Below are 136913 nucleotides of genomic sequence, written 5' to 3'. Positions count from 1 at the left end.
TATGATGGGGACCTGTTCACAGTAATCAAGAGTGCGCAGAGGGACTACAAGCCCAAGACACAGGGAGAACAGAGCAGGATGTGCAAGGGCCAGTACTTGACACAAACCCACACAGGGAGGGCCAATGGGTTCTAGACAGCAGCAGACTAAGGTGAGTCCATAGAGGGAGGAGGATCCAACTGAGTGGACTCAACATGTCCCTGAAGAGTAAACATGCAGTATGACCGACTTCTGAGAACAAAAGCTGATCAAGAGAGGCCCTGGTCTGATTTTTTTAAGGATCCAGTGGGCACCGGCCAAGGGCAGGGCATTTGCTGCAGGCACCGCAAACCCAAGGACATATTACGTAATAGTTCCAATTTCTGGTGACAGAAAATATTAGTCAAGAAACAGTTCAGATACAATTGTATAAACAAAATTAAATTTTCACCTCACATTTATGTCAAAATAAATTCTAGATGGATGAAATCTTGAGTGTACACACTAAACTAGAATACCTATAGGAAAAGATGTGTATTTTTCTGGCTATTTGCTAGGCAGGACAATGCAAGAACAACGGAATAAGTAAAAGAGGAAAAAATTAAACAAGTTTCACCACAAAATGTGAAAAATTTGTGAACATTAAAACTATCACAAACAAAAATTAAAAGGCTGAAAATAACTTTCAGCAGGCAGATAGATAAGGGAAGAATTCAAACTTTAATGTGTAAAGACTCATACCGATGACTGAGAAACACATCAAATCCCCAAGAAACCCCAGCCTGGGGCCAGCAGTCACAGAAGCGCAGCCTTGCTCAGCTGCAAAGGCCACCCGATGCTGGGTGAGGGTAGTTTGAGAGGTGATATCAGTGCTGGCATGGCAACGATGAGGAAAACCCATGTCCCCCAGGCTTCTCTTGCCCAAGCCTGGCACCACCGTCACCCCAACGCCACCATTCAGCTCCCCCTTCTCGTTACCCTACTATTCATCACTATCTTGCAATTCTACGGTTGGCCACTCACTCCCTTCTCTATCTGTTGCCATGTCATCAGCCAGGCTGAGGGCTCCCCCAAGATGGGGTAGGACCTAATGTAGTCACAATGCCTAGTGTCCAGAATGAAGTTAATTGAGCAAGTACTAAATGGCCGAAGGTGAGCATGGGGACACATGGGTGCTTGCCCTCAGCCCAACCTAGTCCTGAGGCACATCCCTAGCACCCGCTGATATGGATAGGATCTAACTCCAGGGGCCAGCAGAGCAAGTAGCCCTTAACCAGGACCCAGGTTCTACTTCCCAGTCTCTAAAACAGCCCCAGCCCAGAGCAGAGATGATACAAATACCACCACCATCCCTCCAGTGCTCATGGCAGACACAAACAGTCAATTACCATGGCAGACAAAAATAGTTAATCACCACACTTAAGAAGGGCAAGACAGATGAGATAGGGAGAGGCAGAGATGCACAGAGAGGGCCAGAGAGAAACAGGGAGTAAACCAGGAGCTGGTGGCAGGGACGGCGGGACAGGAAAAGCACAAGCAAAGGCAGCAATAGTGGGCGAGAGTGGCGGGCAGCCTCCTGCAGGCCCTGTTATCAGAGCTGTTGTTGTGTCTGGTGGCCTGCCAATCTGAGGCATGGTGGCCTACCAGGAGTTAAGGGGGGATAAGGGCCAGCACTCTGCTACCCTTGCCCCCAGATACCACTTCACCTGTGCCACAAGCAATGTATCCTAAGACTTAGATGCAGCCTGAGCTTTTTCATCCTAATCCAGAAGCCCGTGTGTGGACCACCAGCCTGGCCACCGAGATGCCTGGCGGGACCTCCGTCCTCCCACACAACCAGTTGGCAGTGGATCCCCAGCTCCTATCAGCCCAGTTGGCAGCTTCCCACACCTGAGGTGCCGGGGACCAAACAAGAAGGAACACGGTCCCCTGTCCCTCTCCTCTGTTGTACGGCCCTCAGCACAGGACACTCTGGCATCTGGAGGCCTAAGGGATCCTGAATCTGTAGTCACTGCTTCCTTGCCGCCACCTGAGCATGTCACCAACTGGGCCAGGCCCTCTGCGCTAGACACTGGGGATCCACAGGGCTGGACAGGCTGAGTCTCCCATTGAGATGGCAGCCGGTGGAGTAAGGGTAGGGGCAGACCACTGGGCTGGGGACGAGGTGCCTGCACTGGAGGAAAAAGTGTGACTGGGGGCATTCTTACAAACTATCGCAACTCTGTGAGTGCCACCACCATAGTAAACTCTGACAGACCGGGGTTATACCTTCTCACCATTTGGAGGGTTCTGGGGGGACACAGGGACCAAATGGTCTCCTGCTACCCTTCCCAGTACCATACCTCAGTCCCACGGGAGCTGTGATTAATAGAGGAAACCACGATGCTGATAACCCCCAAGACCGTGGGCTAGCACAGGGTGCCCCAGCTGTGACCAAGGCAGTCAGGCTACTCAGTGACATGATGTCCACAGCTGCTTTCGCCCTACAATGACAGGGTAGTGTGGCTGTGAGTGGCAGACCTTATGACCCATAGAACTGAAACATTTACTGTCTGGCCCTGTCAGACAAAGCTTGCTGCTTGGCCTTGGTGCCCTCCTTCTAGAGCTTCTGGTGCCCGGCTGGTGGTTCCAGTCTCCCTGGGGCAGCAGGGATCACCCTGAGCTAAGAGTGGAGCTGGGAAGGCTGTGCCAATATCAGACACTGCTTTGGCAGGTGTCCAAGGCAAGGTGGGTATAGAGCAGTCCAGTTAACTTCCTGGTCAGTTGGCCCTACCACAGGCTCATCCCTCAAGCTAGATGTCAAATGGTAGCTGATGTCCAACAGTCAGGCCATCAATGAATGCAAGCAGGGGTGGTGAGAGGTCACCACATCTAGCCCTGTCCAGCCCAGGATGCTGTGCCCACCCAGCAAGAGGGTGATCGGAAGTACACACCACTCAAGGCCATCCCTCTGTTGACCATACCCACCCAGTCTACCAGGACACTCTGCTGACCTGTGTCAGGAGGGGATGTGCCCAGGCCAATCCCAGGTTACCTACCTGTATAGAGGAGAGATCAGTATGTCCTAACACCCATCCTGCTGACTCCAGCTCCTGCAGGAAAACCAGAGGGTACCTTGTAAAGCCTACCTGCCAAGCTATGTCTCTTCCGGGTGAGGCCAGACTCCCAGATGTTCACTGTCATCCCTGACCCTAAGGTTGTCCTATGGTGCTTCTGACAGGCACCCACACAGTCATGGGCACTCTTGTTCTCACTCAACTGGGACTATCACATCTGCAGTTTGCATGGGGCTGTTAACTATCTTTTAAAAGTGTGATTATTGAGTTGTGGGCTGATGTCCCTCTTCCAGAAAGCTGGGCATGCTTCGCTGTGATAAATGACACAACAGGGAGAGCTGTACCAGGGTCTAACCAGCCAACACAGGGAGTCACGACCCCCTAGGGGTCTGTCCTCCACCCACTGGGTCCTGCTACCCCTACCTGTCCTGTAGAACAGACCACCTGCCTCTCCTGAGGCTCCCTAAGGCCAGCCCAGCTCCCCAGTTCCTGGGCCCCAGGGGTTGAAGCTATGGTGAAGTCCTCTCACATGCCCGAAGCCTTGTGGACGAAGGCCCCACACAGCCTCCATTTTTGGGTAATGGCCTGGGAGACACATTTCTTCTCATATAGAAGACTTAGAACGTTGCAAGAGTGTCTGTGTCATGAAAAAGAAAAACAGGGTGGCATAGACAGGCAGGGAGAGTCTGGACCACATATGGGAGGCCATCTCCCAGGGGACATGGGTGATAGGAACTTTCATCCTCAGCTCTACAGTGTTTTCCAAATTGTTCCTGCCTCTGTCCAATTTTCTTTTGTGGATGTGACCCATTTGGGAGCTGGAAGGTGGGTCTCCCGCTGACTTGCTGCAGCCCCTTCATCAAGGGAAGGGGCTTCAAGTTGCGGGGAGCACAGAGTCGGAGTCAGGACACTGGGGACAGAGGCAAGGAAGAATGGGGACCCAAGCCAGGCATGCATACACATGCGTGTACGTGCACACAAGCATGTGTGACTGGGAGGGGAGGCATGGTAAGGAGTCCACACAACCACTGACAACCTCTTGGCCACAGCATAGGCGTCACTGCTTTTACCCCAAGGTCTGAGGCTCAGGGATCAGCTTTTGCTCACAAAGTGACATTTCCAGGATGCCTTGGCTATTGGCTTAAATGTTCACATAGATCTTGTCCCAGAGAACTATGTGCCTTTTTTTTTTTTTTTTTATAATCAATTCCGATAACTACCAGCTTCTCCCCAGCACTGGCCTCACGCAAAGCGTTGTGAAGTGCTGGCTGTGCACCATCATCTCATAGACTCTCACTCAGCACCTTGGGTTGGCCTAATTCCCCATTTTATAGACGGGGAAACTGGGTCCAGGCAAGACAGCACTGGGCCAGGATTTGAATTCAGGTCTTCCTGCCCCTAGGATGCCCCCTACTCACCCATCCAACCAGGGATGTGAGGTCATAAGAATGTGCTCCTTCTTTGTGGGGTTCCAGCCAGGCCAAGAACTTCACAAATGCAGAGGAGAGCCAGAAGTAGACACCAGTATAGGGGTGCGGGTGTCTGCAGGGCTGCGGGGGTAAGGAGGTCCCAGGGAGAGCTTCCCACAGTAGGGTGGGAGCATAGAGATAGGGAAGATCTGGGGGACGGCCTTGGTCTCCATCCCCAGGGCGTCCTTGTCACAACAGCACTGTATATATAGGGATGAGGAAGAGTTTAATAGGTGCCCTGGGGCAGTGGGCGAACAGACTTGAGATATGAAGGTAGAACCAGTGACAGGATTTGTGACAAGACGGTGAGGGGGTGGTACCTGTCTTGGGGAGCCCTTCTCACCACTCCCTCAGGGCTGATCTATAGGCTCTGGGGTCACCAACTAGGCCTAGGACCCTGTACCAAGAGCCTTGGGGTCAACAAGGCCACCACACCTCTTATCAGGCCCATCCCTACAGGGCCTTGGAAAGACCTGCTGTATCTCAGACTGGGGCAGAAGCCCAGCTAGGCTGCAAGGGCCAGCCATAAGGCCAGAACAGCAAGCTATGGATCCGTAGATATCAGACAGCAAGAGGTAACTCCCATGGGCACAAACCAAGTCCAGAGAAGGGATGGGGCCAGGGCTGGGTGGGCTGGGCAGGCTGGGTGATTGGCTTGGGCAGTGAGGAGCCTGGGTGCGGGTCCAGGAGGTCTGCCTAAGAGCTCGTTCTGCACCAGAACCTTGAGTCCTACTGTAGAATGGCATGTTCTTCCAGGCTACTGGTCACTCTGGTCATTCAATGTGAAAAGGCATGAAAAGGCACTCACTTTGGCTGTACCTTCTCATTTTACGGACAAGGACACTGAGGCAGAGGGAGGCACATACCCACCGCCTTGAGTGGCTCACTTGCAGTCCTTGCCTGGACCACCGGGTGATGGCACAGCTGGCCTATGGAAGCCAGCAAGGCACCTGAAGGAGGCCTTACTCTCAAGGCTATGCAGGTACAGGGCCCATCCTTCTCTGTCCTTCTCAGAGCCTGTGCTCAACCACCCTGCCATCTAGACCTCGGGTCTCCTCTGCCTGCACCAAAGGTGTGAGGAACTCCGGGGGTACCGAGGGGCCTTGCCCTAGGGATCCTTGGTCTTCTCCAGCCATGTACCCTGGACAGGCAACCTGGAGAAAACAGAGCTGTGGCTTCCCCACCAAGTGCCTTGGGAAGGGTCCCAGCCACAGGATGAGGCTGGGTGGAGCCGCTGGTCTCACCTGCTATGGTGGTCCCAGGCGCCCTCTGGTGGCCACCCTTGGCTTGTCACTTCTTTGCTAGAGGTTGCTGGCCCCTCAGGGTTCATTGGGACAGTGGGAAGGCCTGTGCCAGACCCAGGGTGGAGGGAGCAGAAAGCGGGGAGCTATGTGGGTGATGTGGGTGTCTACCAACTCTGGGCTCATCTTCTTGACTTGTGAAATAGGCTAAGACGTCTAGCCTTCCCAGTTAGGAAGGCCCACAAAAGGATTCCTTTCTTTCCATGGATGTCCCCGCTCCTGCAGAGTGGATCTCATAGAAGCTGGAGGCAAAAGAACAGACGCCTCTCTCAACCCCAACTTTATCTACTATTGGGGAAGTTCCCAGAATCCTTTGTGTTCCATACTGCATCCCATAGTGCTTGCCCCCAGGGCCCCCATTCTCCATCCCTGGTTCCCCATCCCAACTCTGCCCCCTCCTTCCCTCTGCTGAGACCGGGCCAGGTCACAGGGCAGATGCTAGGGGCTGGCTGAGGCTCTGGCATGCCTGTTGTTCTTGCCCCCCAGCTGAACTAATGTTCCCTGCTCCTCTTGGAGGCAAAGGATCAGGGTGGGTTCATTGCACCCCAGCCTGTCTCTTAGGGCAAAGGGGGTGCAATGAACCAACCCTGAATCATTATGCAATACAAACAGGGATGGAGATGCAGAGTGACCCCTGGGACTGGGAAGAGACCTGAGGGGCTACCCTGGAGGAGGCACCACAAAATCCAGATGTGGCGGGGGGTGGGGGCAGCTCTAACTTAGTAGGTCTGATGGCTTGGGGTTGGATCCAGTTCATCCAGGAGGTACTTGGCCATCAGGTACAGGTATCTTGTAGAAAACTGAGTAAGGAAGAGCAGGATGGGGCTGACTTGGCTGTATTCATGTGATCCTCCTTCTCAGGCCAGGGCCAGAGTCCTAAGCACAGCAAGTGCTGTGTGCCCAGCCCTGTGCTGGGTGCTGGCAAACCACAGGCTGTGGGGGCAGCAGCGGACAAACATGATAAAGTGGATGGAATAGGGCAAGGCTGGGAAAAAGCATGCCTTCCAGATTCATGGCCCCACACTCTGTGGCTGAGTACAAGGCCTCACTTTGTGGGGGCTCCTGGGCTTAGCATGCTGGGCAGAGGGCTCTGACTATCCGGTGTCCAGCACCATCCCAGGTCCAGAGATATACTGAGCACAGGACAGGCAAGACTTGTTCAGGACTGGCAGACCTCTGCTAGCAACCTGGATCTGGGAGTGGAGGTGGGTGTGGAGGGGTGTCCCACGGCGCCCCTGGTGGTGCTGGCCTTATGGGAAAGATTGTCCCTACGTACACTAAGCTGCTCATACTCTGAGTCCCTGGGTTTATAAATCCTGACCTGGTATGTACCCTGCGCAGTGCCATGGGTGACACTGGGAAGGAGCATGAATAAGGGGTAACTGCTTTAAGTTACATTAAGAGTCTATCCTAAAGGATCAAACCCCATTGGGCTGGTTCTTTGTTTCTAAACGTCAGGAAATGGGAACCTGAATGATACACTCTGCATAAGTTAGAAACGGTGATTTATTTTAAGTATCCAATGTTTAGTTATTTAAAAATTAAAACGGAAGGCTAGGGATCCCAGGCTATCCACCCAAGGCGACACGTCAGAGAACTCGGGCTGAGTACCAAGGCGGCACAGGGGAGAAGGGTGCGGGAGGTAGGGGCCCAGATCGGGGCACCAGACATGGTCCCCGGCCAGCGTCCCCTCCCTTGTCCTCTAGGCAGCGGAGCAGCGCAGCGCGGGGACATCCCCCTGGCCCTGTCGTGTCCCTGCACTACCCGTAGGCGCACCGCCCCAGGAAAGTTCCCCGGTTCCGCCGCCCCTCTGGCCGTTGTAAAGTTTCCGTGGCTGCCCAGCTGTGGCTGCGAGGCACTCGGCGTCGCGCAGAGCCAACGCGGCTAAGCGCTGTGCGGGACGCTCGGGCCAGTCGGGCAGGGCCCCGAGGCCGCGCACAAAGGGACCAGCCCCTGCCAGTCGAGGGTCTCACGCACCGCAGCACGGGCAACATGCGGGTGGGGCGGAGCCGGGCTTGTGTCCCCACCCGGACCTCGACTCCCAGCCCAAGACCCCACCCCGACTCGGCCCCTGCCCAGCCTGCAGCCCCGATCTCGGCCCGCACCAAAGGCTCCAACCCCCTTACCCTCTGCGGGCCCCGCCCCCCGGCCCCAGCCTACCTGGAGCGCAGCGTGGGCAGCTCCGCAGCGCGGCCCCCGCCCCCAGGCGGGCGTCCCAGGGTCCCTGAGAGCGCGGGACGCGGTGCGGGTGGCTGTACGCGGGGCCTCGGCTTGGACCCGTGCAGGGCCTGGCCCTTCCGGGCCCGGCACGCAGCCCCAGGCTAACCCTCCCGCCCTTTGCACGGCCGGTGCGCAAAAGCGGGCCCGGCTGGCGACGCGGTAGTCCGCCCCGCCCCATCGGACCGCAAATTTTCCCATTGGTCGAGAGACCCGGCTCGACCCGGCAACCGGCGTCGATTGGACAGGCTAGGGGAGACGCCGATTTGCCATTGGGCCACCGGGATGTCTGTCCCAGCTGACAACCGGCCCCCTTGTAGCGCGGCCAAGGCCAGGCACCTGCAGGTACCGCTGCCGCCGCGCCTCCGACCGCCTTGGAGGACGTCCACGAAACTTCCGGCCCCGAGTGAGAGCTGGCAGGCCCAGCGCCCCCTCCCCAGACTCCGGCTGGGTTTCCCTCATCACCATCCCCCAGTTTGCTGGTAATCTTCACCAGCACCTGCGGGACTCCTGGCGCTACGCACAGCATTCTCCTGTCCACATCAAATTGTATTTCTCACACAACCCGCGAGGAAGAGTTCTGCCGCCATCCTGGTTTACAGATGAGAGACTGAGGCTGAGAGATGTTCTCACTTGCTTTAGGTCACCGGGTCTCGAACCAGTTCATCACACACCTGAGCCTGGGGGCTCCCCCATCCTCATCGCTCCAGGGTTCCCACAGCAAAAGCATGGATGCAGCCTTGGCTCAGCAAGGCAGTGGTGGGTGAGGGCCTGCAGTGCTTACCAGGGCAGGAAGGGACCCCTCGGTGGACCAGGGATTTTCCTCCCCCACCAGGCCTGAATCTGCAGACACCTTGGGCTCAGCCCATCCTGCAAGGCCCCATAGGACCGCCTTCCCTCATCTCTCTCATTCCATCGCCACAGATCTGGGCCTGGGGAGGAGGAATTTGTGCCTTTACCACCCCCATCTTTGTGGTGTCCCATTTCTCCCCCCAACCCCCGGTCCCAGAGGAACACTGGGGTTCAGTCACCCAGATTGAGTTTAGCAAAGGCTGCATTTTCTTGCCAGGTGGAGAGCAGTCACCTGGTCCCTGCAATGACACAGGGCCCACACGTGACCATGAATGCGACAATAACCCTAAGCCAGCTTCACTTAACTTTGTGATATGAGGTACACTAGTGGGATGCTGCCCACTGGGGCTTGTTTCAGAGGGTTCCTGAAATGGTCCTTTGACCAGTGACCCTGGCTTATTCTTGATTCTAAGCCTTTTCTGCCTGGTTGCACCTGGAGATGACCAGATCCTTAGCTCACCATTTTCCCTACAGCCACCCAGGGAGCCACACTGCCCACAACGGTGCTGATAGGGGGACCAGACACTCATGTCTTATCCATCTTTGTCAGGGAGCAGGAATGTTCATCCAATAGTTTCTTGCTCAGAACAAAGAAAGGGAAATGACTTGGGGCCAGGACTCACCACTGGTACCATAATTGGGTCCCCATGTGCCCTGTCACGCATGGCAAATTGATCCCAGCAGCCTTTCAGAGCCACCATCAATCAACTGGAGTTGGCACTTGAGGTGATAGTCATTTGGCATCCTGGCACAGGGATGTTACTCAAAGCTCTGGGCTGGCAGAATGAAGTGTCCCTCTCTAGAGCACAAAGGCCCCCTTGGGTAAGATAGCTCTTGTCCCATGGAGTCACACCGTCAGTGACATTTTGTGCCAGCTGCCACTTGGGCTGAGAGTTCTCTTTCATACATTTAGGAGAGGATTTAATTAGCCCAATGATCGTTATGGATCTTTCCAAGGGACTTGGGCCCTGGTCCTCCTGGAGCCCTTCCTCTTACAGTGACCTTGTGGTCTAGCACCACCCCTTCCCCCACAAACTTACTGATAATGGCAAGAGGGGCTGGACAGACCTCTGCTGAGATTGTGCACCTAAATCAGCCCAAATAAGGACTGTTTCACCCCTCTTCTAATTCCTGGCAGGGTTCCAGAGACCTGTCTGCCCCTGAGCTGGATCACTGACTATATACAGAGGATCAGGGTGGGCAGCAACAGTTCCAAGATGACTTAGGGCTACTGCCTGGCAGTGGCCCCGCCATGACCCAGGCTGCAGGTGTGGGTCAGAAAGTCAGAGAGCAGGAGAAATGGTCTCTCCCACTCATCCACTGCCACGGGGACCAGTACCCAGTCTCCCCCTCTCTCCAACTCTCTCTACCTGGCCATTGGCCAGCTTTTGTAGGGACATCCTTGTAGGGCACATGAGAAAAGCTGCAGGGATAAAAAGGTTTCAGCTTGACATCAGGAAGAACTTTACAACAGTTCTAGATGTTCACCCAAAGTGTGGTCCCATAGGCTGTCTAGGGATGCGTGTGATTAGAAGTGGGATGGCAGCCTCTTACAGCCCTGAGATCCACCTTGCCCCATCTCATTTGTCTTGCCTGCTCCCTAGCACCAAATGTCATCCAGACTGGAACAAGCGGTGACAGAAAACATCAATGTCTGCTCTGGCTCCATCTAGATAGAAGAGTGTTGCTGGTGGTGGGACTGGACCAGGTCCATATGCTGCTCTCTGTGGTGGAGTAGGATTTGAACCTCTGTCTAACCCACGCATGACTGCATTCTCCTTTGCAGGCAATGGAAAAGCACTGTTAATGAGAGCCTAGCCATTCTGTGTCTCACTTCTTTGAGGCGTGTGGCCCAGTGGTTTGGTGCACACCACACTGCAGCTGCTGCTCCATACCACAGGGCATGGTCACTTGCCTCCGAGCCTCAGGTCCTGCTTATTCAACACCACCATCTCTTGGCTGGATTGTATGGTCCAACTGACCAGAGGGGAATCACTGGCACCAGCCCAGCACACTTCTGTTGCAGGAGGGAAGACTGTGTGTGTCTTGCTGGGTCTGCTGACTGCTGGCCATGAGTACTCAGGCATCTGGAGTCCTTGGTTTCCATACCTGCAAAGGCTTCTTTTGGGTTCCAGGAGGAACACAGATGAGATAGCAAAAGAGTGGAGTGCAATGGGCCTTGGGGGCATTATGCAAGTTTGGGTTTGACTACTGCCTTCGTTGATTACCAGCCAGTTTTCTGGGCTCCAGTTTTCCACAGGGCATAAGTGCTCTGAGTCAGGATCAGGGTACCTAGGTCTTTAATGCAGGGCCCTGGAGCTAATACAACTATTTGCCATCTTTTTGACTTCAAGCAAGCAACGTAATTCCTGAGTCCTGGTGACTGCATCTGTAAAATGGATGAATGAGAGCTGTGTACTGGAACACTGGGTTTGGATAAGTGCTTAGCACATTGTTATTAACCTTAATCTATTAACTGTCATTCTTGTCATAGTGTGCTGAGCGCCCACTTTGTAGCAAGCCCTGAGTCTTTGACTTTCCACTTTCCCGGCACTCAGGCCCCAAACAGTGGGGGCAGGGAGCCCAGAAAATGCCTCTGTCCTGGTGGGAGTGCCCCAGTCAGTGCCCTTTCCCCGCCTCTTGCTCACTTGCTCATCTAATACAGATCAGGTTGGGCCAGGCTTTTATCCTTGGGGCCTGGACTTGCAGAATAACAGCTTTGAGGTGGGCTCAAAGGCTACAGTGGCTGGATGAGGCTGGAGTGCCTGGTTTAAGGTTTGTCCTGAGAATGGCGGAGATGTTGTTAGGGGGTCAGGGTGGAAGAGGAGAGGATCTTCAGGTCCAGAGGCCTGGATTGGACGGACCAAGGTGCGGTGGGGTCAGAGTAGGGGACTAGGACCCAGCCTGAGGGGCGGATCCGGAAGTGAGCACTTCCTTAGCGCATCAGCGAAGGTTGCCGGTGGGCAGCTGACTGATAAGCGCCTGGAACTCAGGCCGCGGCCCTGACCGGTCCTCGAGGGAATGAAGTTGGAGGCGTATGCGAGCGGCTGCGACCTCCCGCAGGCGTCTCCCGGGAGGGGGTGCAGAGGAGGATATAAAGGCCACGGGGGTCACGAGGAGCTCAGACACCAGCGCAGCCTAGAGATTAGGCGCAGCCTCGGGGGCGGGGAGTTGGAAGGGCTGTAGCCGCCCCGCCTCTGAGCGACAGCGCACGTAGCCAACCGTGCCCTGGGTTGCCGCGTGTCGCGTGGTCCCTCGCCGCGCAGCCCAATCGCGAGCGCTCAGGCGGCAGCAGGGGCGGGGCCTAGGCAGAAGCGGAGGCGCGCCGGCGCGGCACCTGGAAGTCGGCGACGGCGACGGCGGCGGCCGCGAAGGTGAGTGTGTGGGTGGCGGTCGCGGCGGAGCCCGCGCGGGCTCCGAGGCGTGGGTCTCCTGAGGCGCACGTGGGGAGGGGCGGGGCCGCAGCTCTGCGTCCCGCCTCAATTTCCCCTTCTCGAGGCGAGAAATGGAAATCAAGCGTCCGGGTCCAGGGAGACCAAACCGATCCCGGGCGACGAAGGGCCCTTGGTGGTACTAGAAGGCGTTTCCAGTGATCTCCGCCCGGGCTAGATGTTGCGAGGTGGCTGCAAGGTGGGTGGGTCAAGGCGTTGGTCAGTTTTGGAGCCCTGAGTCACGCTGCTGCCTCTCAGCATCCTGCGGGGACAACGGGGTGACAGATGTTGTCTATCCGAGTAGGCAGCAAGTGATAGATCATCTCTGCGCTGGACACGGCCTTCCTAGGGTGGCTCAGGTAGTCGGACCCTTCCCCCAGGGTATCAGGGGTGGGGGCTGTGCAGGGCTGCACCCAGGGCAAGGCCTGGCTCCTTTGCTGGCCTTTTGAGACCCCTTCCCCCAACCCCGGCACCTTCCTGCTTCCTCCTGGCTTCTTTCTGGGACACAGTTAGAGGGAACCTTCTGCCCTTGGACCTGAGCCTCAAGTGCCCTTCCTCCAGCAGATATGTCATATGTTCGTCACAGTCCTGGCGTGTTGTCTGTTCTGGACCTGCTGACCACTGTTTTGCTGCTACTGTTTAGGCTCAGAGCCATCTTCCTTGAGGCAGACGGAAGTGGTAGCTATAAGGGACGCCTCCAGCTGGTAGTGCTTTTGAGTTGCTTTCTCACACTTGCTGGATGATCCTCTAGGGAGCCTTTTGGGCAAGTGTTCATTGGCCAAACACTGTTCACAGCAAAGACTCAGGCTGAGAGGCAAATGGTGTTCCCAGATCATTCAGAGCCAGGGCTGACTCCCAGTGCCTCTGCTCTTGGATCTCTTTCCCAGGAGACTTCCTGCATCAGATGACCTGTCAGGTGGGGTGGGGGCAGCTGGAGAGGATAGCTATGTTATGTTGGCTGGTGGACACAAGAGAGCCTCTGTGGCCTCTCAGACCAGGCTACTGCTTGCTCCAGCATGTGGTAATGACAGCCCTTCCCTGAACAAAGGCAAGAGGCCATCCACTCTGCCTGGCTGTGCAGCCCCTGAGCTGTTATTATTGCCTCATACTTCCTTTGTGTCTCCATTTGAGGGCTGTCATTTTCGTCATGTTTCCCCAAGGATGTAATAGTGTGCTGTGTTCTCAGACCTGGCCTCCACACTAGAGTGGAGAGCTCTCTGAAGGCACTGTGGCTGCTGCTGCTGCTGAGGACATCCATGGAGAGACAAGGGTCCCCAGAGCTTGTCTGGAGAGAAACAGTCCAGGGCAGGGAGGCGGGGAGCCTTCTTGAAGTGGGCCACACTGTTACTGACACTCCTGATGTGCGAGAACAGGATCTATCCTTTGCTAACATGTTAGTTGGTGTGTGAGGGCAGCACTGCAGAGCTTTCTGTTTGTTGGTCTGTACCAGAGGGTTTGATGATGGGCTCCGTGAAAACAATGTCTTCCCAGAACCACTGAGCAGCCCTTTCAGGTTATCAAGTTTCTATTTAGATTGCAAAAGTAGTGTATGCATGCTTAAAAGTAAAAACAGCCAGCCCCTGTCTCCTGGTGGCTGCTGCTACTTGGGGTGTCTGTTGAAGTCTTCAGGACTATGCTAACTTTAAGTGCTTGTTTTCATCCTCTTTTGAGGGATTAGTGGGGAAGGTGGCTCCTTCCTCCGTTATTAATCATATTGGCTACAGGGGCCACTATGAGGCTGGGCTGGCTTGTAGGGAAGACAAGTGTTCTTGCCAGGAGAGGCCGAGGTACTGGGGCCACTTTGTGACTGGAACTTTCCTTAATGCTCACCGTGTCCCTCCTTTGTATTGCTCCCTTGAACTGTGAAGGGAGCACTTAGTGTGAGGCTGAATTAGTGCTCCTAAAAAATCTCGAAGATCTTAGGAAGAGTATCACCGTAGAAAATTTGTAATGGTGAAATACCATTTAACAGCCAAAATGACAAAGCATAGATTCAGAAGTCCTCAGTCACTAATCAGGGAGGAAGGTGGAGCATTGCAGTGGGCTGGCTGCTTAGAATATTTGCAGACGTCAAGGCTTTCTCAGCCAAGGCCCAGGAACAGCGACACTGTGTTCCCATGTGTGTTTACCTCCTCTGCTGGCAGCTGCTGGGAGGATTTCAGGCGTCATGTGAAAAGAGCAGTTTATGCTTACCACCTCCACCCTTGGGAGCTGTCACAGGGTGGGGATGAGGAACCTGGCCTCACAGCCCTCCTGTGTGAAGCCTGAGAGACCCTATCCCCTGCATGGCCCCTCAATACCAGATGGACAGGTGGTTAGCCTTAATGTATTCCTAAATGTGTGAAGTGCTTGGTATAATGAAATGGAGCCTGACTCTAGGGCTCAATTAACCTCTGTCCAGAGTCTTAGCACTTGCAGCCAGGTAGGACACTGATTCGATGTGAACCGGGAGCCTCACTTTCCTGAGTTTCTCTGCTCCCTCTACTCTGCGTCATGGTAAAAATATTCCTCATTCACTGGCATGCATCCCTGCCATTCATTGCTGCATTCTGACGTGGCATCTTCTCACTGATCAGATGCCCTTTTTGCCTTTTCAGTTGACAAAGAGAAGTGCCCCTGCCAAGGACGCAGGTCCGCTTCAGCCCTCCACCCCAGGGGTTAGGCGTGGACTTGATCAGATGTGGCTTTGCTCTTGCCTCAGGTGGGTGATGTCATTGTGGAGAACTCACAACAGCCCAGCAGTTCCTGGTCCTGTTTTGAGGTGTTTTGAGCCAGTGCTGAGTCCATTGTTGTCTCGTCTCCCATGAATAGTCTCTTCTGGTTTTTTCTGCTTTACCTCTCCCTGCCCAGAGGAATGTCATGAAGCCAGTGGAGAAGGAAGGCTGAGTCTGTCCACTTGCTTCTTATGGGCAGCTTTTGGGGGTAGATAATCCATTTTTTTCCTTCATGTCGAACATGCCTACGTTGTGTCTAGTTCCATGGATGGTACAGTGAGCCCAGCCTCTCAATTACCATCTATATCAGGGCATGGAAACCATCGCCAGCACCCACATGTCTCCTTCGTATCCCTTTTTGTCCCCTAGACCAGGTGGCTCTGCCCTGACTTCTGGTCCTGTGAATGACTCTTGCTCGTTTCAGGCCTCTGTGCAAGCACTGAGCAAGGTGGTCTCTCCTGGGTGGGGCCTCTCATTCCACCTCTCACTACTCTGGTAGCGTGGATGCCACCGTGGACTGTCATGGGGTGGTTTTCAGTTCTGGACTTCCTTGGCTATGTTGCTTCATGGACAGCACCTGGTTTGGCCAGCAGGGGTGGGGCATGGCACACTTGGTCAGAGTTTTAGAAGATTCTGTGAATAGCCAAAAGGAGACGTGCCCTCCAGATACCAGAGTATGTGCTGAAGCTGACACCTGGTTACACATACAGGGCCCTGAGGGGCCATGTGACTGGATGTCTGGGTGTGGAGAGTTTGGGAAGACTGCACACCCTGGAGGTGGGGAAGCACCGGGGTCCATACCTCACACCACTCACCCAGGCAGACCCTGGGCAAATCTGAGTACTAATTAGTCCAAAATGCAACTGTACAGGGAAGTCAAGACAAAGAGGCTCTTACTTTGGGACAGGGAGGGCAACTGATGTATAGGAAAGATGGGAAAATTGGCTGTAAAATAACAGACTTTCTGTTAGGCGGCACCTCAGGCAAGGCTGTAATGCAGGGGAGGGACTGGGAAAAATATTTGAGGCTCCACATATGGAGCAGACAGGGCATGCCTGCCACACTGCAGTCAACCACACTACAGGTCATTGCGACGAAGGCCCAGGATTCAGTACCCAAATTGGTGATTTGTGGACATGGGCCTCCTGGTGGCAATAAGATATGCAACTACTGGGGGATGCCAAAGAAACTGTGGTGAGAGCATTTCTTGCCACCACAGAAGAGTGAACCATGGGAGGTTCCCCACCAATTGGAGTTGTGGGTAGAGGCCCTCTTGAATGGCAGGTGGTACCTGCACTGGATATTTGGAGGGAGTTGGGTCAGGTGTGCTCATCTGAGAGCCTCAGCCTCTGACTGAGCCATTATGCTTCCTGGGTCACTATCTTAGGAGGGTCCTTGGCTGTTTACAGAGCATGTGTATGGGAGGCCATCCCCCATGAACACTGGGCAGCAGTGAGCGGGCTGGAGTCACTGCCCCTTGGAGAGGTTGAACTTGCACAGTAAGTTAGTGGGAAGACAGGGGCAGTGAGATCCTGTGTGTGTGTGTGTGATAACCCTGCAGCACACACCCACCCGTACTTTGAAAGATCTGGAAGCCCGCAGGTGACGAGATGGGGCTTTGCCGGCTGTGTGCAGTTGGAACTTTCCAGATGACAGTGTGCTCTTGGGTGACCTGGGAGTGGGAACCACAACCACATACCCCGCTGGCCCCCAGGTGCTGCTGGTTGTGGCAGCAGGAGGTGTGGAGCCTTGAGCTTGGGCATGGAGAGGCTGAACTGGGTGGGTGGATGAGCTGGTAGTGGATGTGAGAGGATAGGGTGGGCTGGAAGGAAGGGGAGGGGAGAGGCTTTTGATGCAAATGCTGGAGGAGGTGGTATTGGTAGGCACAGGATGGGTGGCAGCAGTCGTGTGTGATGCCATTAGCCTCTGGTCAGGGCGAGGTGGGCCTCAGCTGGGTGGGATCTGGAGATGGGCTTAGACCACCCCTAGCAGTGCTGAGCTCTGCCAGTCTCCCTGGCGGGTCCTTTTCTTATCTGGGCTGGCAGTGAGAATGAGGCCATATCAGTGGCCTTCAGGGCCCTTTTGCCTCCTCTCCAAGTGGCCTCCAAGAGGTCACTGGCTTGACCTGACTCTCATCCACCTGTCTCTGCACTGGGTGTCAGGGGCCAGGGAAGCATATCCTTACTGTTGATCAGTAGGCTGTGGATTGGTCCATTGGAGTGCCAGGCCTTGTGGCCCTTTCTTGAGCCACTGCAGTCATTGCCGTATCACTTGGCATGAGGCCCTGACCTGTCTCTGGTCAAGCCTATCTATGTCATTTTCTTGTTGTGTTCTTGTTAGATGTTGCATGGAGTGAGGTTTAAAGCTTGACTTGCTGAAGAGCCTGATCTTCATGACAGAGGTGGTTTACCTGGCTCCCCTTGGCTGTTGGGAACAGCCCTGTTGGTCCTCTGGGAGGCAGGGAGGAGGGAGGAGTCCTTCGCTGGAGTGGGTGATTCAGAGGCAGTGGGTGAGCAGGTAGAGTGCAGCACACTTGGAGAACTCTTGAAAGCATTATCAGCAGATGGGCCGTGAGTGCCTGGAAAGCTTCTGTGCTTCGCAGCCAGTGCCATGTACTAAGAATAACTGGTGCCAAATTCGTGACCTGTTCTTCCTATTTTGCAGAATTACTAGGTGGTTAGACCAGAGGAAAGCCAGACTCTCCTACCTGTGATCTGGGAAGACTTCCACTGGCTTTCTTAGAGAGTACGGGAAGCCCTTGGATTTAGTGTGAAGAGGGCCCTTTCCTTTTGCTTCACACTTCGCAGGGCCTTCTGCTCAGGGCTCAGGTGTGACCAGGGACTCCAGGGGTGTGTGGGAAGCAATGGCCTTTGCTGCACACATGGATCTGCCTAGGCTGCAGGTGGGAGGACCTGGCAGAGGTGCTTATTCAGGCTGGTGGAGGCCACCCCAGAGGACACAGTGCTTTCTTGGCTATTTCTAGACAATGTCACAGCAGGAGCCATAGGCTGAGTGACTGATGAGCAGCAGCAAGTGGATAGGTGTGAATTTTGGGTGCACTGGTCTCATCTGTGCATGTGCAGCCTTGTGTACCTGCTCAGCCTGAATTACAGTCCCTGGGCTGGGGACCTTTGTTGTGGTCTCAGTCTGCACTGGACACTGTTGGAGAGAATGCGCTTCCAGAGCTGCCGCCTTCCTGTTCTCAGCAGGACTTTATGCAGCTCCCTATTCAGTTTGAGAAAAGTCCTGGGTAGTTTGTTAAAGCAGAGCTGTCACTTAGCCAAGGTACAGAGGTCAGTGTTTTATGTGAAGTCTTGATGGTTGTCATGTACAGCTAGGGAAGGCCATGTGAGCTGTGGAACACGGCGTCGAGAGGTAGCCACGGTGAGGACACGCCAAGGGCACAGGCACTGCTGATGCCAGCCTCTTCCACAACGGGGCCAGCCCCTGATTCTCTGTACAGAACAGCCCAGCCCAGGCCACAGTGAGCACCCCTTCAGGCCTCACAATGAGCATGGAAGGACATGCTCCCACGGCAGTGAGAAAGACAGCACCTTTCCATGTCCACCTCTGGGTCATGCTGCGCTGGTGTCTCAGGCACTTGTTAGGATATTTGGTTACTTAACAGTCTCCACTCTCTAACCCTGCATGTGGTCCCTCCCGATTGCTGCCCACAAGGTTTCCTCTCCTTGGCCCCAAGTTACTCTCTAGAATCCTCCATGCCTAAGGGCTGGTTTAAGGCCTGCTGCACCCATGTGTGTGAGGCAGTTGTAAGACAGTGCCCCCAGTGGGACCCCACATGGGCACAGTGACTTTCCACTGTGGCTGGGATTGAGCTGGCTACCCCATCACCACCTTTCCCAGGGGTTTCTCATGCCCTGAGGAGGCCACAGGGAGAACAGTGGGCCAGTGGGGCACCTGCAGGAGGCATGCTGGCCTCCCAGTGTTTCCATGATGAAGCTCGGTGGAGTGGCTTGTGGATGTGCCAAGGTGGTGCAGATGTACAGGTCCAGTGCTGGGGGCATCGTGGTCTCCTAGGAGGCTGCTTGGGAGCAAATGGGAGCTCAGGGAAGCCCACCTGACCCTAGTACCCCATACATGCCTGCTCCTTCACCCCAAGTGCAGCCAGTAAGCACTCCTCCAGTGAGCCTCCCACATGACCTCAGGCTGAGGATTGATGAGAGGGGATCACACCTGTAAAGTGCCTAGCATGGGAAGGTGCTCCCCAGGTGTCACCAGCTGTCCTCTCCCCTGCCCTGTGGCACCCAGGGCCCAGCCTCCTCTGGTTCAGTGTGTCACAGTCCAGAGAGCCAAGTTCTAGGGGCGAGGGGCCTCTTTTCTGTGCCCTAGGTTGCCTGGCTGTCATCTTGGATGCCAAAAGGCCAAGTGGGAGAAAGGAAGGAAAAGCAGAAGATGGGCCTGTGACAACTCACTGCGACTCACAGGCTTGGCTGAATGTGCACATTTCTATTGTGGCCTCTTTGGCCTGCTGGGGCAAGCAGTGCCCTGGACAAAGGTCATAGAAGTGGGGCGTGGCTTCTTGCAGTGTTCAGATGCCAACCTTAAGGCCTGGTGCAGTGAGTGGGACAACAAAGGCTGTATCCAGAGCTTGCTCTCAGAGCCCTGAAAGTCGGCAGGGGTGAGAAGGTAGCAGAATGAGCAGGGGTGTCAGGGAGGACTTTATCAGGCCCTGAAAAGAATGTCCGAACTTTGTGGTGGGCCTAGGTGGGGGCATGCTGGGAGAATGGCCCTTCACCCATGGGACCTGCCAGGAGTTTGCTGAAGGAGCACATTGGGCCTAGGCAGAGAAGGGTGCTGGGGCTGGGGTGGGTAGGAGGTAAAGCCAGGAGTGGGAGGGGCCAGTGGGCAGCGGGCCTGTCTTGAGTGGGGCGTGAGGGATTGGAGAGAAAGGCAGTTCCTGATGGTCCCCTGCCCAGGGGCTGGCTTTCCTCTGGTCCTTCCCTCCCAATGACTGCGTCTTCGTCGAGGCCGCAGCCCTGGACTCTGTGCCCACATCTCCGGCACCAGGTTGCCAGGAGACCATCGGTGGCCTTCCCTCACACCACAGAGCCCTCCTTACCACATCTTGAGGGCTGGTCTACCAGTCATCGGGGCCAACTAGGATGGCGGGATCCTGCAGCTAAATTAGGGGAGGATCTGTGTCTGGTCTGTGAGCATTAGTGGCCAGAGCTGCCCCTGGCCAGTGGTCTCACCAGCGGCCAGGCGTGTAGCTCAGGGAGGGATGTGGTAGGCCAAAGAAAACATGATTGCCTTCTCCTTTGACAGCCCAAAGTGGCACGTCCCTGGTGGGGCAGCACATTCCTGTGGAGCAGCCCTCAGAACAGTCCTTTGTCCTGGGGCGGGGGCGGGGGGGCTCTAGACTGATGGGATTTCAGCAGGGATGGGCTGGCAGGGCTCCTACCATTGACTGGCAGCCTGGTTTCCACAGTCACCACCAGTCAGGCTCTGCTAGAGTATTCTGGAGTCTTGAGAGAGACCAGCTCCTCTGGGGTAAGGGGGCCTGCGTCTTCTGTGCTAGACTATGGTCAAGTGGCAGGTGCTGGGAACCCCGTCAACTGTACCTGGCAGGTGGGACACAGCATGCTTCCTGTCTCTCTGCACTTTGTTCTGGATGGTTCTACTGACCCAGTTCATCAGCCGTGTCTAGTCTGCTGTTAAATCCACTGCTGAGATTTAATTTGTGGTTTCTATAGCTTTGTTTCTAACAGTTCTTTCTGCTGTTTTGTGGTCTTCCTCGTTTATTCTTGATCACTTCCTTTTCTCTGCAGATATTCTCAAGCTCCCTTTTCTGCAATTAGAACATAGTTGGTTTACAAGACGTGTGGGGATCTCTTTCTGCTGGTTTCTTGTTTATGGTGCTTTGTTTGGTTAGGTAATTCTTTCTGACTGTGTACTGCTCTTTGTCCTAGAAATTATTTGTGAGACTTCTTGGAGGTCTAGGATGAAGATGAGAAATTTGGTTTGCCAGGTGCCCAGGGGCACGACTGGTACGGCAGTCCCTCAAACCAAGTCTTGGCATGAGGGTTCCTGGATCCCTGGTGTAACCTTGGGTTTGCTCATGGGGTTTCTCAGGGACTCCCTCCATTTCTGGACTGTTCCTACAGCCCCTGGGTCTTCTGTCCCTCTCAACCCCCGAGGCCACCAGAGCCCAGTTTGCCCAGATGGTCAATACCCCAGGGCAGGAACGACCACTGATTCTGCTTTCTTTCCTCTCTGGATTCCTGTGTTCTCCAAGATGTTGGCTAAATCCTACATGACCTTGTAAGCTCTTGGCTGCTTTTAAGATGTTTTCATATTCTTTCAAGCATTTTAAGTTATTTTTACCAGGAGCGTCCGCTCTACCAGCCTGCCCACCAGTATTGGAATCGTCAGGCACCCTTGAAACGATGGCCCCCAGTGGGCACTTCCAGCTCAGGCTGGTGGCCAGCAACCCATCTCACATGGCTGCACATCTCCTAGCACCTTGCACTTTTGCTAGTTGCCATGGCAACACCTCACCTGTATAACCACAGGCTTTACTGAGGTCATAGGTTGGTTCCATGCAGCAATCATCAATGCCCATGCCTGCCGCAGCTGGGGGAAACAGGGAGCTGAGTCTGTGGGAGCCAGTGGGGACAGTAGTCGAGTGAATCCTCCCACCCCCGCCAAACCAGTCAGCAAAGTGAGTAGAGTGGCAAGGACGCCATGGCATTGTCCACGGGAAGGCCCTAGGAGCTTGGCAGCCTCTGCATGACTCTGAGCTTAGGTTGTGTCTGAGCTGCCAGCCTAGGGCTCTGACCCCTCTTTGGTTCTTCTGTGCTCTGTGGCTGCAACCCCTGCTGTCCACCTGGCTGCCCAAGGGGAACTGGCACAGCTTTGATAACAGGGTCGGCGTGGTGGGAATGTTCCCTTCTGTGAGTTCTGAGACAGGAAAGCTTTCATTTCAGAGACCCAAGAACTGGGCACGATTGCACTGATGTCAGAGAGGAGCTCACACCGTCACTGTTCACCTGCCTGTCCCCACGGCCGATGGTGGGCCTCTCCCAGATCTGTGGTGTGTGGATAGCAGGGACCTGGGCCTGAGGCAGTGAGCTGGAACACTCCCTGGACCATGCCTGCTGCCCACTTGCCTATAGGGGGTACCGTGCAGGCGTCCTGATTAGCAGGCAGGCCCCCTCCCCTGTGTGGTCACTCTGAGGCCTAGGGCAGAGCAGCCATGGCTTGTGTTGAGGTCTGGAGCAAGGATGGGCTGGGTCTGGGAATCTCGTCCCCCTCCCCCCGAGCTCCTGCCCCCAGTGAGGGTCCAACTCACAGACCTGCTTTACAGATGTGCTCCACTGGGCAAAGCCCATACCCTGCTCTAGCAGGCACTGTGCACTTAGCATCTTGGGACAGGCCCTGCATGAACCCTCTCCAAACCCTCAGTGGCCCAGGCAGGCTAGGGCCTTGGAGCTCAGTAGCCTCCTCTAGACACATATGCATACAGACATGTGCGTAAGTGTACACTTGCACACAAGTACACAAGCAGACATATTCATGCACTTACGTGTGTTCACAGACCTTACAGCCTCACATGTATGCACATGCACTGAACACACCTTCCCCCCTTGCTCATCAGCTTCTTTCTTCTAGGGTCATCTTCTCAGCTCCCTTTAGTACCTGCACAGCCTCTTTCCTGCCCGTTTTCTGGCTGCGGGCACTGGTTCTGCACCGGAGCCATGTCCTTAGCTTCTCATACACATGCAGGACTAGAAACCCTCACAGTTACCTTGTCCAGGGTTGGTGGCCTTGGAACCTCATCTCAGTTCTCAATTTGTTTGCGGGAAAAGACCTGCTGGTCCCAGAGGCCCTGGGTGAGGGACTCGTTTGGGCAGGGGGTGGGGGGAGGTGTGCATTGAGTCCTCACTCATCAGCACCTGGGTTTGTGTCCATGTCACCAGCACCTGTGCTTTGCCCTGTGCTCCTTGCTGACAAGGGTGTACAGGGCCCTCTGGGTCCCCTGGCTGTGCCTGGGCTATTGTGGGCAGAGGGCATGTGCCAAGGGCCTTCTGTAGACATTGCTACAGAGTGTCCCCAGGCCAATTGGACATGATGTGGCCCTGCCTTGAGTGCCTAGGGGCAAAAATTGGTGCTGTTGCCAGGGGAAGCAATGGGCAGTCTGGGTGGGGGCCATGGAGGAAGCCACAGGGCCTCCTGGGCGAGCACGGGCTGGTTTGCCTGCCTGCTGCCCCAGCTGTGCTCATGTTCTTGCTCTTGCTGTTGCTTCCACCTCCAGCACCCACTTGCCACCCCCATGCAGTGTGTCCAGGGCCAGTGAGCACCATAGGTGGCAGGGCAGTCTAGGCAGAGCTGATGAGTGTGTATGTTTAGGGAGATGGTTGTGCGGTGCTGGTGAGTGTCACAGTGTTGGGCACATGGCTCTGGCATGTCCAGCGACAATCAGGGACATCTCAGAGGTGGTTCTGTTTGGGTCAGGGAGGATGGCACGGAAGGTGGTTCTCTTGTGTGCTGTTTACTCAACTCATTTTTTTCCTTTTCCTGCAGACCGTCTGACCCCATGTGAGCAAAGCCACCCTCAGGAACCCATGTGCATCATCTTCTTTAAGTTTGATCCTCACCCCGTTTCCAGAAATGCGTACAGGTAACCCCTTGCTCTGCATCTGCCACTGTCTGCTCAGCTTTGGGTGCCCCACAGTCCCCAGTACCCATGTAGGTACCGTGAGCAGCGAGGGAGCATGCTGCTCCCTGTGGGCTGGGGAGAGGGTGGCCACGGGACGAGCTGCAAAGGCCTGGCCCTGCCCTCTCAGATAATAGTCACTCAGTGTGGGGCGCTGGAGGGAATACTTCTTGGTGGTGGACTCTGAGTCAATGTCCAAAGATATACAAACATATTAAGACTCTAAAGGTGGGCAGGACAGAGGAGCAACGTGGGTCCAGGCAGGAGCACAGCCCTACAGGCTCTGTAAGGAGACCAGCAGGTAGCAGAATTGGGGTGACAGTGAGCGAGAGCCCCATTTGAACTGGTGGTTCATGCTGCCGATGAGGAGTCTGGGTGGTGGTGTCAAGGTGCGAGGAGGTGGGAAATGGAAGACCTTCTCCTCCCCATGACTCTGAACGACACCCCTCCATTCCCCACGTCACCCCAGCGGGAACCCATTGGCATTTATCCACGCAGAGAATGAGGCTGAGATGTAACCCACAACCAAAAATGACATTCGAAACTGCTTACTAATGCAATTGCCTGGGACGTTTTCATCATTTTTAAATCTGTACCAGAAATGATGTGCACTATTTTAACTAGCTTTTTGGATTTAGGTCACCATGCAAAATCACAGACACAATGTTACCTAATGTCGTGGCTGAATTAACTCATTCCAGGCCAGGGAACAGAGGATGAAGAGTGTCCAGTGTTCTCTTCCTGCAGAGGAGTGGGTAGCAGGGCCAGACCAGGGTCTGGGAGCTGACCCGGAACATCCCCCAATAGGATGAGCTGTGTGAGTCAGGGTGCAGCCTCTGGACAGGATCCAGGCATAGTGATTTCAGCAGGGAAAGTGTAATATACTCACTATAATGGGATTGGCGTGCCCAGGGCAGAGCCCCATCCTTCACCTCCGGGCTGAGATCTAGACCTTGCTGGAGAGGCACAGCCATGGCACACTGGATAATAGAGAAATCTCTGGGGTGTTGCACTGGCAGAACTTGTTGGAAATCTTTCCTCAAGGGTGCTAGCAACTGTTGCAGGGAGGATGCTGGGGGGAAGGTGCTGGCCACTGGGTGCTGCTTACTACTGTGAGCTGTGGAAGCCACGTGTTTCACAGGAGACTGATGCCTGGGGAAGTCACGTGTGCCATAGGAACCTATAGAGAAAGCACTCAGGAGCCAGGAAAAGAAGGCTCTCCTCCTCCAGTGTCTCTTTGGCACCCTTTACTGACAAAACTTAGCATGGTACCAGCTGCAAAGTTCAGCTTCATTATCGCATAACAGGCAATGAAGGGTGAATTTGGGGCTGAGATGCAATAAATGGATAACTGGCATGGTCCACCTCTTTGGCTACTGAGCTTTTATATGCAACTATCTGTACTCATTTGAACACCCATACAACAAAACAACTCTCTTTCCACTAAACAAGTGAAGAATTTCTCAAATGAAGATAGGCAGCCTGACAGTCACTAACTTGATCACTGCCTATATTTGTTACTCCCAGATTCAGCCATAGCCCCACTGAATATGCTGTTTCCTAAGGTTACCTCCAACCGCCTGCAAGTAAAATAAAAAGGGAAAGAAGGAGGGAGGAGGGTGAGCATGGATCTCTCTTTCTGTTGCTCAGAACCTGTACATCATTGCCAGGACCTGTCCTCCTAACAACTAACTTCTTGTGGATTGTGATTCAAGACAGCCTGAGCGTTTCTCTCGTATTTTTCAAAGCTCTAAGCCAAAGACTAAATATGCCGTCTCTGAGTGACTGACTGAATATACTCAGTGTTTTCTCGACTACGTGGAGGGCCAGAGGGGCTTCTGGTAACTGCTCTGTTCTAGCTCTGGGGGTGTTCAGGCAGTGAGAACGGGCAAGCTGCGGGCTCTCTGTATGTGCACTTCTGTATGTGTGTGATGCGAGCACAGGACAGGGAGAGCCAGGAGGCAACTGCCATGGGAGGGAAACCGCAGCAAGGCCAGTGAGAGGTTACGTGAGTTGAGCCCGGGCATGTCAGAGATTGAGGAGGGACTCTCAGTGAAGCAATGAAGGGGGAGCAGGCCCCGGGCCAGGGCCATTGGCATAGAGGGGAGGAGGCCCTTGCTGTCTAGGACTGCCAGGGCCTATCTGGGCCAGCCAGGCCTGCCTTCACGCCCCTCACTTGGGCTCCTTCTTACCTTAGCCATCGTCGTCCTGGCCTGGGATATACCAGCCTCTGCCCGCTGCCCTGGCATCCACAGCTGTATCATCATCTTCCCTCCATGTAGCACTCCATGGGAGTGTCTTTTGTTTGTGTGTGTGTGATAAGGTATATATAACATAAAATTTTGCAATTCTAACCATTTGTTAAGTGTTTAGTTCCACAGCATTAAGTATATTCACATTGTTTTCCAGCCATCACTGCTGTCCATCTCCAGAACTCTTTTCATCTTCCCGAACTCAAATTCTGTCCCCATTTAATAATTATCCCCATTCCCCCTCCTCTTAGCCCCTGACAACCACCATTCTCCTTTCTATGACCTTGACTACCCTGGGTACCTTATATAAGTGGAATCATACAATATTTATCCTTTTGTGACTGGCTTATTTCGACTTAGCACAACATCTTCAAGATTCATCCATGTCGTAGTATGTCAGAATTTCTTTCCTTTGAATAGAGAGACCACATTTACTTATCCATTCATCCATTAGTAAATACTTGGGTTGTGTCCATCTCTTGGCTGTCGTGAATAATGTTGTTATGAATATTAGTGTACAAGTATCTGACTGCTGCTTCCAATTCTTTTGGGTGTGTACCCAAAATAGAGTTGCTGGATTATATGGCAATTCTGTTTCTGACTTTTTGAGGAACTGCCAAATCGATTTCCTCACATGTCTTTTGATGGCCCTGTCATAGGCTCCCCTCGCTGTATCAGCCCATGTCCCCTTTTGGATAGCAGAGAGTGTCATCATTGTACACCATCCAGACCAGGTCCTCTCCCGTCATCCAGATGGTCCCGGTGCCAGGGCTGGTGTCCACATGGACCCTGCTACCCAAAAATCTGGTCCATGCGGCCGGGACTGATGAGACCCCTGTGCTCCCTCCAGCACCCTCAATATCGACTATACAGTGGCCTCTTGCCCCTCAGGGTAACAGATGGTACCTGTTTTCATTCATATTTGTGGATTAAGCTTATCCCTGCAGTCAGTGTTGCTCCAGGTTAGATGATTGCAAAGAGGATTTTTCTAGTTGGACCTATGGCCATTATTACCTTGTATATAAATGTGATTCAAACAGGTCGCCTCTGCTTGCAGAAGAGACTTAAGACGTTCTCATTTTCGATGCCGTGGGCAGTGACCCTTGTGACTCTTTTCCAGATGCTGATTTTATGGGAATTTGTTTTCTAGCTTCCCAGGAGTTCTGTGGAAGGGGAAAGGTGAGGCTGTCCCCGTCACACCCTGCCCAGGACAGCCCAGTGATGTTCAGGGTTGGCCTGTCCTGCTGCTTTGCTGCCCTGCTGGTGGCAGGCATGGTTCCTGAAGCATCTCTCTCTCTCTTGGCTGTGTTTGAGCATCTTCTTGTTTCTTTCCCATAGAAGAAAGCATCAGCCACTCAGAGTGTGCATCTTGTGGTCTGTTTATGCCCAGACTCAGCAATCACTGTCTGGCTGGCCTGCAATATGGAGGGAGGGGAGCCAGCTCGGCACCTGCCCGGAGAGTGAATGTAAGCATGGTCTCTGTAGAGCAACTCCAAGCCTAGTACTGGGCCGAGCTGTCTTAGACCCCGCGTTCCGCACCCCCTACCCCTCTTATTGCCACTCTGCTGCCCTCCCTTTTGGAGGTACCCATCCCTTTAGGCGTAGCAGCCCCCCATGTCACATGCCACTGCTGCCTTCCCCCCAGGCACCACCCTGGCATGAACCCCCAGGTTCCCTCCAGCCTCCCCATCTGTCCTCTTGGTGCTGGGCTGGCCCTCGTGCAGGTGTGGTCTGCCTTCCAGATTGCATGTCAGCTGCCCACAGGTGGGCTCCTCAGATGTCATTCCCTCCTGGGGTCATCTCGGACACAGTGTGTCATGGCTTCTGCCCAGGGGTGTAATCCCCTGGGTGGTCCCAGCCTCTGCCCCCCATGCCTGTTGTTGCCTGATACTTGGAACCTCCATATTTTGGTGGCAGTTACCCAGTGTGAGTATAGTCTGGGTGCCTGTTGGTTTCGCTCTTGTTTTTAATTCTAGTATGACTGTCTGTGGTGCTCTGGCAAAGAGCCTAGTGGTTAAGAACTTCCTTTAGCAGCCTATGAGATGCTAACTTAGAAGTTCCATGCTGGCTGCAGCTTTGCTCTGGGGTCCCAGTGACCTTGCCGTGCTCTGTAGAGGCAGCTGTGTTCTGATGGGATTCCACTGACATTACTTCCTTGATTATAAAGGGATATGTGCTCTTTGAAAAAAAAAGTCATCCCTCACAAGATATACAAAGTGAACTGTGAGCTCACAGATTTACCCTCAGCAGCAGAGCGAGGAGTGCCTGTTGGTCCTGAATAATTAATTAGTGGTTTCAGTTATTAGAACAAAACAAAGCCATGGGTGGCTTGCCTTCCCCAGAGCCGCTTGCTGTGGTGGCCAAGTTCCTTGCCTCTGGACGCAGTGACGCAGACGAACTTTTATTCGTGTTGCGATCCCAGAAGTGGTGACTGAAGGAATATGTTCCTCATTTGGAGCCTCTAAGTAGGCACTCCTCACACCTGCCTGTTTCTGAAGTATGTATTTGATGAAATCCTGAGCAAACCACAAAATTCAGCTAGCGACTCTTGATGAAAATAACCCAGCAGTTAATGTTTCTATTATTAACAAACACACGTAACTGCTCCTTGTTTTAAAAATAGGCAGAAGGTTCTGCTCAGTGAGCTTTTTTTCTTTTTCTTTTCCCTAATTTTTCCTTCTCTGAAGCCTTATGTAGGAATCAAAAGCAGAAGCCGACAGTATCAGCCTTGTTTCAGGTGCTTGATCCTAACCATGTGAAGTGACCCCCACCCACAGGGGTCGGTGGGGAGCCCAGCCCCTGCTGCATATTCCCACCACAGCTGTGGAGTCTCCCCCAGCTCGGGGATGTGGCACTCTCCCTCCTCCTGACTGCCGTCCAGGCCATGGTGGATGGGGCACTTTCCACCAGGCTGGCCTGTTCAGGCAGCCTGTGGGAGCAGGGCCAGCCAGAACAGGGCCAACTGGGGCCCCAAAGGGACAGAGCAGATGTGGCCAGGAGGCAGAGGTCAGGGCCCAAGTGCCTTCTCTTTCAGACCGTCTGTCTCCACCTGAGGATGAGGTCCAGGTTGGAACCTGGCAGTTGGAGTTGCATAGGATCGTTCTGTGAATAACTGGGGCTTGTATCAGGGATGGGGACCTTTCCCTTTTGGGTGCACATCCCTGAGACCTGGTGCAGCCCTTGAGCCAGCTGTGCAGGGGGGATAGAGAGCAACTGTAGGCCAGATGGGGTTACCGAAGGCAGTGAGGTTTCCAGGGCAGACCCAAGGGTTCCATGGCCATGCACAGTCCCTGGCTGTGCTGGCACCTGTGACTGGGGCTGCATGGGGAGGCGCAGAGTCTGGCAGCGGGGGGAGGGTGATCACATGCCACTATGCTTGGGGTAACAACACTTCCATGGCCTGGCACTGGTTTCACTTTCAATTTTACAACCATCTTTGTTAATTCACATTGTACCACGAGCAAATGTTCATGAAATTAATGAGACAATACAAAAATTATTTTTAAAGACTTTTTAGGACTGACTACTGACTAGACTAGTTTGGTTTCAGACCTAGTGTGACCACAGCCTGTCCAGAGTTAGAACCCTTTGCACACAAGCCCCAGCCTCTGGCCCCTTGTCCTCTGTTCACCTGTGTGCCTACCAGTGGTGCTCAGAGGGACCTCTGATAACCACTTCTTTGACCCAGATGTGCCCCACTTAGTCACCATCTATGTTCTTATTTAAATGGCAAAGTCAGCTGGAGACTTTGATTTTTTTTTACCTGCAAACCAGTGCTCTGAAAACTGTGACATCTTTTCTAATTGCCAAAGAAAACACTTGTTTGATTTATAAGGAAAAAAACTAGTGAAACACAGAGACGTTCTCACACATTTCCTCCCCCAGACACCCAAACTTGAGACAGCAGCCCTTGGAGAACTTGTATGCTGCTGTGGTCCACATGCATTCCCAGGCCACCCTGGTGGGCCTACTTACACTTCCAGGACACTGGTTGGGGTGTCCTCAGGGGAAAGGACAGATGCACAGGAGGGCACCTCCCCACCTGGCCCCATGGTCTTCACCCATCTCCTCTGTATTTCCTCTGGAGGGACCAGGGGTACAGTCCCAGTCACAGGCTCCCCAGGAAACTGCCTGCCTGGAACTGGGGCAGACCTTTGTCCCATGTGGGTTTCTGTTCTCTTTGGAACTTGCCCATATTGTTACTGAGGCGAATTTTCTTTGTTAATTAGAAAGAAAACACGTGGCTTTTCTGTTTCACCTGAGAGTTGCAGTTGTGTTTTCTCCTTCAGGCTCATCCTGGCAGCCAACAGGGATGAATTCTACCACAGACCATCCAAGTTAGCAAACTTCTGGGGGAACAACAATGAGATCCTCAGCGGTGAGTCTTCCCTCATGGTGGGTGGCCATGGCATGGAGGGAAGTGTGAGCCCCAGATGGTTCTAGCCTTTATGGGTGCTGCCTCCCATGTAAATTTGGAATGAATGAGTGGACACTGACGAGACTCATGGGACGGGCTTCAGGAAAGTTTAAGTCCAGGGCCAGCACTGGGCTGACCAACCCCAGAACTGTCCACCCAGCACCATCCACATGGTTTCATGTGCTATGGATCCGCAGAAGTAGCCAGAAGAATTGGTTGGTTTTATTTGGATCTACCCTTTCTCTGTGGGCATGCAGCTGGATTTGTGTGAGGTATAAGTCCATACTCTGTGCAGCAGCGTAGTTGTGGGGGTTGTGTGTGTGTGCGCATGCACGTGTGTGTGCATTCGTATGCTTATATCTGAACGTGTTTCTGTTTACACATAAGCACCTCTGGCTCCAGGGAAAGCTGGTCTAAATTTGGGGAGCAGAGGTTTGGTTGGGACACCTTCGGTGGAATCTTCATGAGGAGTTCCCATGGGAGCAGAAGTGAAGGTGACAGCCAGGTTCCCTACCCACCCAGCCAGCAGCCTCCCTGAGCCCCTTGCACAGGGAGCAGTTCCTGCCCGTGGGATGGGCAGGGGTCTAATTGGAGGGCATACAGACAGATGTTGGCTAAGCCAGGAGTCCCTCTGCCTGTGATCCAGGTACCAGGCATGCAGAGGGAGCCTGGAAGAGCTGACGGGTTTCCCAGTGTGCTGGGCATGTGGCTTTGTGGGCCCAGGGAGGCTGCATGTGTCCTGTTCTTCCTGTAGTGTCTAAAAAATTGGCCATGGAGCTTCCACAGAAGGCCTGCTATGTAGATCGTGGTCGGGCAGTGGTATGAAGAAAACACTGCTGAGGCTGGATCATCCTGGTGCTATATGTGAGGACAGGAGTAGAGAGACCAGGGCAGTGCACTGTCCTGGGCAAGAGGTCTGGTAGGTGGTAGGGAAAGCTGCCAAGAGGCTGTGAGTGGGGACCTCAGGATGGCTGAGTGCAAAAGGAAAAAGAGGTTGAGTCTCTGGGCTGTGTCTTGGCTTTATCAGAAACTGCATGTGAGACCTTGGAAATGCCTAGACATATAGGCAGGAGCATGGGGCAGGGCTGCGAGGAGACTTCTGCTGTGTAAGCTCTGGTTACAGCAGGGTAGTAACCCTGGGGAGTTGTGTGTTTGTGGAGTCCTTGGCTGGGCCAGCCATGGCTCTCCCAGAGGTTATGGGCAGGCCTGTGAGGCCATGATAGGAGGGCTGAGGGAAGCCTATGGACACGGCCAAGACTATCCAGGCCATCCTGGGCTAGGATGGCACAGAAGAGGGTCATTGGATGGGATAGGCCAAGTGTGTCACTTCCGCAGGGCACAAATGGGAGGTTGAAGAGAGAGAGAGAGAAGAGAAAGAGAGAGAGAGAGAGTGAGTGAGTGTGTGTGTGTGTGTGTGTGTGGCAAGGGGCCGATGCTCTGGAAAAGGGGGGCAGGAGGCAACTTTTGGGGATTTTTGTAGATGAAGACATAGAGGCTTAGATGAAAGGTTAGCCTGCCTGGGGTTCTTGGCCATCCTGGCCACCTGGGCTCCATCCTACCCTGGTACCTTGGCCTGCACCCTATCTCTGAATCAGTGCCAATCCTGGCTGGGTGCTTCAGCCACCTCGAATTGTTCACCCTTTGTAGTGATTTGGAGGAGGCCCTTGGCATGCTGATACAGGGTGCCTGCCTAGTGGGAGGGTGATCTTGTTGCATCACAATGCTGTGCCGGTCCAGTAGCCACTGTGCCCGGCTTGGGACTGAAGACATCAAGGTCTACATCCTCCCACTTCTGGCATTGTCGAATTGTAAAATCGTAGGCAAGTGTTTTTCTAAGTATGGTCCTTGTGCCAGTAGCATCAGCGTTACTTGAGAACTTGTTAGAAATTAGGAAAATTTGGGGTATTATTTCTTCACATGTTTTTTCTGTCTCTTACTCTCCTCAATCTCTTTCCCTCTTTCTGCCTCCAGTTATACATATGTTAGTTTACTTGAGATTGTTTCACACTTCAGTGATCCTCAGTTCATTTTTAAAAAACTCTCTTTTCTCTCTGTTTTATTTTAGCTAGTTTATATTGTCATATATTCAAGTTTACTAATCTTTTCTTCTGCAGTATCTAATCTGCCTTTAATACCATCCTGTGTATTTTTCATTCACACTTTGTAGTTCTTCTCTAGAAATTCAATTTTCGTGTCTTCCTTGTCTCTACTTAGCTCTTTTAGCAAATAAAATGCAGTTTTAATGACTGTTTGCATATCTTTATCTGCGAATTCCGACATCTATGTCAGTTCTAGTTCAGTTTTAATGGGTTGATTGAACTCCTCTTGGAGGGTGGAGCTATGTTTCCCTACTTCTTCAAATGCCTGGTAATTTTTGATCAGATGCTAGACATTAGTGGATTTTATCTTCTTGAGGGCTGAATATTTTTTGTATACCTATAAGTATTCTTGAGCTTTGTTCTGGGACACAGTTAAATTACTCAAACAGTTTCAGCTTTTGGCTTTTTAGATTTGTTAGGCAGCAGGTCTGAAACTGTGCCCAGACTAAGGCCGATTATTCCCCATACTGAGGCAAGATCTTTCTGTCTGCTCTTCCCAGTGTCCCCTGAATCTTGAGATTTTCCAGGCTGGCTTCTGAGAACAGGCACTGTTCCCCACACCTCCTGAACCTCCACCCCTACTCCGTGTGAGTCCCTCCTTCTGGATGGTTCTTTCCTGGCCTTGGGTAGTTTCCTCACACACATGCACTGATCAGATGTCCAGGATTCTCTGTGTACCCCTCTCGTCTAGGTCTTTTGTCTCAGGAATCCTGGCCACCTTGGTCTCCCCAAACTCTCCCCTCTCCTTAGCCAAGGAGTCTGCTGAACTCTGCCGGGCCTCTTCCCTGTGCTGCGTCCTGGAGACTCCAATTGTGGGGCCGAACTTTTTCCTTTCCTGTCTCAGATATCGTTGTCCTTCGTTTTCTGATGTCCAGGGTCTTGAAACCCATTGTTTTATGTATTTTGTTTCTTTTTTGGTTGTTTTATGTAGGAGGGTAAATTTGATCCTTTTTGACTGGCCAAATTGTAGAAATTTCATTTACTTTGTAATTGTTGATTTATAGTTCTTTTTGCATTCTGGTATGAGTTCTTTGTTGGATAAATGTATTGCCTATTTATTTTCTTAATGATATTTTTTGGTGAGCACAATATTTTATTTAACTAAAGTGTCAATTATCTACTCATTTCTTTTATAGTTCATTCTGTTCATCTTTGCCATAAAGATTTGTCATAGAGATTTTCCTCTGTTTGCTTCTAGAAGCCTTCTGATTTGGGATTTTATGTTTAGGTATATGATTTATCTCATGTTAATTTTTGTACAGAGTGTGTGATAGATAGAGTTTGAGAAACATACTTCCCTATCTCTCCAATTGTTCCAGTGTAATTTATTGAATATTTTTTCATCTATTGCCTTATTGTGACAACTTGGTTGAAAATCAGTTGAACACATGCGGGTGTGGGTCTATTATGGATTCTTTTGTGTTTCATCGATCTGTTTGTCTTGATGCCAGCGCCACACTGTCTCAATTACTGCAGCTTTTTACCAAGTCTTGAAATCAGGTAGCATTAAGTCCTTCAGCTTTGTTCTTTTTCAGGACTGCTTTGCCATCCTTGTTCCTTTGTATGGACATATAAATTTTTAGAATCAGCTCATTAATTTCTATAAATCAAAAAGCATGCTGGGATTTTGATTAGGATTATGTTGACTCTCTTGGTCAATTGGTGGAGAACAGTACTGAGTCTTCCAGTTGGGGAACAGGCACATCTTTAGTTAGAGCTGCTTGATTTCTCTCAGCATGGTGTTTTTCAGTCTTTGGATGTTACACATTTTTCCTTAAATGTCTTTCTAAATATTATTTTTATTATTTAGCGCTGTTGTAAATGGTATATTTAAAATTTCATTTTCCAGTTCTTGCTAGTATTTACTTATTAGTTCCAGTAGATTTTTGTGTGTGTTGGCGGGGGGGAGGGGCGAGATTTTCTTCACATACAATCCTGTCACCTCCAAAGAAAATTTTACTTCTTTCTTTTTGATCTTTACAGCTTTTGTTGCTGTTATTGTTGTAAAAACAACATTTTCATGATTTAGCCATTTTATCCCAGTCTTTAAGTAAAATGATGCTCTAATCTGTGAAGATGTTCTCCTGTGGCTTTAAGGACCTGGCTGACTCTGTACTGGGGCCCCATGGATTGTGCAGCATTGACTGTGGCAGGGCCTGTGCCCTGGGGAGTGGACTGGCAGGTGGGCGCTGGGCTCCTAGTGAAGCGCACGTGGCGAGGGCCTTGTGTGCTCTGCCGGGGGAGGACAGTCAGCACACCTATACCAGATCCAGGATGAAGTTCCCGCGACAGAGCTGGTGCTCTGTTCCTAGCCTAGTGCCTACCCATGCTCCAGGATGTGTCCGCAAGCATCAGTTGTCCTCCAGGACAAAGCACGGGGAGGATGTCTCTTGTGTGCCCTTTTGGTCCCATCGGCTGCCTCGACCTGTGGAGTCAGAGCCCCTGTTCCACACTAGGGCTGTGGGGCTGAGATGTGACTCCCCAGGACCCAGGGACAGGGTGGGGCTGGTGCCCGCATAGAAAGTGCTCCTGGTGGTGATGCTGGCGTCCACCCAGGGCTCGACATGGAGGAAGGCAAGGAAGGAGGCACGTGGCTGGGCATCAGCACACGCGGAAAACTGGCAGCGATCACCAACTACCTGCAGCCGAAGTTGGACCTGGAAGCCCCTGGTCGAGGTACCGCTAGGAGGGGCTGGGGGCTGGTTTAGGAGGTATAGGGGCGTGGCTTAGGGTGGGGCCCGCGGCTGGCTTTGGGGGTGGTCTCACTGCAAGTGCAGAGACAAGAGGAGTTAGAATGGAGAAGAGGATTATTTTCCTGGGCCTGAGAGTCTACTGGCTGGTATCACTGCAGGAAACCACCCTCAGCCTGGCCCGCATGATACTCACCCTTACTGACCTTTCACCCCTCTCAGGAAGCGTGCTCCATACTTGTCCCCTGGCCAAGGTGTTACTCCTGACTGTTGTGTCATTGTTTTCCATCTGTCTAGTGTTTGCAGAGCAGATGCCCCTGGGAGGACAGCTACATAGACACACATCGTCTCTACTGAAGAGTTTTTCCTCATGCTGGACTTCTATATGGGGGCATAATGGAGGGAAAAAAACCCTAAAAACCAACAAAAACATAGTTCTTAATGCTGACCTCCTTGGCTGCTGGATCAATGAGGTGTGGCCAGCCCATGCAGAACCATCAGTCTCCCAGGGAGAGGGGCTAAACCTGTTGCCTCAGCCATGGGTGTCTGTTCTCTGCTCACAGGCAAACTTGTGGCCCACTTTCTGACCACAGACATGGACAGCTTGTCCTACCTGAAGAAGGTCTCCGCAGAGGGACACCTGTACAACGGCTTCAACCTCATAGCAGCTGATCTGAGGTGGGTCTACCGTTTGGGGGACAGCAACCCATTCAGTGATGCCACAGGACTGGGTTGTGGGATCAACAGGAAGTGCGATTTCTGCCCTGCCAATCAGCTTGGGGTTCTGTAGCATCTGTAGCAGCCTCTCCAGAGACATTGCTCCTTGGCAAGTGTCCCAAGGGCCAAGCCCCTCCTAGACCTACTGAGTGGGGGATTCAGGAAGCAGAACTTCAAAGGAGGGGTTCCTGTGACAGTGTGAGGGATGGCTACTGGCTCCTACCATGAGAGAGCTGGAGTGTGATTGCAGGGGTGCTCTCCTAGCACAGGGTGCATTCTTTGCCCACAACCACCTCCCTGCCCCCAAGTCCCCTCTCCCTGTCTGTGGCTAAGGAGCCCCCTGTTTTTGATCCATACCTCTCTGGTGAGCAGATGTCCCCAAGGCTGGAGAAGGAAGATGAAAGTACAACTGGCTGTGGCCCTGGAGTTCTCTGGGACCATGTGGTGGTTGGGTGCTGTTGGACGCTGGGGCCCTGCATGGCATCTTCAGGAAGCTGGGTCTGAGTGGGCAGCGTGGCTTATCTTGGGTTCTGTGAGGGGTCTGGGGGTTGTGAGTCAGGTTTCTGGAACCCTGCAGATGGCCCGTGCCCCATGGGGAAGAGGCAGTTGGAGCTTGACCAGTCCCATGTGGGGCACACAGAGAGGTGCAGCAGGGGCCTGATAGTTGTAGCAGCAGTCACTGGTTACCTGATGGCCGCATGCTCAACCCCTCATTTGCAGTACTCTCTATTTCCTGAGAGCCGCCTGTTTGCCTGATGCCGCTGAGCTGATGGGCAGGTGACCTGGCCATGACCACTGGTGCTTTGAGGTGGGGCTGGGGTCTCCTGCTGGTGTGTCGGGGTCCTGAGTGCCCCTGGAGGGGCATCCCACTAGTCCTGCACAACATGGCTGGGAAGGAGCACCATGCTTGTTTCCACTTGAGGCTGGCTGCCACACGGGTCACGGCCTGGCTTTTCAGAGTGTGTTCATTCTGCAGTGCCTAGGCCTGAGCTTTGGCCTCAGCCGCACACCAGCTCAGGCACCAGCTGCACAGGCACTGCTTGTGGCATTAGTGTGGCTCACTTCTTAGTACAGATACTGAGCTCCAAGGTGAAGTGATATTTAGTGCTTGGCTCAGGTTAGCAGGAGACATGGAGATACATGGCACCCTTGTCACCTGGGTGGGCGGGGGTGGGGGGGAATTCCAGAGCCTACGTCCTGTGCTGTCAACACTGGTGGACAAGGGCAAGGGAGTCTCAGGGGCTACATGCTGGGTACCAAGCTCGTACCTGGCCCTGTTTTTCTACAAACGAGCTGATGCTGTTGAGTCTCAGTGTATATTAGCAGAATGTGTTAGATGGAGGAGCAGCAGTGCCGTGGACATGAAGGAAGACTAGTGTAGAGAAGCCCTGGCTGGGTGTCCCCACTCCGCTACCTGAGCACCTTGAAGATCAGCCAGTTGATTCAAGCATTGGCAGGAGCAGCCCACATCACCAACCAGGGTGGGCTGGGTGTGCTGGGTCCCTGCCCATATGATGTGTGCGTTAGAGATGTGGCTGTGGGAACTGCAGGGGTTTTGTGTATTTTGCCCTTCAGTGAAGTCAGCAACCCTCCCACCCTCCCTCCTGCCTTTCCCTTCCTTTTCCTTGCTCCCCTTCTTTCCCCCTCCCAAGGCCCAGAAGTTGGTGGATGCTTCCAAAAAGGCAGGCATCAGGGGAGGCAGTCAGTGCCCCGTGGTCAACCCATGAACAGATGCCTGTTCTGACCCAGCTTCCTTCAACAAGGGTAGGTCCATGGGCCTCTTTCCTGGCCCAGGAGCCCTAGGCCTGCTATACAGTGTGTTTGGCTCCCGTCCCTGCCTCTCAGATAGATGCATCAGTCCAGAAGCTGCATTGCCCCATGGGAGGAGGGCCAAGGGTGCCAGCTGGTACTGAAGCCCTCTCTTCCCTGCCTTGGCCTGCTCATACCTTCAGTGGCTCCTAGAAGGGGAGCCTCCGTGTCAGTTTAGGGATTACTTTGCCTGTTAGTAGTTCTGTGTATGTCTGACCTGGCAGGAAGATCAGCAACTTGGCTGTAAACTAGCAGGACTCAGTGCTCAGCAGCTCTGTCAATTGGCTGGGTGATGAGGGTCTTATGCTCTGAATGGACACATGTATGAACAGGTGCTCCTGTAGACAGGGCGTGGGAGTGTGGGCCCCTTAGAGCCTGAGCGGCTCTCCCAGGGCCATGGGGTGGGGACCTGCCTCCTCAGATGCATCCAAGAAGCTACCAGGGGAACTCAGTGGATTATGCCAAAGGAGCATCCCAGGGCAGCCCGGAGAGTGGAGGGAGTCAGAGGTCAGAGGGAGCCAGAAGGCACAGGGGGTCAGTCAGAAGTCAGGAGCCAAAGGGCGCAGGGAGTCAGATTCAGCCAGCAGCTCTGGTTGGTAACAGAAGGGGGTCAAGACCAAGAAGAAGAGAGCCTCATCTCCATCATGGCTGGTCCCTGGGTAAGGCCCCCCTCTACCTGACTAGCCATGGTAAGAGTGGATACCCGCTCTTGCAGGTCCTCATGCTTTCCAGCTTTTTGTCTGAAGTCATTAGACAGATGTCTTAAGAAAAGAGCCAAGGGCTGTGCGGAAGAAGAATGCGAGCAGAATGGGAAGCCACCTGGGGGTCAGGGGTCCTTCCTGCAGGGTGGCTGGTATTGAGCAGATGAAGTGAGCCTGGGTGGGTCTGGCTGGTGGGATTCCCCAACACTCCCCAGTCAGCCTTTCCTTTACGTTTGTTCATCCTGAAGACTCAGTTCTCCATTTCCAGCAGTCCACCAGGGAAGTGGCTCACAGGCCAGAAATTGTCCCTCTTTAGTTTGCAGAAAAGGCATTCCAGATTTTAGCAGAAAGATTTACTGTAGTACTTTAGAATTGAAACACAGTCAGCTCTGGAGCATTTTAAACTATTTTAAAATGCACACTCGGCATATGAAAGTAGGAAAATGTGGTCTTTGGTGCTTTATTCAGAAGCCTCTGTTACCCTGGGACATCCTGTCCAGTTTGTAGGTGCTCAGAGATGAGCTGTGGGGGTTGGGGCCTTGGCCTTACAGAGGGGACCAGTGTTCTTGGGTGCAGGACTCAGCCCCCTGCAGCTGTCACTGCTCTCAGCCTCCGAGTGCCCATGCAGTGAGGTCATTCAGTGAGGCAGCGGGGTCTTTTAGATGCTGCCACTTCCACGCCAGCAATTTCTGTGGTGAGCCAGGAGTCTTGATGACTGTGCCTACAAGGGCCCTGAGGAGCTGGGGCCTGGACTAGCCCCTGTTCTGGCTGCAGTGGGCCATTGTCCCTGTGCTCACTGCTGGCAGGGCTGCTGGGGATGGGGGCTTGTGGAAATTGCCAGGGAACGAGGGGTCAAGATGATCCATGGCCCATATATGACCCTCTCTGCACTCTTGTTCACAGCACAGAGAAGGGAGATGTTATCTGCTACTATGGAAACCGGGGGGAGCCCGAGCCGGTTGTCCTGGAACCAGGTGAGTCTGCTCTGGTGGGTGGTGACAGGGTGGGGGCTGCTCCTCTGGGGACACCTCTGTACTTTTATGAGACTGAGTCTCTGTTGTATTTCTCTCCTGGGACTGTGCTTTTTGGCCATTTGTGTACATTACGGCCTGTAGTGGCCTGTGGCGAGCACCTGGTTCACATATCCGACTGCCTAAAGCTTAGATCACCTTTCCCCCAGGGCCGAGCTCATGACTGCCCAGAGAATTGGAAGCTAAAAGGCACAAAAGGATCGGAGACCTTCCTCCTCAATTCTAGGCATTGGCCCAGAGGCCTTAGTGGAAGCATCTGGAAACTGTCCCTGGGATGCCCTCAGTTCTTAGTGCTGGAGACCCTGTGACTAGAGTTGTTTGGTTTTTGCTAGACTTGCTTGAAATTCTTTTCAACTACATTCTGTTGTTTCATCCCTGAGCCTGCCCTTGCCCGATCTGTGTTAGATTTTTTAATAACAGCTTTATTGAGATATAACTCATATATCATACAGTTCACTCATTTATAGTGTACCATTCAGTAGATTGTAGTATTCACAAAGTTGCACAACTATCACTGCTATCTAATGTTTTCATCACCTCAAAAAGAAACCATAGCCAGTGACTCCCCATTACCCTTTCTCCCCAGCCCCTGGCACCCACTGATCTTTCTGTCTCTATGGATTTGCCTATTCTGGACATTTTCTATAAATGGAGTCATGCAATGTGTGGCCTTCTGTGTCTTGCTTTTTTCACTTAGCATAATGTTTTCAGGGTTCATCCATGTTGTAGTATGAATTAGGGCTTCATTCCTTTTTATGGCTGAGTAATATTCCATTGTACGTATATTTTACATTTTGTTTCTCCATTCATCCCTTGATGGACACTTAGGTTATTTTTACCTTTTGGCTATTGTGGATAATGATGTTATGGACATTTGTTGCAAGTTGCGTGGACATGTTTTTCTCTTGTATATACCTAGGAGGGAAATTGCTGGATCTTAAGGTAATATTTAACCTTTTGAGAAACTGCCAAACTATTTTCCAAATCACTTTCACCATTTCATATTTCCACGAGTGGTGGATGAGGTTCCAGTTTCTCCACATTCTTGCCAACGATTGTCATTGTCTGTTTGATTACAACCATCCTGGTGGGTGTAAGGTGATATCTCATTGTGGTTTTGATTCATATGTGCCCTGATGGCTAATGATGTTGAACAGCTTTTCATGTGTTTAATAGTCATTTGTATATCTTCTTTGAAGAACTGTCTATTCAGATCTTATGTCCATTTTTAAATTGGGTTGTTTGTATTTTTATTATTAAGTTGTAGTTCTTTATATATTCTAGCTACTAGTCACTTATCAGATACATGATTTGCAAAAATTTTCTTCTCTTCTGTGGATTTTCTTTTCACTTTTTAATTGATATCTTTCGAAGCACATCATTTACAATTTTGATGTTGTCCATTTTATCTATTTTTGTTGTAGTTATTGCTTGTGCTTTGGTATCATATCTAAGAAAACACTGCCTAATCTAAAGATGTGTAGCTTTTCCTCTACATTTTCTTCTAAGAGTTTTAAAGTTTTAGCTCTTACATTTAGGTCTTTGGGACATTTTGAATTGATTCTTGTGTATAATGTGAGGTAGGGGTTCCACTTTATTCTTTATATGTGGCTACCCAGGTGCACAGCACCACTGATGATGCTTTCCTGTCGCTCCTGATAGATAAAGCACAGTGATACCCCAGGTTGGTGCCGTGGCTATGGGGACCTGGCAGAGTCAGAGTTGTGTTCCCGGAAAGTGACTAGGGTCACGTTATACTGTCAAGACTCTGCCCTGAAAGTCTGGCAGAAGCAGAGGCTGGCGGCTCCCTGTCCTCAGTGCACCTTTTAGGACACATGACTTCGAGCTCACCTGCCCCTGTTGCCTGCCCTAGCCTCTCTACCTCAAGGCCGTGCTTCTCTTTTTTTTTGACGTGAGAAACTCTTTGCTTTTTTATAATGCCTTTTGTTAACCACTGAGAACTTGTTTTGGAAAACTTGTGCCAGAGACCTTAAGATTCATTCAACTAAGGTCCCAGCCAGCACGGAGAGGAGACCCTACCTATCCCCACTAGGTGGGGCTGTCCTGATGTTGGTGGGTTCCCTAACTGCTGATGTGAGTTGTGGGCTGGTGCCCTCCTGGCCTCCAGTTGCTGATTCAACTACCCTTGTCATATTTAGGTGGACCCACACCTCGCAGCTTTTTTCTAGCTTAGAGAGACATGTGAGTGAAATGCGGAGGTGGTTCCTTCTCAAGGTCCCCCTTTCCTTTGCCCAGTTTGATTTCAGGTTGTTTATTTCTAATTATCAATGCCATTTGGCGTCTGTGCCTCTAGGTCTCCTGCACGCACCCCACCATATTAAGTTCTCCACCTCTCACCATGCAGACAGTTTGGGACTGTGCATACAAAAGATGCTGGAGTGTGGGGCGGCCTGGCCACAGTGACCCTGGTTGTGTCCCCAGCACCTTGCCTCGTGCTGGGTGGGTGGGTGGGTGTGAGTTTACCCTAAATTCAGACAGCTGGGACTCTGCACTGGCAGGTTGACCCCCTTCCTGCAGGAACCTATGGGCTGAGTAATGCGCTGCTGGAGACGCCCTGGAAAAAGCTGTGCTTTGGGAAGCAGCTCTTCCTGGAGGCTGTGGAACGGTGCCAGGCACTCCCTAAGGAAGTCCTCATCACCCAGCTCCTGGACGTGCTCAACAACGAGGAGGCGTGAGTGGGTGGGTCCCACTGGGGTGAGCAGAATATCCCTCTATCACTTTGGCTCTGGGGCAGAGAGGCAAGCAGTCTCTGCTGCTCTTTGAGGCCTGTGGAGGTAACTGGTGCCAGCTACTCAGCTGCTGGGGAACCTGACAGATGCACAGACACACTGCCCTCTACTCCCGTCCCGCCTGCTCACATGGGCAGTCGAAGTCTGACAGGGGGCCTTCGATGATGGGAGATAGGGCATTTGTGGGCCACTGTGCTAGGAAACTTGGTGCTCTCAGAGGCCTGGAGTGCGCTCACATGGGGCTGGGAATAGCTGCAGGCTAGCGGGAGATTCCAAGCAAACCACAGAAGAGAGCAGCCAGCCTCAGAGTACATCTGGAAGTTGAGTGTCCTTCCCACATACTGTCCCACTAGCAGCTATGGCACAGACATACTCATCCTAGGAATTGCCTAAAGAAAAGGAGTCCCTCACCCGACTTCCTTGAGGCACTTCAATGGCCTCTTCATGGCGCACCTACTCCAGGGATGCCACCTTCTGGCATATCTTGACCATCCTAGTTGGGGGGGTCAAGGTATTGGCCAAGCTACCTTCCTCCCACAGTGTATTGTCCACACATGCCTCCCCTACCCCACCCAGCCAGGCCAGGCCAATGTCCTGCCCAGATGCCCAGTGGTCTCCTAAGGGGAGCCCCCCTTGGCCTGCCTCCAGCTTCTCTCCACTGGGGACCCTCCCTGACCCTTACTCACCCTTCTTCTCCTCTGAACCATGAACCAGGGCACAGCCTTGGCATAGCTACCACCTTGGGGAAGCCCTACCTGGGCTCACCTGGTAGCCCATGCTCAGCTGTAAGTCCACACAGCACTCAGTCACTGTCATCCCTGCTGGCCCATGACAGGCCCTGCCTCCTTTTATTAACAGCTGTGGCCCTGGTGCCATCTACAGTGGCTGGCAAGCTGCAGGGCTTGAGTGGGCTCCTGTAAAGTAGAGAGATGCCTGTAGGACACCTCTTGGGATAGGCAGGGAGCATGTGTGGCCAGGTGACCACACCTCTCAGCCTGGCCCTTGCCTGAAGTGCAACTACCAACTCAGGCTTTATTGAGATGGGAGGGCAAGCTCTCTCCCAGAGTAGCTTCTGTCCTCCTGAGGGGGGCCCTGTACTTCTCTGACCAAAAAGACCCCAGGGATTTTTTCCAATCCAGCAGAGCCTTCCTAGCTCACAGGTGCTTATAACTTTGGGGTCCTGGGTCCTGGGAAAGCTCCTGGTGGCCCTGGCAGGGAGAGCTGGCCCAGTGATCACTATCGGCAGTCCAGGCCCAGCAATGAAATCCTAAGTGAAAATCTTGACAGAGATTTGAGGCCTTGGAGCAGAAAAATGCACAAAATAGCCCTCCCGAGGCTGATGGGCTCCTCAGGTACTATGGGGCTGTAGGCGGGCCATGGAGAGGCTGATGGTGACCCCTCCTCTGTCCTTCCAGGCAGTTGCCGGACCCGGCCATTGAGGACCAGGGCAGGGAGTCCGTGCAGCCCATTCTGAGCAAGTACGCAGCTGTGTGTGTACGTTGCCCAGACTACGGGACCAGGTACGGTGGGCTGCTGGGTGCATCCTATCCTGTTCCATGAGGAACCTGAGCCCCATGGATCCCAGAGCTTCTGCCATGTCTAGAAGCAGCTGCCATTTCAGCTCAGGGGGCTGTGGGATGAGCAGATGCCAGCTCCCAGGGGTGTTGCAGACTAGGCGAGAGGCCCCTGAGGCTTCCATTGCCTCCCAGCAGGGGGTCTTGAGCTGCTTCCTACCCTCTACACAGCCTTGATAGCCAGTATGGCATAGGGCACACACATCTCAGCAAATCCCTGTGGGCCCGGAGGTCCCACTGCCTGGCTCTTCCCTTTACTTGCCCTGCATCCTTGGGCCTATCACATTCTCTATGTGAACAGGGCTAGGACTAGGTCATCTGATCCTGTGATGTCACCTTACCCCAGGAAAGGGGCAACAGGTGAAAATGTCCAGGAGGGAGAAGGTGTTGGTACAGATGTCTGCTATCCTGGAAAATTCCTTTCCTTCCTCCCTCCCACCTGGGTGCAAGGCTAGAAGGCCTGACCTGCCCACATGGCTTCATCAGAGGACAGGCCATATCATGTACTTGGAGGTGGCTGGGATGCACAGGGGAGGGTAGGCTGCTGGTCCAGCCAGGATGCTCCAAGAGTACTCCTGCCACGTGCCTGGCCCACCTGGCTTGGAGGTAGAGAGCGAACTCATGTGTAGCCACATCTGCCTAAGCTGGGCTTACACCAACCTCGTGCTAGGCTGGGGGCCTGGAGCAACTATGATGGATGGGCCCTGCCCTTGGGAGCCCAAGGTTGCCAAAGACTCAGGGACGAGGTGTTTGGGCCATGACAAGTGCTAACTGATGTCAGGGTGATGTTACACACACCTGGTTTGGGGTTCAGGTCATTTGAGATTGAGTGAGCCAGACCCCTTTGTTCCTTACAGGTGGGAGAGGTTGGGTTATTGCTACCTCCATGCAAATGAGGAGGTAGATCTCCCAGGGGGCTGTGAGCTAACCTTGCTGTGGTGAAATGGCTGAGGCTTCGATGATGCTGAGGGCATCTGGCAGGGGGATGGACATGTGAAGTCCTGGGACCACCTGACAGAGGGTGGCAGGCCCCTCTGTCAGGTCCTCCATCCCCTAGGAAATGACAGTTTCAAGCCCTCTGGCTGGGGGATGGGATGGTGGGCAGGGCCAGTGTGATATGAATGCTTGGCACTGATGCTCCAGGGCCCACTGATGATGCTCAAGGGCTTGCGGGTTGCACATCTGAATGTCATCCTTCCCATCTGGGCTAGCTTTTCCCTCAGCAAGGATGTCATTTCCCTCAAGCCCCTTTTCTTTCATAGGCTTATTTTTGTGACTAAATTGTGTGTTCATGCGTACTTAGTGCATAAAGCAGAGCACCAGGTCTCCTCCCTGGTTGGGTACATGGCTACTGGGTCCCATCCCAACTGAGACCCCTAGTTTTCAGCATGCATGTGCCCACCCTGGGTATCAGCCTGTTTGTGCTGAGGCTGCTTGGGAACCTGGTGTCTGCCCTCTGTCAGTGGGAGACAGGTGCTAGCAATGTGAGTACTCATTGGGGGAAGGGCCATGCAGGAGGAGAGAAGGTGTGCTGAGCATTTGAGATGCAGTGGTGGTGGTCATGAGGGAGGACAGGAGGGAGTTTTTCTCATTGAAGAAGGCCTGATCTCTAGGCAGTTGACAGCTTGACCTTTTAGAGGAGCTGAGCATGGCCGAATGTCTGGGCAGTTCCCTGTAGTGGTGCTAGGCCATTGTCTGAGAGTCCTGGGGGATTCTGATCAGGGAAGTGCATGGTCAGCCCAGGACTCACCCTGGTGAGAGTGGTGGGCATTTGGGGCTTGTGCTGCAGAGGGCAGGCAGGGCAGGCTGTGGGTGTTTCAGAGTGGAGATGACAGGTCTTGCTGAGCATGGACTTGTGGGGCCAGCCAGAGAGCTCCAGGTCCCTCCAGGCTCAGTGCCCAGATGCCACAGATGGGTCCCTCCATTCCTCAAGGCTGAGGCTGCTGCTCATTTGTGACCTGCCTCCAGCTGGGCCAAGTGCCTAGCATGGGTCCCAGGTGTGGTGGGTTTGACCCTTCTGCCTTGGATCTGAACCCAGACGGTGCTCTGACAGGTGGCCAAGGGCAGTGGGCTGAACATGGGCCCCATGCTCTCTTTCAGAACCAACACAGTCATCCTCGTGGACGCGGATGGGCACGTGACCTTCACAGAGCGCAGCATGCTGGACAAGGACCCTTCCCGCTGGGAGACCAGCACGCACGAGTTCAGGCTGCAGAGCTAAGCCCGTGTGGCCGGAGGACTCCTGTAAGGCCCTGCCTTGAGGGATGGACAGAAACCTTCCACACCATATACACTACCTGTGACTCTGCCAGTAAACTCCCAGGACCACAGCCCTCTGATTTGTGTGTGATTTATCTGTGTCCCTGTATCTAGCTTGAGGTCCACCCTTACGCCAGTGGGACTGACAGAGTCACACAGCCAGGTCAGGGATAGGTCCAGGTGTGCTGCGTATGTGTGAATGCATCTGGGTCTGTCCTCTGTCCATGCATAGAGACACACGCACAAGACACATGCTTACATACATGCCTACAGGTACACAGGCACATAGGTACACCCATAGGGCATGAACACACAGGCACACACATGCACAGGTAAGATATGTGCACACATGCTGGAACACACACACACTCCCAGGCATACATACACTCATGCATGTAACAGATAGGCAGAGGTGTGCTTCTCCCACCCACAAGCTCTTCTAGCCAGTGGGTCTTTGCTTTGATCAAAACAACAGGAGTAGACCTATTTCAAACTGGCACCACCTCTCCTGGGTGTAGTCCAGTTCCTGACAATTAGACCTGCTCATTAAGAGGAAATGGGCCATGTTTAGAATGAGGAATGAGGAAGACCCAAGAAAAACCTACTCTCATAACAGAAGCATAGTCTGGTTGGTAGATTCAGTGGTCCTGTGTGTGCTAGGGGGTCCCATGTACATGGGGCTCTCATGCGGGGCGGGGAGTAGTCCTGCATGCACCAGGGGTCCTTTGTGTGCTCAGCACCTTGGCAGTCTGTCAGGCCTTGCCTGCCCACCAGGAATCATAGGTTCTGGGCAAGCCCATCTCATTGAGGGGATAGAGCCAGCCCCTGCCTTTCCCTTCTCCTTGGGGAGTCAAACTTCATAGGAATTTATATTTGAATGTGACACATTGATAATAAAACTGAGGCTGTGGTGGGTCTATGCATTCCAAGTCCTTAACTGGTATGATGGAGAAGACCAGAGCAGTTGTGTACGAGGGGTCGGGAGCCTGTTTCTATGGCCTCCTGAGTGTCATGATGGAAGCCCGAGGGTCCTTGGGCAAAGGCTTGGGCGCAAGAGAGCCTGTGTGCCTGGGACATGGTAGGTGCTGGTGACAGGGCCTCCTGAGCTGGGCCAAGGAGTGAGGGAATTATTCATTTGCAATAGAGAACCCCTGGACCCTCTGAGGGAGTGGTGTGGTCAGGTGTGCGCTTGGTGTGAACCATGGAGACCAGGGAATGGGTTAGGTTTCAGGGTAAGAGAGCAAATGTAGTCTGTTGCAACCCTGGTTTTGGGCAGGCACTTGGGAGTTCCTGTCCCCAGCAGGGGCCAAGCATAAGGGGGTCTCACATGTCCAGTGTTGAGCCCCAGGCTTCCCTCTGCTTTTGTAGTTGACCCTTGGACTTCGCCTTCTCGGAGCACTGAGAGCTTGGGGTGCAGTGTGAACCTACATCAGACCCAACTTGCCTGCTCATCTTCCTATTCAACCACCCCTCAGGGGCCTGATGCCCTCCTCAACTTACTTTAAACTCAGAAGAAAAGTGCTTCAGCACAGCTAGGCTTAAAGGGGCTCGAAACAGTGACACAGCCCATGCTCCTAGGCCCAAGAGGAAACCAGCCCCAAGTCCCACAAATGTCTGGCTTAGCCACAAAGAGCCAGGCTCCAAGCTCAGGCACTGCTGACACCTGATACTCTTTGCCTCAGCTAGCCACCCCACAGCATGGACTAGTGCCCTACACCAGCACTCACACTAGCCAGGCATATCCGTCCTTGTGGGGCACCGTTGTGCTGGATGCAGAGCCATTGAAGAGGCTCTCCAGATGTTTACCTCTGCCCCAGGGATGGGGCATCCAGGGAAAGCTTCCCCACCCTTGTCATGGACCCCTCAGTGCCCAGCCCACCCGGGGCTCCCCAACAGCCCAGAACCCCCCTCCCCCCGCATACACACACAAGGAAGGAGCAGCTGAAGGTGTAGTTCTGTGATGGTGATGAGTTGAGTTTTGTGCCCCCAAAAGATATGTTGTAGTCCTAACTCCAAGACCTTAGAATGGAACCTTATCAGGGTCTTTACAGCAATAAAATGAAGTCATTAGGGTGGGCCCTAATCCAATACGACTGGTGTTCTTATAAAAAAGGGAAAATTTAGACATGGACAGATACACATGCAGAGAGAACACCCTATGAAGATGAGTTATGCTGCCACATGCTAAGAAATTACCAGAAGCTAGAACAGAGACCTGGAACAGATCTTTCCCTGATAACTTCAGAGAGAGCAAGGGCCTGCTGACACCTGATCTCAGACTTCTGGCTTTCAGAATTGTGAGAGAATACATTTCTGTTGTTGAAACCACTCATTTGTGATATTTTGTTATGGCTATCCTAGCAAAATAATATAATTGTGACCTTCACTTTAAAGATGAGGAAACTGAGGCTTGGGGAGACACCATAATAGTCTCTCAGTTCCCAGGCAGGTGTGGAGGCAGAGCCATGAGACCAGAAAGGAGCAGAGTGAAGACGAGGTGGATCTTGGGGTGCCTGCCTCTGTGGTCTCACAGTCCTCCCACACTGGTCTCATCCTGCTGCCTGGCATCCCTCCCACCTTCACCTCACTTGATCCAGCCCCTGCCACTGTTAATGGACTAGTGCCATTAGCTTTTTGCATATATCCTGCCCAGGGCCTTTGCACTCCTTGTCTCTGCCTGAATAACTCCTACCCCAGATAATCCAACAGCACTCTACCTCATATCTTGCAGGCCTTTGCTAAAGTCTTGCGGGGGCATCCCATCTAAAGTTGCAATTTTCCCTGCCTTGCTCCCTGCTCTTTCTCTATAGCAGCACTGTCTGACATGCAATGTATTCTATTTCTTGTGTGTCTGTATGTCAGGAGAGCTCCAGGAAATCAGGACTTTTCCTCTCTTGCCCACTACTGTATTCTGGTGCCTAGGCCAGGTAGACATTTGAACAAAGGATGGCAGACATTTGAACCACTGGCTGGTGCTTCCCAAGCCCTCATTTATTTAGGCCAGTGCCTTGAAGTGAGGCCCCTGTGCTATTAAAAGAGTACAGAGACCCTAGGAAACTGATGCCTTCTAGAAGTGCTTTTGACATACCATCCGGGAAGGCCTGGGCTTGACCTTGGCATGTCTTAGCCAGTCTTCTGTGCTTGTCACCAGATATATCTGATCCCTGAGTCCCCAGTAGGAGTCCTCTTCTGGGTGAATGGAGAATTCATCCCCTTCTCAGATGCCCCTTCCTAGATGAGCTTCTCCCACTCTCTGACTCCAAGACATCTGAGTTGAGGTGTGCAGGCATGGAAGCTGGAGGTGTAGGGCTGAATGATGCAGAGGCAAGTCTGTAAGCAAGTATGACCAGACCGGGAATGTGTCTTGACCTTAGGTTGACCCCGCAACACCCATCTTTTGATAAGTTTGCTTGTGTATACATTTGCTAGTGACCTTGGTTAAGGTGCTAGCAGGTGACATCATCCAGGCCCTACAGCAGAGACCTGGCTCATGGGTGAGCTGGGCTGAGGTGAAAAACAGGAGCCCAGAGGGAAAAGTTTCCTTCCCTAGCTTGGGCTGGAGTACATCCAAATTTGTGACTCTGAGGCTGGAGCCAGGTGGGGACTGTGGGGGAGGTGCTATGGTGAGGGCCCTTGTCCATCACCCAGGCTGTGTGGGAAGTTGGCTATAGAGGGTAGGTCTGAGGTCTCAAGTCTGAGGCAGGTGGAGCCTCCAACTCACCAAGCAATGAAGTGTGGAGAGGTGGCTACAGTTGGATGGACTCTGACTACACTGGGCCAAGGCCAGCAGCTGGCCAAATCCAGGAACGAGACCCTCCTGGGGCTTGATGCCCACTATGAGGTGCCTGGTACTGCCCACTGAGGCAACCAGGCCAAAGAAAGAGGGTAGGAAGGTAAGAAAGGGCTTGGGTAGTTCTCCAGCTTCCTCATCTGGGACACTCCCTCCCCCCATCCCCCCACCTTTTTTTTAACCTTTTCATTTTGACATGATTTCAATTTGCTACACACTTGGAAAGTAGAACAAAGAATTACTGTATCCTTCATGAAGTTCCCCCAAATGTTAACCTTATCCAACAAGTTAAATGATTACAACCAGGAAATTAGCATTGATACACTATTAACTGACCTACAGAACCTATTTGAATTTTACCAATTGTCCCACTAATATCCCATTCCTAAACCAGGTTCCAATCTAGGATCCAGATTCCACATTGCAATTAGTTGTGTCTCCTTTAATTGAAGATGGCTTCTCAGCCTGTCTTTGACTTGCACGACCTTGAAACTTTGGAAGAGTACCAGCCAGTTCTTTGGTAGAATGTCCCTCATTTGTATTTGCCTGATGTTTCTTAGTAATTAAATTCAGGTTTTGCTTTTAGGGCAGAAATACCAAGTGATATATATTGTTCTCAGGAGGCCCACAATATGTCCCTTTCCTGGTGTTTTCCTTCACTTTTGAGGTACAGTTAATATACAATGCAACACATATTCTTCTTTTAAAAAATAATTATTTTAATTGAAGAAATGATTTAAATATACCTCCCCCCGCCCCGTCTACGTCTCCCTTCCCCCATCCCCTCTGGTAACTACTAGTTCATTGTCCATGTCCATGAGTCTCTGCAACACATATTCTTAAAGTGTATAATTTGTTAAATTTGGATGTGTACACATTTACTGGTGACTTTGGTCACTTGGTTAAGGTGGTGTCTCTTACGTTTTTTCCACCACAAAGTTAACCATTTTCCCTTTGCAGTTAGTATCTTGGGGGAGAAACGTTGCAACTTTGTAAAAGACAATCCCCTCCCCCTCGTTTCTCATACTTTTGTCATTTTTAGCATTCATGATTTTTGTCTGCAGCAGTTAATGTGCTGGCTGCCAAATAGGATATTTTCTATCTCCATCATTCCTTCTACATTTACTTACTGGCATTTTAAGGAAGAGAGGTCCTTTCTCCATTCACATATACCCTCCCTTTTTTGAGACTCCTCATACACTATTAGCAAACGAAAAAGTGCCAGACAATTGGGCATACTTGTCCTTTTCTCCCAATAATTAGGTTTAATGCTTATTATTGGAAAATGCCTACGTGTGGACTGTGTCGGTCGCACCGTCTAATCAAGAGACTGGCGCGAGAGGCCCTTGCTCCCGGCGTTCTCCGCGCTCCTGGTTCCCGGCATCCCCCGCGCTCCCCCGTTCCCAGCATCCCCCGCACATCCCGCGCATCTCTGTTCCCGGCATTCCTCGTGCTCGGCATTCCCCGTGCTCCCCGTTCCCGGCGCTCATCGTGGACGTCGCCCTCCGCGCGGCGTGCCCCGCCCGGGAGACGACCGTTAGCGCGACCGCGGCCTTAGTGCCTGGTCCCGCCCGCGCGGCCGCTCTATTGGGCCGCGCAGCGAGGCCGCGAGTACCCTACGCGGCCGATTGGCGGCTTCTGCAGCCCGCTCTGCAGTTCCCCCAATGCGGCGCAGCCGCGCGCAGGGATTGGCCGCACGCCGCCAAGGCCCGCCCTCCGCTCGCCCGCGCGGCAGGCGGGTCCCGCCGACCGGGGAGAGCCTGGGCAGCCTTTCTGGATAGCGGCGGCGGCCGGGCCGTGAGAGTTTCCCTATTGTGGGTTGGGCTGCGGGCAGCTCGGGCAGGCCGCAGGTGCTGGAGGTAAGTGCGGGGCGCAAGGGGCGCCCCGCAGGCCAAGCGGGCGGGCTCTGCGGCCTTCGCGAGGGCGCGCCCTTCCTTTCCCGGGCTGAGGGCCGCGGGCGGCGGGGCGGGGCGGGAAAGCAGGAGGCTGGCCTGGCCATTCGGAGCCCTGCTTTTGTGAAGCATAATGGCCGCGGGCCTGGGAAAGCGCGGGGCTGGGGTCCAGCCTGGGGGGGGGCGGGTCCCGGGCTCAGGTGGCGCCGACGCCTGTAGCTTTCTGCCCGCGTAAACACAGCCCCAGTGTAAAGAAACTCCTCTCCCTGTGGGCCCGAAGCCGTAGCGTCGCTTTCAGGCGGGAAAGGTATGAACAGAGTAGTGCTCGCTTAGGATCCTGCGGGGTGTAAAACAGTTTGGGAAATCTGAGAAGTCGCTCAAGTATTTTTCTCTAGTAAATGCTCGTGGATTGAGTATCGCGTAGATAATCGGAATGTAATTTTGTTGTAAAAATGATCATGTTAGAAATAAGTGGAAGGTGGCAACCTGTTGACAGTGATACCTGTCACGTATCATCCGATGGACTTGGGTTGCTCAGGGTAGGAATTTGATCTGCAGTTTTGCATGCTTGCATGTACCTTGTTACTGCATGCATGGCAGTCCAGTCTAGTGCTGGTGAATGCGAGGCTAACCCCTGGGCCAGAACTCTCTTGTTTTTTGGCGGTGGAATGGACTCTTAGTCACTGGGCAATGGGGCAACCCTTTTGCAGGCCTTGCTCACCAAACGGAATGAAATGGCCAGTCGGTGGTGGTGTCTGTGAGTACAGGATGTGAGGCCCCTTGGAGGATGACAAAAGGAATGGATGAGGTCATACTGCTGCTGGGTTGGTTGGGAAGATGCAGCAGGAGAGGCTTGACCTAAAGGCAGCAGCCATAGCACTGGACTATCACAGCCCGTTCCTCCATGCCAGCCCAGCAGGTGGACTCCAACGAAGGGCACTGTTCAAGCATGTGGGTTTTATCTCTGTGTCAGAGATCTAGGGGAGCCTCTATGAGTCTGCTGCTGGCTTACCATCTACTTGGCAAGCAAGGTTTGCCTCCCTGTGTTCAGTCAGCTGAAACAGTAGTGAGGCCAATGAGCCTTTTATGACCAGGCACTGTGTGGGGGCAGTTCTCAAGGGTTGTATTATAATCTGTGACCTTGGGGATAGGAAATATCTGACTGATTTGCCTGGTTATGGTCTCTCTTGTAGCAGTTGTGGTCTCTTGTAGCAGCCTACTCCTGTTTAGCAGTCTCATCTAGCCTCCTCTCCTGGCTTTGTGCGCTCTCTTTGACATCTCCCATCTCCATCCCTGGCCTCCCATCTGAGCTGCAGCCTCACCTTTCTAGCTGTCTTCCACATTTCCATGTGTTCCTTTGATGCCAAATAGCCATGACCAAATCTAAACCCCAGTCTTTGCGCACCCCAAAATACTCATGTTGCCTTCACTACCTCAGTGTATACAGCTGTCCTTGAGTTTGGAGCCACCTGTATTCCTCTCTTAGTTCTCCATGCAACTCCCAGAACCATTTTCACCATCTTAATATGCTGGCCCCAGCCTTCTGGTGAGCCACTCAATTCTTTGCTCTCCCTGTTTCCCTTCTCCCTAGCTCCCATCTATAGTTTTCTGAATACAGAGTGGCTTTTTAAATTGCAAGTGTAAAATTGAAGCAGTACAGACAGGAACCAGCTTGCCTGGGTGGTAAAGCAGCTCTACCACTTTCTAGGTGTGGGACCTTGTGCAAGTTGCTTAACCTTTCTCTCACAGTGCTGTGCGAGATCTGTTGCGCGAAAATGTATAAAGTGCTTAGAACAGGGTCCAGCAGCCCATCTTTCTCAAGATAAGAGCCAGAATCCAAATCTTGCTTGCCCTTACAGACTCTACCTCCTCTTATTCCCCCTGGGCATGCTGTTCTCACCTGCCATACCACACTCCTACCCTAGGGCCTTTGCTCTTCCCTGTGTCACCTGGAATGTCCCCTTACACCTTCACTACCCACCTGGCTCACTCTTCCTTTCCTTCAGATGAATGCTGGCTATGAGGCCTTTGCTGTTCACCCTTTCTGAAGCTACCTTCCCTTCCCCAACTCTTTACTTCGTTTTCTTTTGAGCACTTTTTAGTTTTTCTTAGTTGTTAATTTGGCCATCTCTCCTGCTAAAATGTGACCTCTGTGGGGCAGAGATTTTGTCTGTCTTGTGTCCTCAGCATCTAGGATGGTGTGTATGCATCACATGGAAGGTGTTCATCAAACACTTGTTGAATGAGTAGAGAAAGCTTGCAGAGGGAAAGCAAGGAATTTGCCCAGGACTGCCCCACTGTTGGTCTCTGTGCATTGAGCTGCTGCCCTTTGGGGCTAGGTAGGTTTTCCAAGGAGTGCACGCTCTCTCTCTCTACAGCTCTCTGACCCCACCCTGTACATCTCTTCAAGACTTGCCTTCATCAGTATTGTCATTTTCATCTTTGCCTTGTGTTTGTACATGGCTGCTTCTTAGTCTTTTACAATGGTAGCAGATGTTCCTTGTCCTGTATTGCCGTTTGTCTTCAAACCATCCATCTCCTCATGTCTTCATTTTAGTTTTCTTCAGTTCCCAGAATCACTAATTGGCTCTCACTGGAGTCTGTGCAGACCTACCAGGTACTGAGGGGTTTGATCCTGGTCTGATCTATAGCAGTGTGCATGCTGACTTACTTGTCCTCTTAAATGATCTTTTTTTGGTTGTCAGGAGACTGGCCTTACTCCACTGGGTGTTCCCAGTGCCTGCCTGGCTGCAGCCTCCTTAGCATTTACTGCAGTTCATATAGTCTGTCATCTGTGTTGCATTTCCTTCATCCTTAGCACCTTTCCTTGACACATTTCTGGGGGAGGTATTGTGTTAAGTTCCTATTGAAATCAGAACAGTAAGGACATCTTAAAATCCAAGAAGTGTAGTGACAGCTCAGTGGTCATTACCCTTCCAACTGTCGCCAGGTGGCAGAGACTTTGTCTCTTGTTCATGAGAGTGCCTTTCCTTGGAGTAGACGAGATGTGTTGAATGAATTGATTAAATCTAAAAAAGTTTCTGGTTTTTATGTTGTGTCGCCTTCAAAATACAACCTCCATGCTCTATTCCTTCGCTGTAAACTTCTTAAATACATAATGTTTGCTGACTCCGGTCCATGCAACCAGTCAGGCCTCCCCGTGTGCATATATGGGCATGCATGTGCGTATCTGCACCTGCATGCATGGCATATTCATCTGTGTATGTGTGCCTACATGTGCTTCTCCTGCTCTAATGCTCAGCCCTCCTGCCAACCTCTGGGTTTTTGGATTGCCCCTCTGAGCTGCCTTCTCAGCCTCATGCCAGCCCTCTTGTTGTGCTTCCTCTGGAGTGAAGCTTCTCAGAGTTGCATGCTCAAACCTTTTTGGTCTGTGTTCCGAACCTCTGCGCAGCCTCCCTTCTGTGGTTTTGGCAGCTATCACCTTGCTAATGGGTTCTGGCCCTTTGTCTCTGGACCAGTCACAGCTCTAGAGCTGTGGCCTCAGCACCTGTCAGATAGGTCTACCTGGAGGCTCCATCTATTCTCTACGGGCTCCTGCCTGAGTGCTGGAACAGGTGTGTCTCTCCAGGGAAAGCCTCATTCGCCTTCAGTTTCCTCTTGTCTGTGCTTTCCACCTCTCCTTGGTCAGCAGAGCAGTCAGTTCTGTCTTCACTGTTCTTGAGAGCTCCCGCCCTCTCACTAGGGCTTCTTTTACACCTTGACCCTCTGGCCTAGAGGACTCTTCCTGTGCCTTGGGCACAAGGACTGTGCCTGGCACAGCAGTTAGTCTCCTTTCTCAATTTGGGACTGAACTGTGGCATTAGAGTCACCTCACCTCAGTGACTCTTCATTGCTCCCAGGATGGAGCCAGGCTCCAGATGGCACTCAGGACTCCCTGTGCCTTGGCTCCAGCTGTCTCCTGCAGCTCCCCTACCAACCCCAGCTGGCTCCCTTCCCCACAGCCACCATCCCCTCTTCTACTGGGAACAGAACCATGCCACCTCTGGCGACTTCAGCACGCTGCATCACTGTCCTGGTCCACGTGCCACCTTGTGGGCCCAGGAGAGCCCTGGGGTTCCAGGGTAGCACAGCGCCCGGCCGTACCTCTGAGGCCCTAGTGCTGCAGAGTTGAGCTGAGGGTCTCGCACTCACCCTCTGACTGACCCAGCCCTGGCAGGTGAGTGGATTGATGTCGCTCTGATGGCCGGAGGGAGGCCACACACCTAATGTGTGTTCTGGAAAGGGCAGGCTTGCACTGCGTGCTTGCTTACCTAATAAACTGAGTTAGGGGAATGCTGTGGTGAAGTTTAGTGTAGGGTTTTATTTATTTATTTTTTTAAAATCCTTTTGAGCTTTAAGATAATATTGTTTTTATGCTTCTGAAGTAGGAACTACAGTGGACAATTAATAAAATATTTAACTTTGGACTTAAATTATAATTTAGGTTCTGAAAAAAGTTTGTTTTAAAGCCTAAAAGATTCTCTTAGGCAGTATCATTTTCTTTACTACACTGTTAATAGCACTTGACTCTTGGTACCGGGGAAGTGGAAGGTTTCTGTCATTTTGTGACAATGTTTTTAAATCTCTTTGCAGGTGGAAGAAGCAAGGTGCCACTTTGGCATGAAGACAGACTCGCTTAGTCGTCAGTCATTTAAGCTGAGTGCATTGTGATTTCCAATAATTGAGGCAGTGGTTCTAAAAGCTGTCTACATTAATGAAAAGAGCAATGTGGCCAGCTTGACTAAGCCGCCAGCGTGTGCAGCGCGGGCAGGACGGCATCCGGGTCTCGACGGACTTGTGCATGTTAGCTGTATAGATTTATATAAGGTTTTTTAAAACTGGTCTTTTAAATAGTCTTAATCACTTTTACTATGGAGACATATGAGAGTCCCTCTCCTCTCCCGCGTGAGCCCGCAGGAGAAGCAGTGATGGAGAAACGTGCTTGCTCCTTCCAAGCGCTGCCCCATGAACAGTCTCCACCACCTCCCCTGCAAACGTCCAGTGATGCAGAGGTAATGGACGTTGGCTCTGGTGGTGATGGACAGGCCGAACCCCCTGCTGAGGACCCATTCAACTTCTACGGAGCTTCTCTTCTCTCCAAAGGATCCTTCTCTAAGGCCCGCCTCCTCATAGACCCGAACTGTAGTGGCCACAGCCCGCGCACCGCCCGGCACGCACCTGCGGTCCGGAAGTTCTCCCCTGACCTTAAGTTGCTTAAGGATGTAAAGATTAGCGTGAGCTTTACCGAGAGCTGCAGGAGTAAGGACAGGAAGGTGCTGTACACAGGAGTGGAGCGCGACACTCGTGTGGAGTGTGGTCTGGCCCTTAGCCCTGTCAGTGGAGACGTGCATGCTTGTCCCTTTGGCGGGAGTGTTGGTAATGGGTTAGGTATAGGGGGTGAGAGTGCTGATAAGAAGGATGAGGAGAATGAGCTGGATCAGGAAAAGAGAGTGGAGTATGCAGTGCTCGATGAGTTAGAAGATTTTACTGACAATTTGGAGCTAGATGAAGAAGGAGCAGGCGGGTTCACGGCTAAAGCAATCGTGCAAAGAGACAGAGTGGATGAAGAGGCCCTGAATTTCTCCTATGAGGTATGTCAGTGATCCCTCATTTGGAGTGCTCTTAGCAAAACCCAAAGAGAGGTGTTTGGGAATTGCAGCATCTTTTGAAAGCTGATGTTACAGAGGAAAAAAAACTACATGAGGTGGAATAATGTTAATGTGGAAAAGGGACAGCTGTAAAGAGTCCAGACTTAGATTTTCTTAGTGGCTGACAGGTGGGCCTTGTATCTTTTACCCAACCTGAGCTGGAAAATGCTGCTGAGAAGCACTCCCTGATTGTGTGTGTGCCTGGGCCAAGCCTATCGGCTTCAGTTGTTGGTTTCATTACATTTGCTTTTCAGATGATAACGCACTATAAAGGCACATCTAGGCACCTTTGAGAGTGCCTCATTTCTGTGTCCATTCTCACTAGTGCCATTAAGGGTGCCCATGGTGCAGGAATGCAGGCGCCGTGGCCATGGTATCTGAACAGCATGTTTTGCAGGACGATTTTGACAACGATGTCGATGCTCTGCTGGAAGAGGGCCTTTGTGCTCCCAAAAAAAGAAGAGTGGAGGAGAAATATGGAGGAGACAGTGACCATCCGTCTGATGGAGAGACAAGTGTGCAGCCAATGATGACCAAGATTAAAACAGTACTCAAAAGTAAGTTGGCAGGTAGAAAAGTAGTGAGTGTTTGCAGGTGGCAGATGTGCAGGTTTGAGAGCCCTTGTATCAAGCAGTGGTCTGGGCATGCTTTTAAGGGCAGGATAGTCATATTCGGTGAAGAAGAAACAGACAAGACACAAGGATGCTTCCAGAAACAGGACCATCCAGGTGCGGATTGTGGTGTGTGCTATGGGAACAGAGAACCTGGTTTCTTGCAGAGGAACTGGGAGGGGACTTCTGATGGGGTGGGGAGTGGACCCTTGAGGGAGGGGACATTGGTGTATGCTAGGAGACAACACTGGCAATCAGCATTTGTGGAGGCTGAGACCAGAGGTGGGTGCTAAGCATGGTGGCAAGTGATGGTCAAGGTCTGGGTTCTTTGCTGCTTGGTTCTTTGCTGTTGGGGGAAGCCAGTAGAAGCAGACAGGTGTTGTTACAAAATTTTTGTCTAGAAGCACAGCTCCTGTATATAGCCTCATCATGGCACATGCACTTCAGGTGGGCAGGGTGAGAGCTGCTGGGGTATAGGTGGAGGTGTTCTGAAAATGTAGGCAGTGGGATTTGCACTTGGATTTGGGGAGAGTGTGGAGAGAAGTGGGAAATGTCCAGAGTTGTGCCTGTGCAGCTCCTTTGTTAAGTGGTGCTGGTCTAAGAGCTGGTATCAATTTCTGTCTGTCCTGGCGGCATCTGTGAGTAGCCAGGTGGAGATGTTGGGCTCAGAAGAGGGGCTGAAGAAATATATCAGGACTTGGGCACACAGGTGGCACTTTAGGCTGAGGACCAGGGTACAAAAGGTGGCGAGGTGTGACTGGAGGAAATCGAGGGGCAGGTATTGTGCAGTTCCTCTGGCTGTGGAGTGGACGCATTAGCAGTGGTGGGCACCACATGTGCCTGCCTGTGTTGGCTCGTGGTTGGAACAGGACAGGTGTTGGGTTCATTGGTTGCAGACAGGGATGAACCTGGGACCTCAGCTTCTAAGAAGGGGTACGGAGGCAGTCTTTACCTTGGTGTCTCCAGCAGGATTGGTTTGTACTTTCTGTGGTTTCAGCAGTCTCTGAGAAAGTAAAGCCACATCTGTTCTGAACAGTACACAGGTTAGATGTATGCCTGGCTACTCGGCCTGCCTGCACAGGCACGGCATTTTCCTCTGCAACCTTTTCCACCAGCTTGGTCCTCATGCTCACAGATTGTGTGTGAGTGGCATGTGAGCTCTTCAGACAACTGGGCCAACTTTGTGACCGCTCATTATTACACATGAGTGGCCTAGATGCACTTGTGTCCCGTGTTGTGCTTGGCTTGGATTTCATTTGCTGCGTCTCCTGATTTAGCCCAAACCTGGTTAAGGCAGCTCCTTGGCCCTGGCTTGTTGAGAGTGCCTGATAGGGTTTATGTACTTCTGATCTGCAGCACTCCCTCCTAGGGGCCATCTGGACACCAGTTGTCCAGTATTGGCCACATGTGGGTATCAGGCCTGGGGCCCTCAATGCCAGGTGGAGACATGGCACTGGAATGCCACTCCTTTTTCATGGGAGTCACTGGTGCTGTTTTTATCACGTATATATTTGTATAGATTTCACTTGCTTTTTTCCCTTTTGTTTCTAAAATTTTTAACTTGATCTCAATACCTACAAGAAAATTAAATCTTTGCCTTGTGCTTTTCCCAGCAACAAGGCCTGTCAGTGGCAGGTGTCAAGTGGATAACAAGTCTTGAGCTTTTTTTTTTAATGACTGCCTATAAAAGAAGAAAGTGGTTGGGTGTAGTATTTTAAAACTTAGAAATTTACTAATTTGAGTAGCATTTTATATGCTTAGTTACAATGAAGACTTGTTACCTGGTCACAGAGAGTAGTGTTCAACAGATATGCAGTTTATTAGTAAAGGTTATTCTGTCTGTCGGAGGACAGGACACTTCCCTTCTCCCCTAGTTTCTTAGATATTCTTTTCACTTGGTCCATTTTACTGTTTTTATATGCCTTATATCATAGTTTTAAAAACATCCCAACAGTTCTACGTGTTTTTCAAGTGATTGTAGGATGTTCTTGTCTTCTGTGCAGGTCGTGGCCGCCCACCTACAGAACCATTGCCTGATGGGTGGATCATGACATTCCATAACTCCGGAGTCCCCGTGTACCTACACAGAGAGTCTCGGGTGGTCACCTGGTCCAGGCCATACTTCTTGGGAACGGGAAGCATACGGGTAGGGGACACATCAGTCATGAATTTAGTCTTGTAAGTTCACAGACTGAACATGTATGTCTGCATACATTGCATCGTAGCCAAGCTGAGGCAGGTGAAAAGCATCGGATATTCAGATCTTCAGGGCCATCCTTGTAATCTGTGTTGCAATTTCACTATCCACAGAAACATGACCCTCCTCTGAGTAGCATCCCCTGTCTGCATTACAAGAAAATGAAGGACAATGAGGAAAGGGAGCAAAACAGTGAACTCGCCCCTGGTGGAGAAGTGTCACCTGTCAAGCCCCTCAGCCGATCTGCAGAGCTGGAGTTCCCTATGGAAGAGCCTGACTCCATGGGGGCCGACTTGGGGCCCCCAGATGAGAAGGACCCACTGGGGGCTGAGGCTGCCCCTGGGGCCCTGGGGCAGGTGAAGGCCAAAGTCGAAGTGTGCAAAGATGAATCAGTTGGTAAGTTTCTGGAGTGAACTCTTTTTCCCCTTTGCTGGCTGAGATTGCAGGGATGCTATTGGATTCTATGCCTTTCCAGGATCCCCTTTCTTCTCCTGAATGCCATCTGTTTTTAGTTGTGTCTGTGAGGCAGGGACTGCTGGGGACCTCTGTCTACTCCCACATGGCTGACAATGCCTGTTTCCCCGTTCTTAGGAGAACCTGCCAGGGTCCTGAGCTCCAGGCCCCTGAGTCCCGTCTCTGCAGATCCCTCAAGGCCAGTGTTGTCATGGAGACTGCTGCTATCAGTAAAGACTGTGTTTTTTTCCTGTGGTCACTTTTATTACATTCTTTCCTGAAGTTTTGCTTTTTCAGTAGGATGTGTTCATGTGGTGTTTTGATTTATCCTGATGTGCTCAGAGTGAGCTTCTTCAATCTATGGACGCAGTGTTGGGAAACTGCCACTATTCTGTGGACATTTCCCTTTTAAATACTGCAATTGGTTTTTGGATGTGTGTTGGTGTTTCTCACTGTCTCTTCTATGTCTTTTAGCTTAGTTTTACCTATTCAAGTCTTAGTTGTCTTTTCAGTGGTGGCAAACTATTTTAGCCCACCTGTTGAACCTTTTTCAAAGTGGACTTTGTGTTTTCAGGGTTTCTGATTGTATTGCTGCCCGGCTTGTCTCATAAATCTTACATGTAAAGAGTCCTAGAAGAGCTGGGGGGATTGGGTGCTGATGCTAAGGAAGGGGAGGTTGGCTTCTAGGGGTGGGGGAGAAGCAGCATGCTGGTTGGAGCCTCAGGCATCTGAGGAATGGGCAGAGTGTCTTACTGGGCTCCCAGCTTCCCTGACGGATGGACCTTGGTCTCCCCTTAACCTATCTGCTGGTGTTGCTTCCCTCCCCCATCCAAGTCGGGTTCCTCTATCTTCTGTTGGGGCTTTTCTCAGGGACCTAACTGGAAGGGAGCTCCCCCTTTAAGACTTAATGGTTTATTTTTTCATACCGTGTGTTATACACACTGTTTCTTTAAAACACGTGCTTTGCGTTTCTTATGTCACTCCCTTGTGGGAAGTGACCATTGGTACTTATTTCTAGACTGACTTTTCTGCATTTATGTGTAAAGAAATATGTAGTTCCGATTAATAATTAAGTAGGTGCAAGTATATTGTGTTGTAGCTTTTTGTTTTAACTGTATATATCTCAGTCTCCCTACATGGAAGCCCTCCATTCACCTTCCTCTGCTACTGCTCTTTGGGCTGGTCATGAGTCATGGCAGTCCCTGCTTCAGGGCTTATGCTTGAGTGGTGGGAGGTAGGCAGGAAACCAGTGAGGCTGATGGGAACCTCCAGGATATCCTGAGGGAGAGGCGGGTAATGGGTGCAACAGTAAAAGCAGGAGGTCCACTCGAACCTCACTGAATGGTAGGGAAGAAGGGTGCACAGTGGAGGTAAGGCATGTGGGTGAGCTGTGGAGCTGAGCCAGGAATTGAGTAGGAACAGGTGTGATGAGTGCCAAGGCCTGAACTTCCTAGGTATGCTGTTGAATTCGGAGATGGCTAAGGTGGCTGGAGGGGAGAGAGCAAGATGGGCAGTTGGGTATACGGCTCCCCTTGACTGCTGTTGGCAATCAGGTACCTGTTTTGATACAGGGAGAAAGGCTCTGAGGCTAATTTTTTTTTTTTTTAATTCTTCTTCTTGGGTCCAGATAAACAAATGACATCCAAGAAGTTTATTCAGAAGGGACCTACCAGAATAACATGAGCTGGCTGAGTGAAAGGAGTGGTTGAGTGTCATTTGCTTTCCTTGCCCTTCAGAAGGAACGGGGCGAAGGGGCAAAGGGTATCGCCTGGCAGGGTCTGTCTGATAGGCAGCTCATTGCTGTCCAATTCATCGGGCAGAGAAATATGGCTTACATTAAAAATTAGTAATTTGGTTCTCTGCTATATCTTATATAGATCTGGAGGAATTTCGGAACTACCTGGAGAAGCGTTTTGACTTTGAGCAAGTTACTGTGAAGAAATTTAGGACTTGGGCTGAGCGGCGGCAGTTCAACCGAGAAATGAAACGGAAACAGGCTGAATCCGAGCGGCCCATCCTGCCAGCCAATCAGAAGCTCATCACTCTATCTGTGCAAGATGCACCCACAAAGAAAGGTGAGTTGGGGCTTATAAATTGTAACGTTGACAGACTGCTTATATTATTGTCATTTTTTATGTTATTTTTTTATACTGCTATTTTTTATTTGATGTTCTTTAAATGTATACTTTGTGTGTGAGTTGCATTTGATTCAAAGCTCGAGTTTACCCTACAAATGCAGAGGTCCACCACATTCAAGGTGATGAGCCCCTAATTCAATGACTTGGTAACTTGGATGGTGCCAGGTCCATAGTGCTAGCTTGTGGTCCTCACACCGTTGCTGAGATGGTCCTTCTTGTCACAGAGTTTGTCATTAACCCCAATGGGAAATCTGAGGTCTGCATCCTGCACGAGTACATGCAGCGCGTCCTCAAGGTCCGCCCTGTTTATAATTTCTTTGAATGTGGTAAGTTTGATCTTCCCCATCTCGGTCCTAAAGTCATATACTTCATTTTGGTCATAGCTGGGGAGGCAGGAGCTGGAGGTTAGCTCCACTCTGCTGGGATAGAAATGAAAGGGGAGGGCAGGGAGGGCAATGAACAGATAGGCAGTTCATTTTCAAGGAAATGTATCCTGTCTAAGGATTAGTGTCTCTGCTTCCCGCTTCCTTTGTCCACATTCCCCTTTCCCCCACCTTCCTTTTGTCCCTTGCTCTGAGGAAGGCCTCCCTGCTGTCTCTAGGTTCCCTGAGGTGGATGAAGGGGCTTTAGGCCTGCACTTCCCACAAGCTGTCTTATTTCTACCTTCATCACACCTTTGTGAAAACCAGTTTGTCTTCTCCTTAGAAGCCAGTACCTAGGAGTTACTCATTGTTTTTCATGTCATTTCTTTGGCTCACTACATCTGTGCATCCCTGCTCCTTACAGTCCTCTGTCTCACATTGGACTCAGTCCCTGGTGGCTCTGCCACTGGCCTCTTGTTTCTTTTCCAGCCCACTATCCCATAGTCCCATTTCCCACAATTTTTCTGGTGTGCTTTCTGCCTGTTGACCATTCCTTGGACCAATCTCAATGCCTCAGGGAGCCCCCAGGTATCTGCTTTCTAGCTGCAGCCCTAACCCCACCTTGTCTGTTGGTGTGAGCGGATTGTGTGTGTGTGTGTGTCTGTGTGCGCGCGTGCGCATGCACACTTAATGTCTTGGCAAGTGTGTTTTAAAACAGTAATTTTAATTTTAAGAGAACCCAAGTGAGCCTTTTGGCGCCTCGGTGACCATTGATGGTGTGACCTATGGATCTGGAACTGCAAGCAGCAAAAAACTTGCGAAGAATAAAGCTGGTAATGTGCCTGCTTGAGTGTCAGAGCCTCATGCTGCTTGTTGTGTCTACCCCTCTCCTTGGCTAGGGAAGGCTGAGCAGCAGCCCAAGTGGGAGGGTTGTGGGTGGGCAAATCCATTTTGTTTACATAGTCATCTACTTTGATTTTTAAAAATTATGCGATCATTGGAAGAAATTCAGAAACAGAAAGTAAAACGTGAGAAATAAAAGTAGAAGGTCCCTTCTGTTCTCAGTGGCAACTGGGCTGGAGTCTCCCACCCTTATCCCTACTGTTCACAGAGCTGACTGGTCCCATGTTTTAGAGTGGGTTTGTATTTGAGCAAAATGTGGGCATGCTAGGAGATGAAAAACAGGTGGATCCAGCATGCTGTCAGCATTTGCTTCAAGTGGTTCTCTTTGAGTGGTTTTGACATTTGCGAGGATGATTTTCTCAGTCCCTCAAACGCTAAGTTTGGGACTGCCAGTCATTGAACACAGCATAGCAAATCGTAGGAAAGCTTATGTTTTCTGGTTAAAACCCATTGCTCTTTTTGACCGTGTGTGTGCTGTTTGATTTTGTGCCCAGTGCTAGTAGTCATTGCATTGTTTTCCAGCAGCCATTTGTCCCAGGGTCAGAGCTATTTGGCCTCTTCTTGGAGTAGACCACATTGCTGGGGGTGGTGGAGGGTGGGAGTGGGGTGAGAGACGGTGTTGCATGCACACCAGGCCCTTGCCACCTGTAGGTCAACTCCGAGGTTTCTCATTCCCATATTGTCTTTCAGAGCAGCTCAGCCCTTTATAGAGTGCGAAGCGTATCAGTTTTATCTTGTCTCGCCAGTCTCACTAGGTCTCAGGTCAGTGGAAGTGTTTTTGCTCACAGGACTCAATTTCCCTCGGTGTTGCTTTCTTTTGATGATTTATGCTGAGGACAGTTGACATAATACATTATTATCTGTCCTTCTGTGAGGGTTATGCTGGGCTCACACACTCTGCTATGTTCTTTAGGAAGGCCTTCTGTCCAATTTTGAGAAATTCTGCCAAAGGTTTTTTCAGCTCACCAGACTGGGTGTTACTGAGGTCATGGAGCATACATAACACGTAGAGTGGGGCCCAGTGTGGGGTTGGAGACATCCTGCTGTCAGGGCCCTGCTGTACTTTTCCGCATGTGCAGGGATTCACTTCCGCCTACACCCCATCTGCTCTCTAGACACCTGCTCTTGGATGTCTTGCTAGCACTATAACCCTACCGGGTCAGACTGTTGCACACACCCCTCCCTCTTCCCTTAGTGCCCCACTTCCCTAACTCAGTGGCACTCAGCAGCCTTGCTTACTCGGATACCTGTGCTCAGCATGGAGCCATCCCTGTGCTCTGTCCTGCAGACACTTCCTCCAGAGGACCCATCTTGTATGGCTGTTTCTCTCTGCCACACTCCAGCAGCCTGTTCAGCTTGCAGTCCCCCAACTTAGCCCAGATTCTGCTGAGCCATTTGCCCACCTGTCATTGTGATTCCTCTGTCACACAGATCTCCTCCCTTACCTGCTACAAGTGCCTCAGGGCAAAAGTTCCCCATGCACTGCCTCCTTTCCTCAGGATGTGCTCTTTTCCATCTTCTGCTGTCCCTGCCTCTATAAAGTGCTGCTCCTCCCTAGTTCCCTTGCTCCCCTCTGAGCTATTGGGACCCTGGCCCTTCCTGCACAGCGTACAGCTCACTGACTGTATAGTTGGGAAGCAGGCTGGGCTCAAGCCCTCATCCTTAGGGTTTTTCTTTTCATAGCCCGAGCTACGCTGGAAATCCTCATCCCTGACTTTGTTAAACAGACCTCTGAGGAGAAACCCAAAGACAGTGAAGAGCTTGAGGTGAGTGTCATGATTCTGCCCTATTTGGAGCTGCCGATCTGATTCTATGGTTATTTCTTCTCAGACTCTGAAAAATGCATTTTTTATAACAGCTTTATTGATATATAACATATACTCTAAATTTTATTCTGTTAAACTGTATAGTTCAGTGGATTTTCATACATTCAGAGTTGTATAGCCATCACATCAATCTAATCTTAGAATATTTATATCACTGCAAAAAGAAACCATGTACCAGTTAGCAAAAGCTCCCTTTTCTTCCCATTCTCTAGCCCCTCAACCCTTGGCAACCACTTATCTACTTTCTGTCGCTATGGTTTTACCAATTCTGGATATTTCATAGCAATGGAATCACATGACATGTGACCCTTTGTGACTAGCTTCTTTCACTTAGCATGCTGTGTTAGCCGTAGATCTTAAGAGATTGTGGACATTTCATTCTGTTCCTGGTTTGTTGAGAGTTTTTGGCAGGAATGCATGTTGGATTTTTCTCAGATGGTTTTTCAGCTTCAATTTGGATGATCATGTGGTTTTTGTCTTTTACTTTATTAACGTGGTGATATATTACATTGATTTTTGAATATTAAACCAGCCTTGCATTCCTGGAATAACCCCACTTGGTCATCTTATATAATAATTTCTATGTGTTGCTGGATTTGATTTGCTAGCATTTTTTTAAGGATTTTTGTAGCTATATTTATTTATAACAGATACTAGTTTATAGTTTTCTTGTTTTTGCCTGGTCGTGGTATTGGGATAACATTGGCTTCAAAGAATGAGTTGGAAAGTGTTCCTTCCTCTTCCTTGTGTGGAATAGTTTGTGAAGGGTTGGTATTAATTTTTTAAACATTTGATAGAATTCACCAGTGAAACCATCTGGGCCTAAGCTTTTTTTTGAAGTTATTTAATTACTAACTTAATCTTTTTCCTTGTTATATATTTATTCAGATTTTCTGTTTCTTCAGCCAGTTTCAAAACTTTGGTTTTCCTGGGAATTTTTCCATTTGATCTAGGTTATCTTAATTCATTGGCATACATTTGTTCACAGTATTCCTTTATGATCCTTTTTATTTCAGTAAGATTGTCATGTCCCAGTTTGAGTCTCTTCTCTTGGTCAGTCTAAAGTTTTGTCAATGTTGATCCTTTCAGAGATCCAACTTTTGGTTTGTTTTGTTGACTTTATTGTTTTTTTTTATGGTCTATTACATTTATTTTGCTTCAGCATTTATTTCCTTTTTTCTGCCAGCCTTGAGTTTAGTTTGTTCTTTTATGGTGCATTAAGGTTAGGGTATTGATTTGAAATTTTTCTTTTTAAACATGGAGTTTACAGCTAGCTATAAATTTTCTTCTATGTACCACTTTAACTGCATCCCATAAGCTTTAATGTGTTGTGTTTCTGTTTTCATTCTTCTCAAAGTATTTTTCTAATTTCTCTTGTGATTTCTTCTCTGAACCATTGGTTATTTTAGGAGAGTTTACTTCTCATGCATTTGTGAATTTTCTGAATTTCCTCTAGTTATCAATTTTTAACTTAATTCCATTGTGGTTCAAAAGCATAGTTTGTATGATTTCAATCAATCCTTTTAAATTTATTGAGGCTTGTTTTATGACCTAATATATGATCTGTCCTGGAGAATGTTCCATGTGTACTTTAGAAGAATGTATATTCTGCTGTTATGGAGTGAACCCGATGTCTTTTAGGTCTAGTTGGCTGTGTGGTGTTTGTTGTTCGCTTTCCCTGTTGGTCTTCTCCCTAGTTCTTTTATCTATTATTGAAAGTGAGGTGTTGAAGTCTCTAACTATTATTGTTGAATTGTTTATTTTTTCTTTCAATTCTGTCAGTTTTTTTTTTTAAATTTGTTAATTTTAATTAGTTTCAAATGTACAGTACATTGGTTAGACATCTGTATAGTTCGTAAAATGATCTCTCAATTGCTCTCTCCCTCCCCTGACCAACATATTAATGCTAACTGCATTCCCTATGCTGTGCTCCCCATCCCCATGACAATCCATCAGCTGCTAATTTGTACTTCTTTAACCCTTCACCCCATTCTCTCAGCCCCCCCAAGTCCCTCTTCCCTCTGTCCATCACCAAATTGTCCACTATATTTGTGAGTCTGTTTTAGATTAGTTCTTTTTGTTCCTTAGATTCCACATATAAGTGAAATCATATAGTGTTTATCTTTGTCTGACTTAAGTACCTTCTAGATCCATCAAAGCAATATATTTTTCCACCCCCTTTCTTTTAGTCTGAGTGCATCTTAATCAAAATTGAATCTTTTGTAGGCAGCATATGTAGGGGCCTTGTTTTCTTATCCTTTCAACCACTCTATCTTTTGGTTGGAGCACTTAATTCTTTTCCATTTAAGGTACTTATTGATAGGAATGTAGTTGTTACCATTCTTTATTCTTGTTTTTGATAACAAGTTTTTTTTTTTCTTAAAGTAGTTCCTCCAACATTTCTTGTAATACTGGCTTGGTGGTGATAAATTCCTTTAGCTTATTTTTGTGTAGGAAGCTCTTTATCCGTCCTTCAACTCCAAATGATAGCTTTGGTGGATAAATTATTCTTGGTTGTAGGTCCTGGGTTTTCATCCTTTTGAATGAATATTGTTTTGCCAAGCTCTTCTGTCCTGCATAGTTTCTTTTGAGAAATCAGTTGCCATTCTTATGGGTGTTCCCTTAAAAGTAGCTGTTTTTCTCTTGCTACTTTTAAGATTCTTTCTTTGTATTTAACCTTTGGCATTTTAATTATGTGTCTTGGTGTGGGCCTCTTTGGATCCCTGATTTTTGAAATTCTCTGAGCTTCCTGGGGTTTTACGTCCATTTCCTTCACCAGATGAGGGAAGTTTTCCATCATTATTTCTTCAAACAGCTGTTCAACAGCTTGATTTTCTTCAGTTACACTGATCAGACAGATATCGGTACCCTTAATAGTGTCCCATATGCTCCTTAAATTATTTTTATAGTCTTGGCATCCTATCTGTTGCCATTCTGATTGCATGTCCTTGGCTTTCTCATCAGTTTTTGATTCATGTATTTTGGAACGGTTTTTAGGTAGGTACATATGTTTGTGATATTTGATGTAATAAAAAAATGTATATTTGGTCTTTGTCCTTGGTTTCCCAGGGCAGAGCTTCTAATGTAATACAATAAGTTATTATTTGGTTTTTGTCCCCAGTTCTTGAATTCTGCCTCCAGGTTGATAAAGGTGAATAGAATGTCTTGTTATTCTTAACACTCTGCTTTTCACCATACAGTGTTTATGTTAATGAAGTGACTTTTGGAAAGCCCCTAAGGATGGGAGGGGGCGGGTTGCCAGGGGAAGCTACCATCTAATTAGAGGGTTGGAACTTTTGGCCCCACCCTCATTCTACCCCACCTTCATTGTCCAGGGATGGGAGAGAGGGGCTGGAGGTTGCATTAATTACTAATGGTTGATGTTGTAATCAATTGTACCTGTGTAGCGCAGCCTCCATAAAAAACCCAAACTGGAGCTGTTCAGGAGCTTCTGGGTTGGTGAACACGTAGAGACTGGGGGAGAGCGGTGCACTTGGAAAGGGCATGGAAGCTTCGTGCCCTTTCCCTTATACTTTGCCCTATGTATTAATCCCACCTGGCTGTTCCTGAGATATATCCTTTTATAATAAACTAGAAATCTAGTAAGTAAGCTGTTGTACTGTTTTTTGAGTTCTGTGAACTGTTGTAGCAAGTTATAAAACCTGAAGAGTTTGTGGGAACCTCCAATATATAGCTACTTGGTTAGAAGCACAGATGTCAATGTAATTAGCATCTAAAGTGGCAGTGGTAGTCTTGCGGTATTGAGCCCTTAACCTGTGGAGTCTGCTCTACCTCTGGGCAGTTAGTGTCAGATTGCTTGGTGAGGAAAACCCACACATTTTGTTTCAGAAATGTTGAGAATAGAGGTAATTTTTATTTAATGTTTGTAATAGTTATGTCATCTCAACGGATGGACCCTTTTGTCATTATAAAGTATCCTTTATTACTACTAATAGTTTCTGTCTGAGAGTCAATTTTGTTTGATATAGCTGCTCTTACTATCTTTTAATTACTTTTTGCATGACATGTCTTTATTCTTTTAGTTTTAATCTATTTGTGTCTTTCAATCTAAAACTATGTTTCATATATAGCATAGGTTGGATTTTGTTTTTATTATGTCAATCTGCCTTTTGATCAGAGGGCTTATTCAATTTAAATTAAATTTAACTACTGAAAAGGTAGAATTTATGTATGCCATTATGCTATTAGTTTTCTGTTCTATGACTTTTTTGTTTCTCAGTTTCTCTTACTGCTTTCTTTGTGTTAAATAGATACTTTCTAATGTACTGTTTTATTCATATGTTTAACTATTTTTTTTCTCAGTGGTTGTCCTAGGGAGTTCCAGTAATACCTAAACTGAAAACAGTTTAGTTTGGATTAATACCAACTAATTTCAGGTGTATACAAAAAATTTGCTTCTATATAGTTGTGTTTATTCCCACTTTGTAGCTGTTATTATTACAGATTACATCTTTATGTGTTGTGTGTCCATGTTGTGTAGCATAGATTTATAATTATTACTCTATGTATTGTCTTTTAACTGTTATTGATAAGTTGCTTGTCTTACTGTTTTTTTTGTTTTTTTAATTTTTTAAATTATTTTTTTATTTTTTTAGGCAAGGCAACCTTTTGTTGACCTCACAAATCGCAAGGACCTTGTCAGCTTACAATCCTTTATTTTTTACGCCTATAGCACCTGGTCTTCCTAGGTAGTCTCCCATCCAAGTACTAACCAGGCCTGACCTTGCTTAGCTTCTGAGATCAGTGTCTTACTGCTTTTGAGATTGTTTTTGGCATTAGCAATGTCTTGGTGTGGATTTTTTTGAGTTTACTCTTCTTGGAGTTTGTTGACCTTCTTGAATATGTAGACTAATGTTTTTTTGTTTTATTTTTTTGGCGGAGGGTAAGTTTCAGCTATTATTTCCTCAGACATTCTGTTCGCCCTTCTATTTCTCTTTTTCTGGGATTCCCATTATATGTAAATTAGTACGTTTAATGGTATCCCACAGGTTTATGAGGTTCTGTTTTTTCCTCCCTTTTTTTTTTTCTTCTTTTTTTAATGTTCCTCAGACTGGATATTTTCGGTTGGTCTAGTTTCAAGTTTGCTGACTATCTTTTGACTGCTTGAATCTGCTATTGAACCCCTCTTGTGAAATTTTCATAATTTCTTTGTCTATTGATATTCTGTATTTGGTGAGATACTGTTTTTGTACTTCCCTTTAAGTTTTTAGATGTAGGTTCTTTTTAGTTCTTTGAGCATATTGTAGCTGATTTAAAGTCTTTGTCTAGTAAGTCTATCTTCCTCAGGGGTGGTTCGAGTGATTGCCCCCACCTGCCACACTGTATGTGGCCTGTACGTTTCTATTTCTTTTCATGTCTTGTATGTTTTGTTGTTGAAACCTGGACATTTTAAATAATATAATGTGGCAACTGTGGTTATTAGATTCCCTCCCCTTCCTAGGATTTGTTGTTTTTGGTTTTGTTGTTGCTGTCTGTTTCATGTCTTAGTTTGCAAGGACTGGCATAACAAAGTATCACGGTCTGGGTGGCTTAAACAACAGAAATTTATGCCTCACAGTTCTGGAGGCTAGACATCTAAAATCAAGATGTTAGCAGAGTTGGTTCCTTCCGGAGGCTGTGAAGGAAGGAACTTTTCCAGACCTTTCTCCTCGATTTGGATACTATTGTCTTCATTATTTACAGGGCTTTCTGCCTTTATGTATGTCTTCAGATTTCTTCTTTATAAGGATATATTGGATTAGGGCCCACCCTAATGACCTCATTTTAACTTGATTACCTTTATAATTAACTTAATTATCTTCAAATAAGGTCACATTCTGAGGTACTGGAAGCTAGGAGTTAAACATGTGAATTTCTTTTTTTGGCAGGCGGAGGGGCGGGGCAGGGGGGAAGATGCAATTCAATCCATAACTGACTTTCCTAGACTAATTCTATGAAGTTCAGGTCAGAGATTTCCTGTCCTGAGCCAGTTAGTCTTCCAGCCTTTGCCAAGGGGTTCTGTGTGGGTTCACTTTCAGTACTGTAGTAATTGAGAACTCTGCCTTAGCATTTACTTCCCACTTGTATAAAGCTTCAGGGTCAACCAGTGGTGGGAGATTAGGGCTTTCTCAGGTCTTTTCTGGGTCATGCACTTGGCTGCCTAGTTGGAGATTTTCAAAGCCCCCAAGGATATCTCATTCTCCAGCTTTTCCTTTTATGGTTTTTGACCTGCCTCTTGCTTACTAGCCGGTATCCTGGCCTCAGGCAACTGCAGTGTGAAACAGTTGCCACTGAATATTTTGACAAATTTCTTGGGGAATGGATTATTTTCACTGAGTGAACTTTGAGTCAGGTCAAATAAAGACAAGTCCTACAACAGGGCTTTTCCACAGAGCTGTAAGATAGGCTAACTAGTGATGGTTCTCTATGGTTAAAATGCCACAAAGCTCGTCGTTCTTACCAATATTCAGCCAATTTTCTTGAATAAATGTTCTTCAGATTGTTTTCCAGAATTCTGAAAAAGTTGAATTTATAAGTTTTGGCGGTGCTCTTATTGCTTCTGTGGAGGAGCAAATTTTGGAGGTCCTTATTCTGCCACTCCAGAAGTGCTTCAGGATATATTTTTAAAAATTATCCTGTCTTTTGGACTAATCTTGTTACAAAATGTGGTAAAATGCCCATGGCAGTGTTAAGTGTACTCAGTTTCTAATGGTTTCTGTGGTTGTTATAGATGGGCCAGAGATAGATCACAGACCCTACTCAGAGCAGACGGTCTCGAAAGTACTCGCTCCTCCAGGAAAATTACATTTCCAGCCTTTTTGAATGACTCAGCTGTGGAAAGATGGCACTCAGGGAGGCTTCCAGAGCACATTGGAATACCCCTTGCCTAGACCTCCCCCCACTTGCAGCCCAGCCAGACTCTTAGGATTGGCTGTTGCAGTTGATGGTGCTTAGGCTGTATAGATTTTGCCACACCATTCATCCTAAGAGGCAACCCTCCTATCCTCTGATGTGGGGTGGCAGAAGTATGAAGCAGTGACTATGGTTCTGGTGCTGGGAGATGGTCTGGGCCCAGCAAGGTAGGGATGTGTGGCTCTGGCAGCCTTTCTGGAAGATGGGGCTTTGCTTTGGTGTAGCAGTCGATCTGGGCAGGCTCTGCTGTTGACCTTTGGGGGAGGGCTCACCTGTTTGAGCTTGTAGGACCCATGTCCTGCTTGCCTGTGGATATTATAGTGGTAAAGTTTACAGTAATTCAAGTAAATTAAGATTGATTTGAGAAATTTTTGACATGCTGAAATAAGTGAAAATTCTCCAGGTTTAGTAGAGTGAGAGTTGGGAATATCTGGTTTCAAGGTAACATCTAAGAGGCTCTGCGTAGGATGGTAGCCTTAGCGATACCAGCATCTTACTTGGTTGATTGCTGAATGAATAAATAACTCAGTCCATTTTTTAATCAATCTGAAAGTCTTCATGCTTGCTCTTGCTTTTGTTTACTTTTGTGTTTGGCATCCTGTAGTTCCCTCAGCCTGGGCTGCCCATCCTTTACTCTGGCCAGCATGGAGACCCAGGGCCCAGGCGTGTTCCATGGCTCCTTCAGCCTCAGCAAGATGTGTGTGTTCCTGCCAGACTCATATCCCATTTAAGTATAACAGGCACTTCCTGTGGTTCTTGTTCTTTTTTCCACCTCAGCTGCCTTTTTCAGTCCCACTGCCTGCCTGTGGCCTCCTCATTTGTGGCAACACCATGGGATACATACCTAGAGGGCAGCAGCTTGCCCCAGGCCACACCATCAAGCCCGTCACTACCTCAGGTTGCTGGTGGGAGGCTGGTGGTTAGCTAAATAGTACCTCTTTATTGCAGGTGCATTGTTTTGATGATGAACAGCTGGCAGTCTTTGTGTCCAGTTGTTCTGTCATCACCCACTTTTCCTCCTGTCCTCAGTCTTTAATTTATGGGGTGGTTGTGGCCTTAGCCTTATCCCTAGAACATTTCATCCCGGCCTCTGGTGCGGTATCTGGTATGACAAAGACTGGGTTTTCAGAAGTTGTGCTTGGGCAGACCTATGCTGATATGTGCCCTTGGTGTCTCCCTTTCTTCCACACAGACAGCAAGATGACATATGTGGTTGGTGATACTGCCCACTGCACAGTAGTAGCATTTAGGTTCTCACCATGTACTCTGGGGCTCTTCTGGAAAGTGAAGAATCTTTCTAGAGATCATATCAGAAAGTAACCTAAGAAAGAGGTTTCTCTAGGTGTAGAAGGGTGCATGGGGGAAGTTGCCACGTGGATAGCATCAGCCAGGTGTGGAAATCCCAGCTGAAAGTTTTTCTTGTACATACAAGGAGCTTTTCATGTCATTTCTCCAATTCTGTGACAGCAGCTGGGTTTCCACAACTTGGCTCAATTCTGACAACTTCTGCGGCAAGAGCTACTTAGATGTAGGTCCAGATTGAGGTCCAGAAGAGTCCTGAGCCACAGAAGCCTCTGTCCCTGTGGAGTTGGGGTATACTATCTTCCTGACACGTGGATGTGTTCACCTGTGGAAACTCCCTAAATCTTGTTCAAGAATTTTATAACCCAGTGTCCAATTCCCCTCTTTCCCTAGGAGGTGAGGCTGGGACTTTGGTTTTACAGGTGACCAGCCCCATCCCGAAGCTATCTAGGGACCACATTCTGAGCCACCTTGTTAGCACATAAACTCCGGTGTGGTCCACAGGGACTCATTTTTAATAACAAAAGATATTCCTGTCTCTCGGGAAATTCTAAGATTTTTAGAACCTCTGTGCCAGGAACTAGACACAATGACCAAATATGTGTTCCGGTGCTCTTGAGAGGTTGTTTTACACTTCTAAGTTAATTGTATGTGTGTGCACACCTCCACATTTTGTGTTTTCTCCTCATATTGAAATTTGTCAGAAGATAAAGTAGCCTTCCAATCAGGGTGAAGGTTGGAACAGCACATGTCTAACTGATAGGAACAGCCTTCTCTTGCTCCTAAAAAGTTGGTCTGAACCTGGTTGTTTCTGTCCCATTGTCATGAGCAGCTCAGTGGTGGAGGCCACTCTTCCCTGTGGTGTCCCTGTGGAGGTGTGGTTCCAGAGCCATGATGCACTGTACAGAGTGCAGTGTCTCAGCTCAGGCACTGTGGGGGCAGCATCTGCTCCTTGTTTTGTAGTCTAGCAGTGAGGGCCCTGATGCTTTGGGAGCTCTTGCTGCAGGCTGCTGTCTGCGAAGTGCAGTGGCACAAGGTCCATGTGTGAAGTGGCACAGGTGCAGAACACCCAGAATAAGAGCTGTCTTGGAAGGAAGCAGAGTCTCAGCAAAGCAACTTTGGTATTGATTAAAAAGGGAAAACAGGTGACCAGAATAGGCACTGTTTCCTTTCATAAGGCCTGAAGTGATTTCTTGGTATTTTATTGCTTTTTAGGTAGTTGTGGGTTCGTTGGTGCATGGATATTCTAGTATTTAGGCATTAGTGACCAGTTTTTTGTTTTTTATTTCCAGTTTATTTTTTAAATTTACATGGAGTTAAATTCACTTTTTGGTACAGTTCTATGAGTTTTGACAAATGCATAATTTTGTCATATAACCAATAATACAATCAAGACCATTTTCAGACGAGATTGGGTACATTCAGGGTGGTATGGCTATAGCCTATCAGTACCATTTTCAAATGGTCTCCCCTTCCCAATTCTCTTGAACTCTTCTCTTTGTAGCCAAAATTACCCCCACCTGTATTCCCTGGTAGGCACTTAACTGTCTCTCTAGATTAGCCAGTTCTAGAATGTCGTATCAGTGGGGTCATGGGATAGGCAGCCTTTGGACCAGGCTCCAACTGCACAAGATACATGTGGGATCATCCGCACGGGTGCCTGCGTCGATGGCTGGTTTTTACTGCTCAGTAGTGCCCACTGCAGGGCCATGTAGGTGTGCTCTCTTCATTTGAGGTTCACTGGGTATGTTCCCAGTTTTGGGTGATTAGCAATAGGTTGCTGTGAGGCTGTCCATATGAGCGCTGGTAACCACCTAGGAAGGGCTTGCTGGGCCATATGGTAGGTGTATGTTTAACTGGAATTGCCTTTGCACCTTTATCAGGTGATCATGTATGTGTGGGTCTGTCTGTGGACTCTGTTTTGTCCCCTTGATCTGTATGTTTTTTCTACCAATTCCACACCATTTTGATAACTTGGAAGTCTTGAAATCACATAGTGTGAATTCTCTAATTTTGTACCTCTTTTTCAAAAAACACTTTTTGGTTATTCTTACTCCTTTACCTTTCCATATAGAATTTAGAAATATGTCAGTATCTACAAAAAATCCTGAGATTTTGATTGAAAAACTATGTTAAACCTATAGATAAATTGGGAGAGAATTGACATGCTATCAATATTGAATCTTTTAATTCTCAAACTATCTCTATTTATTGAGGTCTTTGATATCTTTTATTGGTGTTTGGTCGTTTTCAGCACACAGATCCCACACATACTTTATTAGATTTAGATTACGTATTTCATGTGTTTTCGTTGTGAGTAGTATTTTAGTTTCAATTCTGACTTGATTATATACAGAGATGCAATTTACTGTTCGTATATCGAACTTGTATTCTGTGGCTTTGTGAAATACTAGTAGTTTTTCTATAGTTATCTTTGGGATTTCTATGTACAGGATAAGATTGACTGTGATTAAAGATGGTTGTATCACCTATCAGAATGGCTATCATCAGTAAATCAAAAAACAAGTGTTGGAGAGGATGCAGAGAAAAGGGAACCCTCATACATTGTTGGTGGGATTGCAAATTGGTACAGCCACTATGGGAAACATATGGAGGCTTCTCAAAAAATTAAAAATGGATATACCTTTTGACCCAGCAATTATACTTCTGGGTATTTATCCAAAGAAAACCAAAACAATAATTCGTAAAGATCTATGCACCCCAGTATTTTTGGCGGCGCAATTTACAATAGCCAAGATATAGAATAACCTAAATGCCCATCAACAGACGATTGCATAAAGAAATTATGGTTCATATATACAATGGAATATTACTCAGCCATTTAAAAAAAAATGAAATTCTACCATTTGCAACGACATAGATGGACCTAGAGGTTATTATGCTGAGTGAAATAAGTGAGAACAAGAAAGTAAAGTACCATATGATTTCACTTACATGCGGAATCTAAGGAATAAAAAGAACAAACTAATCAAAAACAGACTCACAAATATAGTGGACAATTTGGTGACAGACAGAGGGGAGGGGACTTGGAGGTCTGGGAGAAAGGGATGAAGGGTTAAAGAAGTACAAACTAGTAGTTGATAGATGGTTACAGGATGGGGAGCATGCATAGGGAATGTAGTTAGCATTAATATGTTGGCTAGGTGGAGGGCTAGGGGAGGAAGGGAGCAATTGGAAGGATCATTTTATGAACTATGTAGATGTCTAACCAATGTACTGTATACTTGAAACTAATTAAAATAAATAAATTAAAAAAAAAGATGGTTGGACTTTTTCCTTCCCAATCCAGATACTGTCTGTCTGTCTGTCTGTCTGTCTGTCTATCTATCTATCTATCTGTCTGTCTGTCTATCTATCTATCTGTCTGTCTATCTATCTATCTATCTATCTATCTATTTATTTATTTAGCTTTATTGTTCCAGCTAGAACCCCTAGGACAATGCTGAGTAGCAGCAGAGTGTGTGGACATCCTTGCCTTGTTTCTCATCTTAGGGAGAAGCATCCAATCTCTTGCTGTTGAGTATGATGTTAGCTGTCAGATGATTTTATCAGGTTGAGGAAAGTCTCTTCCTTTTTTGTCGAGTGTTTTTATCATGAATAGGTGTTTGATTTTATCAAATGCCCGTTCTCTATCTATTAACATTATCATAAAGTTTTTCTTTGTTAATATAGTGAGTTGTTGATTGATTTTTTAAAATACATTCCTGGGATAAGGCTTATTTGGGCACGGTATATGTTCCTTTTTATGTGTTAATGGTTTCAATTTACTAATACTGTTTGGGATTTTTACACTTGGATTGTGAGGGTCTTTAGTTTGTAGTTTTTTTATACTTTCTTGTTATGGTGTTGATAATCAGAGTACTGCTAGCATCATAAAATGAGTTGGCAATTTTCCCTCTTGAGATTTTTTTAAAAGAGTCTGTAGAATCGGTGTCATTTTTTCCTTAAATGTTTGGTAATCATTATAATGAAGCCATCTGCACCTGGAGTTTTCTTTGCAGGAAAGTTTTTAACTACAAATTGAATTTATTGAATAGAATAAGGCAATTCAGATTGTGTTTTTTTAGGAATTGGTCTGTTTTATCTAAATTTTTGAATTTATGGATATTGGGCTGTCTGTGGTGCTCCCTTATGATCTTCACTGTCTGTGGGGTACTGATCACCCGGGCTCTCTTGTGCTGTTGTCAGTGGGTCAGTTCTCTCTCATCGGCAACACGTGGCTGTGGCCACTTGGTACAGGTAATTGTGGTATGGGCCTTTACCAGAGGCTGTTGGGTGTTTCGGAGCTTCTGAGTTGGGGTAGAGGGAGAGAGAGAGACAGAGCGCAAGTGTGAGAATGTTTGTGTTGACCTCAGCTCTATCCAGGAGAAACCTGGTGTTACAGGGTATGCAGGTTGTTTTATACCTTCTTGGCCTGATTACGAGTCTATAGCCCAAGTGCTGAATGTTGGCTAGAGAGTGGGTCTTTACAGGCTAAATGAGAAAACCAGACACTACTGATGGGTGGGCTGCCTGGCCAGCCATTGAGGACTGGTCCAGGGTATGACATCTTGGTGAGTAACTTTGCCTGGAAACTGATCCACACTGGTGCGGGTGCTTGGGAGTGGAGGCGTCCTTTGGGAACCTGTTGAAAGACAAATAGCCAAATGATAGCAAGAGAATTTCCTGCTCACCAGAATCAGCAATCCTCTTCAGAAACAGTGCCTTTCTTTCTCTGACTCAGTCATAGTAAGCCTGCCTCCTTACTGAAGCAGGTGGTGGGAGAGGAACCCCCTGCTTTTCTGCCCAGAGCAGCTGTTCCATGTGTTCCTATAAGAAGAGGGGAGAGGGAGGTGGAGAGAGGGCCATGTGGATATGGGAGTGATTCTGCCACAAAGCCAAGGAAAGCTTGGGGCTGCCAGAAGCTGGGAAAGTCAAGGAAGGATCCTTTCTGAGAGGCTTTAGAGGGAACAGGGCCCTGCGGACACATTGGTTTTGGACTTCTGGCCTCCAGAATTGTGAGAAAAGAAATTTCTGTTGTTTAAGCCACCCAATTTGAGTACTATGTTATGACATCCCTGGGACTCTAACATAGTCTCCACTGGGGATGTGGACCATGTTCCTGAGTTAACTAGACAGGATCCTCATTTACTGGGGGGTGGTTGGGGTCAGAGCCACCTCCTAGCTGGTGTTTCTCTTTTGTGCATAACTTCCTTTTTTTCCCTTAACTGGTTAAGTGATTTCCTGTTAACTTTTCTTCTTCTTCTTCTTTTTTTTTTTTTTAAGAGTCAAAAGGAAAGCTTATTAGAAAATGGGTAACACTCCACAGACAGAGCATTGTCTCCTCTCAGAGGCAGAGAGTGAGAGGGACTCTGAGTGTTCAGGGAATTCAGTTTTTACATAATTCTTTAGTTCCTATTTCCTTTGATATGGACATACAGTGAGGAAGGGGAAGGAGAAGAGTATGTAGTCTGCAAGACCTACTGGCAGTTTCCAGCCTTTAATCCATAGTTTCCCCATCCCTGTTAACTCTTAACCTTTCTGTTCTTTGGTCACAGGGATCGGTGTTAGAGCCAGGATCACTTTGTATTTGAGACTAGAGCCAGGCCAGACCCTTTGCAGCCTTCAGGGAGATTGGCCTATTAGACTACAGCTTTTGTGTCTGGTTAATTTTCTCTCTTTTATAATCTCACTTAGATAATCTTCAAGTTTTTCTCTGAAGTTTCGTTTATCTTTAGATTTCTGACAAATTGTGTCATCAGACTCAGATTCAGAAAAGGCTCCCCAGGCTGCGTAGCCCAGGCCCTCACTGCACCAGGGTCTCCCACCCCATTCGCAACACTCTCTTCAGCCTTGTGCAATGCATCTCCTTGTCCATGTCTCAGAGGGCCAGCTGGACAGTGACATGGGGGTGTGTGATGTGCTACATGAGGTAATAAGGACAGGAAGCCTCTGGGAAAATCAGACAGCATGGGGAAGAGCTCTGCGAGACTGGTGGGCATGGTCCAGCACTTAGAAGTGGCTGCTTTGTTTTGTAGTATTTTAACCACATCAGTATCGAGGACTCAAGGGTCTACGAGCTGACCAGCAAGGCCGGACTGTTGTCTCCCTATCAGATCCTCCACGAGTGCCTTAAAAGGTAGGATGGGGGCTTCTCCCTGGGTGCCCAACATTTTTATTGGCTGTTTATCTTGGCTCAAGAGGCGATGCTAAAGGCCAAGCCATTGCAAGTGTACCCTGTGTGCACAGAAGCCCCTCTGCCTGGTGGTCCATCAGAGCCCTGTGGGATTGGGACAGGTATACTTGGAGAACCTCTTCCTCTTCAGCTGAGCAGTTTGGGGAAGAATTGACATTGTCTTCAGAGGACTCTTACAGAGCTTTCTGGAAGCAGCCATTTTCTCCTCAGCTGATGTCACCCATTGTCTTTGTTTTCTCTTAAAGAAACCATGGAATGGGTGACACATCCATCAAGTTTGAAGTGGTTCCTGGTAAAAACCAGAAGAGTGAATATGTCATGGCGTGCGGAAAGCACACAGTGCGCGGCTGGTGTAAGGAACTTCCCTTCCTCCCTGCTGTCAGATGACCACTGAGGGGTATTGCCCTGCTGATGCCCCTCTCTGGCCTCCCTGGGGGTTTTGAGCCCCTGTGGCTTGGTCTTTGGCCACTGCCCTGCTGTTGACTCCCAAGCTCCAGCCATGTACACTGATCACCTGTAGCCGTGATAGTCTTTTCTGCACCACCTCTGTCCTCCCTATCCCAGGCTTGGGCTGGTCATTCTGGCTAGGCCTTTCATCTTTACCCCTGTCTAGCCCTTGGTCCTTGTGGTGGGAGGAGGTCATCCTACTCAAGTGGCAGCAGAATCTCCACCCTGCTGCTCTCTGCGTTCCTGTGCTGGGCATGTGCCGCCCCCTCTGCCTTCTGGTCTGTGTCTACTACCTGTGCTCTTTACCTAATTTGGGGTTTGAAGTAACCACTTTTTAAAATATAACTTTATTTTAAAAGAAACTTGGTATAACTACTATAACCACAAAACCAGTGCTGTGTAAATTGGAAGGTAATGCACAAGTTGGCCCTGGGAAAATTGCAGAACCACATTCAGACCCTGTGTGCCCTGTGCTCCAGCAGACACCAGTCCCACTGGGACATGTTCCTGAGTAGGTAGGCGGGGCATGGGACAGAGGAGGAATCCTGGCGTTGGGACTCCCTCCTCTGAGCCGGGAGGCCCTATATGGAAACGTGGCTAGCTTTGGCCTACCAAGCCAGAATTTGGCACTTGCTGTTTTCCAGACCCACCCTGTACTCTAGCCAAAGCATACACATACCCTCTGGAAACTGGAAACTCCTGTGGGCTTTCTGATAGAGCCCTCCTCCTGTGCCTGCCTCCAAGGAGCCCCAGGCCACATGCTTCATGGCGCCTCGTTGCTGCTTGTCTGTGTATCTAAAAATATGGGGTTGTAGCAGGAGGGAGGCCTCTTAAGCTGTGTGACTTACTTTGTTCACATCCTGACCTGGAGCTTCTGATGGGCTATTCTATGAAGTGGGGTAGCGTGTGGGCCCTGGCCGGAGGTTGTGAGATGCCAGTGCCCAGTGTGGTATCAGAGCACTTCTCTTCCCCCTTCCTATAGAATGTGCCTTCAGACAGGTGAGCTCCTGTCTAGGTGAGGTGGCCATGATGTGGACATCTTGATGTTTGTGATTCTATCTCTGCATGTCCTCTCCCTCTTTACAGGTAAGAATAAGAGAGTTGGGAAGCAGTTAGCCTCTCAGAAAATCCTTCAGCTGCTGCACCCACATGTCAAGAACTGGGGGTCTTTACTGCGCATGTATGGCCGAGAAAGCAGCAAGATGGTCAAACAGGTAACAAGACTCCTCTCCCAACCCTGGAGTACATGTGTGGTGTCCCACTGACACTGGGGACAGGGTTGTGTAGCTCTGTTCTTAATCATGGCTACCTCTCCTGGGTTTTCTGCTGGGCTATGCCTGTGACTTTGTTGGGGTGGGGGTCATCCATGCACTAGTGCCTGGGCCTGGCTCTGGCAATGTGGGGAGGGAGTTGGAGCATCAGATGGTGTAGATGGTGAGTGCTGCCTGCCCTGAGTTATTAGTCCAGTGGCAGGAGCCCTTGTGCTAATTTGAGGCCACTCAGTGGCTGAGAGCGAGTATGCAGAAGCAGCTCTCCTGGCTACAAACACCAGTCATCCTGAATGTGTTGTCTGTTTTAATTCTGCTTTTACCAAGATATTGAGATTTAAACCAATATCCTTAGGTTCGTGTGCTTTGTGGGGTGGAGGGAAGTACTGGGAGGTGAGTGTATATGTTTTTGATTTTGCCTCTGATGTTTACAGAAATGGTTTGGGTTATCAACATCCCAGTAAGTGGAGGGATGGTGTAGAGGATGGGGACTGCAGGTGGTGACTGAGGACCATGCTGTGTGGATCCTTAGGCCATCCCTGAAGAGGCAAAAAAAAGCCCTCAATCCGGGCATGACAGTGGTGTGAGGGAGGTGATGGGTCCCCCAAGGTACTTAGAGGAACCTCAGGATATGTCTTATAGAGAAAACTTGAATGCAATGCAGATGAAGCTTACTCTTGTCTTTCGTATATGCCTGCCTTCTGTGCATCCTCTCTGGCTAAGATTGAAAGCCCACTTTGTGGGTGGGAATTCTTTCTAAGCTGGAGGGGTCTGACCCAGGCACAGCCCACCATGCAGCTTTTGTAGGGGAAGTGAAGTCTGGTACCCCAGGCACAGCAATTGTCCTGGGAGATGGAGGGCCTCAGAACAGTTTGAGCCTGCTCTGAAAGTCTAGGGTATGCAGAGAGCTTAGCTTTGGGGACTGATGGCCTCCTAGCCAGGGTGTGTCACTCCAGTCTGAGGGCTCTGGGCACAGTGAGTCCCTGGCGAGTGGCTGTGTCCAAGGCTCTGTCTAGCTTCCCTGTAGTGCCTGGACAGGAGCAGAGACAGCTGGGTGCTAGGGTGCCTTTGCTCTGTGAAGGGAGGAGGTCGTGGCTTTGTGCCTGCTGAGGATGGAGCAGTGGGGACAGCGTGGACTGTACCATGTTCTCTGCTTCTGCATCAGCCCACCAGGTGCAGGTTGAGGGTGGGCAGCCAGTGTTGGGTCATGCAGCTCTAGTTCCTGACCCCCGGGGGGCAGTCCTGAGAGTGAGGCACTGCTCCCCCAGGAGACATCAGACAAGAGCGTAATTGAGCTGCAGCAGTACGCCAAGAAGAACAAGCCGAATCTGCACATTCTGAGCAAGCTGCAGGAGGAGATGAAGAGGCTGGCGGAGGAGAGGGTGAGCATGGGCCATGGCTCCTCCATGCTCTCCCATTTCCTTACCCCAAGATGGGAGGGGCACCAAGCTGTCTTGTATTGTGGTAGCTGTAGGGAGAAAGCCGTCCTTTGGGAACCCGTTACTAGCTTCTGAGGCCTTGGCAGTGCCTGGGCACCTGAAAAGCCCTAATCCTTCTAGATTAGATTTGCTTTTCCTTGAGCTTTGGCAATTTATGATACTTGTACCACATCACCTTATTTTTACTAATCTGGCACCCCTGGCTGTAGTGGGGTCCAGTCTTTTGTGTTCTGACTCTGGGTACCCTCTCAGTGCTTTTCATTTGAGAGAGGAACAGTACACTGGCTAGGCCCCTCCTCATTCAGGGTCCTTGTGGGTGACGCTGCCATCCTGGACCTCTTCCTCCTGGAGCCCTAGGCAGTTCTGTGAGGGGGGGTGTGTGTGGTTTACAGAACAGTTGAACCTGGTTAGGACTCAGTCCTTGTGCAGTTTCCTAAAACCACCCATGCAAGGGGCCTCTGGATTTGGACCCTTTCAGCTATGTATCAGCTTGGGCCTGTATAACTCTGTTGTCTCTGTAATCTTTCTAGTCTAAGAGATCCCTCACTTCTGCCTTTAGGTAGGGGTGGGGAGAGAGACCCACCTAGGTAACTGTGATCTTGGCCCTTCACTTCTGAGTGTGTGTCCTGATTCCCAGGGAAGTACCATCATGCGGATGTGGTGCTCTGCCAACACCCCCACCTCCCCCCTCAGCTCACTTCTCAGGCCTTCCCTCTTCTTTCCAGCCTGGTATTGCAAAGCACGGGTGCCCTCTTACTCCAGAGGTTGCCTGGCACCAGTCTGCTGGGCTCACCACCCACCTGCCCATCCCCCACCAGAGCCTCTCTCTCCTGAAATTGGGCTGCATGTTCCCACCTCACTGGCATCCTTAACCTTCATTGTTCTTCCAGGAGGAGACGCGGAAGAAGCCCAAGATGTCTATTGTGGCGTCTGCCCAGCCTGGCGGCGAGCCTCTGTGCACTGTGGATGTGTGAGGGAGTGGCAGGCTGGGTGTGGGGACTGCCAGCTCCACTGCCAGGGAGACCACACACTTCTCTGCAGCCTTGCGCCTTCCATCTAAATTCTTCCCCTATGGCCCCATGTCTGAGGGCTGGGGCCAGAGGGGGGGAGCTCTCCGGTACATGGGGACAGCCAGGGCCATGTACTGTTTCCTTGGGGGCCACCCACGGGTCTGAGTATACTTGTTCAAGCATCAACTCAGCCTGCCTGCACAAGTGGAAGCCAAGCTTGGAGGTAGCTGTGGACTTCTGCTTGTGTGAACTTGTTGCAGATTGGTTTTATGAAGGTTTTAATGAATTTTAGTATATAACATGCACTGACAAGAAATGATAGCTGGATGACAGATGAAATGAGAAAATGATGGCCAAGTCCTATGGTGCCCTGTACCCGGGGCTCCTGTGGGCCACTGCAGGGACCTAGTCAGAAGGCGCACGCTGGCACCCCATCCCCTTTCCTGCTTCCTGTGTTTCCCCTTTTTCTCTGAAAATGTTAAAACAGGAAGGAGTATTTCAGACCTTTTTGGTTTAAGATAAGTACAATTTTAGCATCAGAACTATTTTTCAGAGATTGCAGGCAAACCATCAAGGTGATTGTTCTTTAGCCAGTGTGAGTCTCCACCTGGCTTGTTGGCCTGGCCCTGGGCTGGGGTGTGGTCCATTTTACTGAGTAAGTCTTAATGCCCTAAAAAACACGCCTTCTTAGACCCTGAGGCCCCTCACCTTTGCTGGCCTCTAGCAGTTTTTTACTAAAGATTTTTGCACAGTCAATTTCCATCAGTCCACCCTTCAATTTTTAAAGCTTTTAAGATATTTTAGCATTTGGGAAGAAACTTTTACAGTGAGTAGAAGATAGATTTGGAATCATGTAGCAGATATAAACAATGCATTTTAGCATGTGGATTTATTTAAGAGGAAACAAGGACCTTCAGTGCAATCCATTCTTGATCACAAACTGGCACTCCTCTCCAGACCTGGTGCAAGCACATGAGAGGGTAGCTCTAACTGTTCTGTGACTTCACTGGATTTCAAAGGCAGCCGCCTTGTGCATCCAGGCCTGGTGACCAGCTTGCTCCTCTGACCAGTAGCCTATGCTCTCCAGGTGGCCCCTGTGGACAGGTACAAGGATAGATGTGACCCTGCCTTGAGTCCCAGGGGATTTGGGTGTGCTTGGGGTCCTGGGTTGTCTCCACATGCAAGGTAGTAGTGGTCAACCATTGGCTCCCTGTCCCTAGCACCTATTCAGGGTACCACATGCTCATGGCATACTGCCAGATGCAGGAGCCCAGCACTGGTTTGCATTGTCATGTTCCTCGGGTGTGCCCATCTTCTACTACATCCCTTATGGATGGTGTTGATGGCATTTGTTTCCAGGAAGACAATGTTGGCCTTGTGGGCCATCCACAGTGTATCCCTCCTTTACCACCTGTGTGACCAAGGTTGGCTTCTTTGTTGACCTTTATAAAACAAAATCCTCAAATCAAGTTGCTGTAATTAGATACTTGCTTCTGTCTTGCCTGTCTGCAGCTGTGAATAATCATTTGACCGTGACTGTTTGCCCTTAAAACAGCCAGATGCACCATTGTGAACCAAAGCTTTGTGCACACGTTACTAGAAGCAGGTGAGCCTCACTGTGGCCAGCTTCCCCACGTCCTTCTGTCCCATGTGTGGGTATGAATGTTGTGTGCATACAGCTGTGCTGCGGGGGTGGTGGGCAGGGAGAGCCTGTACTGATGCCACCTCAGTGCATCATGTACCTCCCAGGTGGCGGCTGGGTCATGGCTGTAATGGCGAGCCTTGATTGTCTGGACACATAAAGCAAAACTGTCCAAAAGGTTCTGATTGGTGTTTCTTCTAACTGGGAGATTGGGGGCCTTGACCCTCAACTGGCCAGGACCTCTCTGGCGTAATCCCCAATAGGCTGGGGCATTTGCCTGGACATAGCTGCTCTGGTAGCAGCTGAGTGGTGTCCCATCCCAGCCCCTTCCTTGGTCACCATGGATGTGGCCTTCCTTTAGGGCTCAGGGCCAATTGGGGATGGAGTGAGGACAAGGGTCCTTTCAGTTGGTATAGTTAAGTCAGGGGCTAGGTAGCCAGGGCCAGCCCCTTGCCATGCTTTCCACCCCCACATAAACACTTGGCACTCAGCCATGAGATCTGAATCCCATGTTTTTCCTCTGGGTTAAACATAAAACTAGGCTTTCTATCAAACAGCAAGCCCTGCTGTGACTTGTGTGGTGCAGACGGGCTAGAAGAGCTGTCTCAACACTTAGCCTTATATGGGTCAATTCTTGGCTGTGCCCAGAGCTGGCAAGGTGCTAACAAAAGCCAGAGACTTAGACTTATCCCCAAGGCACTGCCCAGAGTGCCCTCCTGGCTCTGGCTCTGTACCCTGTCATGTCAAGGCAGAGGAACCCCCGTGTGGCAAAGCTCTAAGTTCTCATTACAGAAACAGAAGTTCAGTAATTGTTTATTCTGGCCTTTGTGGCTCATCTGGTTCAAAAGAATGAGGGGAGTAGGTGCGGGTACAGTATGTAGGAATCCATGGTCCACAGGGACAGGCTGGCCCTAGGCAGAAGAGCCAGGTCTTGTGCCCTGTTTGTTACTGCCTCTGAGCATCTTGGGGTGAGGTAAAGACTCCAGGAGCCCCTTGGTTTCTGCCCCTGTGATGTAGACTGGCTGTTATTCTGGAAGGGCTGGTCTCTACTGTTCCAGGGGTCTAGGAAGAGGGGGAGGCCCCAACAGTTGCTTGCTGGGTCTGGGTATCATCTGGGGGCTCTGGTAAGGGCTGAGCTGGAGGGTTCTGGGGCTCCAGGATCCCTGTGCCATTGGGGTGCTCCACCCTTTCGAACAAGATGACCATTTCGCAATGTGGGGTCTGCGGGAACAGGTCCACGGCCACAGCCTTGACTGGCCGGAAGGGGGTGCCCTTCACTCTGTTAGATGGGGTCCGGCAGAGGCTGTGGTGGGAAGGGAGCAATCAAGGTCAGCCATATGGATGGGGTTCCTGTTACGGGTGTGGGGCTAGGTGCTGCCCCAGTCCACCCCAGGCCCCCACCTCACACTCACTCCACAAAGTTGCCCATGGCCGCCCACGGGTTGCAGGAGACATACAGAAGCCGCTTGAGGTTCTCAGCTCTGCGGACAGCGAGGATCACTTTGGAATCTGTGGAGATAGATTCCTCAAGGGAGGGTCCCTAAGGTCTGTACCTTAAGAAAGGTACTGGAGCCCAGTGAATGGGGATATCAGGCCTGAGGCTGCACAGCCCAGTATACCACCCAGATATCACTTCCCTCTTCTCCATACCACCTCCAAATGGAGGCCACTCACGCAGGCCAGCACGGGGTGGGTCCAGGATGGCAACAAGCTGCTGGGAGGCCATTCTGCTCACTAGGGCGGGCACCAGGTCCTCAGCCCTCCCGCAGTGGAACTCAACGTTGCTCAACTCTGTAGATGGCACAGCAGCCCGGTCAGGACCCAGTGCCCCATGAAGCCTGCCCAGCTACCTGGTGTCCTGAAGCCCCTGGCAAGAGGTACTTTAGGTAAACCCACTGGCCAAGGAACCTGCTTGTCCTTCCTACAGCATCAAGCAGTCCTAGGCATTGCGGACATAAAAGAGAAGCCCTGCTGCACTCTCTGCACAGACTGCCCCACTCTAGCCCTTGGTCATAGAAGCCATGTAGTGGGTTCCAGGTGTTACCCTGAGGTATACGAGAGGGGTGACTGCCTGCCATGTGGCTCTCACCATTGTTGCAGGCGTTTACCCGGGCATCCTCCACGGCTTCCTGGCACAGCTCAATCCCCACGACTCTCTTCACCTTCTGAAGTGAGGGAAAGGGCACAGACTGATGGTACCTTGCCCCACCGTGGAGGCTTCTTGGGAAGGGGAGTAGCAGTAGGCATTGTGGGGAAAAGAGGATCTGGGGCAGAGTGGGGGTCACCAAGGGTCATGAAGTAACAGCACAAGGGTGAGGTAGGGAGAGGGCATCCTTAACTTGAGGCAGGAGAGCTTACCCGGGCTAAGGCCAGGCCAATGGTGCCTGTGCCACAGCACACATCCAGCACTGTGCTCTCAGAGTCCAGCTGGGCCCAGTCTTGGATGACTGTGTAGAGCTCCTCAGCCGCTGGGCTATTCACCTGGTAGGTAAGCCGGCACCACCCAGGATGTCAGAGCAGCCCCACTGCCCAGGTCAGCCTACCCTCCTGCAGCCCCCAGCAAGAGCCTGCACTCCCCAGGGCTCTCTCCCTGCTAGGAGACCTGTGGCCCAATCCCAGGCACACTCACCCTCTTTCTAGGGCTCCTGCTTCCATCCCTTCCCCACCTCTAACTGCCTAAGTGCCCCAGCGCTAGTTTTCAACTGCTCCTCCATCCTTAAGATGCTGGGTGGCCTCACCCAGGACCCTGGCTTTAAAAAGCACTCTGATGCTGACACACTCAGTGCCAGATGTGTGGGACCCCCACAGCAACATCAAGCATAGAAGATTCCAACAGAGCTAGATTCCAACAAAACTAACACCAGAGCCCTGGTGTCACCCTGACTCCCACTCCCACTCCCACATATCACTCAGCAGAACTGTCACAAGGGTCTATCTAGCTAGTGCAAGTGACTTCTTTCCTACCTCATAGCCCTTGCAGCTCCTTGCCTAGATGCCCTTTACAACTTACTGCCACCCTTGCTGACTGCCCCAATTACAGCCTGACGTCACGTCAGGACTCCCCTTCGTGTGTCTTCAAGATCCCCAGGGACTCTGGACTACCTGGAAGAAGGCATGAGGGGAGATCTGGAAGGTCAACCCCAGCAGATCCTCATGGATGTACCGGTCCCCAGCCACGTGCTCCAGGGGCAGGCCCTCTTGGCTGGGAGCCTTTCTGTGGGTGGTGGGGCCAGTTGGTCAGTGTCACCAACCCTTGCAGGAACCCACCCCCCTCCCCATAGTTCCTCACCGCTGTCCCTCCTTCACGAAGTAGAGGCAGGTCACCCCACTGGCCTTGCCCGGCCCTGCTATGAAGTACTGTGCCAAGGAGGCCTTCAGCTCCGTCAGCTCCTCGGGGCCCAGTTTCTGGAGAAGGCAGCAGAAAAAGCCCTTTAAGGCTCTGATGCATGTAGCCCACTCCAGCAGGGACACCCTCCCCCCAACTGGGTCACGCTGCCTGAGACCTGAGGATGGAAGTAGGCAATGGCCATGGCTTGGCCTCGGCGGCTGGTGCGCACTGTCAACTGCTTCCAGTGGCCCGAGTATGTCTCTGGGTCATATGCAGAGTATGGAGTAGACCTGTGGGAGCCACAAGCAGGCCTGAGTTCCCGACAAATGCTGACCAGAACTGGGTGAGCAGCCTCCCTGATCTCTCCTCCAGCCACACCCACCAGGCAGGACCAGGCCCTCTGCTCTCACTACCTTAGGACATCCCAAAGTGCCAGCCACAAGTCCTCACCGGATGAACTCCTGGAATGTTTTCACCACCTGCTTGGTAGCCTTGGGGATGTGCACGGTGTCAAAGGGAGCCGCCACAGCACATGTACCCCCCTTGTATTTGCCTAGCCGGCAGCCAACAGTGTTGTCCTTCCCGTCTACCCCAACGCCGACCAGAAACTCACACTTGTTTCGATACTCGGTCTGCAGGGCAGATGGAGGGAGGCAGAGACACAGCTGACCTTACCGTGGCAGTTCCACACGAGTGCACTGAGGGAACACCAAAGTTAGAGATGGCAATGAGAGGTTCCAGCTCCCCCATAAGATCTGGCAGTCCACGGGACAAGGCTGACAACTAGTTGTTATGTGATGAGTAAGAAAAGTTAAGTATAAAACAAGAAGAGGGATGGGAAAGGGCAGGAACAGCTTCTTAAAGAGCGTAGGGTGAAAGTTTGTAGGCCTGACCTGCTGGGGTGACGGCCTGACCCCGTCCAGCGGGCAGCAGGCCTTGTTGTGCTTGTGCTTCTGCGAGAGTAGCCAGGGAAGCAGGGCGCGATTGGTGTTCCCAATTTCCCTGCAGGATTGGGTGGGGCCGGGGTTGGACTCAGCCTGCTGTCCCCAACCCATATTCAGCCACTATGCAAATGCCCAGGCACCCCAGCTCCTCCCTTGGGACCTCATTATCCCCATTGATAACACAGAGGTCTTAGTGCTTAGCTCCCCAAGAGACCACGCAGACCCTGAGGGTGTCTGTACAGTCAGTGCACAGGGTGGGCTGAGCAAACACAGAGCTGGGCAGAACTCCAACACCAAGGGAGTGACTGTGCCCATACTCACTTGGCGAGCTTCTGCAGCACCTGCTCGCACTCCAGCCGCTTCCGTTCAAGCTGCTCAGCATAGGGCACAGTCCAAAGAGGGGTCACTACATCATTCACGCACGTGGCTGGCGGCTCACTCTCATCCTCACGCCGCCTCTTCTTGGCCATGGGATCAACCTTGGGCCTTGCCAGGCGCACGCTAAGAGGACGGCCCTTCCAGAGGGCACCATGCAGCACACGCAAGGCCTTGTCACGCTCAGCGGCACTGCGGAATGTCACAAAGGCGCAGGGAGGTTGCCCGAAAAGTTTGGTCTTATGGGGCTGCAGACCAAAGCGACCCAGAAACCTCCGGACATCGCTGAAACTGGCGTGGCGTGGCACGTTCTGCAGCTCCAACTTGAAGATCTCCGAAGTGAACAAGTCGTCCCTGATGTAGTTGTAGAGCCCAGGCTGAGGCTCTGACTCTGCAGCCTCCCCAGCCCTCTCTTCCTCCTTCTCCTCTTGGGGGGCATTGTTGCTCTCCTGGCCGCAGCCCTCCACTGGCCCTGGGCCCTGTGTGGAGACAGGCAGGGGCTGGACTGAGGATTGGACCCTGAGGCCCGAACACCCAGGCTACCTGGTCCTACCTCTTTCTGTCCCCACTCCCTTCTTCCTCGCTCTCCCATCTCACTCCCCCATCCCCAGAGGTTCCCTACCGCTCCCCGCCAACTCCATTCCCTCCCAGGCAGTCCGCCATCTTCGTCTCGCGTCCCTCGCTAGGTTCTTCCTTCACTTTACTTCGTTGTCGAGCTCGGCACTCATCGTCCGGTTCGTCTGCTGCCTGGACTGGGGGCTCCAAGAGGGCCGCCTCGCTCTGGGCCTGGCACACCACGGGCGCTCAGAGCGCGGGTGCGGCGCCGCGAGAGGCGGGGGCGGGACTCAAATCCTCTGTGCTCAGGTCCGGGTTTCAGGCGTGGGCTGCGCCGCCTGCCACCAGCGGCCCGCCGCGCCAGCTGCTCACCTCGCCGGCCCCTCTCCTGTCCGCCAGCGGGTGCAGACGAGGCGGCGCGTCTCTATCGTCTTGGCTTCCGGTAACGTCATCGCCACGCGCTGGCGCCGGCGCTGACCCCCACGCATGGCGCTGGCTTTCGCGAGCGCGAGGCTCGCGCTGCAGCAGGACGGAAGTGCGCGCGAGGGCCGCCGGGAGCGCACGCTTCCCTGGCTGCCGGGCGGGCCGGGCATGCGCCGCGGGCATTTTGGCGGGAAGCGCGGGGTGGGCCGGACAATGAGAGTGTCCGTCACCTGAGCCAATAAAGCTGCACTGGTTTTGAATCGCGGCGCGTTTCCCGCCGCCGGGGTCAGGGGTCAAGGTTCGGGTCGCGGGGCGGGGGGGAAGAGCGGGCGGGCAGGAGGCGCCGGCGCCAGACGCGGAGTGAGGGAGCTACGACTAGCCGCCGAGAGGCCGCAGAGCTAGCGACAACCGAGCCAGCCGAGCCGCCGCCGCCGCTGCGCCGCCATGGCGGCCGCCAAGGTGCGACTGGGCCCGGGCGGGGACTGCGGAAAGGGGGGTGCCGGGCGGCCGAGGCCGCTATCAGCGGCCACGTGGGCGGCCCGCGCCGCCGCTGCCAACTCCCGCTGGCCTGCGGTCTCACCGCTTGCCGGTCTTCGTGGCGCGGGGTCAGGCTGTGAGGAGCGCGATGTGGGAGCTCGCGGCCTTCGGGGCCGGAGCGCGCGGGACCTGGGGGCGAGAGCTCGGGCCCAGGTCCTGCGGGGTGCCCGCGTGACCTTGGGGCGGCCCAGGGTGGTCGTGCGAGCTCTATCAGGACGTGGGGCGGCCCTGCCGTCCAAGTTCCTTGGTCTTGCGTTTGTTTCACCGCTCGCCTGGGACGCAGGGCGGGCAGCTCGTTTTCTCCAGCTCGGCCCACTTGCTAGCTTCCCACCAAGACGATGCATCCTTTTCTCCCATGATCTACGCAGCACTTCATTCATTTTGTCCTAGACTCGAACCTCCACAGGCCTCTGCGGCGGAAGCTCTTACGTTCAAGCGGGATGGAAGGGGCCTGGACCCCCGAACCAGGGTGGGGGCGGCTTTGTTGGCTGTGGATGTCTGCTCGCGTGAGCTGGCTGAGGCGGAGCCGCAGTGCTGTCCAACCAAGGAAAACAGCGAAGGCTTATCTTTTCTTTTTCAGCTTGCGTCTGGTAGTGAAGTGTTGGGATTTCTTATGGTTTTGTATAGATCACCAAACCACGTGTCCTGTAAGACTTAAACCTAAAATAGGATCCTTTGTGCTCTCTAGTTCTCTAAATTGGACCAGATTTTTATGATTCTTATTCGTATGATTTGACTTATCAGCTTAATTTTGTACCAAGGTAAAGTTGTTGATGGAACTGTGAATTTCGTATAAAACTAATAGTCCCAACTTTTTTTCTTGTAGTAAGCAAAGCACAGATTTTTCTTAACTCTTAAGGTTGCTTTTTGCTTTACAGGTAACACTAGTCTTGAGGCCCTTTTTAATCCATCATTGTGTCCTTTAATTTTCACTTGGCACATTCACTTGGTATCATTTTCCACATTTTACAGATGAAGAAACAGGCTTAAAGAGACGGGGCAGTTTCTTCCAGGCCATTCCACCAGTAGGTGGACAAGTTTTAGGATCCCCAGTCAGATGTGATTGATGAATCTTGGGGGAGGGTGCTGAAGGTCAGTGTCTCACTGTATGCTGGATGGACATACAAACTTTTCCTAGTGTTAAAGGCTGTGGGCTTAATCTCTTGCTTTGGGGTGAGGCCATTCATTAGTATGGTTGCCCACGCTCTAGCTTGCAGGCCAGGCTTACCACCAGTAGTCACCTCTTCACACCTTCTTGCACAGGACACCCATGAGGACCACGATACCTCCACCGAGAATGCAGATGAGTCCAACCACGATCCCCAGTTTGAACCAATAGTTTCTCTTCCCGAGCAAGAAATTAAAACGCTGGAAGAAGATGAAGAGGAGCTTTTCAAAATGTAAGTAAGCTGATGTTGCTTCAGATGTAAATATCATTAGTTCAAGATGGAATTTCTGGTTTTCGTGAGTGTCAAGGTCTTGGCCTGAACTTTTATGGGAGCAAGGCTGAAGAAGGTACCTGGAGTTGTATGATGGCTGATCTCACATGGAAATCAAAGCTGCTGTTAGAATCCACTCATTAGATAACTTATTACTGAGTGCCCCTGCTGCCTGCCCCGTAGCTAGTGCTGTGGAGGACACAGGCACTCCCTGGTGTCCTGTCACTGCTGCTCTGTCCACAAGGATACATATCTCCGTGCCTTGGCCGACTCCCTTGGTTGAACAGAGTCTCTATCATTATTATTTTTTTTTTTATTTTGCACCATGGGTTTTTGTAGTTTGAAGTTTATGAATTCCTGATTTATGTTTTTAACACACAAAAAGCCTGGAATTGTGATTGAAAGTGGGTGGTGTTAATAGTTACCAAGATTGCTTTTGAAAATTACTCTAAATGTGTTTCTAGGAACCTTTAGGGGGAAGCTACAGTGGCAGGTGTTATTTTGAAGCAGATCGTGCACTAGCAAAGTGTTGTTCATATGTCTGCAACAAAGTCACAATACTGCCCAGCCTATGGCCTGTTGCCTTTGTTCAGAATTGCACGAAAATGCTAGGTTTGTTACAAGTCCATAGGAATAGGTTATAGTTTTCCCCTGACCAAGCTTATGGAACTTCCTCAACATCCTTCATATCTATCCAGGATTCCAGGTTAAGGTTTGAGTGCTTTGCTGTGGGTAGGGGGAGAGGAGCAGAGGCAGTCACCACCATCCCCAAGGGCTTGGGAAAGGAAAGATGTACCCTTTGGTCTCAGAGTGGTGGATGTCTCCCTGAAGACGCTAGTTCTCTAGGTCGCTGCTCTGCCCAGAAATGATGCTGTAGCCAGGGGCTGGCTCCTCCCAAGAGTGAGGATTGCTGGTGATGCTATTGCTATCACCTTCTTGTCCACACCAGGGATGTGTTCTAGACATAGGCCCTTCCTGAGGGAAATGAGGCCAGCAATTTGGGCCTTTATATCTGGGCCCTTGGGTTCTAGGTCAAAGCTCTAGGGGCATCCTTATTAGAACATTCTTTCCTGAACACAGTTGACTTTGGGAGAGAGCAGAATGTTCTGCAGAAAAGGGACCAGCAGAGCTGGGGTCCTATGGAGAAGTAAAAGGACAAGCATAGTTGATGGTGGGGAGAGAGTGTTGGTCTGAGGCCTAGAGCAGGACTGCTGGGATGGGGGCCTTGCCTGGTTCCTTCTGGGAAGGAAGGCAGGGAATTTCTGAGCAGAGGCCTGCAGCCCCCTCTCTGGGTTGGGAGCCAGGAGGCTTTTTATAACTGAGGGAAGAGTTATCCCTATGAAAGGGTTCTTGTCCTCCACTTGCTTCCGTGCTGTGGCTCCGTGAGGCACCAGGAAGCCCCTGCATCATGATGGCAGACACACCTAGCAGCATTGGGTGGGCTACTTTGCTGAGTGGCCGAGTCTTTGTTAGAAAACATCAATGTGGAAACTTTTTTTTCTTTCTTTTCATCATTTTACAACTTGGAATTTGTTGGGCTGTTTTGTTGGTGACAATTTGGCTCGTAGTTTTTAGAGTAAAAGGAAGGAAAGTGTGTTTGTTGAGACACCAGGTATAGCTGTTTGTTTAATGCCCAGAAAACAAGTGTTCTTTCCAAGCAAGTACTTGACTTATCTGTTATCCTTTCTGTGTGTGTCTAAGCTCTCACTTAATAACATTTTTTGAAGGCGAGCAAAGCTATTCCGATTTGCTTCAGAAAATGATCTCCCAGAATGGAAGGAACGAGGAACTGGCGATGTCAAGCTCCTGAAGCATAAGGAGAAAGGGACCATCCGCCTCCTCATGAGGAGGGACAAGACCCTGAAGATATGCGCCAACCACTATAGTAGGTGGTCTCTCGGGTGTGTTTTCTTTCTGAGCCCTGGCACTCTGCATTGGGACAGCTTTGGATTTTGGGGCCGCCTGCTTTCAGAGCTGTGCTGGGATCCTGGGAGTACACAATTGTGTGGAGTGCATGTTCACAGTGTGTTTTTTGAATTTAAAGTAGGAGATTAGGTTTTCCAATATGCCTCTGAACTCAGAGCAGACCTGTAGAGAAGCTTATTGCCCACAGGGTTGTGGAGTCTGGGCAGGTGGGACCAGGCAGGGTGGAAGCAGAGCCCCAGTGTGGGCTTGGAACCCAAGTGCCTGCTGGAGAACCAGGTGTAGCCTGAGGGCATGTGAGTGTTTGTGTGCATGCTCATGTGCCTCTGCCAGGGAGGTGCTTGGGTAGCATCTTTCTCACTCTTTGGTGTGCTCTGTCCCCACAGGCTTTCCCTGAGGAGGATGGGAATGGGATGGGGAGAAAGTGGCTGCCTCATTCTTAGGGTCCTGTGAAGCTGCACAGGGAGTGGGTGGGGCAGGTTTGAAGCATCAGTCCTGGGCTCAGTGTATAGTGGGGTGGGTCCAGGAAAAGCAACGTGAGGCCTGGCTTATGAAGAGGTAACAGTAAGTTCTGGGCCACATCAATCAAGTCTCGACTGCCAGGCTGTTCTTCAGTTCTCTGAGTATGTCTTTGGAAGCCAGCATGTCTCGGGCTCCATTCTTAATCCAAGGCCATGTCTGCATTTCTGGGTGTAATGTGTGTCTGACAGGGTAGGGACCCTTGTCTGGGCACATGAAGTGACCGCTGGTAGGAACTGCAGTGGAATAGCCTTTGAGAGTGATGTGGAAGGATAGATGGGCTTGCAGAGGCCCTGAAAGTGGGAGGAGCCTTCCTGTATCATAATCATCTCTGCGCCACTTGGCCTTCACGTGCCAGTCTCCACATCCCAGCCAGTCTGCTCTGTCCTGGTCCTTGCACTCCAGCCCAATATGAATCCCTTCCTTGGGGTCTTCTTGACACCCATATTTTTCTTAGAGCCTTGCCAGCTTACTAGGTCACTTCTGTGTGAGTTGTAAGTGGGTCCTAGGCCTGGTATACACCATAGGCCCTTGGTGGACCAGGTATTTGGTGGTGGGATGAGGTCATGTCACCTGTATGTGCCCTATACAATGGGCTTGCTGGGCATCTGAGAGGATGTTGGGTAATTGCTTCTGGTTCAGATGGTGGTGTGTTGCCTGAGGCTGGGCATGAGCCATCCCACATCTCCTGAGACCTCTGCCATGGGTATGCTGCTGGGCATGGTACTTGGGGGTGCTTCTGTTCTTTGGGGTGCTACTCAGTCTTGTCCCCCTTGGGTCTTTGTGGAGCCTGAGGATATGGTGTAGGTGTGCTTATTCCAGTTCATGGCTCTCTTCTGTGCTATTTGTGCATGTCACAAGGCCATTGGTGCCTACTTCTGATGGCCTCGTCCACCCCACACCTGCTGGTCTCCCTGGATAATGTAAGACTGAGAGTGGTTGCACCGGTCTGATTGTATGCCTTTCTGGATAATCCACTTCCCAGCCTCTGGCTTTCTGCTGACCCCTACCTCTCAATGGGCCAGGTCTCTGATGGTGTGGCTGAACACAGCCACAGCCATGTAATGGACACTCTTCACAGAAAGAGCTAGGTCTGCTTGGCTTTATGTCTGTGTCTTTTCTGGGCCCAGGGGCTGCACCAACGGGCTGGGTGTGAGTGGCCACATTGACTTTGGAGCCTTTGTCTGCACTGGGATTGGAGACCCTCGCCAAGGTGTCTCCATGGTCAGGGAGCATGCCCCCCTGTTCCCAGATGTAGTACAATCCTGGTTTTAAGTGAACATGGGGCATTTTAAAAGAGGTTTGAGTAAAATTAGAGCTTACGAGACTTTGGTGCACCTCAAATGATCCCTGTTTTGCGCATAGTGGGACCTTGGGTTGGCGACCAGGGCTTTCTGTGGCGAGGTGGCCATGCAGCGGTGGGCATTGTCCTCATGGGGCTTCTCTCCCAGTCACGCCGATGATGGAGCTGAAGCCAAATGCAGGCAGTGACCGCGCCTGGGTCTGGAACACCCACGCCGACTTTGCTGACGAGCGCCCCAAGCCGGAGCTGCTGGCCATCCGCTTCCTCAATGCTGAAAGTAAGCAGAAGGGTGGGCTGGCGGGCCTCTGTACCTGCCTGACTGCAGTTGCCTGTTTTATAGTGTTGCAGAAATTCTTTTGCTTTATAGGGAGAATTGACAGTAATTAGGAAGCTATGGTGGGGACTGTTTCTGCCCTGATGTCTGGTGGCCCCCTCAAGGGAGGGGTCCGAGTGCCACATGCCCTTGAGGCCGCTCCCAGACTGAGTCCACGAGTAGTACATTTCCCTCTTAACTTCAAAGGCTGTGCCAGTTGGTTTCCCCAGGGCAAGCATGTCCACTCACCATTGCCTGGGTGCCAGCAGGGGCTGTGCTGAAATCCATGGGCCCAGGCTGACCTCTCCCCTGCTTTGGTTTCTTTCTGGCCCAGATTGTCAAAAGCTGTGCCCTGTGGGCCCTGGAAGAACTGGGTGAGTGCCGGGGTTTAGTGACCCAGGAGCTAACCATCCAGTACTGAGTGGACCTCTTCTATGCTCTGGGAATGGGGCCTGTCCAGAGGCTACTTCCAACATGAGTGGAGAGCAGAGTGCCTGGTGAGGAGGCTCTTGATTGCCTGAGGCCATCATATTTTACTGCTGTGCTCATATTGTTATAAAATCATGGAAGAAGAGGGCCCAGCATAACCACCAGCCTCAGGAAAGACCCGGGAAACATTCACTGCACAGTCTGCGCAAATGTGGGCCCGGGCCATCTTAGACAGCTCAGCTCATCCTTAGGTCAGAAATGACCAGTGGATGGCCCCTTTGTGAATCTTGGCTCTTCAGTCCCACTGGACATGTCCCCTTCATTGCTTAGGGCTCTGAGGAAGTCTTTTTTTTTCCTGCAGATGCACAGAAATTCAAGACAAAGTTCGAAGAATGCAGGAAAGAGATCGAAGAGAGAGAAAAGAAAGGTAATGTGGTGCTTGTGGGTGGGGTACCTCCTTGCAGACTCACTCTGTACCCGGCTGCCGTCCCAGGCGGGTGCTTTTTCCGTCTGCCACAGAAATTTCTGGGGTGCTGTGACTACCTTGACTTGTTAAGGGTGATGCAGCTGCCCAGAGACATAGGATGCTACTGGGGAGTGAGCTGGCCATCCAGGCCTCAAGTGTGTGCTCACTGGCCTAGTCTAGTGAGCACTTAGGCAGGTGGTCAAGTCCCGGTGTCTGACTAGAACCCTACAGAGGTTGAATGGGCTTTCAAGAGGTCCTCATGGTTGCCTGCTCAGTCAGGGCCTGTTGATGGCTACCATAGTAAGTGATCAGACATAACTGAGCAGGCTCACCGAGGCACTAGGCGTGAGTGTGTGTTTATTTGGATGAGTCTTAAGGCATGCAGGAGAATAATGGCCTGTCCTGTGGGGAGTGTGTCCCAGGCTCATACAAGGCAGGTGCATGGGCTGGGGAAGCATGGGCAGTGCTTCTCTGTTTCCTTACTGTGGTCTCCTGTGTTTTTAGCAGGATCAGGCAAAAACGATAATGCCGAGAAAATGGCCGAAAAGCTAGAAGCTCTTTCTGTCAAGGAGGAGAGCAAGGAGTCCGAAGATAAGGAGACCAAGGAGAAAGCTGAGGAGAAGCAATAAGTCCTCTGCCCTTGTTTTCTTTTCCTTCCTTTCTTTTCCTTTTTTAAAATTTTGCCCTGCCCCTGCTTTTTGGTTTGTTTTTATTCTGTTTTGTTTTTACAAGGGACTTTATATAAAGAACTGAATTCTAACATTCAGGTGTTTTTTTCTAAGTTTTTGCCCTATTGAAGACAACTTCAGAAAATCCATTCCCCAGTCATGAAAATGTACTGTGCTAACTTTCTTTTCCATAGTGGAAACACTTATTTATAGTCATCAAAAATAGTGAATAAACAACACATTTGAAACCTGCACAGAGGGCAGGACCGTGTATGCGCCAGCCCTGTCCTGGGAGCAGTTTGGGTTCCTGTTGGCTCTAGGGTGTTGGAGTGGCACTCTGGGTCCAACCCCACTGTCATACTTGCTCTGTCGTGAACTTTGGGCCGCTGTTGGCCACTGGCACCGTGGTGTGTCTGACGCAGTGCTAGTGGGGCAGCTGGGCTAGGAGAGGCCCATGCTGGGTGCTCTGCCTTCTGAAGGCCTTGTGTACTTTTGTCCTGTGGTCAGGAGTAGGTAAGATTTTTTTTTGCCTTTTGGGGAGAGAAAGGAAGAACACCAGATTCCTTTGCTCTGACACAAGGTGGTCAGGCAGGTCTCTAGGCTTTGGTAAGGCTGTCCTTTGGTCAGCCTGGGAAAGGCCAGTCCCATAGCATGCATGTCCAGTCTAGTGTACAGGCAGGACTTGGCCCCACTGCCATCGTCGTAGAAAACTATCTCGTCCATATGCTCCTGGCATCTCCCATTGGGGTGGAATTGTAGACATCTGCAGTAGCTTTAAATTAAAGGATGCTTTCAGGAATGCAAATAGGTTAGTGCCATTTGAGAGTTTGTCTCATAAATGGGCTGCCTCTGTAGATATCCTAAGTAGGGGAGAAGTTTTCAGTTTGTGGTCAGGGCTTTGAAAGTGTATGTATGGTCCTACCTGTGATGGCATGTCCCAGGGAGACAGACCACCAAGACTCTTAGGAACTGGAGCCTCACCCCCCCTCCAGCAGGGGGAGGAGCAAGTTCATACCTACCTGGAGAGGACACTCACATGCTCATGCCTCTTGTGGCTGTTTGCCATTAACACCTACCAGAGGTGCTTTACAGTGTGGCCAAGTCTATTAAGTGGGCCCTATGTGTCCTGTGGTCTTTGTCCAGTTTAAACCTTGTGTCCTTGGTCCTTCTGGGGGATGTCCACTCTTATTTTAAAACTGAGGACTTCACTGGCCAGCTTCGTTGTGTCCTGGCAGCCTTAGGCCCCGGGGTATGGGTCTCTTTTGATACTCTTGAAGTTGGCGTTGGTGCAGTGGTATTTCCCACCCAGGGAGGGACAGTGAAGCTTATGAACCTCACCCATCATGACGAATTGGAATTGTTAACATTGTAAAAGGCAGATACTGCTTTCTTGTGGGGCCTCTGTTGGATGCATTGTATGAAAGGCTGGACCCAGGGGCTTGCTACTTGACAAAGGGGTGGTTGGACACCCCTTTGAACACAGAAGAGATGTTTAACATCCTTGATTTAGGCTCCAATAAACAATAACACTCCACTTGATGTAAAATCTCAGGCCAACTTCTTGGGTAAGATGTGTCTCCAAGTGGAGAAAGCCCTTCAGAATGACTAGGACAGAGCAGTGCTGTGACCAGTGTGCATTTAAAGACGTGGCTGTTGACACTGCAGAACTGTGCCGCAAAGGGAGACGTGTGGGTGCAATAGTCGGCCCAACTAGGACGAGCAAGAATGGCAGTAGGGGTTCAAGTCTCACAGCCAGTATATTTCCAGGTGGGCTCTTCGTGGCATAGATAATGGTAAGCCAGAATTGAGTTAAAGATACTAGGATGGAGAGAAATGAGATATAAGACCTTTCCAGTCCTGCAGGTTGAAGCTACACTTTATTTTCCCTGGGATCTTAACTCCTTGGGGAGAGGATGCCTGGGCAGTGGCCTCACTGGGTCCACTCCACCTGGGACCCTTTCTGCAGGGAATTCAGCACTGAGGCATGAGTGCCCTTTCTTCCCATGACCAGCATTTGGCACTCCACTACTCTCAGCTGTCCTGGGGTGGGGTGCAATGGGGAGTTGCTGGGAGGAGCCTCTCCTGATGGGTGGAGCTGCATCCAGGCCCTGTGACCAGAGCGGGCAGGCAGGGGTGGGGTGGAGAGCATGGGTGATGCTGCAGGTGGGGCACAGTTTGGCTGCAATGATGTCTCCTGCCCCAAAGGCCTGTTTGTATGAGGCCACCCTAGGGCTGTGACAGCTGGAACAGCAGTGAGTAGGGGTCTGCTTTCTGCCCACATTTGTGCTCTCAGTCCCCCACTGCCCCAGACTCCCCCGCGGGCCTCCCCCCTTAGAGCTTTAGCCTTCACACACGTGCTGTGCCTCCTGGATTAGAAACTGCATGGCAGAGGCTACAACTGAGTGTTGTGAGAGAAAACCCATCATATCTGTTGTCAAGCCTCATTAACACCGCAGTCTGGCTGCCATCCCGGGTTCTTAATAGCTCACAGCTCAGCCCACAACCTGTGGAGCTGGGGCTGGAGCCTTAAGAAGGCCCATTAACCAACAGGAGCCCCCAGGTAAGGAGACCCAGGGCCTGTGGCAGCCTGGCATATTTGGCCGTGGTACCTAGCATGGCCGCAGACCGAGGCACTTGCTGATCCTCACTGGGGAAGCTGCTGATCTTGATTCAGGTCCACCCAGAGACGCTGTACCAGCTTCCCAGCTGGTCCCGCGGGGTAATGCGAGGCCCCTGGTCCACCTTAAGGGGCAGCGGCTACGCAGGCGGAGGGATTTCCTTTCAGAGGGTGGGCCTAATTACCCCCCTATCCCAGGCGCGGGGCAGAGTGTCCGGCGCTTCCTGAGGGGTGCTCCACCCTGTCCCGGGAAGGCTGAGGCGTTCAGCCGGCCCTAAGCCTCTCCCCCACCCACACTCAATCCTGAAGTTTGGACCAGGACACAGAGGGCCCAGCGGCCCCTGCACTTACTCTGCCCGCTAGCTGGGCTTGGTCCAGCCGAGTGGCCCAAGGGCTGTAAGGTGGGCAGGAGGTAAACAACCAAGGTGCCCCTGCAGTGTCAAAACATCCAATCCCCCTCAGCCTGCCCCCAAAAACATGCTCCGAGGTATTCAGGAAAAGGTCTGTGTAAACAGGCCCAAGAGGGGGCCGACATGCCATAGCGCTAGGACCTGCGGTGTAGCAACAGGATGCCTGGCGTCCTCTATGGTGTCCACCCGGTGGGCATGGCCTACGGCTGTGCTACGTACGGCTGCATAGCTTCAGAGAGCCGCGGGCACTCGCTGTGCTGGGGAACCAAGGCAAGGAGAGGCCCGCCATCCGAAGGTTCTGAGCGCCGCGCAGAAGGCCGCCTGTGCTCTGCTGCGCGCGCGGGGCCAGGGGCTCCGGGGTCCCGGGCCTGGGTCGGCTCCAGCACCCAGAGCCAGGAGGAGGGCGTTGGAGGGCGGGCGCGTAGTCCAGGGTCCTTGGCCCCGCCCCCTCGCCTTCCGGTCTACCTTAAGGGGCACGCTGACATCAGCGCGCCGCCGCCGCCGCGCCGCCCGTGGGGTGGGATTTCCTCCGCTGCCGCCGCCGCCGCCGCGGGTCCTGCGCCGCTTCCAGCCCGCCCCACCCGACCCCGGCCCGACCCCCGCCGGCCCCGCCCGCCCGGCCCCGGGGAGGGATGCGGCGGCGCGGCGCCCAGGATGCCCCGCAGCCCCGGGACGCGCATCAAACCCGCCAAGTACATCCCGGTGGCCACGGCCGCCGCGCTGTTGGTCGGCTCCAGCACCCTGTTCTTCGTGTTCACGTGAGTCCATCGCGTCGACGGGATTGCAGGGGGTTACAGCCTGGCCAGAAGGGGTAGGGACTAGGTACAGAGACTGGGTACAGCCGGGTGGGACTAGGGGCAGCGGCCGGTGGGCTGGGTAGGGCTGGCACCAGGGCTGTGGGCAACGTGAGTCCCCATCCTGAGACTCAGCTGAGGCTGAAGCCGTGAGTGTGCCTATCCTGGGGCACCATGGAGAGGTGAGTCCTGTGTGTGGGGACACTAGTGCCTTGTGGGTACCTAATGAGTGTGCCAGGCAGGCCCTGGGTGTGAGGCACTGGGCCTGGACAGGAGAGTGTGTGCAGTGGCTGCCCAGGGTGTGGCTGCAGCCCTCCCGTTCCCACAGGCTGCTGGAGGAGACATGAGCTGCCCAGAGCCACTAGCCCTCTCTGCAAGTTGCCAGAGGGAGGCTCTTGTGTCCCCTCCTGGCTGTAGTCCAAGTTGTTCCCCGCGTAGGTGTGGCCTGGCCAGTCTGCCACGTGCCTGCCCACAGCCCCCAGAGACGCTGGCCTGGCAGTTACCCTCCACTCTTCCATGACCTCCTCTGGAAGGCCCAGTGATCACAGCTAGAGGGCCCAGGCCAGGCCACACCCAGGGACACTGGCCATGATGGGCAGTGAGACCCTTGAGGCAGAAAGCAGGCAAGATCTTGGATCCTGCAGCCTTAGCTTCTTCACCTGAGACACAGGCTAGCTCACCATTCAGAGTGGTAGGCTGACTACACAGCTCCATGATCATGGGGGTCCCCCAGGGCTCCTGGCATTAATCATGCGGGTATGTGACCACCCCCTTCTACAAGTCCCAGGCTGAGATACCATCCAGATGACCAGAGCAAGGATCACTCAAACCTTACTGGGGACCTGAGGCCTCAGGGGTGGCTGAAGCCAGCTGGGCTTCTGGGTCAGCTGCTGAGTGTGAGTGAGCCTGGAGCAGGGTGGGCAGGGGCTGATCTGGCACCCTTTCACATTAATAAGAGCGAGGGTGGCTGCTGAGTGGATGGTGAGTGTGCACTGGGTGCCTGTGGTGGTGGGAGAGCACCCTACCTGGACTTCAGGGCCTGATAGGTGCCACAGGCTGACAAGAGTGTGTTTAAAAAGGCCTGTGTGGATGGGCTTATTTCTGGCTTTGGTGAGCAGGCATGTTTTTGTCACTCAGATGCTGCTGGCTGTGGGGCAGAGAAGAGAGAGGCAGACAGGCAGCAGGCACAGGAAGAGGGGGAAGGCATCCTGCTGGGTCTTCTGGAGGGGTGGGGCCCAGCGCAGTCCTGGCTCTGGGGCCAGAGTGGGGTGCTTGGGGAGTTTTGGCCTCTACTTGCTCGTCTCAGTTTCTTACTCCTTAAATGCAATTCACTGTTTTTCCTCCTGACTTTAAAAGTAATAAAGATTTTCTCTCGAGAATTTGTCAAATGCAGGAAAAAATAACATAAAAAGAAATTGAAATTGACCCCACCCCAGAGGACCCATCCATCTCCTCTCCTCCTGGGCTCACCTGGCTGTGTTATAGCATTTAGGTGAGCTCTTTCCGGTGATTTCAGAGGGCCCTTACTGGGCTATCCTGTGAACTTGACCTGCCCCCAAGCGGTTGACTCTGAGGCTACCGCACCCTGTTGAGTGCCGGATCTTCCTTAATCTGTTCTTACAGCTGGGGGTCTGGGTTCAGGGACCTCAATGCTGGGAGGTGCAGGGTTCCCTTGGGGCGCCACAGACCTTGCCTGCATCCCGGAGCCCTTGTGTGGCCCAGGAGAAGGTGCTGTGTGTGTCCTTGTGGCAGGATAGGGGCCCAGGGTCACTAGCCAGGGTCTAGGTGCAGTGACCATTTAGCCAAGGGAGCCTTGCTTATTCCCCCGCAGTTTGGCCCCAAAGCCACATTCCTTGGGCTGAAGGGACCCTGGTCTGCCCCTGCCCTGGCTGCTGGGTTCTTAGAAGGGGCTGTGTGGGATGGGCCAGGCCCATTCATGCCAGCACAATGTACCGATTCTGGACAAGGAGGGGTCCAGGCAGTCCCTTTCTTGGAACTGTCCTCTTGTCATCCCAGTACTCAAGCTTCTGCCCCGTTTCTGGGCCAGGCCTTCTGCAGACTCAGACCTGTGCTGGGAGGGAGCGGCTCCTCCTGTGCCCTCCTCCCGCCTTCAGGCCCACAGCTTTCTATCTTCTTTGCCTTTGTTTCTTGAACTTCATTGGCCCCCTCTCCGCACTCAGTAAACATGAATTGCCCTCTTGGGGGCAGGTCCACATAAGAAGCAACTCCTGGTATCATGCAGGGTAGGGAGCCAGGGGCCTAGAGGACCAAGGACCCCTCCCTTGGACCAGCTCATTGAGGGTGCTGGGACCAGCAGGACATTAAGACGTGTTGCCAGGAGACTCTGGGGCGTGGGAAGGATGTCAAGAGGTGGAGGCATCCACCCTCTGAGAATGGGGTGCACACTGCAGGGCAGGTTCCCAGAAGTCCTCCTCCTCTAGGGTTCTTGGGGCGGTTGTGTTCCCCTGGGACCCAGAAGCCCTTCATACTGGCTCAGCGCCAAGCTGGGTCAGGCACTGGAGGAAAGACGTGGTTCAAGGGACCCCAGGTTAAGCCTCTGCCTCTGCTCCTCCTTACTCTTTACAAAGCCACTTTGCAGAAGGACAAGGACCCTGTGAACATCAGAGAGCTGGCTGCATGGCAGAATACAACACTTAGGGCTGGGCTGGGCTGGGCTGGGCTGTCTTGTTCTGTCAGGGCCAGTGGCCTGACTTCTGGGATGTTGGGCTGTTTCTTAGGATAGGCCTGAACCCTCCCCATGCTCAGAGGCTCAATCAGGAAACAAGGCTCAGCCTGGGACAGTGGGAGGCCCAGCCCAGGACAAGGCCAGCCAGTGGTGGGCCCAGGTAGACAGAGATGCTGGCAGGGGCTGCATGGGAAGGTGGGAGAACTTGGTGTGAGCCCCCTCCAAGAACTCACTGCATGTGGCCTGGGGTAAACCCTGGCCCCCTGAGCCTCAGTTTTTCCCTTTGCTCAGAAGTCTATATGGTCAGATGGGTGGGTACACGTGGCCAGAGGCCCTGCCGGGCCCGATCAGGGCAGAGTGTCCGCAGACCCTCTGGTCCTGGGTGCCTCTGTGTGTGAGCACAAATGGTGTTAATGAAGAACCTAATTTAAGTGAAAATGTCTGAGTTAAAATTTTCCATTCCACATTTAGTTGTGGTGCGTGTGCTGCCCCTGCAGAACCCCTCACCCTCTGTGGGTAGTATCTCCCTGTCTGCCCAGGTGAGACTCAAGGCCTTGACACAGGTGGGGCCCAGGTAGTAGCATGTGGACCTGATGCTTGAGGGGCAGGGGCTGGCCAGGGTGTAGGGCTGGGAGCCTTAGCTGAGCCACCCTGCCCCAGGCCTGCCCTGGCCCAAAACATGGCTGTTGCCAGCAAGCAGTGGCTGCCACTGCATAGTGGGGCAAGCCTGTAGTCCAACATCTCCTGGGTGGAAGCAGAGTATCATTCCTGTGGGCTAAGGGGTCTTCCTGGAGCCTAGGAGGGACTCAAGGTAGACTGAGCAGTGCTGTCTGCCCTGCCTAAAGCTTGCATGTTCTCACTCATCTTCACACTTGCCCTGTCCACAGGGAGCAGAGGGGAGCCCAGAGAGATAGAAGGGTGGTGTGAAGTGGCTGAGTCTGGGATGGACGGGGCTGGGGTCAGTGGGAGGAGGGTCAAATTTGCATGTCTGTATTGTGTTCACATTTCCATACAACTGTGTTTGTGCGAGTGTGCTTTTATAGTCATGTGTATGCGTGTTCATGTAGGTGTACCAGTGTGTGCAAAAGTGTGCATATCTCTACATGCAGATGTTTGTACATGTATGTCTTGCATGTTGGTACAAGTTTGTGTGTGTTCATGCACACATGCCTTCTATGTGTGATTGTGCACATGTGTCTGTGTACATGCTTGTGCAGTGCGCACACATGTATCCACACGTGTGTCTTAGACAGAACTTGTTTGTGTGTCTGTGCACATGCTTATATGGGCTTTTTCATGTTTTTCCCTTTAGTTCACATGTTTCCCCAGGTGGCTGAGTTCCAGCCCTTGGCAACGTTGGCCAGTGAGCCATTCCTCTTAGGCATGACCCGGGTCTGAGTCCCCCTTATGGCATGGCCTGGTGGTGAAGGCCACCTGGGGGAGGGTGGGGGGACAGGAATGCATGTAGTATCTGATCCTGGGTCTGAGTTAAGCCTGGGTGGCTGGAGATGGTGAGCAGAAGGGGCAGTGGCTCAGGTCCTAGTCTGAGGTCCTGCATCCCTCCTGAGCCTGCCCAACACCAGCTAAGACCCTGCCCTCCCCTCCCCAGGTATGCATGGCCCAGGCATGTGGGTAGCTCATGCCCACGCTGGACAGAGGCTGACCCACCACCTCAATCCAAGCACTGCTCCGTCACAGTGCAGATTTCCAAGCACACAGCTGCTGCCTCCCCAGCCCCAGGCATCTCACCCATGTTCAGTTCACTTAGCCTGGGGGTTCATCAAGGCTCAGAGGAGACAAAGCAGTACAGGCTGCCCAGGCCAGCAGGAGCTCTGGTCAGTGTGGGGGTGGGGACTGCCTGTGGGGTTCAGTCCCTGCCAGCCTATGTAATGGTTCAACTCCTAGCTCAGATACAGACTCACCCCAAGACCTTGGGTGTGTGTCAAACCTTCTATCTGCTCTTTGTCTGTAAGATGGGGAGGGCAGAAGGGCCCCCCAACACTGTGTAGGGCAGGTGAGTAGTGGGCCCTGCTTATTCACCAGCGAAACCTGGACAGAATGGTGGGCGGGGCCCACACTCTCGTCTCCCCCTGTGTGTCCTCCTATCTTCAGTGCCCACCTGCTTGTTGCACCCCATGTCTGTGCATCTACCTGTCCTTAGCCGGCCCCAGTGCACCCTAGGTCTCCTCGGCCTCTTCCTTTCCCAGAACAGGGTGCTCCACCGGCCCTTGAACTGCGCAGGTGCATTAGGGCCTGAGTTTGCTTTAATGCTCTCCTGTCACTGTCTTAAAATTCTTCATATTGTTTAAATAAGTGGTCTGCATTTTGCACAGATTATGTGGCCAGCCCTTCCCAGAAGACACCATGGGGAGCTGGTTTGTACTGCTTGAGAGGGGTCTGAGGTGCCCTACCTCTCCCCGGGTCCTGGGTGTGCCTGGAAAGCCTGTCCCCACTAGCATTTGGGCCTGTGCCTCCACCCCTGCCTTGTTGGGCAAACCATGACTCAGGGGCCTACTGCCACCTTGCTGAATGGGATTGAATTAGGGGCCACAGACACATATTAAGCACTGTCAGTATGCCAGGCTTCAGCACACAGGGATGGGGAGCATGGAAGGCACCCACTGGTGGATATTCCAGGCCATCTGGGAAAGGGGTGGCAGAGGAAGACCCTTCTAACAGAGGGAACCCTGTCCTCAGGCCATGAATTCACCTCCAAGGCGGGTCTTGGAGAAGAGGAAGGGGTAACTCGGGCTCTGGGCACCAAGCGTGCTGCCGTGGGAAGGGAATCTTTAAATAGCCTCTTGCTTTCCACTAAAAATAGCAAAGTTCTGCTGCCATGGAGGTGGTTGCTGGGGTGGCAGGGATGGCTCCTGGCCAAGGCAGGCGTGGGTGCGCCAGTGTAGCTAGCCTGTGCTGGGTGACGGGCAGGACCTGGGGTACTGCTTACCCTGCTGGTGCCATAATGTCCTGCCTCATGGTCAGGGCTGCTGTGGGAGATCCCCACCTGCCCCCCCAACTCCACGGTGTACTGGGAAGGGAGCAAACACCCTGAATGTCCCTGCTTGTCACAGACATGTGCGAGTTGGGGAGCCTGAGGTTAGAGGTGCTTTGTGGGAGCCAAGCAGATGGACTCAGGGACCTGTCACAGGGTCAGGGCAGGGGACTGTAGGCCCTGTGCTAGTGGGTCTTTACAGAGGGGGCTCTGTTCAGATCCCTGGAGGGCTGAGGATGAAACTCTCTGTGGCGGAGCACCCAGGGAGGTCTGTGTGACTCTTACCGGGTGCCAGGAGTCTGGAAAGCCTTCCTGGGAAAGAGGTGTGCAGCCAAGTGCTGAGGAGTAGTGAGAGATGGCGAAGGGGTGGGGGCGTCATGCTTTTCTAGAGTCTCCAACTGTTCTGCACTGCCATGTGGAGAGCAAGGTGACCAACTAAAAAGAGGGGGCTGCCTGCCTAGGTGGGGATGTGCTCAGTGGCCAGGAGGAGGGGTGCCGCCCACTCTGCATTTACTTACTGAGAATTGAGGCTCCTCACAACCCAGAATTTCCATGTTTAGGGGGCCCCACTGGGTTGAGGATAGGTCTGGGTGAGGACTGGGAGTGGCCCAAGCTGCCTGGTGGGTCACTGGCCTCTGTCTGTCATGGCATGTGTTAGAATGGGCTCATTTTCCTCCTGGGCTCCTGCCTCCATTCTGTCCCCCCAACATAGGTAAGCCCAGGGAAGATGCCGGGTGGGGTGGGAGGACATGAGTGGGCTCTGGCCACCCCTCCTCAATGGTGCCATCCCAGGCCTGTGGGCCTCTCTGAGCCTGTTTGCTCAACTGTGAGTTGAATTCCCAGCTGCCACCTGGGGGCTTGCTGGGGTCAGAGTTGGCACATGGTGTCCGAGCACTGTGAACTAAGCGCACAGTGCTTAGTTCACAAAGCACTGTGGCTGAGCAAAGGAGCAGCAGGCTGATGGGCAGGGGGTCTCCCAGAGGGCCCATGGCAGCAGTGGCCTTGCTAACTGCCATGCTGAGTACTGATGGTGGCCTTGAAGCCCTGCACATGCATGAACATGCCTAATTCCTCTGCTCCCGAGTCCCCTTCCTCACCTACCCACCGCACCATCAAACCCAGCTGTGCTCTGCTATCCAACACAGGTGCCCATGGTTGACTCGAGCTGTGTCCCCAGCTGTTCCCGTATACAATGGCATCATCTTCCTCTTTGTGCTGGCCAACTTCAGCATGGCTACCTTCATGGACCCTGGCATCTTCCCCCGAGGTAGGGCCCTGTACTGGGGCAGGTCATCTGCTCACTTTTGCTAGAGTGTGAGTGGCTAACACGGGAGAGTCTTGGGTGGTGGGGTCCTGGTGGGTGGGCTGGCAGAGATCAGTTAGGAGTTTTTCTGCCCGCAAAGTCACTTTCCTTCTGCCCTCGTTGGTCCTGGCCCACAGCGGATGAGGACGAGGATAAGGAGGATGATTTCCGGGCCCCGCTGTACAAGAATGTGGATGTGCGGGGCATCCAGGTCCGTATGAAGTGGTGTGCCACCTGCCACTTCTACCGCCCGCCGCGCTGCTCCCACTGCAGTGTCTGCGACAACTGTGTAGAGGTGACTGCCCCACCACCCCATCCACCCCACTTCCCCTTGTGTCCCTGCCCCACCCTGCCTGCCGTGTGCCCTGATGCGTTGCTCCTGCCCAGGACTTTGACCACCACTGCCCCTGGGTCAACAACTGCATCGGACGCCGCAACTACCGCTACTTCTTCCTGTTCCTGCTGTCGCTCAGTGCGCACATGGTGGGCGTCGTCGCCTTCGGCCTGGTCTACGTGCTGAACCATGCTGAGGGACTGGGAGCTGCCCACACCACCATCACGTATCCTTGGCCAGACCACAGAGGCCTTGTGGGCTGGGGCACATTTCACAGGGGAAACCAAGGTTCAGAGGGGCAGGTCAGCTACCTGGGAATCCCCACAGGGTGGGTTGCTCTCCCTGGGTGGGTAATTTGTCCACAGGCACCTGTTCCATGTCTTCACCCACAGCCATTGGCCTTAACGGGCCAGCATGGCTGTCATGTGTGTGGCTGGCCTCTTCTTCATCCCTGTCATCGGCCTTACCGGTTTCCACGTGGTGCTGGTCACTCGGGGGCGCACTACCAATGAACAGGTGCAGACCCTGGGTAGGGCCACACAGTGATGAGGATGAGGTGTCCTTGGTTCTGAGAGGGCCAAGGCTTCCCAGGGCCCTGTGTGTGTGTGTTGGGAGGGGGGGCGGGGTGTCAGAGCAGGGCTACAGGGACCCTCAGCCAAGGTAGCCTGTGAAACTGGTGGGGGAGGCTCTGGTTCTGGATATCCCAGTGGGGCTTGGGGTGTGGGGCTGTGCCACTACAGCCACCAGTGACTCAAGGCTCAGACATTCCACAGCTCCCTGCAGGGACAGGCTGGGGTGACCTGGGTGGGGGTACCCCTGGGCTGACCTTACCTAACCCATCTGGAATGCCAGCTGTCTCTGCCTGTCCCTCTGCCCACCTTGGCCTAGACCCTGGGTGGTCAGGCTGGCTGAAGGGTCTTGTGTCCACAGGTGACAGGGAAGTTCCGTGGGGGCGTGAACCCCTTCACTCGAGGCTGCTATGGGAATGTGGAGCATGTGCTGTGTAGCCCCCTGGCTCCTCGGTGAGGCCTGGGTGGGTTGTTGAGGGGGCCTCTGCTGGGTTCTGGGTGGGCAGCTGTGGACCCTAACCCTGGTCCACTTCTGCCCTTGGCAGGTGGGGCTGGCCCTGCCCTTGAAGTCTGTGTTCAGGCTGGGTTGCCCTGGCCACTGACCTCTCTGACTCTGATGCAGGTATGTAGTGGAGCCACCTCGGCTGCCACTTGCTGCTCGCCTGAAGCCGCCCTTCCTTCGACCTGAGCTCCTGGAGAGAGCTGCACCACTCAAGGTCAAGCTTAGTGACAACGGACTAAAGGCCAGCCTGGGCCGTAGCAAGGTGGGGGCCCCGGGGTGGGTAGGGGATGGGGTGTCAGACCCTTGGAGGTGGGAAACAGCTAGGTTGGAGGGGCGTAGAGAACTGGAAGGGGGGATTGGGTGGATTCTGAGGAAGGGTCTAGGTCCCAGGGCCCTAGGAAGGAGTCTCCAGTTAAGCCTTGCCCCTGGCCTGCACCCTATCCACCACTGACCATGCCCCATCCCAGTCCAAGGGCAACCTGGACCAGCTGGATGAGAAGCCACTGGACCTGGGGCCACCGCTGCCCCCCAAGGTGGAGGCTGGCACGTTCAGCAGTGACCGGCAGACCCCACGCCCGGGCAGTGCTGGTGAGGTGGGGCCAGCCAAATGGGGGAGGGACATGGGCTGACCCCAGCCTGACCATGGTCCATCTCCCTCAGAGAGCGCCTTGTCAGCACAGAGGACCAGCCCCCCAACACCCGCCATGTATAAGTTCCGGCCCACCTTTACCACGGGTCCCAAGGCGCCCTTCTGTGGGCCAGGCGAGAAGGTGAGGAAGCCTGGCCCCGCCCCAGAGACCCCACCCCCAGAGGCCTCACTGGGTTATAGAGGGTGCCAGCAGGACCCCACCCTGCAGGGACCCCAGCTGAGGGTGGTGGAGGGGAGCAGGGCAGCGTGCCCAGGGAGAGGCTGGCACAGGCAATTCAGGCCTCTTCTCCCTTGGTCAGCACTGCCCGCTGGCCCAGTAGGCGGCTGCCCCCAGGAGTAGTATGTGCCAGGATGCCTGGAATTCCACCATTAGTCACTCCATAAGGCCCATGGGAAGGCTTTAAAAGAATCCGAGATTGTTTGAGAAAGCGCATTTATTTTCCTGAGTTGTATAAGCACTCTACGCTCACTGTGAAACAATCAGAAGCCCTGGACGGCCTCATGAATTCCCAGGGATTCCCCATGTGTGCCCAGGCTGCCAACCCTCCTTCGTGGCCACCCAAGAGGCAGCCCTGTGGCTGGACCAGCACACCTAGACCAGCCCCAACTCCCACCCCAGAAAGCCCCTCCCGTCAGAACCAATGCCATGCCTGACCCTGCTTGGGGCCCACTGGTCTGGGCAGTGAATCTGAGCCTCTCTGGCCAGTGTCCAGTGGCCCTTAGAGGTAGGAGGACAAGGTTTTGGGTACCTTGGCCCAGTCACCTCCTTCCTGGGATTTTCCTGGATCCCATGGAGGATCTGGGGTTTGTCAAGTGCCCTGAGGCCACGTTTCCCCAGCCATGCTCCCTCTGGGTTTTGAGGCTCTTGTCTCCAGCCCAAGCCTGTACGCCTCAAATCATGGAGACTCAAAGAGGCCCCTCTTCCCTATCATGGTGACTGTCCCCTAGGCTGGATGGGCTCCATGGATACTGCTCCGGGTGTCTGCAGCAGCCGGCTATGGCCTTGTAGCACCCTGACCCACAGGGGTGGGGTACCTGGGAGAGGGCCTGGTCACTGTGTGGTTATTATGTCTCCTCAAGGTTCAGCTCCCAAGGCTGCCCCTCTGCCCTGCCCCCCGCCGGGAGTATGAGCTAGAGCATACCCTTCCTGAGGAGACACTGTTCGGGTGCCACTGCTCTGTTCTACCCTGCCCCCACTTCCTTTTGTGGTGGACAAGGAACAGGTGGTGTGGTCAGGGTATAGAGAGCTTCTGGGGACAGCTTGTTGGTTACACCTGCCACTACCTTGATGGCACCCGGACTGTGGCCTCCATGTGGGCACAGAGCACCTGGTGGCTGGGTAGGGCGTGGTGGGAGGGCAGTGGCAGACGTGTACCCTCTCCCCACAGGTTCCAGGCCCTGACTCCCTGACGCTGGGGGAGGACAGCATCCACAGCTTGGACTTCACGTCTGAGCCCAGCCTGGACCTCCCTGACTATACACCCAGTGGCCTGCACACAGCCTGCCCTCCGTCCCCACCCCTCAGCGCCTCCGACACCTTCTCAGGGGCCTTGCGCTCCCTGAGCCTCAAGGCTGCAAGCCGGCGGGGTGGGGACCACATGGCCCTGCAGCCCCTGCACTCTGAAGGTGGGCCCCCAACACCCCATCGGGGCATCTTTGCCCCCCATGCATTGCCCAACCGCAATGGCAGCCTGTCCTATGACAGCCTGCTTACCCCTGGCTTGCCCGGCGGCCACGCGTGCCCAGCCCATCCCTCGGCCAGCGTGGCCAGCTATCGCTCACCGTACCTGCACCCTGGGGCGGTGGGTGACCCACCACGGCCTCCGCCCCGGAGCTTCAGCCCTGTGCTGGGCCCCCGGCCCAGGGAGCCCTCACCCGTGCGCTATGACAACCTGTCCAGGACCATCATGGCCTCCATCCAGGAGCGCAAGGATAGGGAGGAGCGTGAGCGGCTGCTGCGCTCTCAGGCCGACTCGCTCTTTGGCGACTCAGGCGTCTATGACGCACCAAGCTCCTACAGCCTGCAGCAGGCCACCGTGCTATCCGAGGGCCCCCGTGGCCCTGTGCTACGCTACGGCTCCAGAGATGACCTGGTGGCCGGGCCTGGCTTCGGAGGCGCCCGCAACCCTGCGCTGCAGACATCTCTGTCCTCGCTGTCGAGTGTCGTTAGCCGGGTGCCTCGGACCTCCTCCTCCTCCCTCCAGGCAGACCTGGCCAACAACAACGCCCCAGGGCCCCGGCCAGGCAGTGGCTCGCACAGGTCTCCCCTGCGCCAGGGCCCACCCTCCCCCCCCAGCACGCCCCGCTCGCCCTCCTACATGGGCCCCAAGGCCATCGCCTTCATCCACACGGACCTCCCGGAACCACCGCCCTCACTGGCTTTGCAGAGGTGGGTGCTGGGGGTGCTTCGGGCTTCCCTGAGCAAGGCAGGCATCCGGCCGCCTGTTGGCCTCTTGGCTGAGCACGCGTGGGTTGTCCAGGAGGCCTATGGCCACCTGTGGGGTGGGCCTCCCCTGACTTGGAGTCTCCTGTCACTTGAAGGGTTGCCGAGCTCCAAGGATGCTGTGGCACATCTCAGGGCATGGGAGGATTTGCATATTGAGCCAAGTGCTCCACATTTTCTCCCAGCCAGCACAGACCCATGAGTGGGGGATCCCAAGGCTTCTTCCTCAGGAGATGGTACCACTGTCCCTGCCCAGGAGGCTGAGTCCAGAGGACATCACTCCACAGCACAGTGTGCTGCCCTGGTTGGGGCACACAGCCCCTGGAAGCAGGGATTTCCCTGCTCAGAGATGAGGAAACCAGGGCTGGAGGGGCAGGCTGGTCCCAGGCCCTAAGTGGGTGGGCAAATGAGGATGCCATGCTGACTTACCTGGCAGGTGAGGTCCAAGTACAAGAACTGAGCACCTGCTAAATGCAGGTCTTGTGCTGGGCTCAGGAGCATCGTCAGGGCATCACTCCAGCTACCTTGAGTGAAGGGCTCCATCAGGAGGTTGCTGCTGTGGGCAGCAGAGGCCCAGCAGATGGCAGCTACACAGAGAGGCAGGGAGGCAGCTGAGGGAGGGAGGGGCTCCTGCACTCTTGACTGTTTGGGCAGCTAGGTCATTGCTGGGCAGGCCGTGGGACAGGACGATGGTCCCTGTTTTTCATAAGAAGGAATAGGGAAGGGGCTACAGTCACCACTGGGGTCTCCAACCTAGGGCACCAAGATGGACAGGGCTGGGGGTTCTTCTGGCTGGTGTCCACCTGGCCTCCCTGTGCTTGTGGAATGTGCTAGTGGGAGGGACCAAGGGACCTGGGGGGTTATGACAGCCATTCTGACGTCTGCCTGTCTGTCCTGTGACAGCACCGCCCCTGCAGGCTGTGTACCAGCACCCATTTTCTGGGTGGGACCTTTTGAGCTCAAAGGAAGGGGCCATCCAGGGCTCCGTCTGTATCATCTGTCCTGTTACCTCCACTGGCCTCTGTCCTGCCATGGTCCCGTGTTCACCGTATGTGTGCATGTATGTGCTTGTTTTGATGCAGGGACCACCCTCAGCTGAAGACCCCCCCAAGTAAGCTTAACGGGCAGTCCCCGGGCCTGGCCCGCCTAGGGCCTGCCGCTGGCCCCCCAGGGCCCTCCACGAGCCCTGCCCGGCACACACTCGTTAAGAAGGTGTCCGGTGTGGGTGGGACCACGTACGAGATCTCGGTGTGAGGACTGACTGCCACCCATCCGCCATGGCACCACAGGGACCAGGACCCCCCAGCGGCTGCCCCCCTTCCCAACTACTCTGCCACAGCAGAGGAGGCCCAGGCCTGGTGTGGACGCATCAGAAGGAGAGAGAACCACGCCTCCACAAGTCAGTCTCTCATCCTCCGCCTGTCCATCCACTTATCTGATCACCAGGGCGCAGCCGGGCCAAGGGCCGCTGGCTGCAGGATGTGTCAGTGGCCCAGCTTCCACGGGTCGAGGCCTTGAGGGGGTACCCGAGGTGGTCACCAGGCCAGCCTCCACCCACTCCCCTTACAGATGGGTCACTGTGGCCCAGAGATGGACAGAGAGGCCTGGGCCCCTGGCTGTCTTCTGGACCGAGGGCCTGCTGCCTGGCTGCTCCTAACCCGCTGCCTTTCAGGGACCTGCTGGAAGCTTTTGGCTTGGCGAGGCTGATTCTTCTGCAGGGAGTCCAGCCCTGGCCCACAGGCACCCAGCACTGGGGCTGCTCTGGGTTATGACAGACAGGTGGACAGACAGACAGACAGACAGACCGCCAGCTGTGGGTGGGGTCCTGGCTCCATGTGTCCCGTCCGGCCCAGCTGGTGGGCATGTCCCTGTGTCTGCGCTGAGCTGCCATGCCATGTCCCATGTGTTAAAGCTCGGGCCCCCGCCGCCCCCACTGCCGGGAAACTCGCTGTCATTGAAGCCTTAACCTCTGCTTTATGCTCTTGTGGGAGGTGATGGGGGCAGGTGGGACAGGCACAGGCCGGACGCTGCCACAGGGGCCTCTGAGACCCGGAGTCCCTTCCCTGCCAAACGAGATTCCCCACCCCAAGGCATGCAGAGTCGGGCCTGCCAGAGCCTTGGCACCTGCATGGGAAGCACAGGGGGAGGGGTCCAAGTTCTGCCTGGCGCCAGGGACCCGAGAGTAAGCACACAGCAGCGTCCGCTTGCGTTGTGTCTGTTTTATGTTTTTATATCTACATCTATATATCTATAATTTTATTAAAAAAAGAAAAAGAATCATTTTTATCCTTTCCTTGAGCAAGGCCATGGCTGTTGCTGCAACTCAGGGGCTCTCGGGTGGGGTCAGAGCCGGTCAGGCTCGGGAGAGGTGGTGGCCAGTGGCACAAGGTCGGACGTTCCACACAGGCAATTCCACTGACTTAGGCCGAGTTGGGGGCCTGGGAGGCAGGGGCTGGCCCACGGGTCTTTAGCTGATGATCATGCAGCTCCCTTGGGTCTGCGTCATCCCTGGCAGTAGCAGGGCGTTTGGAGAAAGGCCGGGGCTGCAGGGGCCCCCAGGAACCCAAGGACTTAGGGACCATGGAGTAGGGGGTACATTATGGGGCCTGTGGGGGCCGTTGCGATGTCCTGCAGCTTTACTTACTGAACCAGCCCCCTCTTCTGCCTGTTAAAAGTCGGGGGTGGAAGCATCAGGAATGCACACATTTTTTGGGCTGAGACAGCTGGATAGAGATTGGAGGACTGGGACGGGCTGGCTCCAGGGCCTTGGACCCCGCACTGGGCAGCTGTACCCCATGCTGACCTCCACCTTTCTGCTTCTCTCTCATGGGACGCTGCGGCCCGCAGGGGGCGGATCGGCACTTGCAGCCGTGGATGGGGGTGGCGTGGCCCACCCAGGGTGCCCCCCGGCCTGCACCTGTGCCACCTTGGCCTCCCTGAGGACCACCCTCCGTTGAGGGTCCCCTGGAGCTCAGCTGCTGGGGTGCCCCCCCGAGGGGCTGTGTGCCGCCTACACTTAGCGGCCTCCAGCCTTTTCCCCAGACTCTCGGGGCCTGAGCGGGACACCAAGTAGCATCTGTGGGGCCCGGGACAACCCAACCCAGGAAGACAGTCCAGGAGGCCAGGCTGCTATGAACCCTGGGGTGTGGGCTGGAGGACCCCTCTCTACCAGCCATACTTGCACTGACTCCCAGCCCACCGGGGCCTGTGATCCTGTGTCCACCCACCTCAGGAAGTCCCCATCTGCTGCAGGGAGTCCAATACCCCAAGCAGGGGCCCCAGAGCTGCTAAGACCAGCATGGCTTCCCAGGGTGTCACGCCATCACCCAACCTTCCTGCCTGACCAAGCACTTTAGATGCCACTTTCTCCCCAGGGAATCCAGGCCTCTGCGGTTGGGCTGGGATGGGAGACTCAGGTTGCCCCTGCAGGTCACTGCACTCCCCCGCTCCCCAAACCCAGCATATGAACAGATAGATGCCTTAACCTCTTGGAGCCACCAGCCCATTGAGCTGTCCAGGCCCCGCCAGGGTGGGGAGAGACCTGGCCGCCCAGGGTGGTTCGCCGGCTCTGCCCGGGCCTTGCCCAGGCAGTCTTCACTCCTTCACTCTGAGATGTCCGCTTGGGGAGCTCTAGGCCCTGCCGCCCACAGCCCTGCATTCTCCAGCCAGTTGGGCCTGGCCACCCCCAGCAGCTCTCTTTCTCCCATTTGGGGGCGAACAAGCCACAAGGCTATTCTCTATGTTCTAAAAGGTATTCCTTGCCCCAATTTAATATCCTAAATAAAAGTTTTGGTGTTTACCTCCATGGCTCTGTACACCAACATGGTCCCCTCTCCTCCGAGCCTTGGGACAATGCTGGGAGGCTGGACTGGACAGGGACTCGGGATGGGGAGGGATGTGCGTGGGGCGTGAGGGTGGGGAAGGGTGGGGAATGGTGGCCAGCTGGGTGTGGGGAGGGTAAGGTGGTCTGCCAGATGGAGACAGTGTGTTATGTGAGGGGTATGAGGCCAGAGGGTCAGCAGATTTGGGATGAGAACATGACCCCTGACGAGGGAAGAAGCCTGAGGATCCCGGGTTCTCACTGTCAGTGGGTACTATCCCATGACACCTGCTCAGAGCCCTCCTGCTTAGCTGGGACAGGCTGGGGGCTTTTTGCGTAGGGGCTGCCATCCAGTGGGCTGACGGGGCGTGAGGGCCAAGGTGGGGTTGCCATCCCAAAGGACCCTCCCCCACCCCCACTGCGAGATCAGCCTTAGGATGCAGCAAAGACTTCTGCCCCATTTCCATGGAAACAAGCTCACACACTGTGTGTGTCACCACTATATGTCCAGCCGCAGGCCCAGCCCTCAGGATAGACCCCGCCTCCACCCTTCTCCGTGGCTCCTGGCAGGAAAGGTGCTCGGCAGTGCCGTGGATAGGGGCAGGCGCGGCCGCTGGGCACCTGGGGCCACGTTGGCCGCCTGGCTTCCTCCTCGCTGGGGCCGCTGGGCCTCCGGCCTAGAAGGGCAGGAAGTCGTCCACCTCGAGGCGCAGGAACGGGCCCAGCAGGGCCCGGAGCTTCCAGACAGCGGCGCGGCTCAGCAGGGGCGGCACCAGCCCCTCGAAGGGTGCAGGGTCCACCACGTACACGTATGCGGCGGTGCAGGCCAGCAGGGCGCCCAGCAGCAGCCTCAGGGCCAGCAGCCTGCGGGCGGTGGTGGTCAGGGGGCGGGGGTGCCCTCGGGACGGTCCCGGGGGACTGGGCTCTGCCCGCATGCTCACGCAGCCACCTACCAGAGCTGGCTTTTGAGACCCTCGGAACATTCCAGCTGTGGCCTTGCCTTCTGTGGGGGAGGGGTGGGTCAGAGCCTGCCCCGGGCAGGTGTCCTGGCTCTGCACGTTCCAGCTCCCCCTGCCTAGGACCGGTCACCTGGCTCCTGGTGGGGCTCCCGCCCTGGGGCCTCCTTCACTAAAGTCTGCGTCTTCCCTCCCCACGTAGGGCCTGGGAGACTGGGAGAGGGGTAGAGGCTCACCGCTTCGCATGCTGTCTGCTGCTCCTTCCTGGCCTGGGTGCGGCACTGGGCGCGATCCCTGGGGGGAGGGTGACACAGTCAGGGCCACAGGAAGGAGGTGACCAGCTCCCTGCCCCAGCCCAGCACCACTTCTGGTCTGGTGCCATGGAACTGGGGCGGGATTAGGGATTGGTATGCCCCATTTTGACCAGGACATCTGCCCCATCCCAGCTCAGCCAGCCAGACCCCCAAACCTGACCCCGAACATCACCCCAGAATCTCCAGCTGAATGTCTTCCATCTGGTCTAGCACTCCCCGTATGTCCTTCTTGAGGTTCTGGGAGGCAAAGGAGGTAAAGGGTCCTCCACCCCGACTGCCCTGCTCCCCACTCCCTAACTCCACCGAGTTCCTGCCTCCCCCTTTTCAATATTGCCCTTCTAGGACCTACCAGGAGCCCAGTGGCCTGGTTGTTCAGGGCCATGTGCACCTCGGCCACACCGTCCCACACCTGATGGGGGGAAGGCTGGGTCATGCCTAGGAAATGTGCCCTGCCACAAGGGTCCCCTAGAGGCTCCCCCACCCCAGGCAGATGGGCACCTACCTCGGTAATGGCCATCTTCTTCCTCTCGAAGGACAATCGGATCTGCTGCAGCTCGTTCTGGGACAGGGGCAGAGTGTGGGCATGGGCAGGGCCAGGGGCTGGTCGCCTCCTCCCTCCTCCATCCACCTGGGACTGCTACACGAAGGACCCCTGCCCCCCAAGCCCCGGCCCGGCTCTGGGTGCCCACCTGGGACTGCTGCACAAAGGACTCTTCCCCCTGGCACACCTCCTGCCGTAGAAGCTGCAAAGGTGCCCTGTCCTCCAGTGGCCGGGTACCGACCTGCTCAGGGGACTGCAGAAGGGCCCCTGGGTCAGTCCCAAGGTGATGGGCAGCATCGTTGGTCCTGGACTACTTGGGAGGGGGGCGTGGGGGGTGTGGTGCGTGAAGTCGCAGGGTCATTCCTGACAGCCGCCTGAGGTCTTGCTGGGGCCGGGCTGCAGCCTTGCACTTACCCAGGCCAGGGCTGTGCAGCTTGAGTGTTCCTGGCACAGGGGCAGGAACTGCTGCCCTGGCCCCAGAAGGGCCCCCAGCTGCTCCCGCAGGTCCTGGTTCTGCCTTTTCTGGGGGGGGGGGGGGGGGGGCAGAGAGAAAGGACCGCCTGTCACAGCTGCTTCTTGGGCAAGATACTGAGGCAGCCAGGGCTGGGGCAGGGGCTTCAGGGCAGAGGAAAAGGGGGGTGGGGCTTGGGAGGTCCAGGAACAGCTGCGAGCCCATTCTACAGACTGGTGGAGAGCCTGGGCGCAGGTCCGGCAGTAGGCGCCTAACTTACCAGATTCTGGTTCTCCTGCTCTAGTTGGAGAAAGGACTGTTCTGCAGGCCCCAGGGGTACGCTCTGGAGCTGGGAGGGGGCTGCCCTGAGTGAGGTCGGGGTTCCTGCTCCTGGTGGGCACGGGCAGGGTCTGGGCCCTGAGCCGGAGGCTCCCCGCTGCCTGGGTGCCCCCTGCTCTCTTCCTGAGTGCAGGGACCAGCCCCACCCCGGGCCTGCCTCCATCTGCCCTTGTCTCACCCCTACTGGGTCTCTCTGTCTCTGTCGCTGCATTTCTCCCTCTTCGTTTGCAATAAAGCTCCCGGGTACCTCAGTTCCTACCCTGGGCCCCCCACCCCCTGCCCCCGAGGCTGGAAAAGCCCTGGTTGACTCCACTGAGTGCGTGGAGCTGAGAGGCACCAGGCAGGGCCACCTTACGAACCCCTGGCATGGTGGGTCTAGGCACCCTCCGTGGCCACCTGAAGTTGAGGGTTGGGGGCACGGGGGGTGGGAGTGGCCACAAGTTCCCAGGGTTTTTGGCCCCTCCATACCTCCCTGTAACCCCTTCCTAACCCCAGGTCCAGGCTCTGGTCTGGCCTGACCTGCCGCCCTCTTACTGAAGGCCCTTCGGGTGTCATGGTTCACAGGTCCGACTCAGGGGCTCCTGTCACAAAGGCCTGGGCACAACCGGGGAGGTCATAATGGACCCGGGTGGTGGCTGGAGCAGGGCTGGTGGGGCCCCTCTCCACCCCACCCACCTCACGCGCCTTAGCTATTTTCTTAAAATGTCAAACACATAATGCAGACACACGGTTAAAGCAAAATTAAACAACGAGATGTCCAGTGTGATCCTCCCTCCCTCGTCGGTCCTCCCCTCCCAGCTCCCCCGTTAGCTGGTCATTAAGATCCTTCTGGGATGAGCAGGGAAGGTTAGGCCTGGAGCCCAGCTTAGACATCAGCTGCCCCTTGGAACTGCCTAGCCGGCCAGAGGAGGAAGGAGCCTCCGGGCCCTCCCTTGGCCTTGGCCCAGTCATTCCTCTCTGGAATCTCATGGGTCTCAGGATGTGCTCAGCTGAGGGTACAGCTCCGGGGGGCACTCAAGGTGGGGGCCAAGGAAGGCTTCCTGGAGGATTCCGAGATGAGGCAGCCATGGGAGAGGGGTGGGGCAAAGGCCCTGGGCAGCTGGTGTAGAGAAAAGGGTAGGGTAGGGACCAGCTAATGGGGGAGCTGGGAGGGGAGGACCGACGAGGGAGGGAGGATCACACTGGACATCTCGTTGTTTAATTTTGCTTTAACCGTGTGTCTGCATTATGTGTTTGACATTTTAAGAAAATAGCTAAGGCGCGTGAGGTGGGTGGGGTGGAGACCCACCACCTCACCCTTGTCTTGTACTCTGTGTCCCCCGAGCCTGCCAAGTGCCAGTAAATGCCCAGAATATCACCTGGAGAGAGAGAGGTGGCCTTCGTGGAGACTGGTGATTCCTCCTGTAGAAAAAGCAAGGACAGAAACAGTAACACAAGCAAACTGCTGGAAGCGAGGTGGGGAGGGTTCATGTCTCACCATGGCACACAGGCCAGGCTGAGAGGGCCAAAGACAGGGGCGATCCCAGACTGGGTCGGAGGAGGTTCCTGGGGCACCTGAATGACACAAGAGCCTTGGTTCCACCATCGGATCCTCCCACTACCTGTGACTCTGGGAAGCCTCCCTTCCCAGCCTGTGAACTTGGAGCTTCCTGCTGTGCCCACACCTTTTACACAGTTTGCGTCCCTTGCGTGCTGGAGGCTCAAGCCCAGCCCTGAAGACCCCACTTCCCTGAAACCTTCCTTCCTCACCTCCTCCCTGTGGCTCTGAGCTTGAGAATGCCCCAAAGGATAGGGGCGCTCTCAGAGGGAGCGAGGGTGCCACCGATCCAGTCTGCTGTGGCATTTCCACGAAGGGGGACAGATAGGCTAATGTATGCAAAGCACCCGGCAAATCAGGGTTCTGCTTTGGGTCAGGTGGGTCTGCATCTATTTGAGCTCTAGGATAGGGACCTGCAGAGGCCAGAATTCCTGGCCAAGGGTGGAAGGCAGGGCTCTAAGAATAGAGTGGGAAACACCAGGCCGTGGCCCCCCGTTTGCCAAGTTGCCATGGCAGCTGCTTCCTGCCCAAGTTTCCATGACACCCAGTGGCCCCAGGCCCTCTGAGCAGAGATCAGGCTGGGAAGGGACACGAGGCCCACCCCTTCCTGCCCTGAACCAGGCATGCCTGCTTTGACTCACTGCGGCCTCAAAATTCAATGTCCCGCACTCATTTAAAGGTTGAAAAACAGATGCAGAACAGATGGAACTCGGAGTCCCTTGGCCAGTTGCAGCCCCTCAGGAAGAGTCCTATCTCTGTGCCCCAAACCTGGGCCCCTGGCCCAAACACTCTGCTTCCAGCCCTCAGAGCCGCCTTGAAGATTGAAGTGGCTCGGGATTCTCCCCCTTACCTGGGCCTTCAGGTCATTCTTAGCCCCTCACCTCCTTGCCAGGGCCTGGGGGCTGAGCTGTCCTTTTTCTCTGAGTGTGTAGCAGTCAGAGATGACCTGCAGCTGGGGCTCACGGGGCTCCGAGGGTGGTCTAGCATCTCCCTGGTGCTCTTAGACTCAGAGCTGGAAGGACAAATGTATCTGCTGGGTGTGGCTGTGTGATGGATGGGGTGTCCTGGAGAGTGACTGCCATACCCCAGGGCCAGAGGGCAGGCATGATCTTGGTGGGTGGACACATCTGCTGAGTGCAAGGTGGCTCCCCTTCCCTCCCCAGACTGTGGGGCAGCCCTGTAGGATAGGCCTTGGGAATGGGGTGCAGGTAAAGGTCAGAGGAGGATATTGGGGGGGCTGGACTGTGAGGTCTTCCCAGGGTGATCCTATTTCAGAGGCTGAGGCTCAGATGATGGTGGGGTGTGCTCCTGTGTCTGCTTTATCCCCGGTGTGGTCTAGCAGCTCCGAGGGCATGGGTCATGCCAGGCCACTTGTCTCCCCTTCCTGGGTGACTCTGGACACCCACTGTTCACATTTTTTATTTAAGAATTGGAGAGATAATAAGAGTGTCAGGAAAATCCTCTCAGGGATGGACGGCTCCAATAAATTTCCGTCGGCTGGTATGTTGGAGACTCCAGGCTGGAAGGCGAACTTGCTGGGAACTGCTGGGGCTCCTGTATTCTAGGGTGCATGAATTAAATGTGCCTGGGCCCGAGAACCCCCCCAAGAATCCCTCCCAGCTAGGCTCACCTCCATCCAGTCCCTCCACGCCCATCTGTTCCTGCTAGCCAGACAGGAGTGCCGGGGGAGCCAGCACCGCCAGAGTGCCTAATGATCAGTGCCAGGGTTAAAAGTCACCTTGCCAGGTCCTTACTGGGCACAGAATCTAGGACATCTGCCCACCTTGCTCCCTGTCCTCTGCTCTCATCCGGCTCCTGCTGGGAGTGGCCAGTGCTAGGCCATGAACACCTGGGGCCTAGGCATCTGTGTTGTAGCCAAGCAATGGGCCCAAAAGGGGTTGAATTAGAGACTAGGGTTTGCTGAGGAGCCAATACTTCGATTGGCCACAGGCCTGGCTCCCGTCCTAGTATCATTACTCTGTGCCAGGGCTCTCCTTCCCTCTGAAGGACTGCCTGCCCGCTCTTGGCAAGCCAAGATGTGGGTCCCAGGATCAACCACCAGATGGCGCCACAACCCTGCAAAAGACCCCATGCGCCTGCCGGCTTCTGAGTGGAGGAGCCAGAGGTGGGTCCAGCCGGGCTGAAATATCCTGCAAGGTAGGAGGAACAATGCTGGGAGTCTGGGAGAAGCTCCCGCCCCAGTTTGATCTGTGGTTCCGTGGGAGCCTAGGCCAGCAGCTGGCTAGCCGTGGGCATCGGAAAGTGCCTTGTTAGTTTCACTCCTACTATTTACACTGAAATAAATTACCGACCTGCCCTGGCACCCCCTCAGGGGCCTCCTGCCTATTCCCTCCTAAGGGTCTGGGGCTCCACTCTGGGGGCCTTCCCCAGCATGGAACCCTGGAGGCAGGCCTGGGCTTGCCCCATGTTGCCTCGTTTGTTAGTGGGCAGCTGGCATGAGGAGGTTTCACTATTGGGTCCTTTGTTTGCACGTAGCCTGCAAACACAGCAAACTCAGTCCAAAGTTTGGGTCAGCTCTCTCTCCCACCCAAAGGCCACCCGCTCGCCCACCCAGCATAAGGCATGTTAACTTACCCACTAGCTGATGTGACCACCACACCCACCAACCAACTAGCTTACAAATTTACTGACCATTCAAACAACTGGCCACCTATTCCCCCTCCCTGCAGACGTGGCAGCTGCTCTCCCCAGAGCCTCTCAGTGCCTGATCCTGAGATGCCACAAGACCTTTGAGTGCCCTGCCTGGCCTGCTGGCCACTTGGCTCCCTGGGGGTCCGCTTTGCTTGGTAGGAGAGGGACGGGTGGGTAACTCTCTCTTTCCACCTGTCTGCTCACCGCTCTCCCTCCCTCACCTTCTTTCTCCCTCTGGCCTCAGGCCTGGCTTTCTGGGGAGACAGCTGGGATGCCAGCTGGCTCCGACCCACCACCCACACCATCAGCTAACTACCCAGCAGAGGAGCCTGCCACCCACCCACGGCCCAAGTGTGGCTGACTGAGGACCCCTTGAGCCAATGCTGCCCACTCAGGGCTTCAGCGGAGCCGCCAGGCACCTCCTGAGAGGCAGCAAGGAATTCGTCTTAATAAGGCCCAAAGAAGATCAAGGACAGTGTCACCTTGCGCCCATGTGCCCTGAATGCCCACCATATGAGGGAGACAGTTAATCTCAAAACTGGGTGCAAGTTATAAAAATGGTCATTTTTTGGAGATTCGATAATGTGTCTTCACTGTTACCCTCGATGATCAAGGAAATAATTTCTAAAGAAAGGCTGTGAGACAATAAGAATCAGAAGAAGGATTAGAGCTATGTCTGCTAGGGCCTGAGTGGCCTGGCCTCAGTCTTCCTGCCCAAGATGGGCCCAGGGGCAGGAAGTGAGTGCCTGTGGCCGCCAGAGATGCCTACTTCCCCACCCCAGCGCCCGGGGCTGGCCACAGTCAGTCTCCTGAGGCCTCTGCAGGAAACAAGGGTGGGTTCCTTGTGAGGTTCGGATCTGATTTTTCCCCGAGCAGTGTCTTGGCTCTAAATAACGTCTCTAGGAATAACAGCGCTGGCAGACAACAGCACCGGGTGATTGGAAAAGGTTTTATGGCCCTGAGGGTGAAATTGAACTGGCATCCGGATGTGAATTTCCTAGATGGGATTTTTCCTTCCTGGCAAAGGGGTACGTTTCATACTAATTACAGCAGCAGCTACTTGGAGCTCATCACTCGCAGCCATGCCTGCATGCAGAGGCACTGTCTGGCCCGCAGGGCCTGGAGGTTGTGGCTGGGGTCACTGCCAGGCCCTCTTATCTTAACAGACCCTGACACTGGTCCTGGGGGGAGGTGACCCCACCCAACCAGAGGCCAGGGAGAAAGAAGAAGCCTCGAGGGAAGGAGGGGCTGGCCTGGCTGGGTCACACCAGGGAGGGGGCCTGGAAGGACACCCCCAGGCTGAGGATAGGAAGTCTTCCTGGCACCTGTACCCACAAGGCCCCAATCAGCAGACTCAGGGGTCGAGTGTGACCTACCCTGTGGCAGAGGCTGGGGTCCTGGGCTGAGCTGAGAAGTTGGCCTTGGATCTGGTTCTCCTGCCCCTGAAAGACGTTTTCTACCCAACTCTGAGCTGCCCAGGGCGCAGCCATGCTGGGCAGGAGCAGCCCCTGCCTCCAGCAGGACTATGCATGCCACCCTGCTCCAGGGGCCTTCGAGGCTCAAGGTTCTGCCTTAGAATAAGGCCAGGGAAACCCTGGAGGAAGTAGTCATGGTAGACCCCTTGGGCTGGGTTGGGGTCTGCAGAGGGAATATGATGCCCCCACTACCTACCAAAGGCAGGTTGTTCTTATAGGCCAGCAGCTCCCTATCTCCCATCACAGGGACACTGACCATCAACGTGGACCCCTCTCCTTTCTGCCCACTGCTTCCCGGGGGTGGAGGCAGCTGCCTCATCAGCCATTTTCCAGGTGAGGACACAAATTCAGAGAGGTGAAAGGCTTGTCTGGGGTCACACAGCAGATGAGCAACAGAGCAGGCAAGTCATGGGCCTGGGGATATCCAGAGCCATCCCCTCCTGCCAGGGGCTGAATTGTGACCATGTCCAGGCATCCAGGAGCAGTGGCCAGAACCTGGCTGACAGTTGGGGGCTGGGCCAGGGGTGAGGCGGTATTAATAGCTTTGTAGCTGTTGCCCTGGGGGACATGGGGGGGCATCAATCCTGGGAAGAGGTAGGGCAAGCCCTCCCTGCTCTGTCCCTCCAGAACCACAGCGTGACCCCACCTATCACTCATGATCCTGACAGGAGGGGAACGATGCCCAGAATCCTTAAAGGGGACTTTTCTGAGTAATTACCTTCAATTCACTTGCAATAAATGCTAGGCTATTTTTTCCTTTTCCAATAATTAAACTTATTTATTTTTAACTAAGATTAAATGTTCTCTGTGAGGTCAAGTCTGGTTAAGACTCTCCCAGGGACAGCCCACCAGGCAGTGACGGGGCAGCAAAGACATTGCTTATCTAGGAAACTCTGGGTCCTGGAGAATCAGTTTTTATTATCACTGCTATCACCATGACCATTATTACCATCACCTCCATCATCACTACCCGCTTGCCCCCACTCCCCACCACCAGCACCATCCCCACCTCTGTCACCTCCACCTCCACCTCCCTCCACCATCACTACGATCACGTCTCTGGCACTGCCTGGCAGGACTTCTCCCTCATGAGTGTGTCTTGGGCCCTGGGCGTGACCCAACTCTCTCTCCAGCTCCTCATATGGCCCCCAAACACTAGACTAGTAGAGCGGCCCACTCCCCAGTGTTCACATCCAATCTTATGCCTGCTGGCTTCTCCAAGGCGCACAGGTTGGGGTATGCCCTGACATTGAGGCCAACTGGGAGGACTGCACTGGGGAGACTGCAAGGTACGTACCACGTGACAGGTACCTACCGATGGCCCAGCTGTCCCTAAGTAAACCTCCAATTGCCTGCTCTAGGCCCATGTGAACCCACAGAGCTCACTGACCGCTCGGCCCCGCTGCAGTCTCCAGTGTCCCCAGGAGCTCTGGCTTCATCCTGGTGACCATCAGACGCAGGAGGATATACCAGGAGCCACTCTCCTGGTGTGCATGGGCCAGCTATGAGGACAGGACAGCAGTGCTGGTGGGTGACTAGGGCTGGGAATCCCTGGGAGGGAGACACAGCTGGCAGTGTGGGGTAACATTATGTGACACCACAGTGGGTGCAAGCTCCCTGCTCACTTCTCGCTATTTTCAGGAAGTTGACCCAGTAAGTTCGCCCTGTCAACACGAGACCCCTCTTACCTGGCAGCACTCTACGGCCCTTCCTGGGCATCATACTGCTTCGCCCTCATAGCCTGCTTTGCAGAGGGCATCTGTGTCATCCCCGCCTCACAAATGAGCAGACTGAGGCTCAGAGACAGGAGACTGGTATAGACAGGTTCTTGTCACTTTGCCCAGTGGCAAGCTCTGCATGGTTGAGGGTCACCCGGTCATTTCTGCTGAGCACATGGCCCTGACCCCAAGCCTGCAGGGTGGTCGGAGTGAGCTTGCCTTACCCCAGGCAGGAGAGAATATATAGAGATGCATTAAACTTCTCTCGTGTTTGAGAAATATTATTAACAATTAAAAATCTTAAATCTTGGTGTCATTCCCAATGGCCAGATAATTAATACAAGAGCAGATAATAGCAGATAACTTACTGATTAATAACTACACTTAGTAGTTTTCAAAGTAATTGAAATAAAGAGAGAGTGAAATGAAAACTCATCGAAATTTCTGATGCCCTACACAGCGTAGGCATCTTGGTGTGGGGGTGAGGTGCCAGGAGCCCCGGTAGAGGTAGGATTTGGGGACCTGCTGCCATTCACATGAGTCATTTTTTTCTGATCCTGGTTCCTGGCCCCGCCTGGCCAGACCCTCAACTGGCACCTCATCTTGGCTTCTGAGCTCATCATAGCTTCTAGAGCCCTCAAAGTCACCTTGTCCTCTATCTGGGGTCAGTGCTGTTCCTGTGCAGCCTGCCACAGGCAATGATGGGCCCTGGTGCCTGATCGTGGCCAGGCAGTTGGCTACTTAAATTGCTCTTCCAGCTTTTTTGAGAGTTTAAAGTTTTTCAAAGCATAAGATTTAAAAAAGATGGCAGTTGGAGAGGCAAAGGGGCGAAGGTGGAAGCTCCAGGTGTAGGCCAGGCAGGGTAACTGCGTCGCTCAGAGCACATGGTTGCCATGGGCGATGGGCAAGGGAGGTGGGGTCCCTGCCTTTGTTTCTCTGTCTCCCACTTTGAAAAGCACCACCTCCCACATCACCCCTATTCCAAGAACACATCCAGATGGGTAAACTGAGGCCCTGAGAGGGTCGGTATTGCCCAAGGTCTGGAAGGCAAGAAGTTGGCCCCTGACACACCTCCCCCAGGCCCCACAGTGCAGGTCCTCAGGTCCAGACCTTCTTGACCTCCTATCCTGGGTCACTGCTCTGGGAATGTCCCTTGGTCAGTACTCCCTAGTTAGCCTGTCACAGTTCTCAGTTGTGAGGTCAGAGGCTCTGAGTCCATTAGCAGGATCCTCTTAGCCTAATTGCTCATTAAGACTCCTGCTCGGGGCCTGCCTTTCCTCCTCCTGTGCCTGACAAATGTTCTTCCTGGCACAGGAGTTGGCTGTCCACCCATGCGAGTGCCTATCTGCCTTGGCCCTGACCCTGCGGGCCACACAGCGAGGTAGGTGGCTCTACCCACTGCCTGCCTTCCCTGCTTCCTTGTATTGACCCAGGAGGGGCTGGTGATCTCTGCAGGGCGGGGTGCTCCCCAGGATACACCTCAACCACCAGAGCCAGGAGCAGACAGAAACAGGCTTCCCGGGCAGCTGGAAGGGGCCTGGTCCCAGTCTCTGCTCTGTATTTGGGGCTGCCCACCCCCAAGCCTCAATTTCTTCATTTGTAAAGTGGGTTTGGCCACTGCCATTGGGTGTTGGGGTCCTCGGGGTCCAAGCCATTTCTGAGGGCCGCCTCCACGTGGTCCCTGGGGTTGGGGAGCTGGGTGGGTCCCCTGGCCGCTGTTTCCATCTGACCGTGCAACTCCAAGTCCCACCTTGGGGCCCAGAGTTGGAGCAGAGAAGCTGGGAAGTGCTGTGTGCTCAGCTGGCCTTGCCTCAGAAGGGGCAGCGGGGAGACAGTGAGAGACAGGGCAGAGTCCTCTTTGGGCAGAAGGCCCAGGCCATGAGCCGTCCTTATGCAAACACAGTTGCTGCAGTAAGTGACTGAGCCGTGGACCCCAACTTTCCTCTTCCGAGGCTGGGGAGGGTCCTGTCCATGACAGTCCTCTGAAGGTGGGGCAGGTAGACTCACCGGAGGCACTCAGGCTCAGCCGGGGGCTGTGGTGGAGTGGGGAGCCCTGGACCATGGCACTTACTGCCCTTCAGCCTCTGCCTAGGACACCACTGGGGTCCTCGGCACCCAGGGGCCCACCCACTTGTAGCCTGGCAGACTCTGCTGAGGGCTAGACTATTCTCCCATTAGTCCTCATGGATTCGGGGTGAGACCAGGTAGTTTATTAGTCTGCCTAATTAGGCCTCTTCATCAATAATACATTTCTGCTAATGACTTTTTCTCTTTTGTGACATTAAACCTGTCCATGGGCTGTTGGGTGGTGGGAGGCAGCTAGGGCGGCTGATGAGCCCTGGGGTCCTCAGGAATGAGGGAGTTCTGAGGGGCTGGGTGGGGAGCCTCGTGTAGGGTCCCCAGCTCCTGGCATTGTCATGAGAAGCTCTGGAGAGTGGGCAGGGGTTGTGGCCTGGTTCAGAAGACAGCTAGATGGGGACTGGGCAGGGAGACCTCACGGGCCCTTTGAGTCCTGTGGTTAGTGGGCATGGTTGGGATAGTACAGGGGTGGCCCAAGCCCTGGGGTCAGAAGCCTAGGGATGGTGGAAATGTTAGAGGACAAGGTTTGGTGGAAAGTAGCCTTCTTTGGGGTAACCCCATGAAGTGACAGAGAAGTAATGTAGCAACACTTCCTACAGGGTGGGGCCTGGGCCACTGGGGGGCGTTATTGCCCTATTTTACACATGAGGAAACTGGAGTGGGGAGGGAAGTGGCCCAGAACCATCTCAGATCCAGACCGGGAAGTGGGTACTGGGGAAAGGGCCTGTCCCCAAGCACCAGGCTCTTTCCCAAGGATCCACCTGCGTAGCCGTGTCTGGCCCGTACTCCAGCTAATCCTGCCTCATGGGCTGAGAGTCAGATCTTGTGAGGGCAGAGGACATGGTCAACTCTGGAACTGGTGGGAGAATCTCAGGCCGGAGCCCAAGGACACCCCACTTCTGGGTCAGGCAGACAAGGGTCTAGTTCCCACCATCCCTTCTGCAGCTGGCAGAGGAGAGTCCTCCATCAGGCATGATCATAAAAACTTCTCAGACTTAATTAAAATCAGTCTCCAATTACTCAAACGCTATGATTGGGGTCTTGACCAATGGGGAAAATATGATCATCATTAAGGGAAATGCCAATATTAAGAGTGTTGAGCATCCATCTCGGCCCAGAGCAATCTATACACAGAACCCACTTCCAGACCCTTCAGGGAGGGACAGCCCTGCCACTCTGCCGGGCATCCCTGAATTGTCACCTCCTGGCTGAGTCCCAGGAGCTCACAAAAATGGGGACTGTTGGGAGGCTCTATGGTTTCTGAAAAGTGTGTGTCTCAGGTGGCCAAAGTGGATGCTCCGTGGAGGTGGCCCAAAATCATTGTGTGGCTGGGGTCCTCTCGCTGTTGCAGTGGGGACCCCTGGCTAGGTTTTCCCGGGATCCCTGGCTCTTGCACAATCAACCTGGATGATCAAATGCAGATGAGAAGGGCCTCATGGCCTCGACATAAACCCCTCTCAATCACTTGGATTTTAAGGCCTGGACTCAGCCTGGAGGTCTGTTGGGCAGCAAGTATTTGGTGAGCAGCATCAGACACCTGTACCTCTATGCCTATCGGTTCAGATCCTCGGTTCAGCCTCTGAAGGGGAGCGAGGATGGAAAGCAGGTCACATCAACAGAGGTAGAATGTCAGGGAGGAAGGAGGTGACACTGTGTGTGGACTGAGAGAAGTGGCTTAGATCAGAGAACCTTGGGTCCTGGTCTAGTCTCAGAGTCTTGAGCTTGTCCTGAGGCCAAGGGGCAGCCACACCTGTGAGGTCCCAAGGGCAGGCCTAGGGTGGAAGGAAACCTTGGGAGTAACTGGGACCATGTTGCAAGCCACTTAATCTAGTTTTCTGTTTTTTCTTTAGAGAAACAAATATAAAATCCTCAAATCTCCTGCCCTTGAAAAAATCAAATAAAATGTCTCCCATAAATGCTGCCAACTCTAAACCCTCCTGTGATTCTGTCATGGCAGTGGAGAGGCCTGGGTCCCAGCACAGGCGAGAGGAGGGCGGGAGATGAGGGAGGCTCAGGGGGAGGGAAAACGGAGGGAAGGCTGGCTACGGGGTCTGGGTCCTGTTTCCTGTGTCCACTGTCCCCAGCTGCCCCCTGGGCCTGAGCCCTCGTGCCCACCCAGGGGCAGGGAGAAGCGGTGCTGAGGGTGGTCTGTGCCCACAGTAGGGATCAGGCTTCTCCAAGGTGGGGCCACACTCTGTGGGGAGGGGGTTTGGGCCAGGGCCAGGCTTCCGCTGTAACAGGTCTCCAAGGCTGCTGGGCCTGGAAAAGCAGTGGCGGGGGATCCACCTGAATTCCAACGTGTCTTCTGCCCCTCTCCTCGGGGAGTCAGCACATGAAGCCCAGAGAGGCTCAGGCCTGGGCTGTGCATGGCCAGGAGGTCAGAGTGCAAGGCCGCAGGTGACCTTCGGCAAGTGGGCCAAAGGGACGGATGGTGATAAGGGTTTTGAGGATACTCAATAATGGGCCTGCCCCCGCTGGTCATGCTCTTGGCCACCCCTCTTGCTTTCCAGCAAGGCCCGGCCTGCCTTGTGCTGAGTCTTTTGTTACTTTAATTAATGTCCAGCTTCCTGACAAATAATTAAACTGGAATAGCTCCATGTCCAATAGCTGAGTGTCCCATTAGATACAAGTTAGTGTAACTGTCACAGTGGCAGTAAAATGAGGCTGGTGCAGCCCTGGGGACAGCTGGCCACACATTGAGAGGGCACCCAGCTTGCACCCCCCTGGGGGGAGGCCCTTCACTGGGCCACACACTTGGGGGCCTAGCCTGGAGCGGGTGCGACCCTCCTCTCAGCCCAGGGCCTACGGCTCCCCTGCATGCCCAAGGGGATCTCACTCTCTCCCTGCTGATGTTCCCTGTTCCAATTACATGGGAAACTCACGTCAGTGTAAGAAAAATGGGGAAATGCAGAAAAATTGGAAAATGCAGAAAAATTAGAGAAAGAAAAGTGAGGACCACTGTCCCTCCAGAAATGGGTACTCTTTTCCTTGAGTCTTCCTCCTGTGGGCCTGCCTCGGGTTCTGCCAGGTGCTGGGGTGCTCTCGAGGCCTATGGGTAGGGGGGCTGAGGCAGGGGTCCCTCAGTCAGGCTGTGGGCACCGAGGCCAATAGTGAGGAATCTCTTGTTTTTCAGGCCAGCAGTTCCAGGAGGAGCCCCAGTGCACAGGGCAGGGGGTGGCTAGGTGGGGTGGGCTCTTACCCTGATGGCCCCACTGTCCAGGCCAGCCCTCGGAGAAGAGCCGCCAGTGGCCAAGGAGGTCATGGCTGGTTGGCCTGTTCCCCTCGAGTCTTGGTGCTATTGCTGGAGCAGTTGGGTGGGGCCAGGAGTCGGTGGAGAGAACAGGAAGGAAGGCCGCTCTGGGAAGCTCTGTGGAGGTCGCCATGTGAGCACTGACTCCACTCTGGGCTGAGCTCCCACATGGGGCCTGGGGGGCCCTTGGGACGGGAGTGGCCCTGGCCCGAGGGTGCGGTCTGGCTGTGCGGGTGGTCAGGTGGGCTCGGCTGTGGGGGCCAGGGCAAGTCTCTGGTTGGTGGTGGTGCTGGGCCTGGCACTCCCTCCACGGCTTGTATGCTGTCTGGTCCCCACTTGAGGCCAGAGCTTCATCCACCTTGCCCCCACATTGTCCCCCAGTGTCCAGGTCAGTGTCCCTGAGGGGCTGGGTAAGTGTATGTGTTAGGAGATTGCAGCGGGTCCCATGCTGTCTCCCAGTGATGCTCCATGACTTGGCATCTATGGGGAACAAGGGGCCACCTCCCATGTTCCTTCCTGGAAGGATATGGTCCCCCCACCCATGCCCTACTGTGTATTCGGTTATTCTCTGAGACCTTCATTTGCGGTGTGGCAGTTTCTGCTGTTTGCACAGAGCAAATCCAGGGCGTTTGTTTAGAGAGATGGCCTCTGCCAGAACTGCTTCCCAGAACAGGACAGGCGCAGCAGGGGAGTGTGCGCATACCGAGCATGGCCTTGGGAGTGGCGCTGTCCACTGCCAGCCGCTTTGGAGGTGACAATGCTGCAGCCTGCCCAGAGCACTGGAGGGCACGGTCGTGAGGTGGCCACCCACAGTGGGGCGCTAGACACGCATAAATCAGGTTCTTACATATAGATCCTTACATCTCGCAGTGGCCCTTCGGCCAACCTCCTGGGGCTCAGAGCTACATGTGGGGGGCCCCACCCTGGGCCCAAGGTCAGGAGGGGCAGCCCCGTTCTCTGGGGGAGGGAAGCCCAGACCGGAAGTGTGGGAAGAGTAGGTGGCGGCAAGGGTGGACAGCAGATGCAGACAGATGCAGCTCTGGGGGCCTAGCTGGGGGAGGTATGAAGTCAGTCTGTGACCAAAACATGGCCCTGGAGCCAGAGACACCAAGGTTTATATCCTCACTCTGCCATTTATAAGCTTGGGGACATTGGGCAGGGCGGTCTCCTGAGCCATTGGGTAGGGTACAAGGAGGAATCTGCCCCACAGGGAGGATGAGCAACAAGCTGGCTGCACTTCAGGGCGTCCTTGGCAAACAGCTACTGGGGACAGATTGGGGGAGACAGTTGGGAGTGGGGCATCCAGGGGGCATTGGAGGCAGTCAGCTCCACCTGCAGAGCCGGAATCCCACTTGAGCACCGAGACCCCGCCGTGGCAAGGGTCGCTGTTCAGCTCCACCTCCTGAGCATGGCCGGTCCAGGGTTTATTGCACTCCTTATCCATTCAGGAAGGGAGGGGACCATGGGGGTTTTATCTCATCAGTATTCAAATAGGGTAGCCCAGCTACAATCTTGGGATCACTCCCTGTTCTTTTTTCTGGAAAAGATGCCCATGAGTGGATCTTCCTGGAGCTTTGAGATGCTTTAGTTGGTCCTATTTTCTAGAGGGCATACTGGCACCTGTGGGCTTCTGGATGGGTGTGGGTGGGCCTCCGCACCCTTGTCGCCCCCAGCACAGTGTACTGAGCCCAGCCTGCAGGGGCTCACAAGGCCACTGAAAGTGGCCACACATTCCTTAACCCTCCGTGACATTGGTCTTTGTTCCTCCTTGGACCCAGGCAGGCCTGGGACAGCTTTGACCACAAACACTGGGTGGATGTAGTACTGTCCTGGGCCCAGGCCTTCTGAACCTGGAGCTTCCACATCCTGCTCTTGGTCCTGAGCTGCCATATACGGTATTTGACTGCCTTGGAGAGGGGCTCCCGCTGAGCCCCCTGCCAGCCAGCCCAACAAAGTCAGGCATACCCTGAGTGCCACTGAGGGACCCCTGCGGACACCACATGGAACAGAACCTCATCCGCCCAGGCCTGCCCGATTCCAGACCCACAGAGTCTGCGGCAGGTAGGTAAGTGGGCACTAGTTTGCTCATTCCTCTGCCCTCCTGTTGCAGCCTATTCAGAGGTGACTCTGATCCAAGAGTTGGAAGTTTGTGCCCAGCGGCTTGAGTCCCTGAAAAGGACACCAGCCTGGCTGGCCTGGGGGGATCCAATGGGTTTGGGGTCAGGGTCTGACACAGGGGTCCCTTTCTAACCCAACTCTGGGTCCGTTCAGCCCAAGTGGCACAGAGGATGATGACCGACAAATCTCACATGGGCGAACCCCAAACTGTGCCTCACAACCCAACTCCACAAAGCCCCTGCTATTCCCCATTTGGGGTACCCCGGCACCTGTGCCTTCCTCTTCCGTAGCACTGACCACTCTGATGTTGTTTGTGGTTTTACGTGCTGAAGAAAAAGGCCATGCGAGGCTTAGCTGACCCCATTTGTCTGTCGGGGGGGCCAGAGCTGCTCAGGGCAGGGTGGAGTGGGCTCTTCTCTGGGTGCCACATCTTGCCAGGCACACACCGACATGAAGACAAGAATACAGAGCTTTGCGGGGAAGGTCCTGGTGGGGGGCCAGGGATGCAGCAAACCCACCGGGAGAGGCAGGGGCCAGGAGGGGTGAGGGAGGCCAGGCATCCAGCCTCTGCCTCCTGTTTCAACAAGAGCTGAGGAGAAGATGAGGACTTAATGGCTGTCACAGATATTTCATACTGTGCGTTTTACAGTCCACAACGGCCGCTTACACTGGGGTCCTCTCTGAGCCAGAAGATTCATAAAATGCACGTGAATTTTTATGTTTCATTATCCCAGGTAGCCACTCCCCCAGGACCCCAACCTGCCTCACGTCCCGCTCCAGCCCTGCCCACGCTCTGGGGAGAAGCGGGCCCCTCCCGCCTTCCCATTGCTTCACACACTCACCTGCTTCACCTGGGGAACAGCTGTCTCCGGCCAGGCTCTAAACGCCGTACCCCTTCTTGTCCTCTCCTACACCGCTGCCCACCTGTGAGGGCAGTAAGGGTTCCACAGTCTACCTGAGCTCGCGCCAGAAGCTCCCGTGAAGGTGAAGCCTTGTGTGAGGCACCCCACCGAGACCGGAAGGCCCTCTGCCACCAGGGCTGGGGGACCAGGGCTCCCGGGCTCCTGAGGGCCCGTGTCCCCGACAGAGCCTGTCCTCCTGAGCCTCTGTT

At 52.8% G+C, this 136913-nt stretch overlaps 7 protein-coding genes and 1 non-coding gene across 31 annotated transcripts in view; 5 read left to right on the top strand and 3 right to left on the bottom strand.

Annotated features, from left to right (window-relative positions):
• The window catches only part of ARVCF (ARVCF delta catenin family member), a 50158-nt gene extending 42001 nt beyond the window's left edge, over nucleotides 1-8157 (bottom strand). For 8 of the 11 annotated variants that reach the window (XR_005654949.1, XR_005654950.1, XM_039872858.1 and 5 more), the window contains exons 1-2: nucleotides 7966-8038; nucleotides 3018-3071 (exon numbers count right to left, since the gene is read on the bottom strand). The gene's annotated coding sequence lies outside the window, so the exon portion shown is untranslated. Of the gene's footprint in view, nucleotides 1-2321; nucleotides 2463-3017; nucleotides 3078-7965 lie in introns of those variants that run through there. The other 3 variants (XM_039872857.1, XM_039872866.1, XM_039872867.1) reach the window with 2 other exon arrangements.
• Nucleotides 8158-12160: 4003 nt separating this feature from the next.
• Nucleotides 12161-46908, top strand: TANGO2 (transport and golgi organization 2 homolog). Of its 4 annotated transcripts, none has more exons than XM_039872851.1 (9): nucleotides 12161-12248; nucleotides 23564-23660; nucleotides 30238-30326; nucleotides 35021-35140; nucleotides 35718-35832; nucleotides 39285-39355; nucleotides 41951-42104; nucleotides 43578-43682; nucleotides 45837-46908. In XM_039872851.1, the coding sequence occupies exons 2-9, from the start codon at nucleotides 23605-23607 to the stop codon at nucleotides 45955-45957; spliced, it is 831 nt and encodes a 276-aa protein (XP_039728785.1). In that variant the 5' UTR covers nucleotides 12161-12248; nucleotides 23564-23604; the 3' UTR covers nucleotides 45958-46908. The 4 variants fall into 4 exon arrangements, with proteins under 4 accessions (XP_039728785.1, XP_039728787.1, XP_039728786.1 ...); XM_039872853.1 differs by lacking the exon at nucleotides 12161-12248 and adding an exon at nucleotides 12303-12504; XM_039872852.1 differs by lacking the exon at nucleotides 12161-12248 and adding an exon at nucleotides 14903-15006.
• Nucleotides 46909-51499: 4591 nt separating this feature from the next.
• DGCR8 (DGCR8 microprocessor complex subunit) lies at nucleotides 51500-85958 on the top strand. 4 transcript variants are annotated; one of them, XM_039872848.1, is made up of 15 exons: nucleotides 51520-51644; nucleotides 55640-55854; nucleotides 56271-57268; nucleotides 57723-57882; nucleotides 59940-60082; nucleotides 60247-60529; nucleotides 62464-62661; nucleotides 62949-63050; nucleotides 63821-63919; nucleotides 65673-65755; nucleotides 80068-80168; nucleotides 80471-80577; nucleotides 81759-81886; nucleotides 83209-83322; nucleotides 84270-85873. In XM_039872848.1, exons 3-15 carry the CDS (start codon nucleotides 56549-56551, stop codon nucleotides 84351-84353), a joined length of 2322 nt encoding a protein of 773 aa, XP_039728782.1. In that variant the 5' UTR covers nucleotides 51520-51644; nucleotides 55640-55854; nucleotides 56271-56548; the 3' UTR covers nucleotides 84354-85873. The 4 variants fall into 4 exon arrangements, with proteins under 4 accessions (XP_039728781.1, XP_039728782.1, XP_039728780.1 ...); XM_039872847.1 differs by lacking the exon at nucleotides 55640-55854 and having other exon boundaries at nucleotides 51500-51644; XM_039872846.1 differs by lacking the exon at nucleotides 51520-51644 and having other exon boundaries at nucleotides 51870-55854; nucleotides 84270-85958.
• An 869-nt stretch (nucleotides 85959-86827) lies between these two features.
• On the bottom strand, nucleotides 86828-91718 carry TRMT2A (tRNA methyltransferase 2A). The gene is made up of 12 exons (XM_039872850.1): nucleotides 91383-91718; nucleotides 90625-91157; nucleotides 90253-90361; nucleotides 89810-89991; nucleotides 89535-89649; nucleotides 89321-89436; nucleotides 89134-89245; nucleotides 88390-88512; nucleotides 88121-88196; nucleotides 87706-87822; nucleotides 87444-87540; nucleotides 86828-87334 (listed from the first exon to the last, which is right to left on the bottom strand). The coding sequence occupies exons 1-12, from the start codon at nucleotides 91404-91406 to the stop codon at nucleotides 87094-87096; spliced, it is 1845 nt and encodes a 614-aa protein (XP_039728784.1). The 5' UTR covers nucleotides 91407-91718; the 3' UTR covers nucleotides 86828-87093.
• Nucleotides 91719-91952: 234 nt separating this feature from the next.
• RANBP1 (RAN binding protein 1) lies at nucleotides 91953-99507 on the top strand. Of its 2 annotated transcripts, none has more exons than XM_039872855.1 (6): nucleotides 91953-92115; nucleotides 93457-93593; nucleotides 95360-95517; nucleotides 97526-97654; nucleotides 98481-98546; nucleotides 99090-99507. In XM_039872855.1, the coding sequence occupies exons 1-6, from the start codon at nucleotides 92101-92103 to the stop codon at nucleotides 99212-99214; spliced, it is 630 nt and encodes a 209-aa protein (XP_039728789.1). In that variant the 5' UTR covers nucleotides 91953-92100; the 3' UTR covers nucleotides 99215-99507. The 2 variants fall into 2 exon arrangements, with proteins under 2 accessions (XP_039728789.1, XP_039728790.1); XM_039872856.1 differs by having other exon boundaries at nucleotides 99093-99347.
• Nucleotides 98580-98704, top strand: LOC120610560 (small nucleolar RNA SNORA77). Its single transcript, XR_005654955.1, has one exon. It is a non-coding gene; the product is annotated as a small nucleolar RNA SNORA77 (small nucleolar RNA).
• Nucleotides 99508-102831: 3324 nt separating the features above from the next.
• ZDHHC8 (zDHHC palmitoyltransferase 8) lies at nucleotides 102832-117765 on the top strand. 7 transcript variants are annotated; one of them, XM_039872839.1, is made up of 11 exons: nucleotides 102832-103038; nucleotides 109898-110019; nucleotides 110193-110350; nucleotides 110443-110615; nucleotides 110803-110905; nucleotides 111320-111411; nucleotides 111581-111722; nucleotides 111928-112048; nucleotides 112121-112230; nucleotides 113498-114498; nucleotides 115635-116829. In XM_039872839.1, exons 1-11 carry the CDS (start codon nucleotides 102935-102937, stop codon nucleotides 115804-115806), a joined length of 2298 nt encoding a protein of 765 aa, XP_039728773.1. In that variant the 5' UTR covers nucleotides 102832-102934; the 3' UTR covers nucleotides 115807-116829. The 7 variants fall into 7 exon arrangements, with proteins under 7 accessions (XP_039728773.1, XP_039728779.1, XP_039728774.1 ...); XM_039872845.1 differs by lacking the exon at nucleotides 115635-116829 and adding an exon at nucleotides 117400-117765 and having other exon boundaries at nucleotides 102858-103038; XM_039872841.1 differs by having other exon boundaries at nucleotides 102860-103038; nucleotides 110193-110266.
• Nucleotides 117766-118272: 507 nt separating this feature from the next.
• On the bottom strand, nucleotides 118273-121341 carry CCDC188 (coiled-coil domain containing 188). The gene is made up of 10 exons (XM_039872923.1): nucleotides 121311-121341; nucleotides 120915-121024; nucleotides 120598-120705; nucleotides 120332-120493; nucleotides 120145-120201; nucleotides 119992-120051; nucleotides 119815-119879; nucleotides 119565-119622; nucleotides 119326-119375; nucleotides 118273-119236 (listed from the first exon to the last, which is right to left on the bottom strand). Exons 1-10 carry the CDS (start codon nucleotides 121339-121341, stop codon nucleotides 119050-119052), a joined length of 888 nt encoding a protein of 295 aa, XP_039728857.1. The 3' UTR covers nucleotides 118273-119049.
• Between the last annotated feature and the right edge of the window lie 15572 nt (nucleotides 121342-136913).

The sequence above is a fragment of the Pteropus medius genome, unplaced genomic scaffold (genome assembly GCF_902729225.1).
Source record: "Pteropus medius unplaced genomic scaffold, Ma_sr-lr_union100, whole genome shotgun sequence".
Taxonomy (NCBI): domain Eukaryota; kingdom Metazoa; phylum Chordata; class Mammalia; order Chiroptera; family Pteropodidae; genus Pteropus; species Pteropus medius.
Note: the sequence above shows the minus strand (reverse complement) of the source record. Positions and strands in the feature narration are given on the sequence as shown.

Excerpts from the sequence above, each read along its gene's own strand:
- TANGO2 (XM_039872851.1), top strand. The coding sequence starts at position 23,605 with ATGTGCATCATCTTCTTTAAGTTTGATCCTCACCCCGTTTCCAGAAAT. Across the intron at positions 39,356-41,950 it reads GCCGGTTGTCCTGGAACCAG|GAACCTATGGGCTGAGTAAT; the intron begins GTGAGTCTGCTC and ends CCCTTCCTGCAG. Across the intron at positions 42,105-43,577 it reads GTGCTCAACAACGAGGAGGC|GCAGTTGCCGGACCCGGCCA; the intron begins GTGAGTGGGTGG and ends CTGTCCTTCCAG.
- DGCR8 (XM_039872846.1), top strand. The coding sequence starts at position 56,549 with ATGGAGACATATGAGAGTCCCTCTCCTCTCCCGCGTGAGCCCGCAGGA. Across the intron at positions 60,083-60,246 it reads TGGGAACGGGAAGCATACGG|AAACATGACCCTCCTCTGAG; the intron begins GTAGGGGACACA and ends CACTATCCACAG. Across the intron at positions 83,323-84,269 it reads AGAGGCTGGCGGAGGAGAGG|GAGGAGACGCGGAAGAAGCC; the intron begins GTGAGCATGGGC and ends TTGTTCTTCCAG.
- TRMT2A (XM_039872850.1), bottom strand. The coding sequence starts at position 91,406 with ATGAGTGCCGAGCTCGACAACGAA. Across the intron at positions 88,513-89,133 it reads CCCCTCATGCCTTCTTCCAG|GTGAATAGCCCAGCGGCTGA; the intron begins GTAGTCCAGAGT and ends CTTACCTACCAG. Across the intron at positions 87,541-87,705 it reads CCCACCCCGTGCTGGCCTGC|ATTCCAAAGTGATCCTCGCT; the intron begins GTGAGTGGCCTC and ends CTATCTCCACAG.
- RANBP1 (XM_039872855.1), top strand. Across the intron at positions 97,655-98,480 it reads CCGCTTCCTCAATGCTGAAA|ATGCACAGAAATTCAAGACA; the intron begins GTAAGCAGAAGG and ends TTTTTCCTGCAG. Across the intron at positions 98,547-99,089 it reads CGAAGAGAGAGAAAAGAAAG|CAGGATCAGGCAAAAACGAT; the intron begins GTAATGTGGTGC and ends CTGTGTTTTTAG.
- ZDHHC8 (XM_039872845.1), top strand. The coding sequence starts at position 102,935 with ATGCCCCGCAGCCCCGGGACGCGCATCAAACCCGCCAAGTACATCCCG. Across the intron at positions 103,039-109,897 it reads ACCCTGTTCTTCGTGTTCAC|GTGCCCATGGTTGACTCGAG; the intron begins GTGAGTCCATCG and ends TATCCAACACAG. Across the intron at positions 114,499-117,399 it reads CCCTCACTGGCTTTGCAGAG|GGGGCGGATCGGCACTTGCA; the intron begins GTGGGTGCTGGG and ends TGCGGCCCGCAG.
- CCDC188 (XM_039872923.1), bottom strand. The coding sequence starts at position 121,341 with ATGCCAGGGGTTCGTAAGGTGGCCCTGCCTG. Across the intron at positions 120,052-120,144 it reads AGAAGATGGCCATTACCGAG|GTGTGGGACGGTGTGGCCGA; the intron begins GTAGGTGCCCAT and ends TCCCCCCATCAG. Across the intron at positions 119,237-119,325 it reads GGTCTCAAAAGCCAGCTCTG|GCTGCTGGCCCTGAGGCTGC; the intron begins GTAGGTGGCTGC and ends CACCGCCCGCAG.